We start from the raw sequence: 144,179 nt of genomic DNA on the forward strand, positions 1-144,179 counted from the left end.
GGACTCTGTCTACTTTTTACTTTTGTTTGAGTACAGTGCATGTACAACGTAGGCAATGTAGGTTTTTTCCACGTCAGATAGGAATATTATCTGCTCGTTCGTTCACGTAATTTCGTAGGGAGCCGACCCAGTGCTAGAAAAACATATAAACGCTGCGAGCTCGAGTGTTCAGCAACATAACGTGTGAAAATAGCATTCAAAAGAAAAATTCACTGAGTCAATAAATTTTCTTCGTTTTGTTTTCTTTTTCCCATCCCCTCACCAAGGTTGAGAAATGTGGCAACATCCGGGTAGGTTTAAAATATTTATCAAAGAACAATGGACACATTACAGTCTAAATTGAATTAGTTCGAGTAATTGTGCGATAAACTACGGCACAATATTCAACTCGCTTTAAACATAATTGTAGTGGCGCGAAGCGCCCAATGATAAGACAAGAATATACATTGACGGGGAACCACGGAACGGAACTTTATTGTGATGGCAATCGCTTATATAAGGCTGATTCAATTGACAGTGCCCCCTATACACAAAGCATTCCCCCCTCATAAAAAAAGAAAGGAAAGAAAAATCAATCCACTTTTGCGCACTCACTTCACAGCACATGACACGAACGACGCTCTTGCAGTCAGCTAAGCTCGTAGTCTTGATATCGCGCTGGCATTGTTCTTGTTCGTTCCGGCCTAGTGCGTGGTGGTACAGAGTTTGTGGCCAACTGCGACCGACAGATGTCCTGCTGGTAGGGAACGTCTAGTATAGACTCCGTTACTGTGGGCTGTGCACCGTCAGAATGTGTAGTGCTTCCCTGGATGTTTTCTGGTGGCACCATTTCAGATTGATTCTCGACGGTAGTAGGGGCATTTGGCTCCGCCATCTTCCCTATGTGAAGATCTAGGTTGCAGGAAAACCCTGAGGCGGCACGACGTCGCGCTGTAACGGCGTCAGCTAGTCCTTGTGTATGTCCTGTCCCTACTTTACCAATTACTGTTAATTTTGATGAGTTCCATTTCGTACAGTTTACCAGCAAAAACGAATTCGTGTCCACTCGTCTCTCCACTTGGATCGGCAAAGAAAACTTGTGTTTAGTCTTTAGTCCGCCTTGCTTTATTTTTACGAAATCTCCTGGCTGAATGGTAGACGCTCTGGCACCTCGTTCTTCATCGGTGTACTTTTTTGTTCGTTTTTACTGCTTTTTAATGCGCTGTTTCAACTTTTCTATTGCGACACGCGGCTGATCGAAAAATTCCCTTTCTGGGAGGCCAACAACATCCAATCTTGTTCTGGGTCTTCTTCCATGTAGTAGGTAAGACGGCGACACTCCTGTAGGTGCATGTGGCGTGGCCCTGTAAACACCCAGGTAGTCCCAGATTGCCTCCTTCAGCGGTTTTTGTTCCAATGTCGCGACCTGAACATATTCCTTGAGAACTCGGTGCAACCGCTCAATCTTACCATTGCGGTTGTGGGTAGTATAATGTTGTAACGCAGTGCTGGATTCCCCGATCTCGTAAAAACTGCTCAAACCATGTCGACATAAACTGACGCCCATTGTCAGTCACAATGCTTTTCGGGTACCCTTCTCTCGCAAAAAGTTCCAAAAGCGCTTTCATTACTGTCTGCGCAGTGATTGTGGACACAGATGCCACCTCGGCCCTCTTGCCGTGGTAATCAATAATAGTGATTGAAAACCTGCACTCCGGAGGGGATCGCTCCATCGGCCCAACGATGTCGATCCCAAGCTTTTCCCACGGCTTCTCGGGCCACTTTACTGGCTCCAATGGGGACGTTACGGTTTTTGCTGATTTATCTTATGTTTTGCAGATAGCACAATTCCTAACCAGAGATTCAACATCACTGTCCATTCCGGGCCACCAGTACTGTTCGCTCAACCGTTGTTTGGTCCTTACAGTGCCTGGATGCGATTCATGTGCCATCATGACAAGCCTGGAAGTGAGTGTCACTGGGGGAACGGCCCGTTCAGCGCGGAACAGTAGCCCGTCTATAACCGACACTTCTTCTTGTATACGAAAAAACAACCTTACTTTTCCAGTTAACAGTCCTTTTCCGGCCATCTGGATATGACATGCTACGCCACCACATTTCGCAATGAATCCTCAGCTGTTGCTGCTTGCAACTCACTCTTAGTGATCATGCTGGAAACCACAGCAACTACTTCCTTCACAGGTTCGTCCTCTGCAGAGGTCAAAGGTAGCCTAAGCGCGTCCGCAATGACATTGGTGTTCCTCTTTGTGTACTGCGCAATGAAGTATCTCAAAAGTCTAGCACACCAGCGTTCAATACGCAGTGGGCGTCTTCCAACCCCATATGTGGATAGCAGTGTCACCAAAGCCTGATGATCGGTTCGTAAGACAAACTTGCGGCCCCACCACGTCTGCATAATTGGGAAGAAAATGGGAGTAATAGCCTACGAGCCCAAGGAAAGACCTCAGCGAGACTGCATAGGCAGGCGTTTGTGCTTTAGTCACAGCATCCACCTTTGCCTTGAGTGGGGCAAGACCACTTGCACTCACATGATGACCCAAAAAGGAAAGTTCGTTGACAGTGAACAAGCATTTCTGGTTTAGCTGCAGCCCCGCCTCAGCGATCCGATGCAATACCTTGCAAAAGTAACGGTTTTGCTAGTTCTTAGTCTTTCCAAAGACTATGATGTCGTCGATATAAAATAACGCGCCCTTGCAGCCCTTCAAGATTTTGTGCATCACTCGCTGAAACGTGGCTGGTGCCGATGCGAGGCCAAAACACACTCTGCGTAACCTAAATAAGCCTTCGTGTGTAATAAACGTCGTTAATTCGCGACTCTCTTCGGCTTAGTCTACTTGATGGTAGGCTGCTGCAAGATCTAGTTTCTAGAACCATGCTGCTCCGCTCAGCGCATGCAACAGTTCCTCCGTGAGCGGCCAAGGTAATCCATCAGTCACTACTGCTTTGTTTGGCTTGCACAAATCGACGCATAGACGAATAGTTCCATCCTTCTTCTGCACAACCACTATAGGAGACACCCATTCTGCAGGACTGATCTTTTCTATAATTCCTGCATCCAATTATCTTGCCAGTTCAGCCGCCACTTTCTCTCGTAGCGTCAGGGGCAACAGTCGAACCTTCGCTGTTACTGGTTTTACATCTGCGCACTGCTTCACAGAATGCGCAAAGTTTTTCGCTATTCCCAACTTATCAGCGAAAAGAAAGGAAAATTCACATAATTCCGCAGGAAGCGACTGGGGGCTTACCGCGACTTGTAGGCACTCCACTGTAGAACCCATGAAGTGCAACTGTAGCTGGTGCACCGCATCCAGTCCTAGTAATGCCCTGCCTTGGGGAACAACGTAAAAGCGAAGGCACGCCGAGTTGTTCCCGCGTACAATTCTGGCTGTGAACTATCCCAATACTGGAATTTTCTTCTATGAAAAATCCCCACAGCGTCCCTGTAGCCGCAGTCGAAGGGAACCTGTTGGCGAACTTGGCTCAATAAACGTGGTCTGGCAAAATAGACGCCGACGACCCAGTATCCACCAGCAACTGAAGTGGCTCGTTCTCAATGACGATGTCAACGACCAAAGCTTCTTGCTAAACAATGGGTCACGCCGGTTCTATAGGAAACGCAAGAAACAGAAGCCTAACGTACCCGTAAGCCCGTGGCCACCGTGGTGCAGAAATAATTTTTTAAAATGGCTCAAGAAAAAGCATATTGAACGGAAGGTTCGCGGGAGCCGCTATTTCGGCCAGACATCTATCCGGAAGGACCACCAGCAGTCTGGCGAGGTGTCTAGCAAAATCGTCGGTTCATTCCTAGTACAGCAAGAAGTAGGCCATCTTCGAAATAACGCTGATACATAAGCGCACTCGTTCCCATGTACCGAAGAGTCGCGACAGTTTCAGGGTGTGCTTCTTTTTATTGTGTTTTCTTTAGTTTTCGTCATGGTATACGCCAAGGCGCGAATTTCTTAAATATTTAAGGTCTGTACACCACGTGGTGGCGAAAAAAAGGAAACTGAACGAAATGTCCCAAATTCCTGGGTATGAGTGTGTTCATACAGGGTGTCCAGCTAACATTCGCCAGAGTTACAAATATTTGAATGCCACCTAGCTGGACAGAACCAAGATAATGTTGTTTGCCGTCGCTTGGAGATACTCAAGTTATTGTTTTGATTCCGTCTAATTAGATAAATAAACTAAATAATTAGTCAACTTCTAAAATACTATAATTAGGTGAAAAGCGTCAATGAGAAAATTGTGGAGTGATATGAAAAACTGCCATACAGCTTTGTGTTGCTCAATACGTTCTACATAAAAGTGTTCTTCCTGCACGTTAAGTGCCTCGAGCGGCCAGTCGCGCGGCAATTTTCTGATACATGTATTAACACTATCACTACCAAAATAAATGCTGTTCTTTGATGCGTGTCCAAGTGGTGCCAAGAACATTATTTTGTAATGAAGCAGACGCGCCCCTGTGTATATGCCGACTGAACAGGAAGGCAAAGAACCCTAACGTGATCGCGAGCAGGTCCCGTGCTACGGACAGCCCTTGCAGTGCCTTCCTATACCTACCGTTCCCCAATGTTGTGAACGACAATAAACCTCGTCGCTTTTGGCGGAGGTTGCTGAGATCCTTCGACTCGACCTGGAGCTCCGCACTCGAACCCTGCCAACAAGATCGATCTGCACTATGCCTGATCCCGCCACCCCGTTGCCTGCACCACCGGCTGCCACTGTCATTTGCATCGGCGTCCCTCGTCAACGCGACCCACCCATTTTCAGTGGGACCGCCGAACACGACGTGGAAGACTGGCTGTCATCGTACGAACGTGTAAGTGCCCATATCAGATGGGATGACCAGTCTACGCTGACTCATGTGCCTTTCTACCTCGCCGACGTAGCCAAACTTTGGTTCTTCAACCGTGAATCCGACTTTACAACCTGGTCCGCGTTTAAGGCTATTTTCGCCGAAGTATTTGATTGCCCAGCTGTGCGTAAGCTACGCGCTGAACAGCGTCTACGCCAGCGCGCACAGCAGCCTGGAGAGACATTCCCCAGCTACATCGAGGATCTTCTAGATTTGTGCAAGCGGGTAAATTCCAGCATGTCAGAGGATGACAAGATGGAGCATATCCCTAAGGGCATCGAGGACAGCGCATTCCTCATGTTGCTGGCCAAAAGCCCAACTAGCGTATCCGTCCTCATTGACCTCTGCCAGAGCTTTGACAAGCTGCACCACCAACGTTCCATCGCCCGCCAGAAAATTCACCACGCCGATTCCGTCTTGAGCATCGCGGTTTCTACCGACGTAACCAACTCGACTCTCGCGCAGCATATTGTAACAAACAGTTACGACAGCCATTTCTATGAAAACTAGTTTATTCTGGGCGAACCTGTGTCCGTCAACAAAAACCGTCTGTACACTCAACAAAAACGTCCCTCGAGCTTCGCATCTCACACAGACGCCACGGCATGCGAGAGGAGGACACACTCAAGTTGGTCAGAAGCTTGGTCGTCAGCCGAGTGGCATACACCCTTCCATACTACAATCCCTTCAAGAGTGAGGTACAACAGGCGGACGCGATTCTACGCAAAGCCTACAAAACCGCACTCCACCTTCCCCACAACACCTCAACCGAAAAGCTCCTAGCCTTAGGACTACACAACACCTTCGACGAATTGAAAGAGGCGCAACTAGTCTCCCAACAACGCAGACTACAGCAGACCCCATCTGGCAGGGAGCTCCTGAAGAAACTAGGCTGCGCCGATCAACTTCAAGAGATACAGAGGACCGAAACAATTCCGGACGAGTATCGCAACACACTAAAAGTAGCACCCATACCCCGGAACATGGATCCCAACCTACACAAAGCACGCAGAGAAGCGAGGGCTGAATACCTACAAAAGACACTAGCACCCCAAGAAACGACAGTATATGTGGACGCAGCCACGTACGCCAGAGCAGCGGGGCAGAGCAACAGCAACGCGGTAGCAACGGTGATTGATTCGAACCTACGCGAGAACGCCAGCGCATAACTACAAGGCTGTACGATAGTCGAGGCTGAAGAAGCGGCCGTCGATCTAGCGGCAGCGGAGGGATATCGGTCTAAACGGTCTCTAACAATCCCTACAGACTCGCAAACAGCGTGCCGCAACTACCTACGCGGCAGAATAGGGCACGGAGCGCTCCGCATACTCCGCTCCGGAGACCCCATAACAGAACGACAAACAAAAGAAGAACCAATTAGGCATACGATAGTATGGACGCCGCGACACACGGGAGTGGCAGGGAACCAAGAGGCGGACAGGATAGCTCGAGGGTACACTTATTACCGAGCATCCAACATAGGCGACCTCGAGGAGACCGAACCTGTACCCCAAGACTATTCGGCGATACTAAATTACTACAAGGGCTGCAGAAAGCGGTATCCACCACCGCACAACTCCCTTAGCAGAGAGGACTCTGTCGCGTGGAGGCAGCTACAAACGGGCTCGTACCCGAACCTAAACGTACTCAGCAAAATTTATCCCACACAATACAATGACAAATGCCCCTGGTGCCACGAAACACCCAAGCTGTATCACATAACGTGGGAATGCGAGAAGATAGACGTGGTACCCGTTATACCAAACCCGAGTGCGGAGCAATGGGAGGGAGTGCTCTCCAGCGATCGCCAGGTCGACCAAGAAGGTCTGATTCGGCGAGCACAACTGGCAGCAGCATGCAGCGGAGCCCTGGACTAAGGGCAACCGACCGTTGTGCTAGAAGATGGACGATTCCATCTGAAGACCGCAGAAGACCAGCGAATCTAGAGCTGATAAAGTTTTTCACTCACTCACTCGAGCTTCGCTTCGTCGAACGTCGTTCTCCTCTTTGTCGCCTCCTGTCGCGTGCCAGTCCGATTCTGGCGCACGAGCCGCCGGTGTGTCAGCACCGGGCCACCGTTGCCTTGCGGTGCTTTGCTTGAGGCTTGAGGTGTGGCGGCTCTTTGAAACGCATTTGGGATGTGGCGGTCGTCTTTTTGTTCTCACAATGCTGGCTGCATTAGCCCCCTCCGAAGAAGCATCGTCCCGATGCGTAGAAAAGGCCTAGAGAGGCCAACTGCTTTAAAAGGCCAGTGGTCAGAGGATGGCCGGTGCTAGGCTTGATCGCATGTGCACATTCTGTTATTCAATTCCTTTCATGGTAAGGATTCACTCGTACTACGTGTACGACCTCTGGGCGAGTCCTACGTCGTGTGGAGCAGACTTGGCCTTCAGGAGTTACCTCGTAATTTAAGGGACTTAGCTGGCGAAGTACTCTGTAGGGGCCGAAGTAACCGCGCAGTAACTTCTCCGAAAGACCGGGCGTACGTATGGGCGTCCATACCCACACTTTGTCTCCGGGGTTGTACTGTACCTCTCTTCGCCCTAGGTTGTATCGGTTTGCGTCGACGTATTGCTGTTGTACGATACGGTGCCTTGCCAACTGCCGTGCTTCTTCTGCCCTTTCTATGTTCTCGTTAACGTTAGGGCCGACTTCGCTGCTGTTGTTTAACATCGCGTCTAGTATCGTTGTTACTGTCCGACCGTAAACAAGTTCAAATGGCGTGAAGTGTGTCGTCTCTTGCACTGCAGTATTATACGCAAAGGTAGCATATGGTAGAATACTGTCCCATGTCCGATGCTCGATGTCCACGTACATTGGGATCATGTCAGCGAGCGTTCTATTGAGCCGCTCAGTCAGGCCGTTTGTTTGCGGATGGTACGCTGTGGTTTTTCTATGAGCAGTATGTGTTAGTTTCATAACAGACTGCATCAAACGGGCCATAAAAGCTATTCCTTTGTCAGTAATGAGTGCCTTAGGTGTGCCATGTCGTAACACTATGTGGGCGACAAAAAAACTGAGCCACTCCAAAGGCAGTTCCTTTTGTAAGGGAAGATGTCTCAGCATACCGGGCCAGATAATCGGTTGCTACCACAATCCACCACTTTCCTGAGGTTGAAACCAGAAATGGTCCAAGTAAATCCACTCCTATTTGTTCAAATGGTGTTGCTGGTGGTTGTATCGGTTGCAGAAAACCTGTTGGTTTGAGTGGCGGTGTTTTGCTTCTTTTACAACCTCGGCACGATTTGGCATAGTGCTGCACTGAATTCATCAACTTCGGCCAGTAATATTTCTGGCGGATTCTCGCCAGAGCCCTACTAATGCCTAAGCGGCCAGCTGCAGGATCATCATGGCGAGCTTCTAAGATTTCAGCTCGCAGCGATGATGGTACGAGAAGTAGAAACATCTCACCACTGTGCTCGAAGTTTCGATTGTAGGGGACGTTGTTATGGAGGACATACGAACACAATTCGCGGAAGAAAACTCGAGGCACTTTCACTTGTCGACCCTCCAGGTACTCGACGAGCAGGAGTAATTCCGCATCAGTGCGCTGAGGATGAGCAATTTCCGTCGTATTCACAGCCCCAAGAAATAGGAAATCTTGCTCGTATTCAGGTGACGTAGTTTCTATTGGTGCTCATGATAAGTAATCAGCATCATTGTGCTTGAGACCAGACTTTTAAACGACCGTGATGTCATACTCCTGTAGACGCAAACTTCATCTAGCGAGTCTTCCAGAAGGGTCCTTGAGATTCGCCAGCCAGCACAATGAATGATGGTCGCTGATGGCTCGAAATGGTCTGCCATATAAGTATGGCCGGAACTTACTGATGGCCCATATAACCGCCAGGCATTCCTTTTCTGTACCTGAGTAATTTGTCTCGGCTTTCGATAAGGTACGGCTTGTGTACGAAATGTCTTTTTCTTCTCCATTCTGCCACTGAATAAGTATGGCACCGAGACCAACGTTACTGGCGTCGGTGTGGATTTCCGTTTCGGCATTTTCATCAAAATGGGCAAAGGTAGGAGGACTCTGCAAACGCCGTCGTAGCTCAGAGAAGGCGTCTTCTTATTCATTCTCCCGCACAAAAAGGACATCTTCTTTTGTCAGTCGCGTGAACGGTTCGGCAATTTTAGAAACATTTTCTACGAAACGCCTGTATTAGGCACACAGTCCCAGGAAACGTCTAATAGCTTTTTTGTCTCTTGGCTTCAGAAACATTTTTGCTGCAGTGAGCTTCTCAGGATCCGGGCGGATGCCTTCAGCACTGACAATGTGTCCGAGAAAGCGGAGCTCGCGAAAGCTGACGTGACACTTTTCGGGTTTTATGACCAATCCCGCCGTGCGAATAGCATCCAGAACTGCTCTCAGTCGCTGCACGTGCTGCTCGAATGTAGTGGAGAAGACCACCACATCATCAAGGTAGACGAGGCACGACTGCCATTTCAGTCCGGAAGGAAAACAGTGTCCATCATCCACTGGAAGGTGGCGTGCGCAGACACCAAATGGAAGCACCGTAAACTCGTATATACCATCTGGTGTCACAAATGCCGTTTTTTCGCGATCTCGCTCGTCCACTTCTATCTGCGAGCATCCGCTTTTGAGATCCAAAGAAGAGAAGAAGTAAGCATTGCGTAGTTTGTCCAAGGGGTCGTCGATACGCGGGAGTGGATAAACATAGCGCTTCGTGACGAGGTTGAGTTTCCTGTAATCAACACAAAATCGTAGGGTGCTATCCTTTTTGACCAGGACTGACGGAGATGCCCACGGGCTGTTGGATGGCTGTATTACATCGTCCTTGAGCATTTCCTGTACTTGCCTTCTTATCGCTTCTCTTGCTTTTGGAGCCAGCGGTACGGGTGTTGGCGCACTGGTCTTGCAGGTTCGTCGACCACAGTGCGGTGTTTTGCGACGGGAGTACGATGGACTTTCGATGAAGTCGAAAAGCATTCAGCAAATTCTGTGACCAAGCTCAGAATCTTATCTCTTTCTGGTGATGACAGCTCTCGGCCAATGCCGATAGAGGTAAGGACACAGTCTAAAGTGACAGAAGCTGGTGATGCTGCCTCGAGGTTTGACACATCCGCAAGTTGTGCATAGTCATGAAGAGACTCTATGGCTGTTCACTTCGCCACGTGTTGTACCTCATTGCCAAAGTTAGTCAAGAGGACATCCGCAGATCCGTTACGCAGGTGACGGAGGTGAAGCAAATATGCCACGCATATTTGCTTTTCCAGTAGCAGCCCGATACTTCTGTCTGCAAGTCCCTCATAGTCACGAAATATGTCGCTCCTTACAACGACAGTCACACTGTACCGTGCCGGCACCGTCACGTGTTCATCTCCAATACGGAGAGAGGAAATATGTGGCTGTTCTGTATGAGAAATGGTAACAGCATTTTCTGTAGAAAACAACGCGTGATTCTTGCAAGTCGATAATTGCGCCATTCGCTTGCAAAAAGTTCATGCCCAGTATTAGATCACGGGGACACTCAGGGAGAACAATAAAGCTGCTGACGTATGTAAAGTTTCCAATTCCGATTCTTGCAGTGCACATTCCTACGGGGTCGACCAAGTTTTCCCCCGCTGTACGTATTAGAGATCCGGTCCAAAGGGTCAATACCTTTTTCAATTTTCTGGCGAGTACACGACTATTAACCTAATAGTCCGCACCAGTGTCCATCAACACAGTCACTTCGAAGTCGTCGATGATGACGTGCAACTCAGAAGTAACGGCGTAATCACTGCACTTGTTCGTCGTTTCGTCACTGCCGTCGTCTTGTTGGATTGGCGATGGAGGGCCTTCGGTATGCCGGGCGTCAGCGGCCTTGCCTCCACAGGTCGCTGGCTCTAGTTTTCCCGTCGCAGACTTTGTGAGCGACGCCTCGGTGAAATGGAAGGGGGACATGAACTGGGCCAGCTATAACACATAGCCGCTACCGATCGAGGTTCATGTTGGGGGGCGGGGGGTTCCGAATAGTTTGGCGCGTAGATAAAGATGCTTCAATTTCATAAGGGCGCTCACCGTTTCAAGGGCAAGGCGCATTCACAGAGAAGCCACGCAGTCCTACTCGGCGATACTCGCATTGCCGGTATAGGTGACCAGCCTCTGCACAGTGGTACTAGAGGGGTCGCCGGTCTGCAGTGCTCCATACATCGTGGCGTTCCTTCTGCCATGGGCGGCACATTGTGAGGAAGTACCTGGGGTATTGTGGCCGTTCGTCCAAAGTCGGTGCGTCTTAGGTCCTGACGTAAAACTTGGGCGTACGATATCCGCGGCTGACGCTCTGGTTGCGCGCGGGGCCGTACCTGAGGCTCTGGCTCCCAAATTACTTGCCCGACTTCTTCGCGTATGACATCGGCAAGTGAGGACACCGTAGGAGGGCTTTGGGCCAGCTGCAGTTTCTGCAGCTCTTCCCTTACGCTGGACCTCACTATTTCACGTAGGATGTCCATGTTGTTGGGGAGGGCTCCTGACCCAACGTCAAATGATGCGACGCTTGCGCCTCTGTTGTACTGCCTCGCACGCGGCTGCAGCGTCTTCTCCATCGTCGTCGCCTCTGATCGAAATTCGGCTACAGTGGCGTGGCGGATTACGAACCACGCCGCAAACAGCTCCTGTTACACACCGCGCATTACGTGCCGCAATTTCTTGTCCTCAGCCAAGTTTGGGTCTGCTCGGCGGAAGAGGTGGGTCATGTCTTCAATATACATGGTCATGCTTTCGTTGTTCTGCTCGTTCCTCGCTTGAAGGGCGGCTTCTGCCCTCTCTCTGCGGTCCATGCTCGGGTGCGTTGCAAGCAGCTCTCGTCGGAAGTCGTTCCACGATGATAATGACGCTTTGTGGTTTTGAAACCACGTGCGTGCAGATTCCTCCAGCGCGAAGTACACATACCGGAGTTTGTTTCGTCCCAACCGTTACCTCTGGCGACACGCTCGAAGTTTTCGAGCCAGACCTCGGCATCCTCGAATGTGTCTCCGTGGAAGAATTCTGGCGTCCGGGGTGAATCAACGACGACGTGAGCAGGGGTTACTTGAGTAGCCATCGTACTATTACCTAGGCTGACTGCCGCCGCTGCCCTTGGTGAATCGGCGAGAGGACCAAACTCGAGGGCCTCACGTATCATGCGGCGGCTCGTGCGTTGGTGGACAAGCGTTAATTCTGTTGGCTCCAAACTTCGGGGATCCGGGCTACCTTCCCTGACGTGTGTGTGGCTTGGAATCATACCCTACACCTCCACCAGATATGTAACCAACAGTTACGACAGCCGTTTCTATGAAAACTAGCTTATTCTGGGCGAACCTGTGCCCGTCAACAAAAAGCGACTGTACACTCAACAAAAACGTCCCTCGAGCTTCGCTTCTTCGAACGTCGTTCTCCTCTCTGTGAGTTCCTGAGTGAGTTCCTGTATTACAGGTTCGGCGCTCATCTGACTTCATCGTCGTGGCTTGTCTCGACCTCAAGGACACAGCGACACGCCTTTGCGGGCCACGGAGCTCGACCCTTCCTTCCCCCCGAGAACTGGTTGGCGTTGCGTTGCGCTCACGAGTCTTTTGACGGGCCTTCAGGACGCGGGCTCCTTTCCTAAGCTCATCACTCCTGAGGATGCCAAGTGCCAGGCTGGGGGACGCTTGCTCCCATTGCGGCGAACCGGTGGGTCACCGGCGGCAGCGAGATTCGAACCCGCGACTTTACTCAGATGAGGCTGGCGGCAATATCAAAGATTTTATTCGTGAAGAGGTGGCCAGGCAGCTCTCGCTCCTGCCTCACAGCGACGCACCTACGGCAGCTTTGCCTCCAACGCTGCAGCAAGCCATCCGGACTCAGATATCTGAAGCGCTTCCTGCAGTTCCTGCAACCACAGTATGCCGCCATGCCTCCATTTTCACCACGATGTCTTGACACTGATCGCCGGTCGGAAACTTGGCTTTCCCCTTCCCCTCGTCAGCGTTTGATTTGGCCCCTGCTTCGTGGAGCTCCCACTGAAGAGGGAAACTGACTGGTGCAGTTCCTGAGGCAAGAACTGCAAATACATCGACGTTCTCAAGACCTCAATCTTCGCCGCAAAATGTTATTACCGTTTTTGTAGAGGGAGTAGCCGCAGTAGCACTAGTCCATACTGCAGCAGCCGTTTCCGTCATTCACGAGAACCTTTCTCACAAACTTCAATAATTGACTACAGCTCCCTCTGGCCTGGTGCTCGCCGCTGCCAGCGCGCAGCGAATGCGCCCTTCAGCTGTATGCACGGCTCATGTCGTCATCGACGACATTCTGTACGCTATCGAGTGTTTCGTGCTACCATCGTGCTCTCACGACCTCATCCTTGGTTGGGATTTCCTGTCACGTCATCATGCTGTCATTGACTGCTCGCGTGCAGAAGTGTCGCTTTTACCACTATGTGAATCACTGCTTACCAGCACTCATCACTTTGCCGACGAACTCACTGTTGATGCCGACACAACCATACCACCGGAGTCGTCGATGGCTGTTGTCCTGTCGTCTATGCCGCATCTGACGCCACTTTAGTGTTCACGCCATCCGATGTGTTTGCTAAGCGCAAGGGCATTGTTCTTCCGTTTGCCGTGCTCACTATAACATCTGGGTCAACTGTGAGGCTGGTCACCAACTACCAATACCCGATCAGCCTACTGCGTAGAGAGACCGTAAGATACTTTCAGGCGGTCGACTACGTTGACGATCTCGATGTTCCTACCCACTCCCTCTGTTATGTTGACGCCCATCGCTTCGGTCTCAGACTCGTCACCTTCAGTGGGTTCAGCCACCAACTTCTCGCTCTCCTTCACAAGTTTCTGGCTTCATTCGACTGTCATCAGACGTCATTGAGCCGTGTCACCGCTGTTTCTCACACCATCGGCACCGGTTCCCACTCCCCCTTGCGACAGCGCCCGTATCGTGTCTCCGCCGAAGAGCGCCGAATCATCGCAGCGCAAATGGACGACATGCTCAAACGTAGAGTCATCTGTCCCTCTCAAAGTCCTTGGTCTTCAGCTGTCGTATTGGTAAGAAAAAAAGATGGCTCCATTCGCTTTTGTGTCGGCTACAGACGCCTAAACAAGACAACGAGAAAAGACGTCTATCCACTGCCTCGGATCGATGACGCTCTAGACTGTTTACAAGGCGCAGAATATTTCAGTTCCTTGGATCTGCGCTCCGGGTACTAGCAAGTTTCAATAGCCGAACCTGACCGTCCGAAAACCGCGTTCGTCACACCCGATGGCCTCTACAAGTGTAACGTCATGCCCTTCGGGTTGTGCAAGGCGCCTGCTACTTTTGAGTGTATGATCGACACCATCCTTCGCGGCCTCAAATGGAAGACCTGTTTATGTTACCTCGAAAACAAAATCGTCTTCTCAATTGATTTTACGACACACCTCACTCGCCTGGATGACATTCTGACGTGTCTCGCATCTGCCGGCCTACAGCTTAACATCAAAAAGTACCGTTTTGCTGCAAGCAAGCTAACCATCTTGGGTCACGTTATCTCAAAAGACGGCGTCGTCCCGGACGCAGACAAGATCCTCGCCGTTGCAGACTTCCCAACGCCCACGTCTATCAAAATCCTCAGATGTTTTATTGGCTTATGTTCCTATTCATACGGAACAGCCGCCACAGTGTGGCTGCACTGAGGAGGAAGAAGTCGACGTGTGCCCGCTTGATATAGCGTCGCCACCTTTGCCACTGTTGGCCTACGTGTAAATATATTGTAAATAGACTTGTACATCAGCTACACGTAACACTATTTTCTTCGCTTCGTACGCAATTTTGCATCCATCATGGCGCCCTTGACAAGTTTACTTTCCGCCAGTAACGGCATAGCAGCGTGGTCACCTGAATGTGATGCAGCATTTCAGCAGTTGCGTCACTTCTTGACCTCACCACCGATTCTTCGCCACTACGACCCTGATGCTCCCACGTAAGTTCATACTGACGCCAGCGGAGTTGGTCTTGGCGTGGTCTTAGCGCAACAAAAAGCTGGCTATGATGAATGCGTCGTCGCTTATGCGAGCCGTACTCTAAAGAAAGCAGAAGTGGGTTGCTTGGCAACGCAGTGCTCCTGCCGAAGGGACATCAGACGGAGCGGCAAGGTAGTCAAGTAACATAAGTGTTGGGTCCTTGCGCTGCTCTGTGAGCATGTCAGTGATGGTCAACGGTGACAGAGTGGACGAGGACATCCGCGTCATGTACCGCTCCGATCGCAAGCACTACGACGCTGATGCGCTCTCTTGTTCCCCACTGAAGCCTGATTTGGCGTCATTGTCAGCTTCCTCGTCCAGCCTGTCACCGTTGACCATCACCGACATGCTCACAGAGCAGCGCAAAGACCCAACACTTGTTATGTCACTTGACTACCTTACCACTCCGTCTCATGTCCCTTCGACACGAGCACTGCGTTGCCAAGCAAACCACTTTTCCGTGCGGACAACATTCTATATCACCTCAACTATATACCCGATGGTCAGAAATGGCTCCTTGCTATAAATCGTCATATGTGCTCTGACATCTGCGCGTCTTTTCCCGCTGATCTCCTAAGCGCTCATGCCGGCGTCCACAAAACTTACACAACGTTGCGTTTGCGCTATTATTGACGAGGCATGTACAACTTTGTGCAAAAGTACATTCAGTCTTGTGCTACATGCCAACAAGGCATGTAGCAAGACACCTACCCAGCGTTTCACAGGACCGTTGCAGCCGCTACCATGCCCGTCTCGTCCGTTCAACCGCGTCGGCATCGACCTCTACGGCCCGCTTCTATGCAGCGGGTGTGGAAATCGGCGGATTGTTGTCGGCGTCGATCCTTACTCGCTACGCTGAGACTGCCGCTCTGCCAGCAGCGACCGCCCGTGACGTTGGTTTTTTCATCCTTTCGCAATTTTGTTCTTCACCACGGTGCTCCCCGAGAACTACTGAGTGATAGGAGCCGTGTGTTCCTGTCGGAGGGCATCCAAGCCCTCCTCGCTTAGTGCAGGATCATTCACCGCAAATCGACAGCGTACCATCCACAAACCAACGGTCTGACCGAGCGGTTCAATCGCACACTTGGCGACATGTTGTGGATGTATATTTCCTCCGACCATTCCAACTGGGACACCGTACTCCCCTTTGTTACGTTCGCATACAACACCGCGACGCAAGCGACCACCGGCTCTCCTTTTTTTCCTTGTGTATGGCCGTGAGCCTTCATGCCCATTGGACACCATACTGCAGTACCAACCTGACGCTACAGAGTATACTCCGATTTTCGAAGTCGCCAAATATGCTGAAGATTGCCGTCAGCTGGCACGTGCCCTGACTAGCGGGACTCAAGAACGTCAAAAGACAAGACATGACCGCACTCATCAACCACCACACAACTTTGCTCCTGCTTCGCTTGTCTGGCTTTGGATAGCAGCTCACATTCCTGGACTTTCTACCAAACTCCTGGCGCGTTATCACGGTGCATACCGTATCATCGAGGCCACTTCACCGGTCAACTACATCGTCGAGCCCCTCACAGTGTCACCAGACCTGCGTCGTCGTGGGCGAGAGACAGTACATGGGAACCGCCTGGAACCGTATTACGACCCGCTCATCTTCTCCGCGCCCTGAGTCGCCAGGACGGTTACGCTTCGCTCCCGGGGCATTGTAATGAAGCAGACGCGCCCATGTGTATGCGCCAACTGACGAGGAAGACGAAGGACCATGCCGTTATCGCGAGCGAGCCCCGGGCTACGGACAGCCCTTGCACTGTCTTTATATACCTAGCGTTCCACAACGTTGTGAAGGACAATAAACCTCGTCACATTTATTAATCCAAATAAATCTCAATTTCTCGTTTTTAAATCACCTCAACGTAAGTTACCCTCATTGCCAGGAATCACAATTGACTCACATTTGATTTGTGTCAGTGATAGTGTATCTTTCCTTGGCGTTCACCTCGACACTAACCTTAAGTTCGTTAACCGTATTGCTTACATTAGAAAGATGAGAGCATTCGGCATTTGTGCATTGATTAAAGCACGCTCATATTTTTCTCATCAGACCCTTCTTTGTCTTTACTTCGAGTTCAGTCATACTGATATCAGTTATGGCATCGTATCATGGGGAAGTACTTATCAGTATCATCTTTCATGCCTTCAGCACTTACGAAATCGAGCTGTACGGATTATTTTTCACTGTCCTCGCGACGGCAGCTCCTCTGCCCTTCTTCGTTCCAACAGCATCCTTCCTATTAATAACTTGTTTCCGTTTAATCTAATTTTGTTGCATAAACAAATAAATCAACTTTCTATCAATGTTATTGATTCTGAGCTTTTAGTAAATGCCAACTGTACCAGATTTGCTATTTACAATAATATTCTCCTACCTAAGGTTTCGACTAATTACGGTAAATCATCGTCATCCTCCGCGATCAGATCATGGAATAATTTACGTACGTCTCTAAAATCCAGAGTTTATTTATCCTAATTCAAGAATTCACTAAAAGGCTATTTGTTAAATTTTTGATGTTCGTGGTTGTTGAGTTGTACTAGATTTGCGTTCTTCTATACGGCATTTATTTCTCAATTTCATTTTTTGCTTTCATGCGTTTTTATCTTTTCTATTCCGTTATGCTTTCTGTTATTTCTTACTTGATATATATATTCTATTGTTCGCACTGCTGCCAATCCTTGCATTGTTTAACTGTAATCTTCAACGAGGGTCCCGTTGCAGTCTCGTACTTTGGGACCCTCGTCTGTATATTCTATATGCTGTAATTAACGTACGCTGTAATAATAATATTAAACTGATTTGATTTCATTTGATACAGTGCTTTATGAGTGGAGGTTTCTTTGCGGCGGCTGCTGTGAATCACGCCCACGTGTCACCCACGCGCCACCTCTCGCGATCTCCCGAATAGCGAGGTAGTCACGCCACACATTGACCGTTTGCAACGAGCCGCACGAGATAGCGTATCCGCGCCAGCCAATATATCGCAAAATGAAAACACGTATACAGCTGCGCTCAAACTTGGTGTTCGGAAGTATCGCAATCATCCGTGAATTTCTTCGCTATTGTGTTTGTTTGCAGCATCGGGATGATGCTATTTAAGAGGAGAGAATTGACACGAATACTTGTTTTTCCAGGGCGACCGCTTTTCACCGACTAACAAATGTTAAACGTTATCGCTCAGCGCAGTACGCGCCTGCATGTATCGGAAGTTCCTATAATGTTATCGATGGTTCTATCCGTTGTCTGTCGTCAACGAACCTTGTGTAAACCGATTATAAGTGCGACGCCAATTGTGTAGTACTTTCTGGAAGACACGAGGGCATCAGCAATTACGCCGTAACCTTCGACGAGTAATGTATAAACACCGACGTGCTTGACCCGCAGGTCAGATTTCAACAATCACCGCCCGTGTTCGCTGTTATCGTTGTCCTTGTACGGTCATCCACTTTTGTGGGCACATATTTGCCCTATAAAAAGTTAGTTTCCTCATTCACACTTTTGATACTGCGTCACTACAACGTCACCCTGACGGTGATGCGTTGTCATATCATTCCTGTCGAGTGATTGTGCAGAGGATCAAAACCAAATTTACGTTGGGCTTGTTTTCCTCTAGTAGTTATCGTGTGAAAGCCTGAATCACGTCACAAGATAGGCGTGAGCTAGCTCCTTTTGCTATTGATTAAAGCTGACCGTCTCTGGAGTTCAAGTAGATTCGTTTGTCGAGTACATAAGCTGGACTCCTTGCTACGGCTGCAACTGCCATCAACCCTTTCGCACGACGAAGCAATCTTGCTGTACTGCTTGTTGCTGGGGTGGCGTTTACGAACGCTTACTCCTATCGTATGGGAATGGCCGATAGCCTGACATGCGACTCCTGTAGGTGCGAGAAAACCATTAGGCACCTATTGTGTATCTGTTCTCGCGACTACGTCCAACGCTTCTCTCTCCGGACAACTTTAAATCGACTAGACTCGAGACCGTTGTCTGAGTCAGAGATGCTAAAAAGCGATTCGTGCACTAGTACATTTATTAAAGTACACCTGTTTGTGAGAGCGTGTGTAGGGCTCCTGTGCATCCTCCTACGTACACTCATTGCTCACTCTCTTCCTCTTTTCCTATTTCTGTTCCCACTTTGCCTTACCTCCAGTGTAGGGTAGCAAACCGGATGCTTGTATAGTTGACCTCCCTACCTTTCCTTTCCATGCTTTCTCTCTCTCTATGACCGTTTTCTTTCACATCTTCAAAATCTTTTTTTATTAATCACAGTGCATCGGAACCAAAATATGTAATGTATTTTCAAATGTGTCGTATCTTCCAAGCCAAATGTATAATGGAAGCTGCAGCGTGTCCAAAACATATTTTATACAAGAACATATTGAGCATGGGGCAGAAGTGAGATTAGCCTGTCTGTTTATTTCCTGAAAAAAATGACCCTGCGGTAGATGTCGTCGTTTTGCCTCTTCTGGTCGAATAGTGGAAAAGACGGGCATTACTTAAATAACAATACATTTTTACTAATTAGTTAATTAACAAAACGAATAATTGTCTTTTAGATATACAGTTCAGGGCACTGTTTGGAATTAGAGAAGCTGGGTAACAACAAAGTTATATTTAACAGCAGAAGTCCTAAGTCTATAGTACCAGTTTTCCAATCAGTCCAATCTTCCACTCAAACAAAAATAAATGAAGATGCAGTGGCGTTCCATTTGGTTTTGTACCGCAGTTTGCGAGGGAAGCTTTAGGGAAACTATTGACTCAAACACCAGTGCATTTTGTTTCACATTTTCAGCACGGATATCTAGTCTCGTGATATCTGCTAACCAGATATGATTTTGCGAGCGCCCAGCTTCAATTCCGCAAATCCAACGTATACCTAGTGCGAATGAACAATGAATTGACTAGTGCAGGTTGTTATTTGGGTGCTTTCAAAATTCTTATTTGTCGTAACTGTGTGGCTCGTCATGTAGACCACCTTTACAGAGTGAACTGCGCTATATATCAAAGATGATTTTATACGGACGTTTGGGAAAGAAAGACATGCACCGACTTAATAAACGTGTACCTGCCTCAAGGAACTTCTAGAAACAAGGTGATTTCTTGATGTTTTTCTCTTTGGAGAATGAGTTGTCGTCAACTGCACGCTCGGAATTGGATGGTTTTCTTTTGTCTTTTCTTTCTTTGCTGTTTGTTTTTGTTTGGGAAGGCTACAAGTAACTACGAAGTTCGTTTAGAAAATCTATGGCAATATTACTCTAGAGTTGACCAAAGGTTTTTTTCATGGTTGAAATGGAAAAAGGAGCGCGATAAAGGACCTGCAAATGGGCAGGAGAGATAGCAGCAAGACAAGCGCTGTTTTCCTTGCGATACTCACTGGCATGGATTTGTTCATATTCCTCCACACCGGCAGGCGTTGAACACATCATGATTAACGTATTGCTAGTTCGTGGCAATTTGTTTGTGTAAGGCACAGTATTCTGCTAAGGACTCAAGAATGCGATCCATCTACATAAATTATGATATCATCGATGATGATTTTGGACAGCAGCAGTATAGGAGGCTGCCCCCTTAGAAAAAATTAAATAAAATTATGGGGTTTTACGTGCCAAAACCACTTTCTGATTATGAGGCACGCCGTAGTGGAGGACTCCGGAAATTTCGACCACCTGGGGTTCTTTAACGTGCGCCTAAATGTAAGCACACGGGTGTTTTCGCCCCCATCGAAATGCGGCCGCCGTGGCCGGGATTCGATCCCGCGCCCTCGTGCTCAGCAGCCCGACACCATAGCCACTGAGCAACCACGCCGGCAAGCTTACTGTGAGGAAGAAAGAATAGAAACCGTTTTGGTGCGTCTTGTCCCCAATTCCACTATTTGCAATGCTAGGCTATGATGTCTACATCGGAACTGCTTGCACTACGTGCCACTTTTCTTTTTTCACCAGCTTTCATATTTATGGCCGCATTTATCGAGATTATATTTATCACAACAAATAACAGCGCAGCTATAGTTGGAAGATTGCAATATTTATTTTATTTATTTATTTATCTTTATTTATTTATTTATGGTACCCTCAAGGCTCGAAGGCATTATAGAGCGGAGTAGTAAAACGGCAAGCCTAACAGTGAAGTACGAAAAATAAACAATGTAGCGTGTTAGTAATTCCTAATTATACAGTACTATGTAATATCTTGCCTAATGTTTGTAAATACGACAGACAATGTAAACAAAATAGCACCTTCATAATTCCTTTTCGTACCATGTTAACCACTGTCGTCCTTAGTCGCTTGTAAGTACTGCAAGTAAATGAAATAACATGTTAATAATTCCTGATTATACAATGTTTGCTAATACCTTACGAAAGAGTTTGTTGTCGACAATAGATACAATTTCTCAGGGAAGGTGGTTCCACTGCCGTGATGATCTGGGAAAAAAAGATTGACTGAACGTGTTAGTGTTGCCTGTATGAAGTCCGACCTTATGGCGATGATCGATGCGGCTCGATAGGTTATGAGGTTGAGAAATGAAGTTACTGTGAAGGGAGGAATGGCAATAAAATTTGTGAAACAGTGTCACACGTGCTATTGTTCTAAGAGATGCAAGTGATGGAAGAGATAGATTGTCTTTCATTGATGTTATGCTAGCAGTGTGGTTATAATTTGAATATATGAATCGGACTGAATTATTTTGGAAAAGCTCCAGTGAGGAAATAAGGTTTTCATGGTACGGTTCCCACACAGCTGCAGCGTATTCCCATTTAGGACGCACTAATGACTGTTAAAGTAATAATTTTAAGGATGACGGTGCTTTGGAAAACTTGTGGAGTAAGTAACTGAGCATGCTATTAGCTTTACTTATTATATACTGTGTGTGAAGGTTCCAGGTTAGTTTTTCTGTTATATGAACTCCTCAGGATTTGTACGAGTTAACAGCTTCTAGAGGAATTTTATTTAGACAGTAAGTAGGAAGAGTCCTGGTGTTCCTCTGCGTGCGCACAACTTTACATTTATTAATATTAAGTTCCATTAGCCAAGTGTTACACCAATCAATCACATAGTCCAAGTCAGACTGAAGAGCATTAGTGTCGTCGTTAGTAATTATTTCATAATATACCACGCAATCGTCAGCAAACAAGTGAATGTGAGATGTCAATGAAGAAGGTGGGTCATTAATATAAATCAGGAAAAGTAGGGGCCCTAGTACTGATCCCTGGGGCACACCAGGACGAACCTCAGTCAATGATGAATCATAATTATTCGCAGTAACAAATTGATAACGGTTAGTAAGAAAACAGTCAATCCATTTCAGCAGGTTACTGTCAAGGTTTAAAAGATTCAGCTTGAATAGCAGCAGTTTGCGGCAAACCTTGTCGAACGCTTTGCTAAAGTCTAAAAATAGACAGTCGGCACAGGAGGCACGATCTAAAATACAGTGTAATCTATGCGTGAAAGATATTAGTTGGGTTTCACATGAAGATGTTTTGCGAAAACTATGTTGAGCTGAGGTAAAAAATGAGTTGTAGTCAAGAAAGTTTACAAGATCAGAAAATAGAACATGTTCAAGAAGTTTGCAACAGGTGCTGGTGAGCGAAATCGGGCGGTAATTCAGGGGTGAGCTTTCCTTACCAGATTTATGCAACGGAACCACCTTCCCTATTTTCCATTGAGCAGGCAGGGTACAAGTTTTTATTGATTGCTGAAAAATATTAGTAAGTATTACAGAACTGCATGTGTTAGGGCTTTTAAAAAATTTACTATTAATAGTATCATACCCAGGAGCTGAGTTTAAAGGCAAATCATCAATCAGCCTAGCAATACCTGCAAAGTCAAGAGCTATGGGTTGCATAATGAGATAGTTGTGGTGTTCTGTGTGTGGTGGGATCAATGTTCAATGAAGTGGAAAGATATTTGCAAATGATTCACTGAGAATGTTTGCGCAAGCTTCACTTGGAATAACTTCACCTGACTCATCTTTCAAGGTGATACAGCTATCAGAAGACGGGTTAATGACGCGCCAAAACTTTCGGATATCTATCGTAAGCATGTCAGGTAATGTATGAGATAAGTAATTGTCTTTAGCATTTTTAGTGCAGTTAAGTACACATGATTGGCAGGGTTATAGGTTTCCCAAGTTGTTTTACTTGCAGATGATTTAGCTAAACGATAGAGACGTTTTTTTTTCTGTTAGATAGGCGCTTTATGTAAGAGTTTTACCAAGGGGATTGAGGATTAGAAGTCATGACGCGATTAGGAATTACCTTTGCAGTTAATAGGCGTACCTGGTCTACAAATATATCCCAATTTGACTGGACCGAACGGTTCTCAAAATCAACAAAAAATGTTTGAATAAATGAAGATAGTTCATTATCGATGGCTTCAAAGTTGGCTTTCTTGTAATCGCGTATTACTTTCTTAACTTTTGTCCTTTTGGGATAGCAGACTTTTAAACCAAACGTTAGTAACGCATGGTCTTTAGTACCAGGTAGCTATGTTATAGAGGAAGCAAGCTCTGGTCGATTAGTTAGGATTAAATCAAGCGTGTTTGCCGTTCTGGTTGGTGATCTGGTAGGCTGAGTCACAAGTTGGGAAAATGAAAACAGGGAACACAATTCACAGAAATCTTTAGCCTGAACGGAAAAAGGCTTTATGATGGGTGGATGCGGATTCCATACTAGGAGGAGGAATAAACTTTATTAGTTGAAATGAGCCGACGGTAAAATCGTCCGAGGTGGGCGGCGTCCCTAGTCCAGGATGCCGTGGGCTTGAGCTGATAGCTTGGCCCTGCTCACCAGGCGATGCTGGTCTTCAGGGCTCGAGCTTATCAGTTGGGCCTCCCACTGCTCAACGGTTGGTCCGGTGATGGGCGGTGTCGATGGATTTTGTTGACATTCCCATACCATGTGGTAGAGGGTATTAAGCGTAGAGCAGAAGGCGCATTTGTGAGTATAGGTCGTAGGGTACATTGCGTGTAGCAGGGTGCCGTGCGGGAATGTGCCGGTCTGTAGTTTTCGGAAGATCACCGCCTCTTCTCTTGTCAGCTGGGGATGCGGGGGTGGATAGATCCTTCTACCCAGTCTGTAGTGGCTCAGGATATCGGCGTATCTTTTCGGGACGCTATCTTGTTGGTCTACCGGTGCTCGTGAACCTGGTGGGATAGCCCGGAGAATGTGATCTCGGGCAGCGGCATTAGCCGCTACATTACCCGCCAGGGACTCGTGTCCCGGGGCCCAGACAATGTACACCTCTGGAAAATTGTCTCGCTTTTCGAGGATGCTCAGGGCTTGTTTGGAAATGCGGCCCTTTTGATAATTTCTACATGCTGTTTGTGAGTCGGTGATGATCGTGATTAGATCTTCCTCTCGCTGGCCCGTAGTGGCCGCCAGGGCTATCACCGTTTCTTCCGCGCAGTCGATGTCTGGAGTGCTTACCGAGGCCGCTGCTACCTCTTGTCCTTGGCCGTTGATCACGCTGATAGCGTGGGCCGCTCTGTTCTTGTACTTCGCCGCGTCGGTGTATCGGACTTCTCCTTGTTTTGGTCCTTCGTAGGCCTTACGCAGAGCTTTCACTCTCGCTCGCCTCCTTTCTCTGTGGTATTCAGGGTGCATGTTTCTCGGGATGCTGGCCACCGTGATCTTCTCCCTCAGGGGTAGAGGAACCCGCTGTTTTCTGGACTCATATTCTACTGGGTAGCCCAGTAGAAATTAAAATTAAATTAAATTAAAATCGCACAATATGCCTTGTGCTTGGCGAGCGAACAAATAACATTTTACTTGTTTCATCATTACACTTATAGATACGAGAAAAAGACTCATGTTATTCGACCTCCGCTACTCTTCACTGGTTGGCATTACTAGCAAGAAGTTACACTCCAGCTTGCAAAGCGCCACTAAGCCTGTTAACTGCAGGATGGCAATGTATTCCATATAGGCGGTATACAGGGCACCAATGCAGAAATCAGCAAGACGGGAAAGGAAGCAGCCCGATGCAGCGTTCTCAGTGGGAATCGTTGGTGTTTTGGGAGGAGAGTGATGAAGGTAGCGTTGTTACTACTGCGGTTTAACGCAGGAAGTGATTTATCGCAGGCTGAAAACTTGGTAAAGTTCCTGAAGGACCCACGTGTTCCGGGCTTTCGCATGGCTATATGCGTCGTCTCTGACTGCAGCCAAGAAGACCTGGAAGCCGTCGGTAGCGCACGTAAGTGTATAAAAGCTTGTTTTCCTCAATTTTAGCTCAGAGCTGTGTTGAACTAGCTCATTTGCACCTGGACCTCGCCAGTGCGAAAAAATAAACAAAACAGTGAAAGTGTAGATTGTTGGCGTTAAATTCACAAATAAATTGTTTCCAGTAAGCTTCGCAGGCTTGCGCAGGAGCGTACCACTGTAAGAAAATTTCCTTAAAAAAACTGAAATTTTCTGGCAGCTGCCTTGCCAGTAAATTTCGGTAAAAGTATGGTTCTTATTTTTATTTTTGTGTTATTTAGCAAGTTCTTTCTGTTTTACATTAAGATAAATTCTGTGTTTAAAGATAGTTATCTGTTTTGTATTACAGGAAAAGTTCTGTTTTCTGTTAAAAAAAGGTTATTTAATGATATTTTCTGTTTTATTTTACAGAAAGTCTATAAGTAAAACATTTACCCATTTTGAGACACAGACAAAGTTCCATTTTCTCTTATAATTTTTCTGTTATTTCACTTTTTTTTCTGTTCCACTGTACAGAAGTTTGATGCGTAAGGACAATTTTCTATCGTGTTGAATAATGGGTGAACCAGGACTGCCGATGAAGCCAATGCTTTGAGAGGCAATTTCTCTTCGTGAGGGCAGTTGCCTCCCTCACGAAGAGAATTTTCTTTGTAGAAATATTGACTGCAGCCAATATTCCTTTTTCGACCAGTGTTTATCAATTCTTGAGTCCATTAAATTTCCATGTGAGCTTCTTTCATATTTGCATTTTCTATCGCACGTCACTTAATCATTAAAAAGTAAAAAAATATCATATATATATATATATATATATATATATATGCAGCTGGTCTCAAAACAAAATTTAGGCTGTGCGGTGAAAGCTGAAAATATTCCGCTGTAGCGCAAAAAGACGAAGGTGACGCATAGCGCTCGCGTGTGTCTCCGTTATTACTTTACTCAGTTTTCTTGCGCTGCTGTTAAATGTCGTCAAGACTTTTTCTCTCAGTAGCTCTAAGAAATAATTTCTAATTTAGGACATAATAGAGTAAGCTGAATTTTTGTTTTATTTTACATAAAAAAAATCACTGGACAGAGAAATGTGAAAACAGGTATATTGGTAGAACTGCTTATGCGCACGAGGTTCATAAAACAAGCAGCATCGCTTTTCCTTCAGGTGTTATAACAGATTAAAACTCAATTTCCCAGTCTATAGATAAGCTGCCGCTTGCAATGGATCGCACGCGTACGAAAAGAAGTAAGAACGGGAAAAAGTACATGCCCTACCAAAGCAAGGCAAGCGAAGGAAATAAATACGCACGTCTTTGAGTACAACAGGCACTGATGGCCAAGTTACGGAACTCCGCCGACCCTGTCAATAAATTTCTTTTGAATTTGTCACGGCATGCATTCAAGCACAAATTTGCGACACACAATAGCATCAAGATGGGCGGGCAGTGTGTATGAGGCATCATGGTAGGCGTGCATTATGTGATAGCGTCCAGCTATTGTGAAGTGCACATTGAAGAGATGTGCATATTTTCAACATACAGATGCAATCGAATGCCTTTTTCATGTAAAAAGGAACTGTTGTGTAAAGATGGATATTGGTTTAACCATCGTAGCTGAGTCGCAAAATCGAAAAACTGTTCTCACCTGAAAATTGTTTTTAATAATCAAATTTCACTCTTACGTTTTTTTTTTCTGTGAACGAATTCTGGGGTGTTACGTTCCAAAGTCACGATTTTATTATGAGGCGCGCCACAGTGGGGCACTCCAGATTAAGTTTGATCACCAGGGGATTTTTAACGTGCCCCTAATGCAGCGGACAGAGGGGTTTTCCCGTTTTGCCCCCCGTCAAAATGCGGCCGCCGCGGCCGGGATTCGATCCCGCGACCTCATGCTTAGCAGCGCAACACCATAGCCGCTTTGCCAAAGCGGCGGGCGTTTTTTTCGATATACCAAGGAACCAGATATTTCATGGAGTCGTGCGTGACATAGCAGGTGGTGGTGCTAACATTGTGGTAAATGATACTACAAAGAGCAGCCCGGCTACAGTTTGTTTCTTAGAAAAATAGAAAATCGTTTTATTTTAAAGCAAGGAAAACTGGTGGCTAAATATGCCGCAAGAAAACAAAGCAGAAACAGCGAACTTATTACTACAGTGCAAGAGAACCAGCTTATATATCAAACAATAATGGTGCTGAAAAAGAAATAAACTCAAAGTGGCCTCCGCATTACGTTGATGAAGACTTTTGCTTTAAAACTCAATCGTGAAGACACCTGATTATGGAGACAATTTTTGGTGCAAGGCCGTGCTACTTGCTTGGCGCTGCACCTTGTTTGCTCTCAGGCTGTCATGCTGCGACTGACCTGAAAACCTACAGTGCTGCTTTAATATACAAATGGCCGCAGCATGATTGCACAGAGCTCAACGGAGCACTTTATCACAAGACTTATTTTTTTTGGAAGAGTGGTCAACAAAGCCCTGCAGTGTCTGCGTATGTGAGTACCGTGTGGGAGGCCACTTCCAAAGAATGTTTATTCCAGCCAGACGACTATTTCGTTTTTGACAACTGCAGAATATTAGTACGTGGCCAGTAAGTGGCACCGTATACACTTGAAAACAAACAGCACTCACCATGGGACAAAATGTACACGCCCTCCCTTCCCTACACACACGATACACACGCACACAACACGTACAAAACACACACACGCAAACAACACGTACGCAACACACACATGCACACGCACACATACACACAACGCACACACAACTCCATGTTGGTAGTCACTGTTTCAAAAATGTAGAAGCCTATGCAAAACATTGCACTGACAAGCTTCAACTTATTATTGTCAATATGCACTAAGCTAAAGGTTGTGTGAACCTCAGGTTAATTAAGGCGGCTGTGGTTTTCTTCTTTAAGTACAGTTGAGCATACAAAACGCGACACATACAGAATGGCTATTGCTTCATTTTAGAGGAACAACAATCAGTGAAGACAAAGAGAGAAAAATGTCAAGTTGGTCTCCACTCGTTGAACTACAAGTGAAATTACCGCCCTCCCACTATCTTAGCCGTTTTGTTGGTTGTTTTCATGCGTGTCGCCTATTCATGACAATATTGAGATACCGTCTGTGCAAGTATGGTTGAAGCATTTTTTAAACCATGCAGCCAGTTATAACGTGATATCAAAAACGAATATGCACATTCGCTCATCATTTCCTCATTTATAACACTTCTAAACTAATCTTACTACTCGCTCGAGGGCACATGTTGAAATTGCGGAATGGAAGCCGTACAGTGAAGTGATGCAACGACTTGTTTACTTCTGGGCGTCACTTCCGGAATTTGTACATATGCTTCAAATAGAATACTTATGAAGTTATTCATTAAATTCCTGGAGCCGTAAAACGCAGCTGAGGTTGTTTTAAACACCACAAAGCTGAGGTTGAACGTGCTGGCGGTGTGAAGCCCGACGGTAGGGAGGCACGATGGATGTTGACCTCGTTGGAGAAGGACGCCTGTGGTCGTCGTTGTGGCAGGTAGGCAAGAGAGCTTGATTGCATCCGCGAAACTTGACGAAAATGGGCCATAAGCATGTCAGTGCTAATGTAAGTCGTGATGGAATGGTCCTGAGCTATTATAATGGTTCCTGCTGTTGAGGCGTTCCGCGGAAGGCCTAGGCAAACACGTAGTACCTGTGCTTGCACGCTCTGAAGCTCTCGAAAATTTGACTTGGAAGTTTTAGCAAGCACGGGAGAGCTATAGCATAGGAATCCGATAGAAAGTGCTCGATATTGTTACGTAGGAAGACGCAGACGAAAAGCTATACACAAGTATATTTACAGGTAAATACGCCGCACTTGGCCAAGAGGCAACAGCCCGCGCTAGCCTCTAATCGTCGTCGTCGTCTTCACACTGCTCGCCTCTTCGTGATCGCAAATACTGTTCCGTAGCACTACCCCCGGCGGCAAAAGCGCCGTCCCGGAAGCAGTGTAGTAGGCCTTGAGCCTACTGACGTGCACCACATCACTAGGTGCCAGGGTAGAGTACGAGGTTAAACTCACAGGAGCAATTTCGTACGTCACAGCGCAGCACGCGGTAGGGCCCTGTGTATCGCGAAAGGAGCTTCTCTGAAAGTCCGACGCGACGAGAGGGTGACCACGGGAGCACGAGAGCACCAGGCGAAAACTGTACGTCACGGCTGCGAGCGTTTTATTGACACTGCTGAGTGGTTTGCGAGGCCGTCAGACGAGTACGGGCAAGCTGGCGTGCATGGTCGGCGAGGGCGATGGCGTCGCGCGCATACTCGCTTATTGAAATCGCAGCAGGAGGAAGTGCCGTGTCTAGGGGCAAGGTCGGTTCGCGACCGTACAATAGATAAAATGTAGAAAATCAGGCGGTGTCGTGCGGGGAAGAATTGTACGCAAATGTGACGTAAGGAAGAGCAATGTCCCAGTCGTGGTGGTTCTTGGAAACCTATTTGGGCAGCATATCCGTAAGAGTACGGTTTAACCGCTCTGTCAGGCCATTGGTTTGAGGATTTTATGAGGCAGTCAGCTTGTGTTCAATGGAGCAGGAACGCACAATATCGGCGATAACTTTGGAGAGGCAGTTACGACCATGCTCAGTAAGCAGCTGTCGCGGGGCGCCATTAAGCAAGACAATGTCACGCAAGAGAAAGTCCGCGACGTCAGTGGCGCAACTAGTAGGGAGAGCCCGCGTGATAGCGTATCGGGTGGCGTAATCAGTTGCGACGGCTACCCAATTGTTCTCCGAGGATGACGTGGGAAAGAGACCGAGGAGGTCTAATCCAACAGGAAAGAACGGTTCCACAGGGACGGTGATCGGCTGGAGATGACCGGCAGGTAGCACCTGAGGTGTTTTCCGACGCTGGCAGGTATCACAGGCAGCAACATAGCGTCGGACGGAGCGAGCGAGACCAGGCCAATAGAAGCGGCGGCGGACGCAGTCGTACGTGCGGGTTACCCCAAGATGGTCCTGCAGTGGGTGCGTCATGCATCTCAAAGAGCACACTCTGTCGTAGATGCTTTGGTACGACAAGAAGAAGATCAGGGCCATCAGGGAGGAAGTTCCTTCGGTACAGAACGCCGCCCTGTAGGACATATCGGCGAACGGATGTGTCGTATGCGTAGAGCGCAGACGCTCGATGAGTGCTCGCAGCGATAGGTCTCCGTACTGCTTATCGGCGATGTTAGCGAAGGCAGACACAGAGAAAATGCCGTTGGCGGTAATGCTGTCGGCATCGTTAGGCTCGTCGACCGGGTAACGAGACAGGCAGTCAGCGTCCTTGTGTAGTCGGCCAGAGTTGTAGGTGACAGAATACGAATATTTTTGGAGGCGTAAGGCCCAGCGAACAAGTCTTCCTGTATGATCTTTCAATGAGCATAACCAGCAGAGCGCCTGATGGTCTGTGACAACGGAAAAGGGTCGGCCATATAAGTATGGGCGGAATTTCGCAACCGCCGAAACTAGGGTCAGACACTCACGCTCAGTGCTGGAATAGTTGCGCTCCGCGGGTGAGAAGAGCCTGCTGGCGTAAGCGATAACATGGTCGTGGCCGCGCTGGCGTTGTGCCAGTACTGCGCCAATTCCGTGACCGCTGGTATCAGCACGTACTTCGGTAGGCGCAGAAGGATCGAAATGGGCCAGAACGGGAGGCGTTGTGAGAAGGTCGATTGGATGCGAGAATGCAGAGGCCTCATTATCGCCCCACTGGAAAGGGGCGTCTTTTTTCAAAAGCTCGGTTAGTGGTCGTGCTGTGGAGGCGAAATTTTTCACGAAACCTCGGAAGTACGAACAGACACCGATGAAGCTGCGCACATCTTTGACACACTTCGGAACAGGGAAGTGCATAACAGCATAGATCTTGCTTGGGTCTGGTCGCACTCCGTTCGCGTCAACGAGATTTCTAAGGACGGTAATCTGGCGACGGCCGAATAGGCACTTTGATGCGTTGAGTTGCAGACCGGCTCGACGAAAAACATTATGAAACATCGTTCCAGCATAATTGGACAAGGACGAGAAAAGAAAGACAACACGAACGCCGGGTGAACGCCGGGCGCAACGCCGGGCGAAACCCGGCGTTCATGTTGTCTTTCTCTTCTCGTCCTTGTTCAATTGTGCGCTGGAACCATGTTTCATAATGCTAATCATAACCAACTAGCCCAGCTGTCCATACTTAGCGATATACTTTCTAGTACATTGGGCCCTTTCTCCCCTCCTCCTTTGTGTGCAAACCCTTCCTCGACCCGTACCGGCGTTCGCGTTGTCTTTCTCTTCTCGTCCTTGTTCAATTGTGCGCTGGAACAATGTTTCATAATGCTAATCATAACCAACTAGCCCAGCTGTCCATACTCGACGAAAAACGTCCAGCACTGCTGAGAGGCGCTGGAGGTGGGTGGCAAACGTTGTGGAGAATACGATAACGTTGTCCAAGTAGCACAGGCACGTGCACAATTTGAAACCGTGAAGGGAGTCCATCATGCGTTCAAAAGTGGCAGGAGCGTTACATAGACCGAACGGCATCACTTTGAATTCATAAAGACCGTCGGGTGTTTCAAAAGCAGTCTTCTCGTGGTCGAGGTCGTCCACGGCAACCTGCCAGTAGCCGGAGCGAAGGTCAATAGAGTAGAAATGCCGAGCACCGTGGAGGCAGTCAAGGGCGTCATCAATCCGCGGTAGGGGATACCCCTCCTTTTTGGTAACCCTGTTAAGGTGCCGATAATCCACGCAAAAGCGCCATGAGCCATCCTTCTTTTTTACCAGTACAACAGGTGACGCCCATGGACTACATGACGGTTCAATAATGTTCTTGGCAAGCATTTCACGAACTTCCGCGTGAATAACTTGACGCTCAGCCGGTGACACTCGATACGGGCGGCGATGAAGAGGAGGGGAATCGCCGCAATTAATGCGGTGTTTAACATCTGTATTTTGGGCCAAAGGATGATCGTTAAAGTCAAAAATATCGTGGTAGGAAAACAGAACGCGGTAGAGCTCACGAGCGTGTTCGGACGGCATGTTGGGCGCAATCATTTTCTCTAAGTCGGCGATGGTACTAGTTGCCGATTGCGATGGTAGAGGAGGATCGGCTGAATTGTCGTCTACTGCAATATATGCTACTGAGTGATCCTCGAATGAGCAAAGCTGGGCCATAGACATCCCGCGTGGCAGTACTTGTGTCGTCAAGTCGAAATTGACCACTGGCAGGCAGACGCAATTCGTCGTTATAGATAAAATTGTGTAAGGTACTGTGATCCGGTGTCTAAGGAGGACGTCTTGCACAGGAGCCGCGATGTAGTGACCGTCGGGGACGGGTGGGGATGACACTAAGTCAACGTAAGCCAGTGCCGAAGGTGGCAAGTGAACGAAGTCGAAGGAACTAAGGCGACTTGGGTGTGGTTCAGCGGGATCCAGAACAGGCAGGTCAAGGAGGAGAGTATTGGCGGAACAATCGATGAGAGCAGGATGTGCGGAGAGGAAGTCTAAGCTGAGGATGATGTCGTGGGGATAGTGGGCGCTGACCGTGAATAGCACGATAGTGGAGCGATCGGCGAAGGAGACGCCAGCGGCATATATACCAATTACGGGGGCTGTTCCTCCATCGGCGACACGAACAACAGGCATCGTGGCGGGTGCGATTATTTTCTTCAGCCGGTTACGAAGGTCAGCGCTCATTACCGACAAATGCGCCCCAGTGGTGATAAGAGCAGACACAGAAACACCGTCGACTTGCAAGTCAAGAAGGTTCAGATGAGTGGACAACGTCAGTAGAGGATTTGGCGGCGTAGGGAGCAATGCAGCGTCACCTCGAGGCGCTGCATCGTCTAGTTTTCCGGCTGGGCGCGGCGTCCGAAGGGAGTCGGCGAATAGGAGCGAGGGGGCTGGGGAGAGCGAGATTGTCGTCGTTGGGGCGAAGGCGAACGAGAATAGGGGCGGTTAGGAGAGTAGGAGAATCAGTGGCGGCATTATCGGAGCGTGCGGCATAGGGACGAGAACGGCCACCCGGGGAGCGAGTGTAGGCAGTATAAGTAGACCGGTTCGGAGAACTCCAGCGACTGCGACAGTGCCGATAGATGTGCCCGATTGGATGGCAGTGAAAACAAATGGGCTTGTCGTCAGCAGTGTGCCATTCAGATGGGTTGCGGAAACGTGGTGGGTAAGACGATGCGGGACGGGGCGGAATCGAAGAAGCCGGGTGGGTATCAGGGCGATGGGCCGGGCAGATATTGTGAAGACCCATGTTTTCGAACTCCTGGCGGATCAGAGAAACCGTGACTGCAGGCGCGTTGGTGGGACTGGAGTCGAAGGCGGCCGGATAGGCGGCCTCGATCTCACGCCGAACGACCCCGGTAACATCGCTACTGTTGTTAGGACGAAGAGTGTCGGCACAGGAAGATGTCGCTGGGGTGTTGGGCAGACGGGCAAACTGCTGGTCATAACGTCGGCTTTTAGCGAGTTCCAGGCGGCGGCACTCTTGTATAACTCCATCCACCGTCGCCACGTTGTTGAAAACGTGCAAGTTCAAGGCGTCATCGGCAATGCCTTTGAGGATGTGGGAAACCTCGTCTTACTCAGTCACGTGTGCGTCAACTTTGCGACACAGAGCCAAGACGTCCTGAACGTACGTGATGTAGGGCGCTGTTGACGTCTGGACACGGCCGGAAAGCGCCTTCTGCGCGGCAAGTTTGTGACCGCAGAGGTTGCCGAACAAGTCTCGGAGCGTTTGCTTAAGCGAATCCTAACTGGTTAGCTCATCTTCGTGCGTCCGAAACCAAACTCGAAATGTGCCACAGAGGTAAAAGACTACGTTGGCGAACATGATAGTAGGGTCCCACCGGTTATGGCGGCTGACGTGTTCGTACAGGCTGATCCAGTCCTCGACGTCTTCCCCATCTTTGCCCGAGAATACGCCAGGATCACGGGGAGAGGGGAGAGTGATATAGGTCGTCGAAGTGGCAGCAGGTGTCGGAGCCAGCGGAGTCGAGTTGTCGTCGCCGGGAGCCATCAAGGAAGGCTCGACGTACCATCCACTGCGAAGCTCCGTGACGAGGTACATGGAATGTCCACCTCCACCAGATATGTTACGGAGGAAGACGCAGACGCAAAGCTATACTCAAGTATATTTACAGGTAAATACGCCGCACTTCGCCAAGAGGCAACAGCCCGCGCTAGCCTCTAATTGTCGTCGTTGTCTTCACGCTGCTCGCCTCTTCGTGATCGCAAATACTGTTCCATAGCAAAATAACTAGCATGGAGCCCACTGATGATCCTCGTTTTGCCGGCGATGAACTTGAAGACGTGAACAATAGATGTGAGCTTCTTCTTCAAGTGTGCAACCTGAGGGCTACAAGAGAGGTCCCAGTCCACAATGGCACCCAAAAAACGATTATTTCTCTTGTAGGAGATAGGCTGGCCATTGATGCATACTGGATAACGAGACATCGCTTTTCGCGTAAAAGCGACTAACGCACATTTTCCTGTTGAGATGGTAAGGCCTTGTGTGTGAAGATAGTTAGATGCCTGTGTTGATGCTTTCTGTAGCCCTGCGCGAACCTGCAGGCGAGAGACCGCTGATGTCCAGATGCAGATGACGTCCGCGTAGATTAAAACACTCACTGTTTCCGGTAGGGATTCGGCCAGCCCAAGAAGCGCGAGGTTCAACACCGCCTTGGGGAACGCCTCGGCATGTGTAGTGGTCGGTAGTCGGGCCATGTTCCGTACGTACGAAGCACCTTTGTGTCAAGCACCGTACGTACGTAAGCACCTTTGTGTAAAGTAGTTTCTGATCCATCGACATACTCGCCCTCCTAGTTCAACTGTCAATATTGCGTCTAGAATGGCTTTATGGGAAACGTTGTCGTAAGCGCCTTTAAGGTCAAGAAAGAGTGCTACTGATAATCGCTTCCCAGATTTTTGCTGTTCTACAGATGATACTAGAACGATGACACTGTCAATCGATGAACGGCCTTGTCGAACTCCCGCCATAGAGTCAGGGTAAATTTTGTGGTGTTCAAGGTACCATTCGAGACGACTGAGAATCATACGTTCCATGAGCTTCCTGACGCCACTGGCAAGAGCTATAGGCCGATACGATGCCAGTTCGAGCGGTGACTTTCATGTTTTTAGCAGCGGTACCAGGCGGTTGCGTTTCGGTTCTTGTGGGACGACACCATCTCGCCATGAACTATTAAAAATGCTGAGGAGTTCTCTTCGTGCTTCTTGACCTAGGTGGCGCAAAGCAGTATATGTTATGCCAACGGGCCCTGGTGAAGACGAACACCTACAAAGCGCCATAGCAGCTTCTAACTCTTCCATAGAGAATGGAGTGTCGATGCTTGTATCTCGTGGACCGGGGATGTCACCTAAAGTCATGTCAGAGACTAAAACTGTGCCGCCGGCGACTTTCGCACAAAATTCCTCCCCAACGTCTATCTCATTGCGGTTTTCATAGAGAGCAGGGGCGTTGAAAGGGCTTCGTTGCTGGGGAGAGCAAAGACCCCGCAGGGTACGCCACACACGGGGCAATGGCTTGCGGGGGTCCAGTGACTCGCAAAAGCATTTCCATCTTTCATCCGCTAGCCTATCCATTCGGCGTTTTATCTTCTTTTGCATGCGCCGAGCCTCCCTGAGGTCAAGAATTGACTTCGTGCGCCTGTACCACCATTCAGCTCGGCGACGTAGTGCACGAAGTCTTTCCAACTGAATGTCATTCTCTGTACGCTTTGATGAATGTGTGAAGTAACGCGTGCGATCTTGCATTGCGTCTGCAATTATGTCTTCTAATTTGCGTGCGATATGTTTCTTGCATGTGTCTTCTACACTACCTTGCAAGACTGACCAGTCGATTTGGCGAGATACAACCGGTAATGCGGCGTCTAGTCCATCGATTCTCACATACGTCGGACTAAGATCACTTCCATGGGTTTCAATATCAGTGAACCACTACACGCTCGACGTCAGGCAACGTGACACCAAAGTCAAGTCAAGCCAGCTGCTGTACGTTGTTCCTCGCAGAAATGTCGGGCTTCAGTCATTTAAAAGGCACAGGTTGTGGCCTGATGCAAAGTATATTAGTGACCTGCCGCTCGAATTTATCCTAGATCTTCCCCACATATGGTGGTGAGCGCTGAAGCCCCCCGGTTATTATCCAAGAACCGGGAGTAGCAGCCATAATATATTCTAGTCTTTTGCTATCAAACTGACTTGTTGGGGAGCGGTAGACGCGCATAAGAGTAAAAGACAGGCTCTTCTTTTTCATAGTAACTCAGACGTATTGGTTACCGTCGTGTGGTGCTACGGGTTGGGAAAAATGCGTGATGTGCTTGCGAATGTAAACCAGATCCTTACGACTACGGACACACGTAGTTGAAACAAAAGGTTCATATCCTGATAGTCTTATGGAGGCTGATAGGCTCGGTTCACAGATCACCAGTATAGGAAAGTGGTTGTCAAACACGAACTGTCTAAAATCCGAAATACGAGACTTCAGACCTCTCGCATTCCATTGGAATATGGAGGCACTTCTGACATCATCCCGGAACGATCGCTGTTGTTGTCGATGAGCCATGGTTCTGCTGTAGAAGTTCTCAAGCACTCGACTTCTGAAGGCTCGCTAGAACCGGATTGATGGCAACCAGCACTTGCAACGCACTTCGAGCTGTTCGTGTCTGTAGCTTGTCCAGAAGAACACGAATAGCACTCACCAGAGAGCTGATCATGACAAAAATGTGTTGATCTTGGTCCGTCAGCTTATCAGGAACAGACGAAGTGTCCCTTGCTGTAGAATTCTGATTTCGCTCAGTAGGGGCGTGTAACTTCGGGAGTGCAGGCCAAGCGTGAGTGAGTGAGTGAGTGAGTGAGTGAGTGAGTGAGTGAGTGAGTGAGTGAGTGAGTGAGTGAGTGAGTGAGTGAGTGAGTGAGTGAGTGAGTGAGTGAGTGAGTGAGTGAGTGAGTGAGTGAGTGAGTGAGTGAGTGAGTGAGTGAGTGAGTGAGTGAGTGAGTGAGTAAACTTTATTGTAGGTCCGGCGAGGACGCGAACTCGTCGCGCACCCGGCTAGTCCCACGTCGGGACCGGCAGGTCTAGCCCACCGGCCCGGTCGCGGGCACGCCGGACGGCCAGGATTTGCTTTTCTAGAGCGGGGCTACGCAAAAGCGAGTCCCACTCCTCCTTGATGAACTTGGGGTATGTCGACCCGCACTCCCAGAGCATGTGAGGTAGAGTGGAGGTCTGGCCGCAGGACGGGCAGGCGTCGTCGCGATACACGTCGGGGTAAGCCTCGTGGAGAGCGGACAGACACGCATATGTGCTGGTCTGTAGGAGCCTAAGCGAAAAGGCTTGCGCCCTATTCAACTTGGGGTGAGGGGGTGGAAAGACCCTTCTGGACATGTAGAAATATTTAATAATCTCGTTGTGAGTAGCGGGAGCGTCCCTGTGACCGTAGAGAGGAGGGGAGTCAGTGCTCCTTATAGAGGAAGCGCGGTCGGTGAGCTCACGCGCAGCCTCGTGGGCAGACTCATTGAGGTTCGGGGGAGCACCCTCGACCGATCCTACGTGAGCGGGAAACCAGTGAATTGAATGGTTTGTGAGAGCATGTGGACTCGAGCCGCTAAGAAGACGAAGAGCTTCCTTGGCGATGCAACCCTTTTGAAAGGCCCTAACTGCCGTTTTGGAATCACTATAGATTTCGGACCCATGACCATCTAGCAGGGCGAGGGCGATGGCGACTTGCTCGGCGACTCCGGGGTCTGAAGTGCGAATCGAGGCGCTATTGGAAATGTTTCCACTCGAGTCGACCACAACGACGGCAAAGGTTTTACCGTCACTGTACTCCGCAGCGTCGACGAAGCTTGCGCTCATGTCGTGTCGCTTGATCTGTTTGAGGATGGCTGCTGCTCTGGTCTTGCGTCTGCCCTCGTTGTGGACGGGATGGACGTTTCGGGGCACAGGGGCCACTACGAACTTATCTCGAATGCACCTAGGGATCGGGGTACTGACCATCGAGAATTCCGCAGGGTGGTAACCCAGCTCTTCGAGGATGCGTTTACCTGCCGCTGTGGTGGCCAGGCGACTGAGTTGCGTGCGTTCTTGGGCTTCGGCAATCTCCTCGGCGGTGTTATGTACCCCCAGCTTCAAGAGATCCTCGGTATGGCTCCTGATGGGTAGCCCGAGAGCCCTCTTGACTATTTTGCGGGTAAGAACGTTGAGCTTGTCTCGCTCCGCTCTGAGCCAGTTGTGCATAGAAATCGTGTACGTGAGGTGGCAGAGTACGAAGGCATTGATCAGCCTGAGAAGATTGTTTTCCTTCATGCCTCGATGCCGGTTTGCGATTCTGCGAACTAGGCGGAAAGCGTTGTCCGTCTTTGCGATAATCTTGCGGAGAGCAGTTCTGTTTCCGCCGTTGAATTCGACAATCATGCCCAGGACCCGAATAACGTCGACCCTGGGTATCAATCCGCCGTCACAAGTGCGAAGTCTGATGCTGCTTTCAGAAACTGGTTTCCAATCTTTGGGTCTGCCGCCCTTCTCTTTTCTGTAAAGTAGCAGCTCCGACTTGGCGGGGGAGCATCGAAGTCCGGTGGGGCGGAGATACTCCTCGATAACGTCAATCGCCTCCTGCATGGCCTCTTCGACTCTGCCCTCGCAGCCGCGGGAGCACCATATGGTGATGTCATCGGCGTAAATGGTGTGCTTGACGTCCTCGACGCGCGCCAACCTCTCGGAAAGACCAATCATACAGATGTTAAACAATGGTGGGGAGATGACGGCGCCCTGAGGAGTGCCCCGCCCTCCGAGGGGCACATCTTCGGAGCGGAAGTCTCCAATGCGAAGCTTGGCCTTCCTGTCAGTGAGAAAAGAGCTGACGTAGTTGTGGAATCTGGAACCGAGACCCAGGTCTGAAATGGTCTTGATGATGAAGGTGTGGAGCACGTTGTCGAAAGCCTTCTCGAGATCCAGACCGAGCAGAGCCTTGACGTCTCTGGAACGGCCATCCACAATCTGATGCTTGATTAGTTTCATGGCATCCTGCGTTGAGAGTCCGGCGCGGAAGCCGATCATGTTGTAAGTGTAAACCTCGTTGTCTTCGAGGTACCCGTTAAGCCTGCTGAGGACGACGCGCTCCATGACCTTGCCGACGCAGGAGGTCAGAGAAATCGGCCTCAAGTTTTCGATGTTCGGGGCCTTGCCGGGCTTGGGAATGAGCACCGTGCAGGTCGTCTTCCATTCTGCAGGTACAATGCCACTCTTCCAGGACTCGTTTATCTTGTCGGTCAGAAAGACAATCGACGTGTCGTCGAGGTTTCTCAACAATTTGTTGGTGACTCCGTCCGGACCCGGCGCAGACTTGCGGTTGAGCGCGAAGATGTCCTGTCTGACCTCGGCAATGGAGAAGTCTTCATCCAGCTCGGGTCGTGGAGGGCCTCAGTAGTCCGGGAGTTGGGTCGACGGATCTCCGTCGCGACGGACAGGCAGGTACTTCTCTATGAGTACGACGAGAAGAGGCCAAGCGTCAGCAGCCGTGCTGTTCGATGCACCTTTGTCCTTTGAGCTGACTGCGTTCGGCCTGGGTGGAAGAGTGGGTGGTAATGTACGTGGCTGGCTTTCTGCACAGGCTTTGGATATCCTTGATCGACGTCGGCGACGTGATCGTTGTCCTTGAATAAATGTTGCTGCTTCTCGGTGAGTTGAGTGGCCTCTAACCATTTTCTTCAATATTGCGATTTCCTTTCCAATCAAAGGGCATTCCTTCGAGGATGCATCGTCAGCGCCGCTGCAGTTTGTGCACTTCAGCACATTGGCCTCGCACGTGTTAGTGGCGTGGGGCCTAGTACAGCGAGAACAGACGGTAGTGTTATTGCATACACTACTCACGTGGTCAAGCTTCATGCTCTTCCAGCACTTTAGCGGTTTTGGTATAAACGAGCGAACTGCGTGTCGGAAGTGGCCCACTTTTACATGCGATGGGAGGGGTTCGCTCTTAAATATGATCTTAACACACCGTGACGTCCCGAGACGAAACGCGTTTGTGAAGGTGTTTTCTGTAGCCGGCTTGATTAAGATCGACCGACTGGAGTCGACACTGGTCTCGTCAACATCGTAAATTACGCCAGTAATTTAAGAATTATTGCCTAGCGGAATATGAGGGCGGACTTTCATGCCGTCAAGTTCCGTGACTTTGCGCAAAGAATCCAACGCAACCGCGTGTTCTACCTCAATCGCTAGGACGTTCTTACGAGTGTTCACTCTGACGTCTTTGATTTCATTCGGAACCAGCGCCTCTAGATGTGAAGGCACGGCTTGCCTGTTGAGACGTCTCAGGTTGTCAGTGGCGAGAACTGGCGCGAAAAGTATGGTGAGCTACTCGGTATTGCGCGAAGATATCGTGGTGGACTCACTCGTATTCAATGATGCCCTGAGAAATCTTCGCTTTGCTTTACGACTCCGCACCAGCTCGAAGGCGTCGTCACAAGAATCTTCACCGCTGACATAGTACTGCATGGTGTCGTCGCTGTCAGCGTCGCTCTCGGTGCCGTCGCGCTTCCTGGAGGCAGCCGCCGCGGGCACTGCCGAGTCCAGCGGACGCGCGTGAGACTCCATCTCCATCGCAGTTAAGTAGGAAGCAGCAGTTCACTGGTTAAGTCTAAGAATGAGTAGAGCTGGAAGACTCGGCGTTCTGCCTGTAAGGCACTTCGTCTTCTTCCAAGATGCGCTTTGCATCTGAATAATCAGGTTTGAGCGTCCATCCGTCAGTGCGTTTTTCTTTGTTTAGGGGGGGGGGGGGTCATCACGTCTGCGCGATATATGGAGCTTTGCTACGCGCCTCGCCACGTATGCGTGGACAGCCCCTCTCCTACCTTTGTATATTTTTTGCTCAATCATTTCAACGCGATTCGCTTTCTCTAGCACATAATAGCCAACCGGACGTTTGCTCAGATTAATCTCCGTGCATTTCCTATGACGGGATCGGTCGAATAACGGGTTGTCCGACGTGAACAGTCGTGATCTACAAATGTTCGAAAGGTAGTTAACTCAGTGAACCACGAGGAGAATGAACGATTGTATAAGAAAACGCTGACCAAAGTGTACCGGCCAGCCCACCAGTCATTCCACATGTCTTTCAAATTGGTTTTCAGATTAGTCTAAGTCAGATGTCGGGTATACGCTGCCGCAATGTTTTAACCAGGCAGAATGCGTAAATCATACCTCAAATTTGTTTTCGCTGGAAATACAGTGTCAGTCGCTTAAACCCTGACAATGCGAAGAGCCCTTTTTTGATAGTTTTGTAGCCGGAGAGTGCACCCTATGTTCAACTATCGTAGACGCCTTTTTGCTTTGAATTAAAACTGCAAGAAAACGAACACGGCAACTTTCCGCGTTTTTTTTTCGGAAATGCAATGACGGCATACGTCGACATAAGTATCATCATCATCACCATCATTATCAGCCTGTTTTATGTGCACTGCAGGACGGAGGCCTCTCCCTGCGATCTCCAATTACCCCTTTGCTGCGCCAACCGATTCCAACTAGCGCCCGCGAATTTCCTAATTTCATCGCTCCTCCTAGTCTTCTGCCGTCCTCGACTGCGTTTGCCTTCTCTTGGTATCCATTCTGTAGCCCAAACTATCCACCGGTTATCTAACCGGCGCATTACATGACCTGCCCAGCTCCATTTCTTTCTCTTGATGTCAATTGGAATATTGCCTATACCCGTTTGCTCTCTGATGCAAATCGCTCCTTCTGTCTCTTAACGTTATGCCTAGCAATGTTCGTTCCATCGCTTTTTGCGCGGTCCTTAACTTGTTCTCATGCTTCTTTTTCAGTCTCCAAGTCTCTGCCCCATATGTCAGCACTGGTAAAACGCACTGATTGTACACTTCCCTTTTCAATGATCATGGTAAGCTTCCAGTCAGGAGCTGGCAATGTCTGCCGTATGCGATCCAACCCATTTTTCTTCATCTGTGAATTTCCTTCTCATGATCAGAGATCCCTGTGATTAATTGACCTTGGTAAACGTACTGCTTCACAGACTCTAGAGGCTGACTGGCGATCCTCAACTCTTGTTCCTTTGCCCGGCTATTCATCATTGTCTTTGTCTTCTGCATATTAATCTTCAACCCCACTCTTACACTCTCTCTGTTAAGGTCCCCAATCCTTTGTTGTAACCCGTCTGCATTGTTGCTGAATAGAACATTGTCATCCACAAACCGAAGGTTGCTGAGGTATTCGCCGTCGATCCTTACTCCTAAGCCTTCCCAGTTTAATAGACTGAATACTTCTCCCAAGCACGCAGTGACTAGCATCGGAGAGATTGTGTCTCCTTGTCTGACCCCTTTCTTTATCGCTATCTTCCTGCTTTTCTTGTCTAGAAGTATGGTAGCTGTAGAACCTCTGTAGATATTTTCCAACGTATTTACGTAAGCTTTCTGTACTACTGGATTACGTAATGCCCCTATGACTGCTGGTATCTCTACTGAATCAGATGCCTTTGTGGTAATCTATGAAAGCCATATAGAGAGGTTTATTGTACTTTACGTAATTCTCGATAGCCTGATTAATCACATGGATGTGGCCCATTGTAGAGTATCCCTTCCTGAGGCCAGCCTGTTCCCTTGGTTGACTAAAGTCAGACTTTAGACTTTAGAAATAAGTATAGAATAATAAAAAAGGAGAATTCTTCGCTCGTATATAGCCGTGCTGGGTCACTCACAACCAATGCAGTTGCGCAGTGTCTATGGCGTTTTCTCTAGCTGGGCATGAATTCGCGGTTTAGTTATTATTTTATTTATTTATTTATTTATTTATTTATTTATTTATTTATTTATTTATTTATTTATTTATTTATTTCAGAATACTGCAGGCTATTGCTTGGCCCAAGCAGGAATGAATTTACATTGTTATATAACCAAGAGAATAAATTTATACAATATTAGCAGCACACATATATCAAAAGAATAAACCAAAAGAATAAAATTGTACAATATTAGCAGCACACGGATACCAAAAGAATAAACCAAAAGAATAAAATTTTACAATATTAGCAGCACAAGGATACAAAACATACATATTATCAGGCAAGTAGACGATGTAACGCATCAGAAAAATTTTGAGAGGAGAAAACAGATGCCGGTAACGAATTCCAATCTTGCACTGTTCTAGGGGAAAAACTGTACTTAAAGCTGTTAGTTTTGGCGAAGAGGGGAGCAAGTGAATGCTCATGAACGTTCCGAGTCCTTCTCACTAGAGGACGCTTAATGCACTCTGGAAGCTGGAGCTTATTTTTCCTGTTAAACAATTGAACAAGAATATCAATCTATTAATCTTTCTGTGGGTTTCCAGTGTGTGAATGTTATTTGAGATCATTAACTGCGAGGGAGAGTCTTCCCTTTTGTATTTTCCGTATATAAACCTAACCGCTTTCCTATTGACTTTTTCAAGTATCATTATATTTTTTGTGCATGGGTCCCACACTACTGAAGCATATTCATGTAAAGACCGCACACAAGTTTCGTAAGCCAATTTTTTATGTGTGTAGGGGGAGTTTTTAGCTTTCTTCGTAAAATCCATAGCTTTCGAAATGCAGCTGTAGAAATATTAGTAATGTGAGCCGACCATTTTAACTTGTTGTCAAGTGTTATACCTAAATATTTATATTTCTCAACTTCCGAAATCATGTTGCCGCGAAGAAAGTAAGGACGCAAGCTGGGCGACTTTTTTCTAGTTATACGTAAGAGAACAGTTTTTTCACTATTAAGTTCCATAGCCCATTTCAGATACCATTCTTCAATGGCAAAAACTGCTTTTTGTACAGAGCTGTGGTCATGTTCAGTATGAAATTTGTTTAAACACAACACAGTCGTCTGCGAATAACTTAACAGAGACATCTTCAGGAACAACCGTAACTAAATCATCTACATATATTAAAAACAACAATGGTCCCAGCGCACTTCCCTGAGGAACTCCTGAATTAACATTAACAACACTAGAAGCGGTCTTATTAATTTCCACATATTGCCGTCTGTCTGTAAGGTAGTCTTGAATCCATTGAATGATAGAAAATGCTATACCCATACATTCCACCTTATAGAGAAGTTTGCCATGTGGCACCTTATCGAAGGCCTTGCTAAAATCAAAGAAAACCACATCCGTTTGCCCAGACATATCAAGCACCCGCGCAAATTCATGTACAGAAAAAAACAGTCTGAGTAGCTGTGGATAACCCCTGCCTAAACCCGTGCTGATTATCAGACAAAAGATTATGATCGCTCAGGAACTTTCGCAGGTAACCGGCTACAATATGCTCCAACATCTTACAGCAACTGCATGTTATGAAAACAGGCCGATAATTTGAAACTGACAATCGATCACCTTTTTTATATACGGGAACCACACGTGCTATTTTCCAAACTGAAGGAATTTTTCCATTTGCTAATGAGAGTTTAAAGATGTCTGTGAGGCAACCTGATATTTGTTCTGCGTAACGCCTCAAAAATACATTCGGAAGACCATCGGGTCCAGCGGATTTTTAGTGTCCAGTTTCAAGAGCATCGCCAGAACACCCTCACGAGTTACTTCAATGCCATCCTCTGGTGCAGCCACTGCTTTTATTTCATATTCATCTAATTATGAAAACACCTTGTAGAAATACTGATTAAAATTCTCAGCTATTTCGGCAGCATCAGTGATAATCATGTCCCTAACTTTTATTTTACTAAGTGCATCTTTGGGTTTGCTCAATTGCTGCCAAAATTTCTGCGGATCAGTCTTTAGAAACTCTGCTAATGTGTGTGGAAAATATTTAGTCCTGGCGCAGCTCACTTTTGATAATAGGTCACGTTTGATTTCTACAAACAGTGGCGTTGACGTCCTCTGCTTCTTACGAAATTTACGCCTAATGTGTATAATTTCACGAGTAATCCATGGATGTTTCCGCTTTTTAAGTATTTTTCTGCTTGGAACCTATTTTTAATGCAATGCCTAAGCACATTAGCGAACCATTGCCCAGAGCTTTTCACATCATCACATGTAATCCCAACATTTTCTTCAATATAGTCAATAATCGCCACATCGTCAGCTCTACTAAATTCCTCAACTGTAGCGACATCAAGGGCACGTGTTTTTGATTTTTCAACCTTCCAGGAAAAAGAAATTAACTTTTGGTCAGACATGCCGGGTTCAATTCTAACAGTTCCCTTGTCTAAATCCTTCACTAATGAACAGCAGGTCAAGAATTGATGTTCCGCGAGTACATTCAGTAACTATTTGGTCAAGACCAAGAGCAAGCATAACATCAAGATTCTATCGCTCGTGTGCGATAATCCAAAAGACAGATTGTTCCAATTTATTAAAGGCAAATTAAAGTCACCCGTTACAATAACATTCTTATTTCGTAACAAAAACGAACGATCATACAATTTACTCAAAAAGCTTTCATCAGCGTCTGGAGCACGATAAACTGCACACAAATGAAACGCCGTTTCCTTCACTTTGATTTTCAAAAAAAGGCTTTCATGCTCAGCAATCTGGCTTTCTACATCAGCATCGACAAAGGATTTAACAACCACAGCAACACCACCCCCTCTAGATCCTCGGTCCCACCGATATAACCGACAACCTGGTGGGACTATGTCATCGTCACTGATTTGGTCGTGTAGCGAGATTTCAGTTATGACGCACACGTGCGGATCCAAAGAGAGCAAGCAATCTTCCAATTTATCTTTTTTGTTCACAATGCTTATTGCATTGAAAGAAACTAACCGCACATCGGACGTATCTGGCCATTAGCTTTCAGATAAGGATGTGGTGTTGCGCTCTATCAGTGTTCTAGAGTTTAGAGCAGCATTTCATTTATAGTACAGCCCATCGATCTTCAACTTGTCATAAGCCAAGGAAACCTTACTTGCAGCCTTTTTTTCAAGTTTTGCTCTTTGCCAAAGATGCTTTCGTTTGCACAACGTTTCCGCGCACTAGTACTTATCGATTCTAATGTTTTTTTCCCTTTAGTTTAGATACAATGCTCCAGACTGCTTGCTTTTCCCTATAGTCCTGAAAGTACATCATGACAGGGCGATTAGAAGAACTTTTCCCCAGTCTATGGATTCGAGCTACAGATGAACAATGCACTCCCAATTTAGCAGAAAAGAGATCATCGATAACTTTTATGCGCAAGTCCGACTCTGATTCAATAGGATCTTCCTTCCGCATTTACAAGAGGTCGGAATGCAAAATACGCTCGCGCGGCGTGCATTTGGGTCCACAATAAAGAACGCCCCAGGTGGTCAAAATTTAACCGGACCCCTTCGCTATGGCGTCCTTCATAACCCAATGAGCAGTTCCGGGACGTTAAACTTCATTATTTATTTATTTTAGAGAGTAGAGAATTACCAAGCCGATTATGAGATTTGGTATGTCTGTTACAGACGTGACACGTTTCCTACCGAAGAAAATTTTTTTGTTGTTCTTTTTAGCTGCCGGTCGCGCTTGTTGGCGCACGCGATCTTCGCGACTATTCTCCTATGTCTGTTCAAGTGACAGGTCTTTGCTCTAGAAAAATTGAAATCGGGAACAAAAAAGAAACCCTAACAATAAATTACAGAATTTATTGTGGGAAAGTAATACTCGGGCTATCTGAGACGCAGTAATTGGGGTTGAGGATTATTTTCGCCGTTTTAGGGAGCTTTTTGCCCCCATCGGCATGCGGCTGCAGCGTCCGATATTTCAAAACTGCATATATATCGAGGGAAAACACGGGGAAGGCGGGAGATGGAAATTCGAGACGATGAGCAAAACAAGAACTAGGTGAAAGCGGGAGCCAACATTTCGACGAGCGGAGTTTTCTTTTTCAAGGCGACATATGCTTTCCTCGCCACAGTACATATAGGTGGGGTTCTTCTAAAGGGGAAAGGGGGAAGGCGGGTGGGTACGGCAATGAGCGAAGGTGTGTCAACGGCGAGGGTGTAGAATTGAGAATAAAGGAGTGCTGTGCAAAGGCCGGTGACACGGCCGCCTCTCAATCACGTGTCAGCGGCCGCGTGTCAGCCGGCCTGTCACCAGCGTGCACAGGAGCCCTGTTTCGCTGGTGGTCGTGGGCTATCCTTTCTCTGAAGAGGTGATAGGAGGAGCAGTAGAAACAAGTGCTCGTGAAAAAAGAAAAGAAAAGGAAATACTGAAATGGGAAAAAAAATAAAAGGAAAAAACGGAAAGAAAGGAAAGAACACTAAGCAACCAAACTGTGTGTTGTTGCCTATAGCTTCAAATTTATAACAGCGAATGGATTCTAAAGCTCCCTTTGAAACGTTTCTGGCGATTGGTTGCAATGTCTTCAACTTATGGATAAGGTATGATGGTGTGTATTTTCTTTCTCGTTCATAAGGAAAGGTGACTGTAAGATGCAGAGTTCAAGTTCATCAAAGTTGTGACCTGGTTGGCTGGAATGCTCGGCGACGGCTTTGGGAAGCTTCTTAGCTGTGTCCGCGCAGTGTCCTTTAATCTAACGTTGATTGATTGTCCCGTTTCACCGATATATTTTTTCTTACAGAAGGAACATTCAAGCATGTAAATCGCATCCGAACTTGTACAAGTACAGCTAGTTTTGACTTCATGTGTATAACTATTTGCGGTGCTTTTAATTTTAATGTCACTTTGAAGGTGCCTGTAGGTTTGCACCTGTGGCGACAACATGTTCTTATTACGGGGGAATGATGTTGGCTGACTTTTGCGTACCCTAACATGTCTTTATAGTTCTTCTTGCGGCGATAGGTAACCCTTGATAGTTCCGGGAACGCTTTTCTCAGGCGCTCGTTGCTTCATAATATTGGGTGGTATTTTCGTAGGATGTTGTTTATGCTTGTAAGTGCATTACAATATTTTGTTATAAAGGTTGGCGGTCTGTCAGATTCTGGTGTAGGCTGTTTCTTAGCTAATTCCGACTGTCTCTCCAATCTTGACGTGGGAAAACACGGGCAATGCTGGAGATGGAAATTCAAGACGATGAGCAAAACGTGAACAAGGTGAATGCAGGAGCCTTTAACGTTTCGACAAATGGACTTGTCTTCTTCAAGGCGACGTACGCTTTCGTCATACCCAAAAGGCTCCTGCATTCACCTTGTTCACGTTTTGCTCACAATCTTGACGTGGCATCATAAGCTCTATCGAGATACGCTTGTGGATAGTTTTCTTCTGCTAGCGTTGTTTTAACATCATTTAGGTGGCGGATATAATCGTTGTCTTCACTGCAGATTCTTCTTATTCCTTTCGCTTGTCCGACAAAAATTTCTTGCTTGCAGTGTCGCGGGTGATGACTGTTGTAGTCTAAATATTGCTGGCTATCCGTGGGCTTTCGGTAAAGTGTCGTTCTCAGCTTTCCGTTTTCTGTGTAGACCGTCGTGTCAAGGAAGTTGATCTGACTAACAAAGTGGTGAGTAGTAAATTTAATACTCTGGTGAAAGCGATTAAAATGGCTAATTAAGTCAGTTAACGCGGTTGTGCCGTGTTGCCATATCATAAATATGTCGTCAATGTAATTAAGATAGGTGTGGGGTTTCCAAGGGTAGGATTTCGACAGGTCTGCTTCAAGATGTCCCATGAAAATGTTCACATACGTGGGAGCGAATGATGTTCCCGTGCTAGTGCTGAAAGTTTGCAGGTAGTGAATAGAATCAAATTCGAAAAAGTTGAGCCTGAGAACTAACCTAAGAGCACTCCTTTATTCTCAATTCTACACCTTCGCTCGTTGCCGCACCCACCGCCTTACGCCCTCTCCCGTTTAGACGAATCCTACCTATATTTACTGTGCCGAGGACTGCACATGTCGCCTTGAAAAAGACAAGTCCACTTGTCGAAACGCTAGCTCCCGCTTTCACCTTGTTCTCGTTTTGCTGATCGCTTATGTATATCGAAGCATTCAATACGTGCGACATCACCATGTGACGTTCATTAGTGAGTCCCCTAGGTGGGAGATATTTTTCAGCACACACACACGTAAACAAAGTTGTGCAACAGGTGCGCGCGCCTTTCATACATCTCAGTGGAAATAACCCTTAAAAAACGGCGAACTTCATGCCTACACATGAAGTTCACGTTTATGCATTGTGCCGTTTTCTGTGCAGTTGTTGGCGACTTGGCACCAGTAAACGTCAAGTACTGCACGACAGGCGTCGCACCGGAGCTAACCACGAGCAATGTAGCAGTCATGTGAGTGCTGTCTTTGTGTTTTGCTATGCGTCAACTGATATTGTGCGAGCTCCCACACACGCCCTGACGCGAACACACAAGCTTTGCATAGCTCCTTTGACGAAACGCTCCAACAGTGGATAAGGAGCTGGTAACTGTTATGCTTGAACATGGATTTAAGTGCAGTCGGTTTACTCTAGAGAGCGTCCGAGTGTAATTTCGGCTAAAGTAATATTGCATTTTAATTTTTTTTTAAATTTCAAACACATTAAATTTGGGTCATTCCGAACTTTATCATTGGGCATTATTTTGGTATAAGTTGGTTACACCCGCCGTGGTTGCTCAGTGGCTATCGTGTTGGACTGCTGAGCACGAGGTCGCGGGATCCCATCCCGGCCACGGCGGCCTCATTTCGATGCGGGCTAAATGCGAAAACACCCGTGTGCTTAGATTTAGGTGCACGTGAAAGAACTCCAGGTGGTCGAAACTTCCGGAGTCCTTCACTACGGCGTGCCTCGTAATCAGAAAGTGGTTTTGGCACGTAAAACCCCATAAAAAAACTTGGTTACCATAACTTTCGCATTTGCGCCAAACTGTGTAAACGTATGGAACGACTCGCCTCAAGGTGATCAGACGCAGACAGAACGGACAGCGTCTAGCAATAAAGCACGGCTGAAATGTGTGGTATTATTATGACATCGTACGTATTCGCACTTTGTCGCAAGCAGTGCTGCAGTGGTGATCATTGTGTGATGTTTCTCTATACAAGCTTTCTCTATAAAGGCTCTTGCAAGTACAGACAAACGCCTTTAATTATAACAAAGCGATTGGGACCTCCGAAATCATTATTAACGCATGATCATTTCGTTGTAAAGATCGCGCACTGTACCACTCCCCAGAGCAAGCTAAGCGAATTTAGAAAAATGAAGCGGTTATTTATAATAAATTTTATCAGGTAACTCGGCAGTTCTTTTTTATGTGTACTTCGTTCAGTGGAAGCGTTACTGCAGCCGGCCTTCTCGCATAAAGGTTTGCGGCATGCTCCACGGCGAAGCCCGGGAGCTACGTAAGGTGCACTCGCACAGCGTCGAACGTGCTTATTGACAGCCTGTCAAGGTTATTGGTTCGTATGCAGGCTCTTAATAACTGCTGCCTTCGTCGGCCTTCGCCTACTTCCTATCCTCCGTGGTTTCAACGATGCCATCTGTTGTCCTTGCCGAGCAGGCCATCACGTCATCAACCGTGACGTATTCGCCAGTCGACACGCCCGCTACTGCGTCGAAACAAGCCGTGTTCGAGTTGAGAGATTCCTGGAGCCACGCAACAAGGCTCGAACATTCGCTGTCGCGCGCATTCGCTCTCCACATGTGAACGCTAAACACGCGCGTAGTAATGCGACAAATCGGATTTCGGCAACGCCTCGATGCCTTGGCTGTACAGGCAAATTCGCTGTAGTAGTAGTCGCTGTAGAGGCGTTCCCAAGAAATAAGAAATATACGAATTTGTGAGGCACATAAGAAACCCTCCGTTATGCAGGTCATTTCGTTGCAGAGATGCTCGTCTGTATACGAGATTTAGGATGCGAATCCAGTACTTCCCCATTGAAGTATTTGATTCAATAATTGAACATTTCCCTCTTTGAATGAACAGTTATAGCCAAATATATGGCGTCAGTACTATTATTGCACGACGCTTGCATGTAAAAAAGCCTGTGCGTTTGACAACTGTCGATCTGATGGTCATTTCAAGTGCCCTCTGCTAGGTCAGCATTTATCCTTGAGACAAACTGTGTTCCGTGTAAACAATTATCTGTTACGTACGGCGTCATCTCTGTACAACATGTAGAAAGCGCCTCGTTGCTGCAAAGACTTACCTGAATCTGCTGCAATAATTATTGTTCTCATTTATATTTACGTATTTGAGTGCATTTACACTGGTACGTGAATATAGCTTTATATTGTAAATTCTGCGTAGCTAACTACTATATTTCTTATTTACATTGTTAATTGTAGATAAGTGTTTAATTTGTGTGTACACTTACAATTGGAAGCACATCACATTTGAATGCGCGTATGTGCGCCTTCTGCGCTTGAAATGCTGACTGGAGCAAGATCCCTTGACAGGCTATATGCCTTTAGCTCTTGCTCCACTTTCTGTTGTATTTTGAAAGGAAGAATAAAATTCTTCTTAAAATAAAATACTCCCAAGACACTTTGTTTTTGGGAGAGCTACCGATGTGTTGTCTTGAAATGCGCGAGGTTCTGTCACCTCATTGGAGCTCAACCTATCTGCCACTAATGTGATGGTAGCAATTGAAGCCTCTTTTCAGAATAATATATAATGGCACATGTAAACATAAAAGGTAACCGTCTTATCACTTCTATTTGCATGTAGTCGAATGATATACCATTTCTCTGTTGTTCTTGTTGTCACGACTACGGATTGCCCAGTAGAGCGCAGTGGCAAGTCAAAGTTGCATTTGGTGCACTCAGAGATAAAAGCCGGCTTTCTGTACCTCTTCTATAGCGTTTTTCAACTCTCAAATACTAAGAAAAATATACTCGCAATTTAATGAAATATTTGACATCTGTATTTTTCAGATAATTTTTTTTCTATTCTCCTCAAAATTTTTACTATGTTCGAATACCTAGTTAATTATTTTCACTTGAATATAACGTTGCCTTTTCCGCAAACACATCGAATTTTTCAGCATGGTATTTTATATTCAGTGAGACTGCATATCTACTACAGTTCGACCCATGCTAAGCGCGAAATATTTCGGCCACCAAAGCGTGTTTAAAAAATTGGTGCCACTCGTCCTGCCACATGCGTATACTTACAACGTAAAGCTGCCTTTGCCTGTCGCCCTGCATGGCCTTAAGCATCCGTGGCCAGTGCTTTCCGACAAACTGAGTACACGGCGTTTCACAGTGCTGTCCTGGGCGGCCTTCTCGTGCTAATGATGGTTGGCACGTTGACGGATCTCTACGCATCGAAGCTGAGCAAGGAGACGGGTGAGTGCTAACGAAGCGTCCGAAAGCGCGAAATTGAATTTTACGCCTTATCGAGTGCGTTTCCGGATTATTATAAATTTTACGTAGCGAAAGAGCAGTCAAAAGCTAGGAGATCTCTAACACGCTATCTTACTAAAACATTTCTCCTCTCTTTTCCTTGTCAGACATTTGTCTTTGAAAAATTTGACTGTTGCGCGTAGAAACGGTGGGATGTTGATTATTCTTGATTTACCGTGCGGCAGCCCGTACGTCGTATTCTACCGACGGCAAATTCAGGATTTCCTTAAACGCGACAAATCTGCCCAAGTGCGCCATAAGGAGAGTCGTCTACGGCTTCCCGTATATTGGCAGCCGTCGCCTGGCGTGAACGTCACGTGGGCTGTCGAACTCCAATATGTAAGAAGGTGAGGAATGTCAATGTCTGACGCCGGCCGGTGCAATGGCAGAAAGAGCCTCTGCCTTACGGGGATGTTCGCGCACTCGCCAACCCTTGCCTTGCAACATGTCACTTGCTCCTGCATCCGATATTGCTAAACCCTTTGAAAATTATATCATGCATAAGAAGGCTCCCTGGAAGGGGATTTACAACGCTTGAAGACAATTCTGTAACCATAATTACTAACTAGAAATAGTGCAGGACTCTTTAGGGTCTCCTGTTAAAAACTTGCTCGGCATCCGCTCTCTTCCATGTGCGTTCCGTTCACATGTCTGTACAAGCAATTTTCAAAGATCTTACAGGCAGATGAGACGACGTAGCGTGGTGAAACTTCGCAAGAACCCAGTGGGCATTGTGGACATACATAGAGACTATGTGATAAAGAAACTAACTCTTGCAAATTAAATATACTACAATTACAGTGAAACCAGTACCGGTGGGAGCCGCGTCACCCGGTGGAGACCCTTCGCAAGATTTCTCATGGCATTCGTGCTAAATTCTACGTAGTTAAATAACATATGTGAAAGTCTTCAGCATAATCTAAGCATTACATTTGAAAATTTTGCCCACGTTTGAGAGTTCGCTCTAATCTTAGAATCTAATCTTAGAATCTAATCTTAGACGGTATGCCTTCTAAGAGTGCCCATTATTTTAGAAATAAATAAATGTTATACCTTTAGGTGACTCCGAAAAAAGAACAGAAACTATGCCACTGGCATGAGACAATTGATCATCTTTCCCGAGAATACATAGGAATGAAATATGTGGGAGCGAAGTAATAGTCTTACCAAGATGAACATGGTGACCACCGCTGTAGAACAGACAGCGTATTGGCGGCTAGCGCGGAACTGAAGTATTTCATCGTACAAACTTCAAAACTCCGTGTTATAATTACGTTGCATGCTTTACTCATGGTGTTGTCAGTGTACAGCTTTGTTGTTGTTGTTGTTGTTGTTGTTGCACTAAACTTAAATGAATACAAACTAGCACACAAAAATGCATGGATTGTATAAAAAAATAACGCATCCGCATTCACCAATTTCTTGAGTGCGCATATGCACACAAGCTTCAGATAAAAAGTGTAACTCAATCTGTGCAGGGGTAAATAGGTGTGCTACGTCACTCTGCCTCGTTCGTCACGGGTGATTTCAATTGCGGTAGAGTGATGAGGACCTTCTACCCTCCACGGCTAAGTCGTTGGTTTGCAAAAGGAAACACTGCGAGGTTTCTGAAAGGGTATTTTAACAGTCTACGTCGACGTAATTTTACCGCGAAGTTGTCTATGGCTAGGATCCCGGGATGTTTTCGCATCGGTCACGTCGACAGAAAACCTAAGTGGGCCGATCCCAGCGGCAGTGTAGGGCCAGGAACAATGGTTCATACCCGCTTAAAGCAGAGGCGTGAAGCAAACATACAGCGCAGCTTTCGTTTCAATACGAAACGAACAAATAAAGAAAAAGCCACCAAACCACATGATTGATGGCGAGGCGGGCGCACTTATTTTGCGCTGATCAATGTATACGTTGCCGCCAATCCCTCGCTGGTGGTCATTGTCGGAGACTTTAACGTAGACATCTCAAAGCCGTAAACAAAGCAGTGGTTCAGCCACGTCGCGGTAGAGTTTGGTCTCGGTTACTTCAACGATCCGAGTCTACGAACTACCGTACACGGGTCATGCACTAATTTAACATTGGCCCAAAACATTTCTCAAATAACGGAAAACATCACTTTGTATCATAGCGACATCAAAGCAGTCCTAGCAGTCATTTTAGTTTAATAAACAAAATGAAGGTTTTGTAAACTACATTAAAACGTGTGTTTGTGTCATGTATCACTTGGAAGACAAATGTGCGTAATGAGTTCACATCGTGGGATGGCTGTTCGACAAGCTGCCTTGCCTTAAGCGCAACATGTCTACAGCGTCGTTGACCGACCACCTTCAGAGGAGCGGATAGGTGGTGATTTTGTTCCATTTAGTGTCTGTTTATGAGCATAGCCTGAAAGCGACGTGTTCCTTGCAATGGCGCAGCTGAGGCATTTTTTGTGCTTGCCACTCGCTCGACAGTGGCTGCACGCGTGCTGCGGAGCTTCTCGGTGCCCGCCAACCTGAGGATGCTGACGACACCGACCAAGAAAACATCAGAATCGTATAGCCACCGCTTCATGCACGGAATACGTGCTGTGAGCATCTTCCACGTCGTTTTCGGCCACGCCACCTGTGAATACTCGTTTGCCAGCGGTGAGCAATGAGTATAGCCTTCTGACTCTCTTCACGACTGCTTCCCCTGAGCGGAGTGCTTGCACTAGCTCCTGCTGAACCGCTCTCTGGCTAATTTCTATGAAAAAAAAATTCAAATACGATTACGGTACTCCCTAATGCGAAATTTTATCGCAGCTCTACGCGTGTTTTCAATTCGCGATATATTCAGCCAACAAACCTGACAGAGACATGTAGCAGAGTCGGTATTCGTCGAAAATCTGATCTGCGGGTCAAGCGCGTCGCCTTTTATACATGACTCGTCTAAGGTTCCAGTGTTCTCGCTGGTGCCGCGTGACTTCCAGAAGGTACTACACAATTCGCGTGGCCCATACAATCTGATTACAACACAATCGCAAACCATGACAATCGAAACAAGCGCGAACGAGAACAAACCAAGCAAACCAAACAAGTACGAGCGACAGCTGACGCGGGCAGACGATAGTACGAAACGAGCGGTCCGGCTGAGACCAGATACGAGTACGCATCGAGTGGTCGGGCGGGTCCGCATGACAACCGCTTCCCGCGCGTGCCTCATTGAAGAGGCCGCTCCCATTGGCCTCCGCCGTTCTCGGCTCGTGTCTTCCATATTTAGCGAGGTTCGTTCGCTCGGTTACGCCGCCGACGCTCGTTACAGGAAAGGGTGCCTAAGGGCTGCGCTCTAAAATTAATCTCTCAAAAGCTTATTCGATTGTTATTTTGTCCGCGAAAAAAAAAAGAATAAACTTCATAGGCGTAACCTGCCATACAAGGTAGCATGCTGGGACAGTGTACGTTTATAGAAGTAAACTGAATAAGCCAACCTAAAGGAAGTGTGGAACCTGCATTCTGAGCTAACATTTAAAGGCGGTGGTTCGTCGTCAGCGGTTTCATATCAACAATACTACTTGGCCAAACGATGGCACCTGTCTAAGACATGGCCTTTCATTTTTTCTACTTATTAGGGAAAATAAACAGCAACAGAAATTATGACTTTGCGTGACATGCTGGTACTAAATTGAACACCAAAGTTGGCGGCACTTTATGTGATGATGTTAATTTTATTTTCGCATTCTACAATAGAACATATTTACAATTACCTTTATCAATGAAACACATTTTCACTAATGCGATTGAACATCTCTGGTCACCAGGCTGCGAAGAGATTGGCCTGGTCAACGTTCGCTTGTGGCTGGTATTTAGATGTCGTGGCATGTTTTCTTTCTTTTTCTTTTTATTTGCCTTTAATTGTGCGATTTAACGTCCCCAAACCAAGAAAGGAGAGCACACTGGGATATGAGGGAAGCCCCATAGGGGAGAATTCTGGAATAATTTTTACCAGCTGAGGTTCCTCAACGTGCACCCAGTGCATGTTAAAGAACTGCATTCCTTCTCGATCGGAATGCGGCCGCCACCACCGTGATTGAACCCATGGCCTCATGTTCTGTCACGCAACGCCATTGCCCTTGAGCTATACCGCCTCCGGCTTGTGTGCATGCTTTGAAACCTTGTATAAGTTACATTCATTAGACAGCTTCATGTACAATACATAAGGATGGCAAAGGCTGATGCTTACATTTCTGAGCTTAAAAAAACACAAAGAAGAAAAAACACGTGCTTTCTCTTCGACAGGTGGCATGGCGTACATCCTGTCCTACTTGGACCGGTACGACTCGCCCTTGGTGGCGGCTGGCTTCATGTCTGTGGATACTTTCTTCTTCATGAGGCACGTGACGCACAAGTGCTTACTCGTATTACGAGCGAAACCTCCTGCCTGCTATCTCGTTTGCATGTCTGCTTTTTTAAAATTATTATTCTCCCGAGTGTGCTCTCTGCAGCGGCATATGCCATGATCAGAAAACTAAACGTGTCGTCTATCTCCTGAACAGTGGAATAAAACACGGGAGCATAACTTAGCTCATATTCTTCATTGGGAACCCAGACGCATGAGAATGCGATATCACTTTGTGAAAGCGGGAAAAAATGCAGAGTATGTCAACTCACGAGTTATAAACTGAAATGTAAATATATATGCGAGACATTGCGAAAATATTAAAAAAGATGGCGGGACATGAGATTTTCAGTGAATCACTATTTTAGTTCAAACGTTCCTTCAGATCTATTTCATACTTTTTCTAGTAAAACCATATGGTACAGACAAGTTGGTGGCGCGCAAACATCATGTTTATTTGCAAGCTTATGCTGCATACCTTAGCGAAGGGTGAAACAATGGCAGTCATAAATGCGTCTGTATGCTTACAAAGGCTGAATTTTAGGAACATTAATCATAGCGAGTTCACAGGGATGCTTACGTGGCCATCTTATTGTGATGGTTATGTTCATGCGGCGATTGCGTAACAAAGATATCCCCCAACAAACCTGAGTGTGTTACACTGCTTTATACAAGCTTCCTTCGCGACACATCTAAATTGCCTCAACATGAGACTGGGTAATGACGCATTATTTGCGTTTGAAGCCGCGGGGTGCACCATCTTGTTTGTGTAAACTGGAATGTTTTTGGAAGCCGACTTGCAGAGTTTCGCACAACGTAAAACAATTTTGGGGTACATGTGGCAATTGCAGATTTGAGGCCGATGAGTAGCGAGGTCATTACTGTGGTCAGCAAAAATCTCGAGACAAGGAGTAGGCGTGAGATATGCTTTAAAAATATAGCGTAGAAAATACACAGGCGTGCCAGTTAACATTGTCGAAAGTTTTATATAACACTGCAGGCCGAAATTAAGGGGAACGCCAGCACATTTCTTAGCCAAATTTGGGGACGCATATCTCAAAACTTTATCCAATACAGAAAGGCGTCAGGCAGGGAGATACGATCTCTCCAATGCTATTCACAGCGTGTTTACAGGAGGTATTCAGAGACCTGGATTGGGAAGAATTGGGGATAATAGTTAATGGAGAATACCTTAGTAACTTGCGATTCGCTGATGATATTGCCTTGCTTAGTAACTCAGGGGACCAATTGCAATGCATGCCCACTGACCTGGAGAGGCAAAGCAGAAGAGTGGGTCTAAAAATTATTCTGCAGAAAACTAAAGTAATGTTTAACAGTCCCGGAAGAGAACAGCAGTTTACGATAGGTAGCGAGGCACTGGAAGTGGTAAGGGACTACATCTACTTAGGGCAGGTAGGGGCCACGGATCCGGATCATGAGACTGAAATAATCAGAAGAGTAAGAATGGGCTGGGGTGCGTTTGGCAGGCATTCTTAGATCATGAACAGCAGTTTGCCATTATGCCCCAAAAGAAAAGTGTATAATAGCTGTGTCTTACCAGTACTCACCTACGGGGCAGAAACCTGGAGGCTTACGAAAAGCGTTCTACTTAAATTGAGGACGACACAACGAGCTATGGAAAGAAGAATGATGGGTGCAACGTTAAGGGATAAGAAAAGAGCAGATTGGGTGAGGGGACAAACGCAAGTAATTGGCATCTTAGTTGAAATCAAGAAAAAGAAATGGGGGACGGGGGCATGGGCAGGACATGTAATGAGGAGGGAAGATAACCGATGGTCATTAAGGGTTACGGACTGGATTCCAAGGGAAGGGAAGCGTAGCAGGGGGTGACAGAAAGTTAGTTGGGCGGATGAGATTAAGAAGTTTGCAGGGACTACATGGCCACAATTAGTACTTGACCGGGGTTGTTGGAGAAGTATGGGAGAGGCCTTTGCCCTGCAGTGAGCATAACCAGGCTGATGATGATGATGATCTCAAAACTGGTAGAGTTCTACAGACTTCTGCTTCAAAGATATGGCTTTATTATCACCCGGATTCATTTCTCCTGTTGCGAATGCGTCTAAAATGAAAAAAAATGAAGCATTAAGATTGTTACGCTCATTAAACTACCTATTCGAATGTTATGATTTCTTACCAACTAATGACTGCCTCTTCATCAATTAATTTTAGGAGGGAAAATTGCGCTGTAGGCGTATCGCGAATCGATGAATCGCACACAGGGAAGCGACTAATGTAAAAATATTTCCCAAACGAAATACGATGTTAAAAAGCGCTGAGAATTAACATTTATTGAAGTCTTAGTTTCCTTACGGAACCAGATTTCAACCAGACTTCAATGTCCACCATCTTACGAAAGACGCCTATGGCTATCGTGACAACTTCACACGTACCCGCTCCAGTTGAGAGCCCGTTACCATTATTGTCGCAAAGAATTAACGCCCTCATTCAGGCATCGCAAATTTCAAGCACAGTTTTCTGGAAGCTTAGCCAGAGCCTGCAAATGTGGACTCTGCACAGCGCAATCTCGACTGTTGCTTGCGACTCTTTACTTCGCTTACACGTCACAGTGAGGTCAAAATGCATTGTTTCTATCATTTTCTTTCTGTATTTTTGCAGCGGATACTTGTTCTTCTACATCATTAACAGCATCAAAAACGCGCGAAGCGCGAAGGCAGCCTCCGTCATAATTTTTCGTCGCTGGTACAGGTACGTTGGATGGGCTGCTTGCTGCCCGTTGAGATGATGCCTTGAATGTGCTGTGTCATGGCTGAGATGAATTTCGAAAACTTTAGTTTACACTTCACTCTGTAAAACGCGGCAACTGAAAATGCCGCAGCATTTTTGTCACGTGGGTTGGCCATCATTAGCATAAATGATGACCTGTAGGAGGAACGCACTCCCTCAGTCACGTCCGATCACCCCTGTCTGGCGTAAGCCGAGTTCCTCCTGTGGCTGCAAGTTTTCTGATATTGTATCATACACGAGCACGTGCTTTTATTTCTTTAATTTATTTATTTTATTTTATTTCCGACGAAATGCTTGCTGACGCGTAGTGTTCTGGCATTGTTGCATCGAACCAATATGGGTAGGAAGATGGCGACCAAATAAACGGAAATATAGGAAAACATTTACATGATTACAGAACAGGGGAGAGAAAAGGCCCATATGGTAGACATGACACATACGCACACGAGCGCACATACCTTCACACACGTACCCGCACACACACACACATACACACAGAGACACGCACGCACCCACGTAAACACACAACAACCCGCCATGGCTGCTCGGTGGCTGTGGTGTTGGGCTGCTGAGTACGAGGTCGCGGGATCGAATCGCGGCCACGGCGGCCGCATTTCGATGGAGGCAAAATGCGAAAACACCCGTGTACTTAGATTTAGGTGCACGTTAAAGAACCCCAGCTGGTCGAAATTTCCGGAGTCCCCCACTACGGCGCGCATCATAATCAGAAAGTGGTTTTGGCACGTAAAACCCCAGACAGTCATTTGCACAGACACACGCGCAGATAAAAATACTCACCTACATGCCCACTCCTACAATAACACGCACACAAGAAGCCAAGCACAAGCCGACACACACGCATGCTCACAGATATCAGCGCTTGGTGCTTATCTATTCCTTTGCGATGTACCTTGTACGGTCTTTTATTATGAAATGCCGCAAACAAGCTTTACTGCAGTCCGCACAGAAGAATTGATAATGATTATTTATGTCAAAGGCATTTTCAGCATAGGTGAATTTGACCTGACCGTGCAGCATGCGAATTACAAAAGCTCGCCGGGTGTGGTTGAATTATACACTGTATACATGATGTTTCTTCGACGCCGACACTCAACACTCAGCTGAAACATTATTTCAGGGTTCCAAAGTCCTGAAAATTAAAATATCAGTAATACTTATAAAAAACATTGCTGCCTACGCAAAGGGTACTTGTTCAGTTGGCTTACGCCTTTCGGATCCAAACCAGTTCTCACGAAGAACTAGAGTCACGAAGTATAAAAGTTTAAAAATTTTCTTAATATTCTTTTGAATATCACGCTTATAGTTTAGGTTTTATCATAAACTTGATGGCAAGTGCACTCGAGGACAACTATATTTTATTTGGCTACTATTTTACTATTTTACTATTACTACTATTTGGCTATCACTCTAAAAATTTTAACACCCTTAAGGGTGTAACTTACTTGTCCGATGGATGACACCCTTTTTGGGTGTATTGCTACATCCCAAGCAGAGGGGTGTACCCCACAAAGGAAAAGGTGTTAATATGACGTCACCTTGCCTATAGGTGTAAAACTAACAACACCCTTCCTATATGGGTGTAACACAGACACCACCCTTTCAATATGGGTGTAGCATAGACAACACCTTTCCAAAAGGGTGTTATCCCTGCATTTTAGCGTTCACTACAGCCATGTAGTTAATGGACAGACTGGCTGTTGTGAATGCTGCCTAGCCTTAGCTATGATACTCCCTTGTTCAGTATGAGCCAGATTGTGTGAGGCGTCGTCATATCGCGCTTCTGGTCTGTCATGTGGTAGCATATATAACGTGTGACCCTTTCAGGAAAAAAAATTGTTTCACGATCGCAGCAACGCACACACCCTATGCTTTTCGTCATCTTCCTCTGCAGTAATAGTACACTGCCGGCAGGATGCAGAGCGCAATAACAACGCACGCTACACTAAGGACACAGGATCTCCCGCACCTTGGTGCACCAGTACTTATCACTCCATGGAAACAGCACACAACCAAAAGCATGATGTTACATGCATTTCTGAAATAATTAAATACCTCCACTTTTCTTGGTCAAAAATTTTCGCAGCAACACCAGCTTGACCAGGAGGGAAAGCCACCACAGCTCATTGTTGTCGCTCATATTGAATGCAATAGAGCGCAAGCAATGCATGGATTGGCGACGGTAACTAGTCCAGTACTACAGAAGCATACGTTTGCCTGTCAAGCAGTTTTTTGTCGTTTTAAGCATATATTTGATACCTCTGTTCAGCAGAGTTGTCATTTATCTCCACGAGACGCATCTACTAGTACCTTCGCATATATAATGACCTAAAGGTAGCACTGAAAGCCAAAGAACAAATTGCAACAAAGCGCTTCCACTTAGAATAATGTTTCCTCATTTGCAAACAAAACTGCATGGGTAGCTGTGCGTGCTGTTTAATATATAAGGATGCACTATTTCCTGAAATTTATGCATGCTCCAGTGACCTGCTTATACCCAATTTAGTTTATTTTTCACCATATTCTTGCACTGACTATCCCACAGGCATAGTAAGTTAAGCTACCAGAATAACAATCACCTACTCTAAGGTGACCTAATCGAACAAAATCATCGTAAAATTTGTGATGAAATGTCAGAAGAAAAGTATTTATTATTTCATTAAAGATAAATGGTTACATAATAATGTTTACCCATTTTAAAAGTAAAAAGGAATATAAAGAGTAAAACCATACCAATACAAAGATATAAGCACTGAATAATTTCACAGGCTTGTTCAATTAAATTTTAAGCAGAAAATTTTTTTAAGTACCTCTACGAACTATCACATGTTTTCATTCGAAAAGCACTGCATCTTATCATAAAGTACGAAAATAACCGGCCACATAAGAAAGAACAAGTTGGAGTGTGTCTATGTGAACAAAAGGATAGAAAGTTAGGCGAGTTGGTACGGTAACATGATCTTGGATTGTAGCGCAAATTGACACGGACGCAGACTAGAAGCAGACAGGACGAGCGCTAACTCTCAATTAAATTTTTATTGAATCGAAGTGCATACATATATATATATATTTCTCGGCCCCCCGCAAGTTGTCTGTCATGTGCCCTATTATAAATAGGAAACTTGAACAGGGTGCCAAAAAAAGAAAAGATGATTGCGGCGTTAGACATGCGTCCCCTTTTGTGCCTTGTAACACTGGTATAGTTTATCAGATTCCTCTCAAGTGCGGGAAGACTTACATTGGACAGATCGGCAGGTGCATTATTATTAAACTAAAAGAACACTAAGATTCAATTAACAACCCTAATGCTTCATATCAAGCATCACATTTTTTTCAATTGCGGTTGTAAACCTGTTTGAAGACAAAAATTCGTTCAAGACACAAATGCCAAACCACACGGGAAATAATGAGGCATTCCACATTAAAAGATTAGGAGAGACTCGCGTTAGCCATGCATCTTTGTCACTGTTAGAATGCGAATTTCAGTATCTTCACAACACGTGTGTTAATCTGAAGTAGTCTTTTTGTTGTTTCCTTTCTTGACTTCCCTACTTCCTGATATGTTTAACTGATGTCTTCATACCTTGTCATGTTCGTATGCTGCGATTTTTTGCAATCACCTATATATATGCATATGCTCTTCGTTTTAATAAAAATTTAGTTGGGAGTTAGCGCGCGTCCTGTCTGCTTCTAGTCTGTGTCCATGTCACTTCGCGCTACAACCCAAGAACATATGAGAGCAAAACATGGCTAGTAATAACTAGTGAGCACTGCACAGAAATTGAACATGAAAACTAGTAATAGTAAAGACATACTTCGCTCAGCTGAACTGCAAAATATTGCAAATATCACAAAGACAGCATAAAAACTGGGCAGGACAGAGCACTGACTGTTAGTTACAGTTGCCATATGCACACCAAATCTAGGCATAAAAAGTAAAAACTAAACTGCCGGAAATAGTCATGTCTCTCCAAGAGACATCTGAGGAACAAAAGGTATACTTTTATAATTACATCTCATAAATTACTGATCTAATTTATCTTTAGATACATGACCCCTTGAGTATCACAAATACCCTGTTCTCATTACCTATGCATGATTACCAGGCTTGGTGAAAGAATGACTTGCACTAATATTTCGAAGAAACACCGGTAAAAATGCTGCTTGTTACATGATTTTGGCTTCTAGCGCGAAGTGAAACACGGACACAGAAAGGAGCCGACAGTGTCCGTGTTTCACTTCGCGCTAGAAGCCAAAATCATGTTACCATACCAACTCGCCCAACTGTCTATCCTTTTGCATTACATGCTGCTTGTTCTCAACTTTCTGCTGTGAGATCACACTTGTGTGCAGTTGTGAACGCAATTGCCTATAGGGCTCAAACAATGTTTTGGCTGCACAGGTACCGTCTATCGAACACCTGGTTCAAGATAGCTCGCATCTCGGAGTGTGCAGCCACACTGGTGGCACAGAATTCTTTTTTCACCTTGCCAGTTGATAAAGCCTCAGCAGCTGCAATCCCCTGCGACTACTCGTAAAGGTGCCATAAGGTTAGGCAGCAAACAGATACCACCCAGCAAAACTTTCAGAGTACATTGTGTGAGTCGAGGTATGTAATTTGTGCTTTAGTTCGGCAGCATTACCACAGTCAGAACTACTCATTGCAGCTCCTAAATTTCAACCACATAAACAAAATAAGTTAGGACACTTCCTTCAGTACGGTGGCAGATGCTCAGCTGCAGGCTTTCTATAACCATGCATTATCTTCAGACAGTGCCACTACAGCCCGTAGCACATCTTTCAAGCACTCCAGACAAGTACACCGATTACATTGTTCACAGAGCATCTGGTGTCCATTTACCCATAGAGGCAAGGTAGCCCCTATAACACGTTTTGTGACAGGCATGCTGGACACTTTGTCCCCTGAAATGCAAGTGCCATTTGGTACTTCAGTGCCTGGAGTGTCCTTTACATCTAAATGAATATTGAATGCATAGTAATAACATGAAGACGACAAAAAAAACCATCAGCCATCAACTGTGTGGCAAATCTGGGTGCAAGCTATTCTCTTAACAAATATACCTGTAGTCATCGCAACCAATGTGCTCCCAAGATGTATGAGGCATTAGTCATTTCAGAGCTGTAAGGACATGACAATCCTAGGATGATTATGTTCTTTAGGCTTTTTTCCCCACTTTTCATATTTTGAAACGTGTACACTGTAGTCATGAAAACAAAAATGCTACAACTGGCGTGTGGTAAGCTTTGCGTCTTATTTCCAAGCAGCTCGTTGAAACGAGCCACGAGGACAAATTGGAATGCTGTTACCTCATGAGACATTCAAATTTCTTAAACACTAACAAAACCAGATAGGCATTACAGTGGGCCTCACTTAAATACATTACACTGGTTTAAAGTTATTGCACCGCTTTGTGCCAGATAAAAATGTTAGAAACATCAAAAATGTTCAGATTCTACGGCCAACAGTGAAAATTAAATAAAAACATCATTAAGCTTTCTTAAAAGGATTCAGAAGCTTTACAATTGGCAGTCTTGGTGATGGACACGCTGATAGATGAGCAGCCATTCCGCTGAGACGAGAATGTTGAGGGCTTCGCATGGAAGTGTGCGAGACACTGAAGTAGTTCTTGGTCCACATATAGGAGGTTGCTTGCATACACGTCTGGGCCACCATACTGAATGCATGGCGTTACTGGAACTCTTTCTCCCTGCGTTGTGTTAAAGAAAGCATGGTTAAATTTAGACGATATTTAATATGCATAAAAAGAGGTGAGGCGTGCAGACAGGATACAAGAGTAGAGAAGTGGACAACACGAACGCAAAAAACACGAAAAATTTCATGAAATTGTTTTAATGCATAAAATTCTTGTTCTATGTGTCATTCATTATAAGGGTTCATAACCGCAACCTACTTCATATATAAGCAGGTAGAGTTATCAGCTTGGTCAGTTTGTACAAGCTCGTTTGAGGCTAGAACTTGAGTTTCACAAAGACAACCTCAACATTCTTGATTGAAAAAGGAACACCTCAGATGACACGCATTCCTGTGAGTAGGAATTGCACAGTTCAAGAAAAACCAATTAAAACTGGCGCACCGATCCTGAAAAAAGAATAAGCACCTGCTACTGCAAAAAGCTGATTAATTGATAGGTTTTAATAGCACAAAGGCATCTTTGGCCAAAGAGCGCCGAGTCTATACTGCAAAAGAAACTTAGCGCATCTTTACAAAGCAAATACATGTATATAAAGATGACTGATGCCTCTCTGCACTACAGTTGCTTTGCTCTAGCATGAAGTCATTTTCATGCACGAACACTACATACGCACGCTACACCCAAGTGTAACACCTGCAGAATTAAAACTGGGCAGCAATGAAGTCGCAACCTTTAACCCTTGATCCCGAGCTGTACTAGTGACTGGAGGTAGTACCAATATCGCTAATGACGAGTCGCACTCTTTCTGCCCGATGTTATGCTTCTCGTATTATCAAAGATGAGTTACAGTAGGCATTGAGGGCAAGCTGCCCTCAAGAGCAGCTTTTATATTTGTGTTATTTCTAACCAGAGACCAATGAAGTAATATGTTTTTAGAATGTGAATGACACCAAAAAAGTGAGTACATAAACAAGTTTGGAAAATTTTTCCGGAATTAACTTGGGGGTTAACGGGTAAAGCGGCAATCGAGAAACTAGAACAAGCTTTGACATGTTTGCTACCAGTGAGCGCTAGAAAATCTGTTGGCATTCTGTAGTTTTGTCCAACCCAATGCAAAATGGATTCTTAATAACCAATGAAATGAATGGAAAGGTATCATGAAGTATATTTCGTGAATGTAATGCAGAATAACTCAACTTGTGTTACTATATAATCTCCACTCGATTAACCTGCACTTTCTGAACTAGTTCAGGAGGTGCCGCATTTCACTACCCGTTCCACCAGTTCAACATGGCAGCAACTGCACGTTCTGATTTGTTTTACTTAGTGCAAGCTTTTGTACAGGGCGAGTTCACAGCATTCCCTGCATTTGGTCGAAAGGTAGTGGATGTTTACGCAGCAGGTGTGGTGCCGCTTCTGCACGAGCGAGGTGCAGAAATCAGAGTTTCATACAATAATTACTAGAGGGAACTCTGACGCTAGTGTCTACAGGAGATGAAACAAGAACGGTTGTACCAGCAAGGGAATTATGGGAAGTACATGGATTTGCCTAAACTTCGTCTGTTTGGCTTAAAACGGCTTTCTGACTTTGTAAACTAGCCATTTTCAACAATATACTGTGTAATAAATAAATAAACGTCATTAAAATCGTCCGACGACAGGATTCGAACACAGGAACCTAAGAACAGAAGTCTGACATTGAAACCATTAAACCACAGAGGCATGTAACGACAAGCTAGTGCAACGCCCTAATGAACTTATCGCGGGCATACCAGTGCCTTTAGACGCTTGGTGCATTTCCATTTGGTCACCTGGACAAGCTCAATCATTGCAATTAATAGCAATCATGCGTGTTGGCGGCGTCTTCTGCACTTCGAAGAGTAGAGACTGTGCTGAAATTTACAGTAAGATTTATATAGCGTATAATATACAAAGCCACAAGAACGTCTCAATTCACAAGCACGAAGATCAGACAAATCCATGTGCTTCCCATCATTCCCATGGGGGTACGACTGCAGCGCCAGAGTTCCCTCTAGTAATTACTGTAAGAAACTCTATGGCAGAAATAACCGAAGTGCCTGGCATTTTGTTCCGGAGTAATAAACTAAATTTTGCTGGTCCCATAAATCTAACTGGTCAATATTTCCAAGTTTGAGTGCAGTCACATGTCTAGTAGGCAATTGTGGTATTTAGCATAAGCATTGCAAAGCCAACTGCGATGAAAGTTCACTCTGGTAAATTGGTTATGATCGAGTAGCATAGACTACTGAAGCAATCTCAGCAATCTCAGGAAGGCTAGTGAAGTAATTTTCATATTAGCAGCCTTTAAACAGCATTCGAGCATATGACACATGCACCTCAGATATGCAGATATTTCCTTGACTCAGCAAGAAGCGATGCTTCATGTTCCACGAGGCTACTTCAATCAACGCAGTATTGGTGCTCTCTAAAAACAATGCCAATGCAGATGATCCAAATATTTTTCAGGGGCAACAGTTATGCCTGAAATCATGTTAGATTACAGTTTTTAAACACATGATCAGACCATGTTAGAAGTGCTTCTTAAAATCCTCCTATTTATTAGACTAGTCATATCTCTGTACACAAAGGCTACTAATTAGGTCCCATGCTATATCATCATCTTAACAAAAACTTCACTTAGTAATACACATGCTGTGATTAGATTTCTTTGAGACCACATTGAGATGCTGTACAAGGTGAATTCATTATTTTTAACATGAAGCTCCTGTTGTTCTAAACGAGAAGAAAGGGAACTGAAGGTCAAAATTTTTCTTAATCACAGATGGGAGATGCCAGGGATGGCACGTGGAAACCTATTTGTAATTTTCTATTGAAATGTAGAAATGACAAAGGCAAATGAAAATGGTAAAAAAACGACCAGCCATGGCTGGAGAAAGAACCTACAACCTCTGCATTAGGCACGCGAAGCACTAACCACTGTGCTACCAAGGCAGCATTTAACCGTCCACAATGGCCCCTCAGATTGTCGACTCTCGAACGCGGCCGTAGTACCACAGTGGTTAGTATATCACACGCGTAATGTGAACGTTATGGGTCCGTTCCCCACCCACCGGTGGATGTCGTTTCATCCACTTTCATTTCCCTTGAATTTATCATTTCTATACTTCATATAAAGAACTCGGAACATGTTCCTGTATGCTTTCCTTGGCCTCATTATCTGCTGGCTTCTTCCAGTTCTGTTACTTCCAACACTTATACATATTCTTATCTGGTAAGTAAGGAGCTTTTTCACGATGTTGGAATACAATATAAAAAAATTATTGCAGGGCCGTGGTACGTAGAAAGCCTTACATTGCCCAGGCAAGGTGCATTAATGTAAATGTAAAAAAAAGAACAATTCCCACTTTAGACAGCAATGCTGTGTACTGCTGTGTAACAGGGTTTAAAGAAAACAACTTGTTCAGAAATAAAGCCACCAAACAACGAGGAAATATGAAAACTAGATGAAAATTTGTGCAGTTGCATGTTAAAAATTTAGCACAGCAACAGATGAAGACATAATGAAGGAAGCGCGAGAACGGTTTATTTTGGAAACACGAGGCAATACACTTGAAAGATGCATATGAGCTTACATGTGGAGAAATATTGTTTATGTAGCAGCTAAACTACGAACAGGCCTAGAACACACTGATACAAGGTGTAGAGCATGTAAATCTCATCGTGCCCTTAAGTCAAAGAAACATGGCTTTCTCATGATTCGCTACACATGGCTGGCTCACACAACTTAGCCGCTTCTATATATACCTTGTAAGTACCAGGTGGTCTGTGTATCTTGTGCAAGCTTTAAATATGTACAAGTGCCACGTAGCTGGACAGAACCAAGGTAATGTCGTTTGCCATCGTTTTGAGCAAATGAAAACAATTTTTGCATTTTTCCTAATTAGGTAATTAGCTAATTAGGTAATTACGACGCAAGGGCCAATTACGACCAAGAGCGCCAAGCTTCGAGTACTCAGCGAGGCACAAGTGACAGATTCCTCTCTTGCATGACAGACTCCTGCTGCCTGTTGTCCTCGTGGCATGCGCATTCTCGCTTCTGCCACTGTTCGTCAGGGGGCCGACGACCGCCATGGTGTACGACAAGTTCTACGACGATGTGAGAAATCACTGGTGGACCGTCGTGCTTAACGTGCGCAACCTGTACCGCGAGGTCACATACGTAAGTAGAACCGCGAATCGTAGCGCACATACCAGTGAAGCGCGGGAGTGAAAGAATGTGGTGAAGGGGATAGAAAGCGTCATTTTGTCTATTCTTTTCCAATTTTTCTTTTCGTGCTTCACGATACAATTCCTTGACCCCTACCCCTAAGAAAATATCCTTTTACGTAATTCCCATGCTATTACATGCTGGTACATTCCCATGCTGGTACATTCGCGTTTCCACTATTGTCTTCTTGTCTGAGGCACAGCACCTAAAACAAGCATAGAAAACATATATTTATTACAAAAGAAATTTTTGCGCCTAATAGATAATGCACCATACCTTAGCCACACTGCCCCACTGTTTAGAAAACATCAACTGCTTACACTGTGGAATGTTATAAACAAAAAGATAGCGTTAGCTAGTTACCTACAAATGCATTCCGATCCTACGGCTTTTTTTCAACAATATCTAACGAAAGCACACACCTACAACACCCGGCACATATGTTACAATAAGGAAAAAATACGTACAAACTACGGCACCCAGAAACTTAGCTACAGAATTTCCAGTTTTTTAAACGATCACCATCCTGCTGTAAACATTATCCAAGAAAGTAAATCATTCAAAGCTTTAAAAAATAACATCACTATGTATCTATTGTCACTGCAGGCATAACCACTCCTTTTTTTTTTCTGTTGTCTATTACAGCAATTTTCCCAATTGTACATACATATTCAATATGAAATAACTCTCGTCTCAATGTTACCAACCACTCTGTATTTCGATCTTGTTTAGTGTTTATTTTATGCGCTGAATGTCTTGTGCTCTCGAATGGGAGCAAGGGCACAGACTCCTTGTCAGGCAACCACTTGCCTTTTGGTCTGCGCCCTAGGCAACTGTACCACGTTGTCTGAATAAACTCTCTTTGTCTTTGTCTTATAATAATTCCTCGTCGAGGGGGGTCAGCTGGGAGGGAACTTACGTATTCATCACCGAGTCACGCTATTTGTGACAACCCCTACGTGATCTCGCATGTAGCCCCCCCCCCCCCCTCATTCACTAACTCTGCACGCTTCGTCGATCGGCCTGCTACAGCGATTCTTGCAAGGGAATCGAAAGCCACCCACTGCACTCTTCTTATCACTGCTCGAACGCCAGCGGAGCTTATCGCTAAATATCTTGAAAACTACTGCAAAAGCAGGAGTTGCAGGCTGATACGCGAGGAGCGTAAAGGAAATGCAAAAAAAAATGCCCTGTGACTTCGTACAAGATAATGGTGGAGACAAAAATAGCACGGCTGTGTGACGAATGTTCAGTGCGCTCCCCCCAAAAAATGAATAATGGTGGTTTTACGCGCCAAAACGACTTTCTGATGGTGAGGTACGCCATATTAGGTGACTCCGGGAATTTGGACCACCTGGGGTTCCTTAACATGCACCGAAATCTAAGTACGCGGGTGTTTTCGCATTTCGCCTCCGTCGAAATCTGGCCGCCGTGGCGGGGATTCGATCCCACGACTTCGGGCTTAGCAGCCCGACAGTGCACTCCCAGTTGACCTCTGTAAAAAGCTATAATTGTACTTAAGGTTAGCGTACAGAAATGAGTTTATCGGGGAGTCGTTTAGGCGACAGCGCTGATGCGTGACGTATTCTCGGCATTATCCCGTGAGTATAGATACGTGCCAACGTTCTTGGTTTGCCCCCACTTTGTCTCTGGTTTTTTTTTTCGGTTTATTCCTTATTCAGTCACGCCATTAAGCTCAGATTGTATTGTAGTATGTAGGTGCGTATGACTGATAAGTCTTGGTTCGTAGTTGAGCTTTGCACTTGTAGTTTTCGACCATGTCCTCTTCCATGCGTTGATCTTTAACGCGTATTACCTACTCGCCCGAGCCTATACACCCTTTCAAGAATTTAAAAAGAATATAAGATGCATGCCTTGCACATTTTTGGTGTTTCTTAAGCATATAAATACGGAAAATTCTTTCTGTTTGCTTTTCGTGACATCGAATGTGTTCAGCTGTCGTGCCGCCGTCCTTTGATTTGCAGGGTCTGAATGCCCACTTGTGGTTCATCTCGGCGGATTTCCAGCTCTTCCTTGTGGCCCTGCTATTCTACCAGATTACGCAGCGGTAATGTGTTATTCTCGTCTTGTCGTTCATGGCGGGATTTTAGATGCGGGGAGACTTGCAGATGTGCCTCCGAGTTATAATTAAGCGGCACCTCGTAATCGCGAGGCTGGATTTCAGCCGCGACGCAATTTTTTGTTGAACACACTTCCTCCAGCGATGTGGCGCCTTTGTACCACCGCAGGAGGAACTGCTAACACACGCGCGGTATGCCAGCCCACATCGCCAGAGCGCTGCTGTGATCGTGCGCGGCCCATCTCGCGCATGGGAGGCCGCTCCATGAGACTGCGACACTCAGTACCCACTTGGGCGCCACTTGCCGTAGGCTCTACACGAATGAAACAGTGCCGGCAGGGTATACTGCGCGGGGCCGCGTTTACAAACAGTTCGCCCAGTTGATAGCACCAGTAAACAAGGGCTTTTATTTCATGTTTACGTAGTCGGTTTATTTATTCTCGATTTCTTCAGTTATATTATTATCTTTATTTGTGTGTTCATTTATTATTGTGCAGTATGTAAATAGTTTACGTCCTCCTGTTCTATCTTCTCTTGCTATCCTCTATTATTGTACTGTTCCTTTCCCTCCCCACTCGTTGGCTCCCACAATAAATGAAAATCACAAATATGAATAATGTTTGTAAATTGCAGGGTGCAACTTAAGGCCTGCCTCATTTTGTTCGTTCTTTGTCACACGGTTTCACAAGTCGGCTTATGTGTTCCCTCTACATACGGCCTGCCAGTTGCTTTGTTTAGTGCTGCTGCCGTAAAGTTCCAACCAAGGGTCAACGTTCCTGCCAGTTTTGTTCTCACACCCCCCCCCCCTTCCCGTGCCTGAACAAGCCACCACTCTCCCTCCAATTGTCTCAGCCCGCCTTGGACAGCACTTTCAGGAACCAGCCCTGGCAGTAGGACCCAGTCTTGATTGCAGGAGCATAGGGCTGCTATTCTCTAAGGCGCAGTCTCGTGCTCCCCTTCAAGGGTTGCACAAACACAATTGTTGAGTCTAATAACGACGGGATGCAAGACCGGCCGTCAGTTGAAGACGCTGGCGCACTGGAAGCGAGTGAGAATCGGTGGTGGAAATGATTAGACCTAATTGTTCGCACCGCCTCTGAAGAGTTTGAAGAAATTAAAAGTGAATCAACACAAAGAAAAGAACAGAAAAAAGGTTTAAAGCTGCACATTATGCAAGGATTTTCATGTTGACGATGTGTGGGGTTTTACGGCGCAAGGGTCAATAATAACGAAAGAGCACGAGGTTTTAATTTTTGAGCTAGAATTACAATGTCAATAATTCGGATGTATGGCAGAACTAAGCACTCAGCTGCAAATATTTTTTCAACCAAAAACTACTTAAAACAGTTACCTCAAGCTTCCCGTCCGCAACTAATTTCTCAACTTAACATCTTAAGATATTATCTGTCGTCCATAATTTTCCTTTGGTTTCTCACTTTTTTTATCTCACGTAGTAATTGTATATCACAAGTTGATAATAGTGTATTTCTTTTGGATGCTCGTAACATTAGCGAGAAAGGAAGATGAAGAAAGGCAAGTGTCGTGTTAGCTAGGGCAATCTCGGTTAGCTACCCTCCTGTGGAGAGAGGGTATTGACAAAGCAAGAAACGTGAATACATAAATGGTTTATTAGAAAGAAGTCGGAACCACCTATAGGCTATTTGTGGTATCGAATGATAGTAAGTGCTGGCAAGCGGACATGTGGAGAGAGAGCAAAAAGAACGTTCGTTAAACAATTTAATAAAACGAAATCCCCGTGGTAGTTCCGACGAGCTCCCGAGATCAGGGTTTACTGTTTCGCTCCTCTACAGGCATAGCCGTCGGAAAAGGCTTTCCGGTGAAAGCGATGCTATTCTTGGGGCGCCATATTTATAGACAAAAACTGATTTGTTGCTCGCGGTGCATGCGCTGTCGTGATTGTCGGCGCAGCACTGCCACAAGAAATGCGCGAACTAGCTCTTAAGCCTATATAATAGAATTTCACATTCTTACCTAGTGTGAAAAAAGACGAGAATAACTGTTGCAACCATCAAAACCAAATGGAATTTTTTTAAAAAATATGAATGGTTGTGACGCGTTCTTGGTTGCATAAATCATTGAATGATGTACTCTTAACGTTACTTTACTAGCTTGCTTGTTCTCTTGTAAAGGACCCATGACCCCGAATTCCCGAGCTTAAGAGAGAGGGAGAGAGGAAAGTAAGGGAGGTTAACCAGAGGTGAGTTTTCGGTTTGTTACCCTTCACTGTGGTGGGAGATATAGGGATTGTAAAGACGACCAAAGCGAGAGAAAGAAAAGTATCAAGAAATGTAGCGTTCCCAGTTAAAGGGCACAGTAGACGTAAAGCATTGCTGTGGAACTGGCGTCCATCTCGTCTACATTTTATTCTCACTTCCCTCTTCTCTTCTCATGTGCCCCGGTTCCCGCGCTTCTTCATCTTCTATTCGAAGGCTCATACCGCTTCACCCTTCCAGGCTTCTTTTGCTAATCCTTCCTGGGGTAATACTTGAAAACGTTTCCAATCGAAGCGCATTCAATTGAGCCCTGTTCACCAATGTACCACACAGTCTTCAATATTCCTTTCTGAGTGGCTGTCTTTGTCACAGAGTAAGGACCATAAAATTTGGCACTGGATTCTCTGACTCCTTTCCTAACTAGAATGAGGTCGGTGACTTGAATGTCTGGGATATCTGAGCAATGTCTCTTGTCAAATTTTTTTTCATTCGCTTACGGTACCTCTCCTCCTGCGATACCTCTCCTACCTCTCCTCCTCCTGTTTCCTCTCCTCGACGATCTGGAGATTTTCTAACAGCTCCAGTTCACGGTCCGCCTGAAGAATAGGGGTCTCTCCTGAAGAAGCGAACTGCGGGCTGCATCACAAGCAACTGGTGTAGGAGCGATTATGATGCCTTACATCTGCTTCTAAAGAGCATTTCCATCCTCCAGGGAAACTATCGTACGTCCTGATGTATTGTTTCACATCTCGTATAGCACGTTCTGCAAGCCCATTTGCCGCGGGATGGTATGGCGCACAGAATTTGATTGATATATTGCGGTCTCGAGCCCATCTTGCCAGTTTTTCACTCTTGATCGCTGGACCGTTGTCACATACGATCGTCCTGGTTGTCTTAAACATATCCCGTTGGAGGAGGGCGATGACACTATTCGCATCTTCTTTTCCTACCCGTGCCGCGACCATCCTAGTGCACTCATCCATGGCCAGAAGAAAAGCTTGCGTTTTTCGGACTCGTTCTCGTTTCTTATTTAGCTTGGCAAAATCCAGGTGTATAACTTCAAAAGGCACGTTCAAGTGGCAAGGTATTATCATGGCGTCCGTAGGCTGCTTGTATCTCACTTTGTTGACTTGACAAATGTGGCATGAACGAGCGTATTGATTGACGTCTTCTTTCATGTGAGGCCACGTAAATCTCTTGACTAGCTTGTTGTAGGTGCGCCAAAATCCGTCGTGTCCTCCAGATTCTGGGCTATCATGGTACAAATAAAGCAGCCAGGAAACCAGCGTTGGCGGGACTTGATAGCGACCTTCCATAAAAATCAATTGTTCAGTACCTTCCTACAATTTTACTTCATTGATTTCTTCAGATTGTTCTTTGTTCGCCTGTGTCATCAGTCTAGACAATGCATCTACATCAGTCAAAAGGGGTCCAGGTCTGTGGGAGATGGTGAAATCAAACTGCTGCAAGTAGTTCACCCATCTGGCGATACGTCCCTTAGGTTGGGTCATATTCAAGAGATGAGTGAGTGCCTGGTGATCCGTGAACAAAGTAAACTTCGCTCCTTCAACGTACGGAAGTACTGAATGGCTTTAAGGACAGCAAGAGCTTCCTTTTCAGTAGGGGTGCAGTTGACTTCAGGTGGCTTGAGGGTGTTGCTGTAGTAGCCTACTACATGTCGCTTTTCTCAGCCGAATGCTTCTGGACATTTCTGGTACAAGACTGCACCTGTTCCATAATGTGAGGCGTCGGTATTCTGTTCAAAGGGTAAAGTGAAATCTGGTATGCGTAGAATAGAATCAGCAGAGATTCTGTGCACCAGATCACGGTTGACTCTCTCACGTTCCTCATCCCACTCAAATGGAACTTCTTTCTGCATTGGGCGCGTGAGGCATCTTGTTTTTATGGCAGTCTTTTATGAAAGGTTTGAAATGTCTTGCTAATCCCAAAAACACACGCAATGAGTGGACGTCATATGGTTTCACCAGTTGGGATATTCTCTCGACGGACTCTTGTTTCGTGCTTTTGGTACTCCCGTCAAAGACTCTTCCAAGAAACACAACGTTTCTTTGAAAGAATGCACTTTTCTTAAAATTAACCTTGAGTTGTGCCAAGCTCAAAGCATTTCATACCGGAGACAGGTGTTCCTGATGCTCAGCCTCTGTTTTGGAGAAGACGATAATATCGTCTATGCACACGTTACAAAATACACCTAGGAAAGGCTTCAGGACTTCGTTCATAATCTTCTGGAACCATGCTGGCGAGTTTTTCCAGCCCAAAGGAAGCCGGTTATACTCGTACAGATCGAAGGGCGTGATAAAAGCAGTCTACATTTTTGTTTCTTCGGTTAGCGGGACCTGCCAGAAACCTTTGCACAAGTCAATGCGTGAAAAACTCCGGCAACCACCTGTCTCATCTATAATCGTGTCTATCTTCGGCATGGGAAATGGTATAAGTTCTGTCTGGCGATTGAGAACCCTGTAATATGTGCACTGTCTGAAAGTTCCATCTTCCTTCGGCGGAATAGTTATGGGAGAGGCGAAGGGTGACACCGAAGGCCGGATTATATCGGCGTCTAGCATCTCCTGCAATTCTTTCTTCAACCATATCTTGCGTTCTCTTGACATGCTATAAGGTGATTTTCGGATGACGGTCTTGACAGTTAGTTCGAAAGGCACCTTGTGCGACTTCATCGCTTGTGGATAGCTTCCTAGCTTCCTATGTACACCAGTTCAGGGTAGGTCGTTGCAATATCCTCCGCGCACTTGACAATTCGCAAGTTATCTTTTCTATCCTGCTGTGTCTCTTCCCATGATAGTCCTGCTACTAAAACCGCATCGTCCCAGTATACGTTGATTTTTAGTTTCCATATGTCTGTTCTGGATAGCAGAAAGTCGTACGTCACCCCCGTTATCACCAATGCTTCACTCTCTATTTCATGACCTTGGAACTCGATGTTTACTGAGGCCCACTGATTATGCCTTGTCACTTTTCCATCGTAACCTTGCACCCGTAGTACTCTTCCACTATGCAGGTGACTTGCATCTACGAGCTTGGCATTTATTATAGACACAGAAGCACTGCTGTCAGCCAAAGCCATCATATGTCTGTTTCCCACTTTGACAGGAATGTGAAGTAGGCTAGAGCAAGTTAAATAAACAGTCTCAGTTTTGGTCAGCGAGTCGGACTGATCACCTTTGTTTATTAGTTTTTTGTCGTCGAAGACTCTTGAGCGTCTGAAAGTAGGGATACAGGGTCGTTGTCGACATTATTCACTCGACCTCTGGGAGCACGCCAACTCAAGTTCCCTGTGCTGCCTGCAAGGCGGCTCCGTTCTCGCGGATTACGGCTTGACCAATCCGCGCCGGACCGTCTGAAGCGACTGCTGGAGCTAGCGGTTATATTTTCTTCTGAAGTAGGTGGTATGTCGTGAAGGCACTCCAGGAGCCCGTCCATAGATTTAGGTGATCGTACTTGCACTAGCTTCAGGACTTCGGCGTGCAGTCCGTGCATTATTAGTGCTACTACGCCAGAAGGACGAAGCATAGGCTCGGCCAGCCTTAAAAGGTGGCGTTTTTCAAAGAAATACTCGACGGGGAGCCCTGCTTGAATTTCAAATTAAGCGCGGCGTCCAATCTTTGCACTGGTTTGCTTCGGAATGTCGTCAAGAATTTTTCCTTCCACTGGTTCCAAGAGTTGCCAGCATCTTCAATAATGTGCAGATTGTACCACTTCCGTGCAACACCTCTTAAATAACTACGCATGTTAGTAATCCTGTCCTCATTAGAGTGCCATTTGTTCTTCGCAGCGACATATTCATAGAACTCAAGCCAACTTTTTGGGCTTGACGACATGCCGTCGAACGCATCGGGCTCTACAAAATTAGTCGCCGGCTTCTCAGCGTTTAGAGAGCTTATAAGCGATGTCACCAGCTGGTTTTGTTGCGCAATCTGCTCTTGTTATAGCTGAAGAGCTTTCAAAACGAGGCTCACCTCATCTGTCGAAGACCGTGATCCAGAGTCCTTTCGACGCATCGGTTGAAGAACAAATTCGTCGAAGATCGCCAGACGCAAATTTACTTTCCCCGCACCCTTCCGACGTAGTTCAGCAATGTCCATGGAAGCCTTCTCTAAAACCAGGTTCACGAGTTCTGCCGAGTTGAGTTCGCGAGGTAGTTCCACCGCTGGTTCGTCTTGAGCTTGGTATCTCGAAAAGATTATCTTCTCTGCGGAGGTCTCCTCGAGGAATAATGTCACCCACATGTTGGAGTCGGTTGTGGGCTGCGCCAAAATAATGTAGCATTCCTAGTTAAAGGACACAGTAGACGTAAAACATTGCTGTGTAACTGGCGTCCATCTCGGCTACATTTTATTCTCACTTCCCTCTTCTCTTCTCCTGTGCACCGGTTCCCGCGCTTCTTCATCTTCTATTCGAAGGCTCATACCGCTTCAAGAAAACAAAACAAGAAAAACAGCTAATAGAAAAGGCGTTCCAATCACAGGCGTTGAACAGAATTATCCATTGCATGTTAAACCATAGGCGTGCCACAGCACGCAGGCAAAATTTCAGTGGGTGCGGTGCAGTAGGAAAACTTTATTTATTTATTTTGTGTCGGAGTTGGGCCGTACAGCTGCCCGGCAACACTGAGCAGTGAAAAAATGAATTGGCAAACTTTGAAACGGCTCCTTTAGGCAAAGGAACCCGATATCGAAAGTCATGCTTTTTGTGTACGGCAAACACTGGAAGTGATCACAGGAGCTGGAATACGCCAAGACAGCCATGCAGGCTTGTTTTTGCACGAGCTTCTTTGCAGTTTTCTGCTGCTTTTTATCATGCCAGGGAAGGAATTGCGGGCACAATTCAACGGCAACGCCCTTGCTGCAACGTTGGGGGCCAGAGGGCGCGGAGCAACACGTCCCATGTGGTCTCGAACTGTTGAAAACGGACGGCACACCGGTAGCTTCTCATTCTCTGAGAGAGAGACAGAGAGAAAGCATTCATTTGTAATGAGATTGGGTGGCTTCCTCGTAGGGTGGAGCCCTTAGTTCATGGCCATATTGGCTCGCGGCACCCCGCGTGCCCGTCGGATCAGCCATCGCTGCTCTTGCGGGTCTGAGCTGCTCAGCGCAGTCTCCCAGGAGGAAGGTGAAGGTGAAGGAAAAGGGGAGTAACCCGGAGGCTGAGGGCACTCGCAGGGGCAATCATATACTGTGGGCTTTGCTCCACAGTAGGGACAGTATGAGGGACGTTGTGTGGAGTGGAATAGGTGGAGATAAAAGAGGTAGGGAAATGGATTAGTTTGAAACTGTCGCCACGCGACGGCATCCTCACGGTTAAGGGAATTATGTGGTGGAGGCAAGTGTATCCTGGTATATCTGTAATATTGTAGAGTTTGAGTGTAGTTCAGTGGTTCGGTCGGTGCGTCGTCTGGGTTGGACAGCTCTTGCAGTGGCGCCCGGTTAGCGAGTTCTCGGGCTACCGCATTAGCGCGTTGGAGAGGCGGCTAGGATACCAAATACCAAGAAAACTACAACAGGATAACCGCACACTTCTTGCGCTTAGCGTTCACAACAAAATTTACGTGGCCCCTATTCCCCGGAATGTGCACCCTAACCGTCATAAAGGCCGAACAAAGGCAGGAGCACAAGCCCTGGCTCGACTCTTTGGCGATGACACATCGAACACACAGGTCCTATACACCGACGTGGCCCGCTAGCCACAGAAAGATGCCCTACGTCTAGTCGTACTAGATAGTACAGACATTCTGAGGGCTTCCGCCTCGCTCAACATTGTGGACCGTGGCACAGCGGAAGAGGCTGCTGTCGCCCTAGCCATCGTACACGTTTCAACCATGCCGGCACCGGATGGACCCATCACAGTGGTCACTGATTCACAGACTGCCTGCAGGACTTTGGCACAACCGAGGGTGACACCCCACACACCGCATGCTTACATCATTACACCCCACAGCGTTACACAGGGTGCGTATCGTCTGGACACCTGGACAAGCATCATTTCCTGCCGTCACACAATTCATGCCGAAATGGCGGTCGATGTCGATAGGAGGAATTGAAAGGCGCCAATTCGAAATTCACTTACAACTATATTGTCACGTTGTAGTGACAGTGAAGAACACAGTAGCGAAAACTGTGATTCACGGAACTAGCTCTTTATTGGGCGAACCTGGGCCCAGCAAAACAAGTGTCACTCATTAAAGCTAATAGCTACAACTGCTCACGATTATATGACAGTTCGGGTACAATAAATATTTAGTGCGCATTGTAGCTAATGTAAGTTACCGCCATCCCCAATAAAATGCCCGAAGTCACAAATGGAGACTAGGGTTAGCCTGACCCAGCCTGCTATAATACGTCCTGTCTACAAAGAATTTCAGGCCTCTCTTCTTGTGTTTCAGTAACCTCCATAGTATCTTGGCGTTTATTGTTGAGCTTTAATTTCAATTACATGCGCGAATATCAAAGGGAGCATTGACTGGTTCCGTTTCATAACACAGCAAGGTAAGTCGTCGTTGACAAATGAGAATAAATGTGATAATAGTATTCACGCTAAAACAGGCAACGCATTGTCGGAGCAGCTTCGTGCCCCCGTCGTAGCCGCTACACATTAAGCGATGCATTTACTGCTGAGCTTGAACCACGAGACGTCGCAGAAACTACGCATTTGACAAAAGTGGCTGATTTCGGTTTTGTCAAGCAGGTGTATTCTGAGTCCCTGTTTTGATTCCGATGGTACTATCGACGCGAAATATGACTTTCGCATGTTGAATGACTTTCCAATGAATGACCGTGCTTTCCTAAATCCTATCCGGCTATACCTTTCTAAAACGGAATAATTCTTATTCAAACTGCAATTGAAGCATTCGCCAGTGTGTAACGTGGGTAATGTGCGCGATGGCCTAAATCGTGTTTTATTCATCTGCACTCACTTTGCGGCTAGTACGGCTACTCTAAAATCTGTTTTAAATTTACGTAGCAGCTCTATGAGTGTTCAATTATGCACGTAGACCTTAGGTAGGCGCTGGTAGTGCACTGCACGCAACGAAGGGGCTCTCAGTCTCCTTCCGAGACACTTTGCAGTAACAACTTAGTGTGTGCATGTGTTGGATGTGATCATGTATGCTATAAATGAGTGAATAATTTCATCAATCATTCTTAGCTTGACTGACTGAAAAGAACCAAAGGAACCGAGGGGATAGGTTTTTGTTTTTGACAAAAACCTTATGACGCTCACAGGTAAAGAAGCCAAGGAAACCATACGGCATAGTAACTGTTTTGTACTAGAATGTTGAATTAACCATAAAGAAAGGAACTTAATCTGAATGAAATGACAACTGGCCGAAAGTAGAAGCTAGGTCCACATCGTCCACATCATTCGTGCGATGTTCTACTCATTGAACTACCATTGCCACTTTCCTCCGTCCTCTTTCTTGAGTATTCTTGTAGGTGTACTTGTTCTAGGACTAGGTGCTAGGTGAATGTTCAGGCAAACTTCTGCACCACCCAATAAAATTGTGTCTTTAATTCTCTTTCAGAAGACGTCACCTTGAATTCATAGATGCACGCCGCATGATCAACATTGTTGTACTTATATTTCCAGAAAGCGTGTCATAATCGCTGCCTTCACACTGATCTCAGTCGCATGCTGTTGCTTCACGGCGTGGCAGGTGTACGGGACCAAGTACCAGCCAGTCATGGTAATGCTGACAGAGACCTTCGAGTAAGCCTAAATTTTTTTCTTGCCTCAAGTTTCCCGATCGGTTGGTCGCAGCACGATACAGTGACCATTCGTCGTCCGTCTTGTTTTCTTTTAGCCACATTGAACCAATATGCGATGAAGCCAAGGAAAACATAGTGGAAAGACAGATTTATTTCCAAATTGCATAGGGGGAAAAGATAGGGTTAAATTTCAGAAACCTGTTAAATAAGAAACGGACAGGACGGTTACGATTTCCCAGGGTGTGATTTTCACTTGAAAACCGATCTTATAGTGCTGCCGTTTCTAGAGCTACCTTATTCATATTTGCTCTCACGACCTTGTTTTCCAATCACGTGGCAACAGAAGATACAGATGTCACCACAAGAACATATTTGTGCTGCTCTAAATGTTGCTTTTTTTAAACGATTGCGGCAGTTTTGTTTTTTTCTATGCACTAGAACGTTTGTATTTCAGTTCTTATATACTATCTCATGTTTGCCTGCAATTCACGCATAATTTCCTGTGCGGTCAGTAAGCTGTAGTTATACGCTTTAAGATAGTGATGTACCCCATGTTATCTTTACGCCCGCTATGGCGAAGCAGAAGGATGTAAGGAAGTTGACTACCCGCAGGGTGGTCGATATATACATAAAATTTTTCCCCCGTAACTTACAATCCCCTAGAAATAAACATGAGGATTTAACAGAATTCCTTTCAAATTTTAGATCTAAATTTGAAGTTATGAGGCTTACAGAAACCTTTTATATACCCGAATACGACATACTCTGCCTGCCTGGTTATTCTAGCTTTTTCTGAAATAAACCTCGTTGGCATGAAGACGGTGTGTAGCGCCTTATACCAAAAAACCTTTACGCAAACATGTTTGCAAAATTAAGCATTTCAAACATAGACTACGAAGCTTTGACGTTGCTCAGTAGAACTCCTTTGTTCACTGTTATGTATCGTCCACCGAATGGCAATTTAGACAGATACCCTTCGGTTGACGACCAGCCTAAACTCAACGGAGACCTCAACGCCAATATACTACTAAACAAGGATGCCGTTAGTGAACTTTCCTTATCGCTCCAATGAAATAATTTTTCTATTGTAATTGCGGAACCAACCCGTATCACGGCACTAACTGAGAGCATGACTGACATAATTATTACACAGTCTTTAGTAGATGTAGAAGGCGATGTTATTGAATCGTCGTTCCGTGACCATCTCCGAATAAGCACATATGTTTAGGGAAGCTCACTCCTTAGGAAGACCTGCTTCTACTTGAGAAAGATTTCTGATAAATTCTATTAAAAAAACTACTCTTGAAGGTTTAAAAGACTTTCCTTGGTTCACAGGAAACTAGTGTTTGACTGCACTTCTGCTAACGATGCTTACTACACATTTATGTCCATACTAACCAATGTTTCTACAGAATGTTTTCACTTTAGAAAACGTAGAAAATCAAGAAGTTCAGACAAACCGTTGATTACTGAAGAATGCGTTATAATAATACGTAAGAAAACGCACATGTATGCAAAACTTCCGCAAACGGGGAAACTGGAAGACCTCGGTGAATTTTAAGATTATAGAGATGTTACAGATTTCCTCGGCAATGCGAAGCACTTATATTTCAATGGTCTATTTTCTGGTATCAAAGTTTCAGACGCCGATAAGCTGTGACATACGTTATTTATATTCTTAAGTCGAAATAGACTGTGTGATTCCCGTCTCACATGTTATCAAGGTTACACAGTTATTACGGGCAAACAATTAGCAGAAGTTGTACAGCGAAGCTGTTAGTCTCTTGTTGGTGCGCATGTTTCGTGACGTGCTTGGCCACATACCGGCAGCTGGCACAGGGGCTCGCTTCAGTTTCTGCGCGACAGAATTGTGTTTTATTCGATATTCGAATTGCATCCGATGTTATCATGCCTGCAGGTTGTGTGTAAGCCGTACTTTAAGAATTTTGTGACAGTTTATTTTGAGAAATTCAATTAGTTCAAAAATGCACTTGCGCCAGGCGGAGGGCTTCATAAATTAGGATGTATGCTGCACTTCCACGAACGTGTGTGTGTGCGTGACGTACGTCGCTTGTAGTGAAGGTGCTTGTGTAATATCGTGTAACGTCAGTTGGGGGGGTGGTACTTGTCTAACGTCCGCACCAGCTTCTTTGTGCATCCATTTTTACAGGGTTTAATGGAGAGGGATTTTTTAAACTTGAACTTCGTCACTCTCACCACAAACACGCACAAATAATTTGTGTCACAGTTATAAGCATCAAACATAGTCAGTGCATTCTTGAATCCAATAAACGACTAGGAGGTTCATTGGGCGTTTACAGCACTGAATAATAAACAAGCGAGAAACATTGATGGGCATAGAATGCAGTCAATTAAGAACGTCTTCGTAAGTATTACATGTGTCATTATTGATATATTCAGCGAATCATTAGGCTCCAGAAGATTTCCGGACGGTATAAAGCGTGCCAAAAATAAAAGTTGTCTACAAATATGGTAATAGAAACTACCTACACAATTACCGACCAATTTCAGTGTTAGCAATATCTTCGAAAGGGTTTGAAAAAAGTTATTTTTACGCATATGAATTCTTTTTGTGAGAAACACTCGTTGATATCAATTTGTAAATATGGCTTAAGGAAAAGACGGTTCACAGAATTAACGCTAGTAAAGCAAAGAGAAATAACCAATAAATCTTTTGAAGACAGGCAACTCATAATGGGCATTTCTGCTGTTTTTTCGAAAAATCTTGATTCATTGATTGGCCTGGCATTATTGACAAAATTAAAGCATTAAGGATTTTGTGGCATATCCTTGAATTTTCTGACGTGTTACCCAGCCTACGGAAAGCAAATTGTGACATTAAATGAATAATTTTGAGCGATAAAAATTGCGAAACGGGTGCTCTTCAGGGCACTCTGTAAGGACTCGAAAAATTAAATTTTTAAATTATTTTTTTATTTATGTAATACTGCAGTACCAAAGCACAGCCCGAAACAGGAGGGGCAAAACTACATGAAAATAGAAAAGAAACAAAGGAGCCGCACTACATTTACAAACTTCGGCAAATGAGAACATCAAATAACTAGCGATTATAGCGTAGATATCGCGAGAACAACGAGAGAGAAAAAGGTTTAATCAAATGAAAAGAAAGAAGAAAACAACATGACACATTTGTACATATTGGAAACAACAGAAATTGTATATCAATGGCATTGTAAACATACCAGACAGGCTTCATTCATAATACATACAGATTATACGAGTATAATTATAAATTCTGATAGCACTGATGATCTGTCCGTTCGTGAAACACGGTTCTCGATAAATTAAATAACCGGAGTACAGCGAACGCACCGCAAATCAATATTAAAAAGAGATAAATCTTGTTTACGCCACCATACCAGAAGCCTATACACTTCAAATTTATTTTTGATATGGGTCTAAATAACAATGAATTCGTGTCAAAAAATAAAGTTCTATACGTAACTTTTATTAAGTATTTAATTCGAAATATTCAAACCAAGCGTTTTTTTCATAATCGGACTAGAAGAATTGGTATGCTGGTGCAACTGCCTGTATCTATTATCTGAGAGACTGAAGCTTTTAGTGTGCAACTCACAGTTTTTTGCCCAAGTAAATTACTGCTCGTGAATGTGGGGCACTACGTCATGCATATATATATATATATATATATATATATATATATATATATATATATATATATATATATATATATGCGGATAGACAATAGAGATTGTAGAAATAAGGTATCCGCTAAATTGCAAACATTTCCTGAAATTCACAAGCCATCATATATTTCTCATATACTGGATACTACCTTTTGAGCAATTGCGTAAGTACAGATTATTGTTCGTTATTAAAGGAGATTAGAGTAAACTAACGCCTCATTTATGAAATTTCGGAACCTAAAGAGCACTCCAGAAAAAGTCTACAGTGCCCGGATTAAGCCAACTTGGCTAGTACCTTTCTCTGGGACAAATCGTAGCTTTAACACCATAGAACATTAGTTATGCAGACTTTTGAATGAAAAAAGAATATCCTGGTATAAATGTCCTCGAGATGAGGCAAAGCAATCTCAGTCTATGTTCTATGCAGTTTTGTTAATACTACGTTTTCATGTACCCCGGCTGTTTAGGACCTACTTTGTGAAAAGTGGTACCTTCTTCATTTTTTTCTACTTCAGTGTGTATGTTCTTTACCTACGCAGATTGCTGCATTCAGCAAATGATATATTTCGCATTTCTGTTAGTGTTTTTCATCCTCTGTAAAATGCTTCACTGCCGATAGCTACTACTTTCGCGCTGCCATTTCCTGTTTGTAACAGGGATCCCGTCAAGCCGTCGACTGACAAAGCACTTTGTCCCTGCTCCCTGCATTTCTCACCAGCGAAGTGTAGAAATAAATTGAAATTGAAATTAAGTGCGTAATGCGAGTGTCTAAACGTCAGCTGTCGTATGGGTTAGATGTTATCGCTCCCGATCTCAAGATCCCCTAATGGCTTGGGGGTTCTCTGGTCCCGCTTCTTCAATGGCATTTCAGTGTAAAGCGTTTGAGTTTAAATATCTACGCTCTTCTCCGATGTTCGAGCGCCCACCAGCTTTCTAAACATACACTGGCGCAGTCGAAGGCGCTATGGCGGCGAGCACATGACGACCATTCTGAAAAGATGATGATCCTATAACGACAGCGTGACGATGACGGCATAAAGAAACTGGCAAAACGACAATTGAATGACTATGACTCGGTAGGCAAGAAGCAGGCTGGAGGCAAAGCAGTGGGGGATTATGGCATAGGCACAAGGAATACCAGGGGAGAGTTATTAGTAGACTTTGCAGAACACAGTAATATGCGGATAATGAATACATTCTTCCGCATACGGGATAGCCGAAATTGGACTTGGAGGAGCGCGAATGGCGAGACTAGAAATGAAATAGACTTTATACTCTGCACTAACCCTGGCATCATAAAAGATGTGGACGTGCTCGGTAAGGTGCGCTGCAGTGACCATAGGATGGTAAGGACTCGAATTAGCCTAGACCTGAGGAGGGTACGGAAGAAACTGGTACATAAGAAGCCGATCAATGAGTTAGCGCTAAGAGGGAAAATAGAGGAATTCCAGATCAAGCTACAGAACAGGTTCGGCTTTAACTCAGAAAGAGGACCTTGGTGTTGAAACAATGAACGACAATCTTGTGGGCATCATTAAGGAGTGTGCAATGGAAATCGGCGGTAACTCCGTTAGACAGCATACCAGTAAGCTATCGCAGGAGATGAAAGATCTGATCAAGAAACGCCAATGTATGAAAGCCTTTAACCCAACAGCTAGAATAGAACTGGCAGAACTTTTGAAGTTAATCAACAAGTGTGAGACAGCTGACACAAGAAAGTATAATATGGATAGAATTGAATATACTCTCAGGAACGGAGGAAGCCTAAAACCAGTGACGAAGAAACTAGGAATTGGCAAGAATCAGATGTATGCGCTAAGAGACAAAGATGGCAATATCATTACTAATATCGATGAGATAGTTCAAGTGGCTGAGGAGTTCTATAGATATTTATACAGTACCAATGGCACCCACGACGATAATGGAAGAGATAACAGTCTAGAAGAATTCGAAATCCCACAGGTAACGCCGGAAGAAGTAAAGAAAGCCTTGGGAGCAATGCAAATTGGGAAGGCAGCTGGGCAGGATCAGGTAACAGCAGATTCGTTGAAGGATGGTGGGCAGATTGTTCTAGAGAAACTGGCTACCCTGTATACGCAATGCCTCAAGACCTCGAGCGTACCGGAATCTTGGAAGAACGCTAACATAATCCTAATCCATACGAAAGGGGACGCCAAAGACTTGAAAAATTATACACCGATCAGCTTACTGCCAGTTGCCTACAAACTATTTACTAAGGTAATCGCAAATAGAATCAGGAACACCTTAGACTTCTGTCAAGCAAAGGACCAGGCAGGATTCCGTAAAGGCTACTAAACAATAGACCATATTCACACTATGAATCAGGTGATAGAGAAATGTGCGGAATATAACCAACCCTTATATAGAGCTTTCATTGATTACGAGAAAGCGTTTGATTCTGTCGAAATCACAGCAGTCATGGAGGCATTACGGAATCAGGGTGTAGACAAGCCGTATATAAAAATACTGACAGATATCTATAGCGGCTCCACAACCACCATAGTCCTCCATAAAGAAAGCAACAAAATCCCAATAAAGAAAGGCGTCAGGCAGGGAGATACGATCTCTCCAATGCTATTCACAGCTTGTTTACAAGAGGTATTCGGAGACCTCGATTGGGAAGAATTGGGGATAAAACTTAATGGAGAATACCTTAGTAACTTGCGATTCGCTGATGATATTGCCTTCCTTGTAACTCAGGGGACCAATTGCAATGCATGCTCACTGACCTGGAGTGTCAATGCAGAAGAGTGGGTCTAAAAATTAATCTGCAGAAAACTAAAGTAATGTGTAACAGTCTCGGAAGAGGGCAGCAATTTACAATAGGTAGCGAGGCCCTAGAAGTGGTAAGGGAATACATCTACTTAGGGGAGGTAGTGACGACAGATCCGGATCATGAGACGGAAATAGTCAGAAGAATAAGAATGGGCTGGGGGTGCGTTTGGCAGGCATTCTCAGATCATGAACAGCAGGTTGCCATTATCCCCCAAGAGAAAAGTGTATAATAGCTGTGTCTTAGCAGTACTCACCTATGGGGCAGAAACCTGGAGGCTTAAGAAAAGGGTTCTACTTATATTGAGGACGACGCAACGAGCTATGGAAAAAATGATGGCTGTAACGTTAAAGGATAAGAAAAGAGCGGAACAAACGCGAGTTAATGACATCTTAGTTGAAATCAAGAAAAATAAATGGGGGGGGGCATGGGCAGGACATGTAATGAGGAGGGAAGATAACCGATGATCATTAAGGGTTACGGACTGGATTCCAAGGGAAGGGAAGCGTAGCAGGGGGCGGCAGAAAGTTAGGTGGGCGGATGAGATTAAGAAGTTTGCAGGGACGACATGGCGACAATTAGTACATGACCGGGGTTGTTGGAGAAATATGGGAGAGGCCTTTGCCCTGCAGTGGCTGTAACCAGGCTGCTGCTGCTGATGATGATGATGATGACTATGACGGCGTGACAACTTTGTTACAATCGGGATCGAATGACGACAGCATTATCACGATGGAATAAATAAGATGAAATGACGTCAATGGAGCAACGAAGTGGGTATACGACGACGAGTGTACGACGAATATAGCACGAAGACCTCTTTATGACTAAGGCTTGCGTTGGAGCTAGTTGGAGTAACATACTTGTCCTTATAAAGCAGCGCTGCAAATTTGAAACACAGGCACGAGAACAGAACAAAGTGCATCTATCAACTGTTTATTGAAATACACAGCGGGTGTACATTATGGGCAACAACGCCATTCGGAAAGAGAAATGCGCATAATAATAATAATAATATTTGGGGTTTTACGTGCCAAAACCACTTTCTGATTATGAGGCACGCCGTAGTGGAGGACTCCGGAAATTTAGACCACCTGGGGTTCTTTAACGTGCACCTAAATCTAAGCACACGGGTGTTTTCGCATTTCGCCCCCATCGAAGTGCGGCCGCCGTGGCCGGGATTCGATCCCGCGACCTTGTGCTCAGCAGCCCAACACCATAGCCACTGAGCAACCACGGCGGGTGAGAAATGCGCAAACTGACATGTGTGGCTTATCGGTTAGTACCTCACCTAAGGAACTGATTATGCCAGGTTCTCAGTTGTGCGCACGCTCCGTATTTTTTTCTCTCTCTAATTTCCTAGGTTAGACAATTACTCGGCGTTGAGCGCGATTGACTGTCAACTTACGCATATACCGTATTTCCACGAAAGCATACAGTACGCTTCTACAACTGTTCCACAATGCCTATCTGTGCTGCTAGTGGTAACTGTTGTGTCGTCGAAATTCGGGGCACATTTGCACCTAGAGCAGTGGAGAGCAGGATTACCTTCTATTGTCACTCTATACACTGCACAAGTTTTTGTTCTCCTGGAGTGTTTCTATAAACAGATGATAGATGCGCTTCGCCTGTGCTCTTCTCGTCACTGTGTTTCAACTTTGCAGCGCTGCTTTATAAGTACAATTCTGTATTACGACTGTGTGACGTCGGTGGCGTGACAAAGAGTGCGTGTCCACGATCGTACGACGATTATGGTGCGAATATGACGACCGTATGACTAGAATCGGATGACGACAACTATATGATGACGATAGTATGAGATGACGTCATTTGGCATGACAATGATGGCGTGACAACGACGGTGAGAGGACAACGGCATGACGAGAATGGCATGTACCCAGTGGGACATACCAAGCGGCACATAGCCTTAGGAACTGGAGGCTGCACTATATCCGGGTACGACGGACCACTGCGCACGACGCCAATGGCGAAAAACTGAGCAGCGAGCTGAGAAAGATGATTGACTATGGAATGTTATTGGCGCAAGGGGCCAGGTGTGGCCGAGAAGCGCCAAGGCCATGCGAGCTAAGAAAACCTTACGCTTTAATAATAAAGGTAAAGTGAAAATGAATGTGAAAAAAAAAAAAAAAACACTGCTGCCTGTGCAAACCAAACACCACAGAATCAGTTTGACGTCTCTGATGCTCTGCTCATAGCGCTATGGCGGTGGCTATTCCTCCGTCTACTTTCTAACGTCTCACGTGGACTTTCCCTGGAGTCACCTAACAGCACCAGAAGATTGTCCGCATACTCCCGGTAGCGAACAGGCCACTAGACTTGTAGGCGCGGTAGAACTGCTTTAAACCATTTTTTTTCATGTTGTACTCCTTGTTTCTTAATTAATTATGTGGCACAAAGTCACACTCCTGCTACCGTCAGCATCACTCAATCGGTGGGACATTTTGCTTTTGTCTATTTCAATTTGTAAGTGTTATTCCCATCTGCATGTTTGGCAAAGTTGACCGCAAGCATTGGGAACCCCGTCCGGTGCCGCCGCTGTCGTTACCAACACAACTCAAATCACGGCGGACGGAGGTGGACACCACGTGGACGCCGACCGCGATGTCGAGGAGTTTTCGGCCACGTACCGAGAGGTGCTTGGTCACTACAGGAAGGAACGCAGGAAATATCCACAACCCCACGGGCGACTGGACAGGTCCGAGATGATCGATCTGAGACGGTTGCAAACGGGTACATTCAGCAACCCCTACCAACTCCACCGCCTGTGGCCCGCGCTGCACCCGTCGCCCGGCTGCCCGTGGTGTGAACACGAACGGGCCGCCATGGCCCATGTGCTTTGGAAATGCCAATGCCATCAGGAAGAAGGACCAAGAGCAAGGGGGAAGACAACAGCAGGGCCCTCTGAAGCGAGGCGCCTCGCTGAGAGATGGCAAGGCACCCTCCTCAGCGAGGCACCCGAAGACGAGGAGTGGGCCGTCCAGCGGGCTAGGGCCATTGCCGAGGATCTCGGAAGATTTTCCTCGGGCGATGGATCCCTGGCAGCCTAGCACCGAGCACCAACAGCAATAACCGTTGGACAAATAAAGGTTATTCCTATCCTATCCTATTGGAAACAGACGTCCAGATTCACAAAAATCTCCTGCGCTCTAGGAACCGCTAGTAAGATGAAAAATCATCCAATCCTGATGTTGCGCACATTTTCGCGAAGGTGGTCAGCCAACGGCAAAAATATAATGTACGAAGCTTCGTGAATTCGACCCCAAGTTCATTTGAGTATGTGAATTCCCGCCGTGGAATAACTTGCTGTAGGTGTCTATGTACGTATGTTATGAATTGCTTGAAAGTTCGTTTGAAGAAACAAGAAAAGTTAATCGACAAATTCTCTAATCATGTGTTTCTCACGGTTCCAATTTCAGCGACTATTTGGATAACCTTACAGACGTGTACATGATTCCTACATACCACGCTGCCTGCTACTTTGGAGGCTGCATGGCCTTCTATGCTGTCGATCACTACAAGAACACAAAGATTTCGAAGGTAAAGCACATTTGATACATTTTGTTCAAGGATCAGCCCAATTTTTTTCCAATGATTTATTGTACAGCTAGGGCAAGGGACAGCGGGAAATAATATAGAAACCTCTAACGGTATGTTAACAAACAAAGCTGTTAGTAAGAACGATGCGGACAGATTTCATACACGCTTAAATATTAAAAATAGTCGATTGCTGTAACACGTGGATAAAGAAAAAGCATCTGCTTTGTCTCACAAGTATGATAAAAGCTCCAGCAACAGCCTTCGTTTAGCATGATTTTCGTGCATCACTGGCGATCGCCTTTCCCGCAACGGTTGTCTCTGGGCAGCATGATTCCAAACTGCCCATTTACATCAAACATTCGTTGACGGATCCGAATGACTGGAACTATTTGATAAATCAGGCCTTCCTTTTCCAAATTATGCCATGGTAAACTCGTTTTCATTCTATACTCGACTGCTCCCGCCCGTTGTTCCGCGAAAAAACAAAAGGTGAGTTGGCGTCTTGTGGAAGCTTGTCCCCAACAATATCTAATATCATGCATTCGGCTACGTTCTTTCTACGCCCGGAGATCAAGAAATTTCGGCCTGTATTCACAAAAATGTTCTTATGCTAAACCGGTTGGTAATATAAAGGGCCAGACAATCGTGATGTTGGACATATGTTATTGAAGGCGGCCGGCCAATGGATGAACAAGGCTCACTAAGGAAAAGCTTTGTGAATTTGACTCCTTGTCTCCGTAAGGGCAACAACTGTTGCGTCACGCATGGGAACAACATAGAACAACGTAGAACATGGGAACACGCGCTGCGTGCTCTTGAATGAGCTTTTAGTCCAACTCAACAGGACATCTGCTTCACCATTTGGCGTGCACATTAACTAGTGTTTAAAGATAAACTTTATATCACAGGAATTCTTGAATTCACAAGGCTTTTCGTTCGCAAGTGCTATTTCACATGGACCGGCCGGCTTCGCTAATAGTATGTTCAGCTTCAGGATTCGCTGGAACTTTCTTATAGGAACAAGTACAGCGCAACGGCTCCTTGTGAATACTTGTGCTGGTGGTGTTCACGCTAGTTTAGTGGAAGAACCCAGGGCAAAATAATGAAACTTTTCTGCAAGATGTTCGCAGAACTTTCTTCTTTATTCACTCCCCACTCAAGGCCTTTGTCGGTATTTAAGGAATTGATGAGGCGCACCCCTGTGGCAACTGTGTCTACTGTGGCACATAATTAAGTTAGACACCGTGACCCCTATTGAATAAGTAATATCAAATGCTGGACGCTTTCTTGACAAGTTGACAAAAAAGTCTACCGGAAAAAATATTGCACCATCATTCGTTGTTGAATGCTGAAAGATATCTTCAGTGAAAAAAATTTGTTCTGGTCGAGATTGAGTGTTTCCCACATTTTTAATCTCACCTTTCTTGTACCGAAAATTGTTGTAATGGCGGCACCAGTAGTGGCACTTAGTTTTTTACTTTTCTTTTTACTGTAAAATATGCCGGAGTCGTTGCGATAAGTGTGCTACGGGCTAATGACATTGTATCGAGTGGGGCTAACTGCGTTTGGAATTGGCAGCTCAGCCATTTTTATTAACATTGATTAGCTTGTTTAGTCAGTAATGGTGTTACTCTACCATTACCAGCTGCAGTTTTGTCAAGGTAACGAATGCTGTGACCACAAGGTACTAACTGCAGCAACGTTTTAGTTTAATAGTGTTCCCGACTGAGAGACAACGGCTAGGCCGCAGGTCTTCCATTTTATTTCAGTGAGCGAGCCACCCTCTATTACGGCCCCGAGTGGTGATGATGAGCATGTACAGATAAGGAAGATAAAACGCACACGCAGCGCTCACACGATAATAAACGGGTGAAGTTAGGAAACTGTGATGTGTGTTGTATTTGTCTGTTACTTGTGCCCCTGTGTTTTTGTCTGATGACGCTGGAAATGCTCTCTAAATTGTCCAACTGTCATTTGGACTCATCAAACCGCTCTGGACCCACACTGGCCGCAGGGTGTGGAGGTCGCTCTGTGGGCCGTCGCTTTCGGTCTGGGCGCAGCGTGCATATTCTACCGCTTGGACTGGACGCGCGGCACAAAACACGCCGACCTGGCCAAGGTGTCGCTGGCCTTTTGGGACCGCATCCTCTGGGCCACTGCACTGGCAGCGCTCACATTCCTCTGCGCAACAGGAAGGGGCGGTGAGCGCCGCTATATTAAATCTCTTAACCTTGAACACTCCTTGTTAAATGACGTTGAAGGTACTTTTTTGAACAGTGGTAAAATTAACAACGAAATTGGAATGTGGCCTAACGAATGAAAACAATAGCAAAATAGACGGGACAGCCGCAAGTCGCTGGAATCGCGACAATCCCTTGGCGCCTTGTTGTGTCTTGTTACCTAAGAGTAAACATGTTCTATAGAATTCTGTCTTGCTGGAATTTCTTTCCCACGTTTCTTCTCCCTCGATTCTTTTTAAGATCAAGTGTCACCAACTACCCGCTGTTACTAACACTTTAATAAATATAGAGTTCAATAACGATTCGTTACATAGCCGAGGAGCGAGTTCCCTTAAGAAAACAAAACCAAAAGACATTTCGCCCAAACTATTTGCAAGCCCAGAAAAAAATTTGGCATGTTTTTAGTCGGTAAGAAGTGTTTTTCATTGGCTAGCCACGTTTGCTAATGTCATGTGCGATATCGCGATTGACCGGTGCATCTCGTTGGGGAGCGCTCTGTTGTGGGAACCGCAGTGGAATTTCAGCGCTCAGTGGAAAACACCGCTTTATTTTCATAAAAGATATTCTGAGAGCAGGGGCGCTATAACGTAAAGTTATTCCAAAGTTTTCTATTCCAATTCTGCAATCAGCCCTCCACGATTGGGGAAAAAATATTCGGGCCACCCCCCCTCCCCCCCTTCATGTGTCTGTCACGCGACGTCACGAAAATCCCGACAGCTCCCCATCTGATATGACGTGTACACACTGATTATGCATGATTCCATCAAACAAAAGAAAAATATTGATTTCTGATTGGGCGCCTTTTTTCCATTAGCCCTTTTATACTGGTGAAAAGTTTTCGGGCTGCGCCTACCTCGCTGTTTGTCACACGACGACTCAAAACCGCGAGAGCTCAACACGTCAAAGTGACGTGCACGCTTTAAAATTCCTTAATGTGCCGAACAAAACTGAGTTATTTTCTGAATAGCCAGAGATTAGCCCATTCCGAAAGGAATAGAAGATGGTTGCCCGCCACGCTCTGGCACTGGCTACTCGCACCTGCCGGTGAGAATGGATTTATTTGATTATAATAAAAATTTTTACGTGGCAGTGTAACGTTATCGAGCTCTTTCGGCACGTTTGCGACCTCGCTCTGGCAACTCTTCTTTGCTGAGGATCCGTTTTAGCGGCATACTTAACCTACCGTTGCACGCCGCTGCGATTTCCGACCAGTCACCGCAAGCTATAAGTAAGGGGAAGAGGACTAATCGCAGAAGCCGGCGCCACTGTCCTCATCCCGTTATCTATTTTCACTGCGCTAGCTCGGCCCCATCGAAACCCTTTCCCCTAGAGCGTGTTCATCAATCAATCAATCAATCAATCAATTTTTATTATTACTTAAATGTACTATACTCCTTCTGAATTGGGACCTCCTTGTTTACGGTTAAGATAAAAGTTCCGTTAGCAAGAAACAGCAGCTGAATCGGTACAATTACAGAAACGATAAATAATGAAATACAGATATAAGCAAATGAAGATACTAATAGACAGCAATATTTCAAGAAGTAACCAATATTGTGAAAATAGATAAAACTAACCTATAAGAGGATGAAAAGAATAAAAAGAATTTTTAAAAAATTAGGTAACATGTTGGAGTACATAACAATGGCAAGTCTAAAACCAAAATTGGTTTATACAGTACATAGTGTCACATACATATCACATAACAAAAATTTTTCAGTTCGGTCACAAAATTGATGGGCTTTCTGGAGTTTTATGACAAATGGTAATTTATTCCGTGATGATATGGCTGCAAAGTGAACTGCCTGTTTGCCATAATTAGTGCACACTTTGGGCGGAATTAAGTTATTATGCAGCGCAAAACGAGTTAGTGTTCGTTAGAGACGATATAGAAACTAGCGATAATAAGATTTTGTCATTTATTAGTTTGAAAAGAAGAGTGGCAAGGTGTACTTCACAAGGGCTGCAACGTCCTGAATGTTATTCGCTTGTATTAACTGCTTAGCAGTGGTGGTGTGTGGACTTGACGTGATTATTCTAACTGCCTGATTCGGGATGGTTTGTATCGGCTTTAGGTAAGTAGTGTACGTGTTACCCCAGTAGGTTATGCCGTAGCTAATGTGAGAGTGTACAAACGTGAAATAGAGTGACAGCAACAGAAGTCGTGAGAAGAATGGACGTGCCCTAATGAGAATGCTTATTCCATGTCATAACTTCCTTTTAATATGACTTATATGGCGACGAAATGTTAGGTTACAGTCAATAACAACACCCAAGTATGTGCATTGGGCACTTGCTTATAATAAATCGTTAATATTGGAAATGAGCGGAAGGCGAGGGAATGGAAGCGCAGTCGAGGACGGCAGAAAATTAGCTAGGGTGATGAAATTACGAAATTTGCAGGCGCAAGCTGTATTCAGCTAGCGCAAGAGGGGGGCAATTGGAGATTGCTTGGAGTCCTGTAGTGGGCATAAAACTATGCTGTTGATGATGATGATGGATTTGTACGTGTAACTTTGACGTGATGAGCTTTCGCGGTTTTGTGAGGTCGCATAAAAGACAGGTGAAGTGGGCGCAGCTCAAAAACTTTTAACCAGTGGCGGAGGGCTAATGGCGAGAAAGGCGTAGAATAGAAAAAAAATAAGCAAGTGTTACACATTTGTAAAACGTTAAGGCGAAAGCCTGATTGCGCCGTTGGCGCACTGTTTTGTCACGATCAAGATACGTTTATGAAGAATTGTGGCAACTGTCCATCGGAGCGCACGGCAGAACTCACCGAAATCGCCGCACCTACTGGTAGTGGGCCGGTGCCATCAGCGCCTTCGCAGAGGGAGGGGCAGTATGGGAACGCTTGCATGATGAGCGGCGTTGGAGCCAGTTGTGGAAGAAGACGACGACGAACGCGCGAGCATTGGAACGAGTGCGTCTCTGTGACCACGTGGCGTGTGCAAACATGCACGCACTAGGCACACCCTTAGTAAGCCAGGACCATGGAGAAGCCGTGGCTTCAGGGAAGCGTGTGCGTCTCGTACCGCGGAGGCCTGGGATCGATCCCCCCCCCCCCCCCCCAGGCCGAAGTGTACCAAATTGTCTTTTCGAAGCCGCAAATTACTTTGTTTACAGGAAGCTCCCTGAAAATGTGTCGTGATTGTACTCTTAGCGGTGCCGGCCATTTTTTCTCACGGCGCAGTTTCGCCAAGGACCCCGCCAACATAGACAACTAAGGCTTTCGCGTTAATAACTATTTTGAAGCGAAGCTTTCTTTGCGAACCATCCCGGACTTTCCTTACCGTGGCTGCCCCCTGCTTCTAGTGTTGCTGCTGCTGCTTGTGCGATATTGCCGAATTGCTCACACTAGATGGATGGATGGATGTTAGCATCCCCTTTGGGACGGGATAAAACCCCTCGATCTCCAAAAGTAGCGCCAAACACTTCCCTCCTCCTCCGCTCGGCACGGCCTCGACGGTGGCGCCGCCTGTGCTGGCCCTGCAGTAACAGACCACGGCTAACACGCTACCGGAGGAAATCCGCGGAAACGTTCGCTTGAGCCCTGCGGAGCAGTTCCTTCAATCGAGATCTTGCTTCGTCAATCGGTAACTGGCCTTAAGAGTGTCGTGTTAAAATTTCGGAAAAAATAAAGGAAAGGACCATTATTTAAGGCGTAAAGCATGCGGACGTTGAGAGTTCGTGTTGCTGAAACACGAAACATGCACGCGGTGTGCTCACACACGCGCGTAATTACCAGAGTTTCAGGTTTTGACAGCGTGAAAGTATGTGTACGTGATTTCGTAGGTTCACATATAGTGCATATGACGTATGCGATACCCATTCACTTAATTGGACACGCAAGAATGTTAGCGTTAAGCAATAAAAATGTTAATCCTTATCAGCGGGCATGCGGTCCTTTGCGGCCTTTCTCGGCCATCATAATCCTGCACACAAAACGTGCGAGTAGCCGCTGCTCATGCTTCTAATATTGAGGACGCGTCCGGCAGCTGCCGGGATGGAGGCGAAATGCAAGAGGCCCGTGGAGAGATTCCGCGTTGGTGTTCCGTAATTCTCCTCGCACGGGTGCGGTATGTTGCTGCCGTCGCGGGGCGCTTTATTCGTTGCGGGGTGCTTTGGTAATCGCGACAATGGATCGTTTTTTTTTACAAGTACTGCGCCAGGAGAGCACATGTAACGGCTAACAGAGGCCTCTGGAGAGCACGTGACATTACAAGTGTTTCCGTTGCCGCTTTAGTGCAGCCACTACATGATGCAGTGGCTGCATGACATTGGCCGAAAGAACTTTGTTCCGACAAAGAACAGCGTTGTTTGCGAGCTGAGGGGTCTTTCTTATAGCTCGTAGCAAGGCATCCCGTAATGCTGTATTTCTTTTTTAAGTCTCCCGGCCTGCGCAGCAGCGTTTTTGTTGCGGTTGTCCTCAGTATGCTTAATTTCCTGGGGCGGCTCCATCACCTCGCACATCGCTAACTGTTGTTATTCAGTCGGAAGTGCAGCATTATAGATTCTGCTTTGCGCCCCGAAAAAATTAGTCGCAAGTGTACCCGTGGTATTGCAGGTGATGAGCGTTAGCTAGTCAACAATGAGTTTTTTTTAAGGTGAAAGCCTTTAGATCTTTATATTTCAAGGTGGCGTTGTAAACTGGAAGTATCACGTGACCCAAGGAAGGCCCTAGGTGACCCTAAGAATTTCCACCCCTGTATCTGTAATCATTACCCAAGTTAATTAATGAATCATTAGTGATTGACATAAGGTGGATTAGGGAGAATTAAGGTTGATTAGAGTCTATTAAAGAAGATTAAGGTGGATTAGATTGCAATAAGAAGGATTAAGATGCATGAATAAAGATTAAGGTGGGTGGAAGAGGATTAAGGCGGATTATGGTGGATTAAGGTGAAGGGTTGATGAAAGGGTATTAACACCATTTATGGTGGATTAGGGTGCATGAATAAGGACCAGGGAGGACTAAGGTGGATAAAGGAAGATTAAGGTCGGATAATGTGGATTAAGGTGAATTAGGGTTGATAAAGGAGGAAGGTAATGTTTAACAGTCTCGGAAAAGAACAGCAATTTACGATAGGTAGAGAGGCACTGGAAGTGGTAAGGGAATACATTTACTTAAGACAGGTAGTGACTGCGGATCCGGATCATGAGACTGAAATAATCAGAATAACAATGGGCTGGGGTGCGTTTGGCAGGCATGCTCAGATCATGAACAGCAGGATGCCATTATCACTCAAGAGAAAAATGTATAACAGCTGTGTCTTACCAGTACTCACGTACGGGGCAGAAACCTGGAGGCTTACGAAAAGGGTTCTACTTAAACTGAGGACGTCACAACGAGCTATGGAAAGAAGAATGATGGGTGTAAGGTTAAGGAATAAGAAAAGAGCAGATTGGGTGAGTGAACAAACGCGAGTTAATAACATCTTAGTTGAAATCGAGAAAAAGAAATGGGCATGGGCAGGACATGTAATGAGGAGGGAAGATAACCGATGGCCATTAAGGTTTACGGACTGGATTCCAAGGGAAGAGAAGCGTAGCAGGGGACGGCAGAAAGTTGGGTGGGCGGATGAGATTAAGAAGTTTGCAGGGACAACATGGTGACAATTAGTACGTGACCAGGGTAGTTGGAGAAGTATGCGAGAGGCCTTTGCCCTGCAGTGCGCGTAACGATGATGATGATGAAAGGAGAATTAAGACCGATTAGGATGGATTAGGGTAGATTAAAGTGGATTAGGGGTGATGGGGGAGCTGGATTAGGTTTGACAGAGGTGGACTAGGGTGTATTAAGGTGGATTGGGACCATTACTCAGGATTAAGTTGGATTAAGGTGCATGAATGAGGATTAAGGTGGATGAAGGAAGATTAAGGCGGATTATGATAGATTAGGGTTGATAAAGGTGGATTAAGACAGTATAGGGTAGGCTAAGGTGCATTAGGGGCGATGTAGGTTGATCAGGTTGTATTAAGGTGGATTGGGAGTATTAAGCTGGATTAAGGTGGATGAAGGAGCAATGAGGTGGATTAGGGTGGACTAAGGTTGATGGAATATTAAGACCGATTAGTCTACCATAATTCTCCTAATGCAAATTAATCCACCGAATCCACATTCATCGACCTTAGTCCTCCTTCATTCACTTTAATCCACCATAATCATCGAAAGTCCTCCTTAATGCACCCTAATCCACCTTCATCGAACTTAATGTACTCTAACCCTCCTTATACAACCCTAATGCTTCCTAATTCATTTTAATCCACCCTAATCCACCATAATCGTCCTTAATTCACCTTAATCCACCCGAATCCACATTCATCTACCTTAGTCCACCCTAATATTCCTTAATCAACCCCAATCCACCTTCATTCACCTTAATTCATCCTAGCCCACCATAATCCTCCTTAATGCACCTTAATCCTTCTTAATCCACCCTTATCCTTCTTCATGCACTTTAATCCACCATAATCCACTATAATCGTCCTTAATGCACCTCAACGCACCTTCATCCACCCTAATCCACCTTCATCAACCTTAATCCAACCTAGTCCTCCTTTATGCACCTTCATTCACCCTAATGCACCTTCATAGACTTTAATCCACCTTAATCCTCCTTAATTCACCCGAATTCATATTAATGCAATCACTAATCAATCATTACTTTGCTAATTATTTATCATCTCTTCTACGCGGCTGCATATGCTTTGGTTCGCTTCCAGCCTTCCTTCAGTCACGTGATATTTTCTGTAGCTCACAACGGGACCATGAAACAGAGGCCTAAGGATTTCGCTTAATAAGCCACACACAAAGGGATGTGTCACAAGCAATACTAGATCAGACGCACGAAGTAAAGCATCTGATCATGTGGCAGAAAAATTGTCTGGAGTATAGAACTCGCCTCGAAGCTCCCATTACATCGGTATACCCCGTTCATACGGCTTTGGTTGGGTTGGGTTGGGTTGGGTTGGGTTGGGTTGGGTTAGGTTAGGTTAGGTTAGGTCTTAAACGTTGGCTCCAGCAATATCGATGCTGTTATTAGCATTTCTCAAAATGTTCAACCCTACTGCGGCGCGTAACTGGCCCAAAATAACACGCCTCCATAGAATCCTGCAGCCCGTCCGCTGGAGCCCAGGAGGAAAAGCGCGCCGTGCGCACCGGCGGGCGAGGAGAATCGAGAAGGAAAGCGCCGTGAGGAGGAGAGTTTCGCTACTTTCAAATTATCAAGGGGCTTTAGAACGGGGTGCTGGGTTGCGCCATCTAGGAGCGATGGCTCCCACTACTTCACCCGCAGCAGTGAAAAGTAAAGGAGCAAGCCGCCCTACGGCATGCGGGTCATTGCCTGTTGGCAGGGAGGGCAAGTTAGCCGCTAGAAAAGCCTCTTAGCATGTTTGTGCACTCTGCTTTACGACGTCGCGTTACTTGAGCCGAAATATCCGTTTTCAAGCCCGGCGTGACGAAAGCGGTGGTGTCAAAATCACCGCGGCTTACTCGCGAGCGTCCCCATGGCAGTCGGGCAGGCTAAGATGACGTCACAGATAGAAGTGAGCCTTGTGCGATATAGGAGGCGTTGGCCGCGAGCCGGAGAGCCGCGATCAGACGGGAGAGAAGGCACTGGAGGAGATAGCTTCACATTGCGCATGCGTGTAGCCACCTGGCAACCGCGGGGATGGTCGCGTCTGCGCCTCCAAGGGGAGGTCGGATACCCCAAACAAATGGCGCTGAAAGCCAGCTGACTTCTTTCAACCTCCATGACACCAGCTCCGTTCGAAGGTGCATTGCATTGCAAAGCTCCTCGGTCGGGGCCTCCTTGAACCAGATGAGAAGTTAGGCGTGCATACTGCCTCGTAAGCTTTTCTGCATTTAGATTCCCACAGGGTACATTGGACCTGCCGCATTTTTACTTTGTGTGATCTAATCGTGCATAGTCAGTGTGTACAGGTCATAGCAGAGGAGTAGTTCTCACTGTTTCTGTGACGTCGCCTGATAGATAGGCGAAGTGGCGGTGGCCCAAAAAGTTGTTTCGCGAATCGTGGAAGGCGGAATGCTGACATGTAATAGAAACAGTTTGGAATAACTTAACGTTATAGCTCCCAAGTATTCTCATAATGCGTGCATGTCACAAAAAGCCGCGAATTTCCTTCGCATATTGGAGATGGTGGAGCTGAGAATTGGTAGTATTGCTGTGTTATACATAGATTCACTGACCCTTTCATCCCACACCATAGTGCACAAGAAGCCTTGTCGTTCTTTGCGCTAGTAGGCTCATATTTCTAAGGAATGATTGCTTTCTTCGATGTGTACTTTGTGGTTCTTGTTTTTTTCCCTCGAAAGGCATGCGCTTTCGCATACTTTCACAGTTACAAATTCTGCTTAACGCTCCATTAGCAATCAAGCGTTGATAGCAACTTCAATTAGGCATTAAGTGCTACACACAATCGTTCTTTAAGGGATTGACGCATGCACCAAACTCATCCTAGTCTTAGTTTCCACCTTTTCACTATAGCATATATTTAAAATACATGAAACGTTGAAGTTACATCGCAATTAGGGTTGCCCTTTTGCCCACAGAAATCAAACCAAGAAAGCGGAGAGAGCCGGGGGTGGCGGGGGGGTATCCTTTTGATAAGTATATATATAGTATGTGCGCGAAATTGAAACAAAATAATATGGCATAACGACTAGTACAAACTTTATATGTTTGAAATGTTACGAAAAAACCTGTATAAAACGTGGTGGATATTTGAAAATTTTCCTTAAATATCAAAGAGTGAAGCCAACAAACTTCGAGCGTCGTTTCTGTAGCCCATAGAATTGTGGGGACAGCAAAGCGATCAATGCGCGCCGATTTCGTTCATGTCGACCAAACTGGTTGTGCCGTGCAGCTGACGCGATAAACGCCCGCAGTGTGTTTGACCCCTGAGAATACGCGTCGAATGAAACCTTAAGTTACGCTTGAGCTTATAGGAGTAAGCTGAGAAGAAAGAATAAAAGTGGAAGGATCGACCGCTCAGTCTCTCAAATTCAGATAAGACGACAGTTTAACGACAACGACCAGTTTAGGAAATTAGTAAGTAATCTGCTTGCGACAATGAAGCTGATTGGTTTGTATGAACGCCAGAGAGTGCGCGTACGATTCAAGCTACATGCGGATTTATGTTTACTCGGAAAATCGGGAAATTACGTCCGGCAGCTGGCAACACGGAGGAATAGTCGCTTGTATCGACCCAAAACCGGCCAGGTGGCGACCATAATCGCACTGAAGAGCCGACGGGGTACTTCCTCGAACTGAGCACGATGTTGTACATCCGGTGGTCACCAGAGCTTTGAATTTGTCTTCGCGCATGGAGGTAGATGACATTTAAAGTGGCTTCCCCGCCTGAAGGTGGCTTTGTAACAAGAAGACGAGCAATATGATTTACTTTCCTTTTATAACAGATATCCAGTTTACTAGACGTTTTCTTGTGCGCGTGTAACTGGGAACGTCTTCAGTTCCCTACAACTAAATAACATATAAATTACCATCAGCTGCCATGAATCCTGTTCCTTTTTGGTTTAGAGACCGGCATTAAACTATCTGCACTATCAGGACATCGAGTACCTGCAAAGTATCTGGCACATTGAGGCGTCGCCTGCACCGCACAATGAACCAGGATGGTCATTTCGACTCCCAACAGGGTAGGCCACACTGGTGCCGCAAACCGGGCGTCTGCGAGACAATTTAGGCGAAGTGAACACACGCGTGGTTGCGCGTCGACGAATTTTGATCTTATTGGAGTGAAAAATTGTCGAGGAAATCCTAAGCAAATCAATCGACTGTGGTGAAAAGAATCGAACATATGGAAACTGAGCACAGGGGCCTGTCACACAAATGTTTTGTCGTGCTTAAATTTGCTGTGAAATTTCGAATACAAGAATACAAGTTCATTTGCATGACCAATACATAGTTGTCATGGTAATTGACGAAAAGGTAAACTAGTACCTAACACAGCGTCAGGAAACCCTTCCCATCAGCTGGCACACCACTTAGCGGGGCAAACAATAAACATTTTAAATAATGATACCTTGATAGATAAAAAAACAGAAAACATAAACATACAGCGAGCAATTCTTCATCCACGTTTTGCAGTCATGTGCTGATGCGAAAACCTGTTTTTAAACAAGCACCTAAAGCTGGCCATAGAAGCAATACACGAAAAAAGAAGCATGCACATTCTAAGTCGATGTAAAAAAAGATAAATTATGAAAAATAAAAGCGCATAACATTTTACATTTTAAACGGCCTAAAGCCCTCATGTTTCATCTCTCGCATGCTCATTTCCCTTTACCGAGAGCAGGCTCGACCTATCGGGCGTCAACAACTTTGAAGAGTCTTTTTCTCTATCCGATGTTTTTACGCAGGTCTGTGCCAAGAATTGACCAACCAGCCTCACAGTCGTCGGCCATTGCGTGGCGGATACTTCAAGCACACGCTTGGAAAGTTCACCTAGACGAAATTGTGCAAGACCTCGTTCTCGCGTGACTAAAACACTAAACTTAAAAGCGAATACTGAGGCGAAATTTAGGGCTATTACGTATATCGGCACTATATACACATTGAAAAAGAAAAAGAATACTTAGCCCGGGACCAGCAGTGAGCTTAAAAATAATGAAATATTGATGCTTAAAACGTTTCCTTAGCAAACATATTTTAAGAAAATCTCAGATTTGCACTAAATTTAGTGTCCTCTACTAAACCCTCACAATTCCGCAAATTATACCGTACATGTGTCATGCAAGTATAAGCTCCTTATATGGTGGTAAATAGTGAAGTAGGGCGTAATGTATGTGTTTCTTGCATTCACCCGCTGGTGTGCAAAACTGCTAACTTGTGCATTTGTTCTCGGACAGCTCCTAGTACTTTTATTTATTTATGTAGCCGCACAGGTTTTATCTTTCGTGGCTTCCTAGACACGTGTTCGGGACTTTGTCTAGATGCTCTCCGACTGTGTTCGCTGTTTTTCGGCATATTTTTGTGATTTCGTTTTGCTTTGCACGTGACGAAGAGTGGTCGGTGCCATCTACCGCTTTTAAAGTCACGTAATTAAAGAAGATAATAAATTTGTGCTTTTCTTGCACTGCAGGTTTAGTACAGAAGACACTGTCGGCAGCTCCTCTGGCCGTGCTGAGCAGGTTGTCGTTCGGCGTGTACATCACGCACTTTCCCTTTTACTTCCTGTCGATGAACGCCATGCGAACGAAGAGATACATGAGCGTCTTCTCGTGGGTAAGTGTTCAGGGTGCCACGCAGTTGCGCGCCGAACATTCGGCCTCCTTACGCATTGCGGTATCAGTCGCTATACGCATCAAGGCCACACATGTACCCGCTCGTTAAAAATAGGCGCTAAAGCGTTTCGTCGACAAGTTGACGGCCAAACCTGCAGCAATGCGGTTCTGAATCTGGCGAATTTGTGCGACGCTGTAACGTTAGTCTCAAGGGGTCTCACTACCTGACTGTGCTGCTTAACCGGAGCTCCGAGTGAAAGCTCCACAATGCGAGGCCTGCCTCCTACCCTGCCGAAAGTACTGCCATAAGATGCAGCAAAACGCGTTGGCGCACCTCACACCACATGCTCAAGTATTCCCAATACAGTATTTACATGCGCTTATTTACGGGAGTTCGCCTAACCTAATAATAATAATAATAATAATAATAATAATAATAATAATAATAATAATAATAATAATAATAATAATAATAATAATAATAATAATAATAATAATAATAATAATAATAAATTACTTATTTGTGGATTTACAGGTTACAAATATGGGCCTGTCCAAGCCAAAAGATGGCTTGTGGGGCAATGCCCGGTAGAAAGGGACAAGTCATAGCATACACCACTGTCGGTTTAAATCACAAATATAACTGGAGAGAAAGAAAAATCAGGCATACAAATCAAAGATGGGAGACTTTACATATCTTCGACTGCCTAAAGAGAACACACTAATTGGGAGGTCATCCAGAATACTTAGAACATAGAAAGCACGAACACGTTCCCCATATCTAATCCGCACTCTGGCCAAAATGAAATGATCTCTTGGACGCAGTGTTCGAGCAGTGATATATGGGAGACGAAATTCATTATTCCGCAGGTACGTGAGAATAACACTTTCTTTAAATGACAACTTGAATGAAGGCATACGTGAACAAAGAAACAGACTATAATTGTTGGGAATTGGAACACCATACATCACGGCACGAATTATAGATTTGAGTAAGCAATCAACCTTATTGCGCCGAAAGGCTGAACAAAAGTAAAAAGAGCAAATTCCATAGTGCAGCACGCTGCATCCTAATGCATGAGATATCATTTTCCTTGTACAAATTTGGCATAATGCTTCGCTAGAGTATAGCAAACATGCTATTTTGCGCAGCCGTTCACAACTGTTCGCCAAATGATTGTCTCGACATGCTGGAATCAAAAAGAACACCTAGATATTTGACACTGGAAATGTATGGAATAATAGGGCAGGCGCAATTATTACATTGAGGAGAATGAAGAAACAAAGGAATGATGACAGGAATACGTTTGAGAGGATTGTGGAAACATGCCAGCTTAGTTGTATTTTGATTGATAGAAATTAAGTTACTACACTACCGTCTCATGATAGTTACAGCGTCAATTGGCAATTCGGCTACGGCTTGATCATAATTAGCATGACGGGATACCAGAAACGTGTCGTCAGCGTACTAAAAAACTCAGCAATGAAGAATTGATTGAGCGAGATAGTTAACATATAAGTTAAATAAAAGAGGTGCCAAAATCGATCCCTGAGGAACTCCACTGGACAACTGTGTGGGCCTACTTTTAATATTTCTGATTACTACAACTTGAGATCGACCATGCAAATAATTTTCAAGGAAATTAAGAAATGCCCTCGAAAGCCATAGCTATGAAGTTTACAAAGTAGAACAGCATGGTTCACGGAATCAAAAGCTTTTGATACGTTTAAGAATAATGCGCAAGCAAATTCGCTGTTTTCAAGAGCATTATTAAGGAAATCAGTTAGTTCATCTAACGCTAACCTAGTGCCGCGCCCGGAGGTAAATCCATATTGGTTGGGTTATAGGAGATTATGCGCATCAATGAGGTTTCGCATTGCATAAAAACATGCTTTTCAAGTATCAGAGCAGTGCACCAAAGTATCGAAATATGTCTGTAGTTTGTAACAGAATTAACCTGTCCGCTTTGTAAGGGGGGAACTACAAGAGCCTCGTTGAGGCCAGGCGGCATGATTTGTGTTGCTATAATGTCGTTTGTGATTGCTAACAGAACACTCTTCAAGGGTTCAAAGTTTCTGCGAAGGATGTCCGCTAATACGCCATCTAATCCCACTGACTTGCACTGTTTGAAGTTGAAAAGGATGTAACAAATATGGTCTCTAGTGCACCGTCGCAGAAAGGCAGACTCAGCCACCGATTGCGGCACAATATAACTGGTCGTATTAACAGATACGTTAGTTGCAGCAGACGAGAAAAAATCATTAAATTGATCCGCTAGAAGAATACACGGAGGTCCAAAATTTTTAGCAATGGTTTCATACACACCTTTACGGGGACGACCCCTTAAATCGGTAACAGACCAAACCTAAATTGGATTATTTCTATATTCAGAAAATTTATTTTGGAAGTGTTTTCGTCTTCCAGCTCTAAGCGCGGCAGTAACTTTATTGAGAGCCATCTTATAAGCAGCACGAAGAAGGTTATCTTTAGGGGAACGACGATAACGCGCCCAAGCTGATTTTTTACCCGCTATCACGGATAAAACATTTCCATTTATCCATGGGCAGGCCGGTTTTCGTTGTTTTATGACAACCCCCATTTTACATGTGTGCACTATCTGTGCGTAGACAGCTGTAAAAGATGCTTACAGCTTACCTCCGGGAACTTCCGCAAGAAAAGATCGCCAATCGTAATGCTGTAGCGACACGTCAAGTTTTTTGTTATTAACAACCTCTCTTTCTGATATCGGTTTCTGGACGGTAATGTGCAGTGACGATAAAAAAGTACATCCCACAAAGAAGGGACCGGACAGCTTTTGCTCAACAATAAAAGACCTGGTCGCTCTCGGTACGCACGTTTACGTGATCTAGACATAAAGACACGACTGATGCGCCAGAAACTTCTACACTTGTTGGAAGGTTGATAACGGCTTTTATTCCAAAGTCAGCAAGCGTGTTCAAGTATTCCTCTACGATGTGTCGTTCTTTCTTCAGCACGTCAATGCTAATGCTCATATCATGCATACTTGACGAGATGGAAAAGTAAGTAGACCAACTCATCCACCAACATTCTGACGCTTTGGTTTGGAGGCCTATAGATAGCGAGCAAAGGGATGGCAAGATATTGTGTGTGAATGCGAAGCGCTAGCGATTCAGCAGTTGTAAAGGTTATGCTCAGAGAACTCTAAATCCAGCACTCTTCGATGAAAACAGCAATTCCACCGTCACGGCCATCTTTTCGCGTAAAATAAAATGATTGTGGTAACCTTGGAGGGAAAAGAAACCAATATGTTCTTGCCCAATATTTGCTTTAGTTATTACGAAAACATCAGCTTTGACCTTTACAACACTAATTTGGAAGCAAAATTCATTCCAGTCCTTGTGAATACTGCGCCCGTTAACATTAAGAACAGTGAAAGCACTTCGGCCAACTTTTGAAAAGAAATTAGAGAAGGTCAATCACGGAATTGTTAGCACAGAGCCATGAAACAATGACAAAGCTACAACAGACAAAGCAGAAAAATGAAAAAAAAGAAGCGGTCAGGCCAGCTGAGTCAAATCAGAAAGACTCATTATACGCACAATTGGGTCACCCTCCCTCTTCCGAGCATACATTGTGCCATGTTTCACCCACGCGAAATTGAAGTTCACTTCCTTACCATTAGACTTCGTCGCCCAGAGCAATTCTCTGTTGTATTTTGTCAAGTTTCCTACAATGAAAATAGAGGGCTCATTTTCCTGCGCCAGAGCATGCAATTTTTCCGTTTTGTCAGCCAGCTGTTCCTTATGTCTACCGAAAGAGAGCGCACCAAAATTGGCGCTGGTTTCTTGCCCTAACCAGGCAAACGGTGTACGGCTACGATGTGGCCTGCAAGGAATGAGTCAACGCCCAGCTGAGCGGCCAGTCCGGAGACAGTAGCAGTCAAGTTTTCACTCGGACTCTGGGATAAGCCATGAATTTCGAGGTTCGAGGACCTGCTATACTGGTCAGAGGCGTTTATTTTACTTCGAAGGCTTTGAATGGTAGCTGCTTGTGAAGCGACCTGATCCTGAAGTATCGCCACTTTCTATGACAATGCAGATACATTTTTGTCACGTGTTGCTGTTTCTTGCAGCAAGCAGTCAGATTTATTTGAGAAGAATTCAACCGAGTCGTGTATTTCTTGCATTTTTGTATTCGTTGCTACGATCGCAGACTTTAGGCACAGCAACTCGTCTATCTTAGAGGGAATCAAGGAAATAGACTCTACTTGCTCTCGAATGGAATCCAGCAACGGTAGATTTTCAGCAATGGTTGTCAACTGAGTAGAACTACCTTGGGGCGCATCCACTGATATGGATGTTTTGCATCGCCACTTTTCTCTCCTTTCTGCGCCAATAGCCGAAGAAAAGCATTCAGCCACATCTAAGCACTCCAGCCCGAGGTGACGTAACGATGCACAGCTGGAACAGTCCATATATCGGTCCTCATCAGAAAAAACATCTCCACACTGAGAACACTTCTTTTCCTTCATCACACAAGCTTACAAAAATACACACAGACGGTCGCTCAAAACAAAGGGCAGTTCTGCTGTCGGGGGCACAAGAGAGGCACAGAATTTCGGTGATCGCGAAACCAGCTCACCTGCAGTAACAAAATGAATCGTTTAGTTCCTGCTCTGGACGTGCCACCAACTGCACTTGCTGCCTGAAAGCGACGCCCTTTTAAAACGTGGATGACTGTGTACGTACATCTGAGCGCCACCTTGCGCTGCAAACCAAAGTCACGAAGAACCGGAACAGTTCCCCGTATTTCCAGCAGAGCTGTCACACCCACGAACCGTCTCGTGCAGAAGAATATTCGTCGTCCGCAGCACCACTTGAAAATGTCGTGACGTGTTGACGCACCTGCAGCAACAAAATGAATCGTTTACTGCCGGCTCTGGACGTGAATCCAACTGCCACATCGTGATTACTGGTGCCTTCGCTACAATCAGCTTTCATGCGTTCTTCGTAAATTGAAATTCTTGCGAATTTGCATCAGGAATTATGAACTTCGCATATTTATTTATTTATTTATTTATTTATTTATTTATTTATTTATTTATTTATTTATTACAGCGAAGCTCTATACCTCTACCGTCCAAGGAAATTTTCGTGTCGTTGTAAGCAAAAAGACTCCCCATACGTGGGCCGATCCCGTCGATAGTGCAATGCCGGGCCGACCCACTGCGTAGGTTAAGCAGGCCTTGACCACTCCCCATACGTGTTCCGATCCGGGAGATAGTGCAATGCCGGGCAGACCCGCGGCGGAGGTGAAGCAGGCGTTAAGTACTCCCCATACATGGACCGATCTCGAAGATAGTGCAATACCGGGCCGACCCGCGGCGGAGGTGAATCAGGCGTTAAGCCCTACCCATACGTGGGCCGATCCCGAAGCTCGTGCAATGCCGGGCCGACCCGCGGCAGAGGTGAGGCACGCGTTAAGCACTACCCATACGTGTGCCGTTCACGAAGGTTGTGCAATGCCGACCTGACCCGCGGCGGAGGTGATGCAGGCTTCAAGCACTACCCATCCGTGTGCCGATTCCGAAGATCGTGGAATGCCGGCCCGACCACGGCGGAGGTGAAGCAGGCGTATCGGAATGCTTAACCAGTAACCAGTATAACCAGTATCGGAGTGCTTAACACTCCCCATATGTGGGCCGATGCCGAAGATAGTGCAATGCCGGGCCGACCTGCGGTGGAGGTGAGGCAGGTGTTAAGTACTCCCCATACGTGTGCCGATCCCGAAGATCGCGCAACGCCGGGCCGACCGCCGGCGGAGATGCAGTTCCTCATTAAGGGGCTCGCATACACAGCTTCGCTGGTCATCCTTCTTTACAGAGTGGAAGTGCACTGAGTTTTTATTTATTTATTTATTTATTTATTTATTTATTAACATACCTGCGTCGTATGGAGAACATCACTGTATTTGTGCAAAAAAAGAAGAATGAGGGACATATAGGGCAACATAAATAGGTCAAAAACAACATTAACTTAGAATGCATTGATTTAAGGAGCATTAAATGTAAGCATATGTTATTGTTTTGTTTTAGCATATGAAATTAATGAGTGCGTAGTTTAGCCGACCGTTCTATGCTCCCAACATGATGATTTTCAGGGATCCAGTGAAGCTGCTGGAGCAGCTTTTAGCACCGAAGACTATCGATATTTTGCCGACAAAATAAAGCTAGGAAATGAGAACTTAAAATATCGTAGCGTGTCCTTCTTTCTTGCATTGTGTATTCATTTGTAACTGTCATCATTACAGGCCACCTCGACGGAACGGACGTGCATTTGCTCGTTCTTGCTTGATTGAGGCTTGCTAAAAGCCTTTTAGGCGCTATTCTTCAACATCGTTCAGGGCGATATGTTAGTAGATACTACCTTCTTCTCGTTCTGCGAAGTAATTTTCTTTAGCCGTTTGCTGCAGAATGCACGCGATTCCGCCTATTCAAGTAGACTACTTGAAAAGACAGACGTTAATCCGGCACGATTTCCACTCGTTCAAACAGAAGTTCACAGCTTGGACGTTACTAGCAAGTTTCACTAATTTTCTTAATTATTCACTCTAGTGCAGATTTTATATTTGTGTACTTGAGGCCCAGTATCGATGAAGTGATGTCCATGTAGTGAAAATTATGAAAAAATAACGCTTGGCTGACCTCGAAAACAGTGTCATTGTTTGTTCCTACGCTGTCGCTGATCTGACGTATACTGTATGTGTTCCACTGAATGCTCATTTTCGTCTTCCATGCCATCCTCTCAACAGTTTTTGGAGAGCGTGTCGGTATACGCGTGGAGCTGCATATTTGCACTGGCCCTGTTCCTGGCATGCGAGGCCCCCCTGGGTCGCCTGGACAAGGTCATCTGGGGAACCCCGAAGTTGAAAAAGCAAGGGGCCCAGATGAACGGCGCTTGTGACACGGAGGTTGCCCCACGCCAAGACGAAGCGCCCAAGTAGCCGACTGGCTATAAAGTTGTACATTTCGAAGTAAAAAGAAATACATACTTTTGTTCTGAGTCTTTCAAGTGCGAAGCACCATGACATGACATTATTGTGCACTACGTTGCCGAAATAGCAAAGCTCTTCGTTCGCGAATGCTCTTCGCTATTGCCCGGACACCAGCTAACAATATGTCCAGCATCAGTATTGGCTGGTATTTGCTTTTACGAAGAATTATATTGCGAAAAATGTTTGCGAATGCGGGCCACGCGGTCTTTTCAAATGACCTATTGCTTAGGCGCCATAAATGCAGAATTTTTCTAGTTTCTATTGCAGCCTCCATGAGGGCATCAGAATAAGAGAGAAAATAATTAAAACGACTAGGAGTAAATGCAAGTTGGCCACCAGCGACAAAGTGTTTCAGACGTTCCAGCGATATCGTCAATGAGCACTATAGATAATTCGTCAAAGCGCGTGAGTGAATGTTGCACAAGTGTTCGTTGCAATGCGCATATTACGATATACAAAATAGGGCGTCTAGCAAACGGCGCTCAGTGCAACCTGTAAACAGAGAAATAAAAACGCTGGTTGGGGCATTTGCAAAGAGTTGTCATTTGAAAGGCAGAAGGAAAAATGGATAAATGTCAGACCGTGTAAGTGATGCTGAGCCGGGTCAGAGTTCATCACAGAGACCATACAACGTTTCCATTAATGGACTATGCATAATTATAGGCCTCGCAATACAAACGGGTATCTTGGTTCTTGAATGAAATTTTGATTAATGGTAATGAAGAGGTAAATTTGTTTGTCTCCTTGCCTGATTGTCAGCGCATTCCATTCCATCATGCTTGAAGCTCAAAAGCAAGGAGGTGTGAGCAAAGATGCTGCGAGAAGGTAGCCTCAGACCAGGAAGGAAGTACGAAGGTAGTCGCGGCGAAATGTGAACAAGAGCCTACTGGTTTTAAGCCGCACAGTTCGCCCGAAGCGGTGATTATAAGTAGTAACAATACAACCAGCTCTGGACGTACGCCTGCTCCTAAAACTTCGGTTTCTATATATTAACTCTCATTGCGCGTTTTCTAGTTTATCCAAAGAGTAAAACTGGAAGCTTAAGGTAAATACGCTGCGGCTCTCTAGCATCGGCGCCAGCGCCCCTTAATTATTTCGCTGAAAACTTAAGGAGGTTGCGCAATGTAGGCAGCCTCTCTTTCCAACGCTTGACATATGGGATAATTGACAGAGATTATTGACCAGTGATGGTCACAAATCCCTGCGATCTCCCTCGCGCACAATGTCACATTCGTTTATTCGCAGCTCCTGGATTCCGCGCTTTTGTCAGTCGACACGACCGAGAAAAATGTTCTGTCCGGAAGTTCAAGGCCTCAATTCTAAGCCTCGCACTTGGTACTTGCGGTCGTGCTGTGTGAAATGCATAATGGGAATTTCGTGGTGAGTTGAAAGTTGGCCTGAGAGAGTGCAAAGGGAATGCAAATTATTGATGTTCATCATGTTGGGAGTTGCTGGACTGAGCACTCCTTTCTCCATGACATTAGAGCAATCACTATCTTAAATATCCCTCCGTTCTCCGTCAACTTGAATCTGTCCGCCGAAATGTTCTCGTACCATAAAATGGCAACTAGCTGTTCCCATCAGATCTTAAACGTCAAGGAGGTTTATGGGAATCGTACATTTACGACCGTCAGCCTAAATGTTTGAATGCGTTACTGTGTATCGTTCTCAGTTTCTTGAAAATAACTTCGGAAGTCGGTTACTGGCAACGCAAATTTATCGTCTGTGCGAGCTTGTTTTGAATACGCAGGTTTAAGGTAAAAGTTGAACGACCATCATGTATGTTTTGCGAGGGAGAACTAGCGACTGAAAAACGATAGCTGAACGCAAGGGGACATGTTACCCCGAAGCAAGTTTCTCTGACTCTCGTTCCCTCTCCCTCATAACGTCAGTTGGCGTTATGCTTTGTGCACCACTATGCAATCAAGAGAGAGAAAATGATATATAGAAAGGCAGGGAGGTTAACCAGAAGCAGTTCCGGTTATCTACCCTGCGCGGGGGGAAGGTTGAAGGGGGATGAAAAGAGAAAAAAGAGCGGAAGGGTGAGATATGCAATCAAATGGCGAACCAGGCTGAATGGAGTTCGTGACTCAGCAGCCCTGTCTCAGAGCGGCTGTTATATGGGCGTCGCCTCGCGAGTATCGAGGTCTCAGATATCAGCTCATTTTGGCCAAAGGTCGTAACACTTGAAGCAACCTAAAGCACGTTACGCGATATACGTTGGATGCGCTGCATTTTATAATGGATATTTTCCGTTAGCCTCAACCGTCGCAGCAGCAAACCTACCGTGCCCTAAAATTGCACTAAATTTCATTGCAACGTTCGGAAAGTGGAAAAAGGAAGTGTCGCCGTCCGTAGTTATTCAGTAGAAGAAAAGAATGTCACAGATGAGAACTGCGGCACTGAGTCAAGCGACAATGCTCAGCAGTCACAATATATTTTCACCTCAAATGTTTTCCACTCACTATGGACACTACACGATAGAGAGAATTAGCTTTTAGATGCCAGAAAATGCTTCCGTCTGTACAGAATGCCTGTACAAGATGACATTGTCATCTAAGAGGACCGCACATTCAATGTACCGGTTATGCATGGCGAAGTCTGACATTGCGTTAATAATGACCGCGTTTTTGTGTTCATTAAAACGCACATAGGCAGGGAGCCTGGTCTTTCCAATACATTATATGTATCGTCGCATAAAAAAGATGTGCTATAAAGAACACCTACGCTACAAGGTATACAACATTTACGCACGCTGCCTTCAACATCCTACACCAGCACTACCAAATAAAAAGCTGTAGCTGTAGTTCAGCATCTGATGCTTGTGCAAGAATTCTCCAGTGCCATTGACATCACAGCAAGTAAAAAATAGGCGTGCGTGAAGATTATTTCACCTTTCAAACATAACGGAGAACGGTAAAAAAAGAAAAAGGAAGTTAGACTGACAGCGGCCACCGAACCTAGGTACTCGAAGTGAGATAAGCTGGCGCCACTCGTATCACGACGACGACAAGCCGGCGACGGGCAACACTTCAAACTGGGACAAATGCTGTAACCTCTATCGTGCCGCACTTTGATCGCATAAAAGTCGCATGCGTGTTGCGTATTACACACGTTTTACGCAGAGGCTATATAGACAACTTGCTCTCTGCAGGTGCGATGACGCTGTTGACGGCTCATTTCCTCCCACGAGCAGGTCCGATAATCAAGCAGCGTATACTCTGCATGCACGAGCGGCAAAAAACAAACAAAAAACGGTGTATGGGTTCACAGAACTCCTTTTACGTGTGAGCACGTCCTCCCTTACTGGTCTTCCGGCACGCGCCACACACTATAGTGACCGATGTGATAACGACACAATAGCTCCCTCCGTGGTGAGTTATAGAGGGCGTTTACGAAGAAGGGGCCGATTTTGCAAAGCTTTTCGTTCTAAGTGCTGCTGGTCACTGGCCGCCCGTCCTCGCTAAAAATATGGCCAAAATCCCGATCACTTGCGAACTGCTACTAGAAATAGTTCTAGCGCAAAGATTTCTTTTTTCTAGAATACAGACAGAGATGGTTTGCCAATATAGGCACTGTTATTCGATATAGCAGATATTTGTCTTTTTTAAACACTTTTTTTTAAGAACACTTTCACACCCAAGCCCCCTGCCCTATATTCAGATATAATGTGGCTAAGCGCACATTAGGAGCAATAAGAACGTCCACGATGGTTTCGATTATTAGCTAAAATGTACTCCTTAACTTTTTCATTCTTCAATTTAAGGCACATGTTTGAAAAACGAAACTGAAGCCGTGGAATAGTGAAGTCATATCTGCTTAGCAAAAATCCTAAGACTAGAACAAATTTCAAGACATCCGTCCCCCAAATCTGCAAAAACAATTCCTCGACATTCTCGAAATTCCTTGAGTTAAGATTGTTCGAAACTATCAGAGGCATGCTTTTTATAAACTGTTAAACGGAACACCAACTTATTTTATGGCACTTTTTAACATCGCACACCTTGAAAGTGGCGCTAGACTTGGGATTTCCGCTAAGCAAATATAAGTCCATAACTACTCTCATTCAATTTCGCAATTGCAACATGTGCCCAAATATTACTCAAGAAACAATTATTTCGCGTCTATTAGTTAGTTAGGAAAAGTGTTATTGAAATTTTTCTTGCTACTAATGTCCTCCTAGCCGCGTACGTAGCGTCATGACAGTGTCAATTCGATATTGCTGCGGAATTTGCAATCTTAGCAGATCATATGACATACTTAAATCAGCCTGCTACATGCCTTAACCACCTTTATCGTTTCTAATCTCTGCCATTTCTGTTACCGTGGACCGCATGAACATCCTAAATAGCATGTCAGGATCATACCACGTCGGATGGCAGTCGGGACACTATTGTACAAACTTAGTGAAATGCTGTAGAATCTCACTGTAAACGTGGCAGTCTTTTTTCAGCGTCATTTGCACCGTGCAAGCACGAAGCCATTGCACTTGCATTTTGAAAAGTAGAAAAATCCCGCCCATTCATTTCGTCAGTGCAAGTTCTAAGTTCCGACAGGGTTGACGAGAAATGAATGTTTACTATACAGAGAACATCCTCCTGCTACGACGCATCGGGGCATAAATTGTTACTTATTTATTTATTTATTTATTTATTTATTTATTTTGTTGGAAATGTTGGCAAGGAATAAGTTAAAGACCTCTTAGCGACGGTAAATTACTTTACGAATAAAATGATGCAACGTGAAATCCACCCTTACAGTTATTACGCCGTTGGCTAACGCAGGAAATCCAGTAATTTGTATCTCCTAAATATAGCATAGAAACACAAACGGGTGTAAGCAATAAAGGAAAAGTATATAGCACACTCCGTAAAGTCAGCGACAGTTCATGCATACAGGGCTCAATCACTTTTGTATAAGGAAAGAAAAAGGAAAAGAAGGGAATATAGCAAGTTAGGCCGATTTCACTGGGCAATCCAAACTTGCATGATTGAAGCTAATCGATTGCCATTCTAGACTGATCGTTCCCCCTCCCCCACCATAGTTTTCTTCTATTTATTTGTTTGCCTGTAATTAGTTTTCTTTACATTTTAATTCATGGTTTTCTTCTGATTGCTTTTTTTCCCTCAAGAAAGTTTTACTTTCTAAGTGCCATCGTTGAAATTGTTATTTCCGTTGTTTTTATCCACCTGATTTAACCACCAGATTCATGGCCAATCCCCCAGTGTGAATATAGGCAACAACCGCTCAGGTGAACAACTTATCCGGCTCTGCACTCATTCACTGTGACAGCAGCTGCTTCTTCGACGTCTCCCAACGTTCCAAACATTGTGACAAACCCCTTCAAACTACTGCACTCTTCCCCAGCTATACGCAACGTCGACAATAGGAGGACAACACCATGATAAATTTGACGGTAGGAGGACGGAAACACAACGTTGTTGGCAACACTACTTCGACACTTCTTTGGCTTACATATAGCGCAGGTATGAGTCATCTTTACAAGAGGAGTGCAGAGAGAGAAACAGAGAATAATGGCAAAGAAGGGAGGTTAATCTTCCGGAGCCTAGTTGGCTACCATGCTAACAATAAAATTCAAACAGCGCTAAACGACAGGACCAGAATGAGGAGGAGACAAACACGGCGCTGAACTTACAAATGATTTATTTGAAGGAAGAAGTCAACATTTATACGTACAAAACTGGGCACGCATGCGCCCGGTCATACATCGATGATCAGATACAAACTCCGGACAGCCAACATTCGCACGCGTTGTACCTGCCTTGCAATCTACCCTTTACGCAGCAATGCCATTTCTTTCGCTGACAAGATTAAAGATGTTTTGCTAACGCTACTATTAGATTTTCTGATGATATGAAATGGCTTCAGCGACTTCTCTGGTAGTCTTGTCACTATGACAAGACTATGTCACTAATTTTGTATCGTCAAAGAAAGGTACGCATATACAAATACTGCAATGCTTTGCCAGGTTAGTGCCTTTTTTGTCTAATGAATTGGCATGCTCCATTTTTCTAATATTGATGCAACGGCCTGTCTGGCCTATGTAAGTTTGGCCACAAGATAAAGGAATTTGGTAGACAGCGCCCTTCTTGCAACTGATGTACTTATTGACATGATTTACCTTGCATGCAACATTCCGTTTAACGCCTTCCTGCTTCCTCTGAACTGCTGCCCCTAATTTACCCAGCTTCATCGGAGCAGAAAAAACGACCCTCACACCATACTTGGCCCCTACTCTCTTAAAACGATGTCACAACGCGTGCTCGTATGGCTTGACAACAACTTTTTTCCCCGCGACATTTTCTTTGGGCTGTTCCGAACATTTCAGCGTTTTTATAATCTTATTAGCACCAGCCACAATTACAGAATCTGGAAAACCGGCCTCTCTGCATCTCTGGGCTTGGACCATCAGGCTACTGGACATTTGATGAGTACACGATTTTTTGACAGCCATACCAATACATCCTGTTAAAATTCCGAATTTAACAAGCTTAGAGTGATTAAACTACGCGTCTTTTCATCTTTTCATTTTTTCATAGTGACAAGACTACCAGAGAAGTCGCTGAAGCATTTCATATAATCAGAAAATGTAATAGTTGCGTTAGCAAAACATCTTTAATCTTGTCAGCGAAAGAAATGGCATTGCTGCATAAAGGGTAGATTGCAAGGCAGGTACAACGCGTGCGAATGTTGGCTGTCCGGAGTTTGTATCTGATCATCGATGTATGACCGGGCGCATGCGTGCCCAGTTTTGTACGTATAAATGTTGGCTTCTTCCTTCAAATAAATCACTTGTAACTTCAGGGCCGTGTTTGTCTCCTCCTCATTCTGGTCCTGTCGTTCAGCGCTGTTTGAATTTTATTGTTACCATGCAACACCAACTCGCCCAACCCGCTGCCCTTCTGCGGCTACCATGCGCCGTGGAAAGAAAAAAAGGGGCTAGAAGACCAGGGGCCGAATTTAGAAAGTTTTTCGTTCATAAGAGCTGCTTGCTATTGGCAAGGCGCCTTGGCTAATTGTGTTCAACGTCAGGGTTGTCTATGACATATTTTTATGAACAATTCTAGTGTAAGTGCATTTTTGTCAATAACGCCCGTATCCAGAAAAAAACTCTCTTACGACATAACTGTTCGTAAGAGCAGGTTCAAGCCAATCACCATCTAGGACATTATCCACATAGGCGTTCTGCCAATGGCTAACAGTTCTTACAAACCAAAAGCTTTCTGCATTTGACTAGCTTTTTTTCCAAGTGCTATTTACCAATGAACGGCTGCTGTGGCTGATATTTACATGTCCAAAACCATGCAGCAGTGTTTAGCATCGGCGCTTGCGAACGTAGCAATTTTTTGTGAATACGGGTCCATAGTTGTTCATGGGGGCATCGACAGAGAGCTGACAGGAGATGTCCATAGAGTCACCTTTGAATCGCAGAATAGAGCCCAGCAAGTGCGTTTCGTTTGACTAACGTAACAGATTGCGTTATGGAGGCCGACAACTTGGACCCTCTCGACAGCGTGACGTCATAAATTTCGAAGTTTCTGCAAGTTGATGTCCACGGTATAACGACTGCCCCAGAGGAGCTGGTACTGGTGTAAGGGTCATATATAAATATTTGTACCCGGTCGGTGTACTCATCACACTACAAATGCAGAGCGGCTAGCTTCAGTGCAAACACGGGTATGTCAGACGCCTTCGCGAATACTATAATGGAGAGGCGCGCTTGTGGCTGGCGGAGACACCACAAAGGAGGCATTGGTCTTCCTGCAGGTATTAAACCACACGGAAGAGTGGAGCGGTAGATGGTTAAAATGCCTACAATAAGATTACAAAATGCCACCATTAGTCTAATTTTGAGAAGATATCAAGGCCATGAGACTGAAGCCGAGAATAATGATGAAGAGGCGCTCTAAACGTGTTAGTGACAATGTGTAGTCACAGGAAGGAGCCTATCAAAGAAATTTGATTTGTTGAAGTTGACTGTTGAGATACTTTGCGAACACCATTGTTTTAAGCGCCTGGACTCGCATGCACTCGGGTACATGAACGTTTCAACTCCCGATGTCTGACAATACTAGAGCGATGTCGCGCGAAAATCCCACAACAACACTCTGTAGAGTTGTACTATCTGATAGATGTAGATGTACTATCTTTAGCAATATGAGCGGGAACACAGGAGCACGTGTCAGATAGGCTCGGACCCTGCTGTGGGCGATACGCGGCGACCGCCGTGGGAAACAAATTGGAAAGGAGGACGCTGTTCTAATAACTGCTGGCGCTCCCATCATGCGTGTCTTTACACAAAGTGAGGAACTGCGCACCACGAGCGCACATTGACAGAGCTCTTAGACATTGCAATTACTAATAACTGTGTGCTCCGAAGCGTGGTCAATAAAATCACTCTTTTGAAGCGTAAACATAAGAGAGCTACTTTCCTGGGAAATCTGTCCGTCTGTCTGGAACACGTGACACGATGCGCTCTGTAAGATATACATGAGGTCCCCCCCCCTATCGGGGTATATATGAAGATATCTTACGCTAAACGCATGAACGGGCGCCTACGAGCTGCGCTCTAAAAAAAGCGTGACTGAAAAAAAAACTTGGAGGATGCTTAAGCTTCGCCTTCAAGAGTGGAACGCGATAGCGTTATCGCACCCCGTTCGCACCACCAGCTCATTCGCTCAGCATGCTCTTGAGTCACACAAAGACGAAACGTGCGCCTGAGCAAGTGGAACGAACCAAAGAACTCGGTGTCTCGGAGGGAGAAACGATCTACGCGAGCCAAACGTCGTGATCGGCACGGACAGCCGCGCCGCGACGCGCCATGAAGGCGGCTGCGATCATGGGGCTGACGCCTCGATAGGATAGTCCTCTATCTCGCTTGGGAGCACCACGCAGACGCATGACTCCTCGCCAGCAGCACGGCACATATTGCAGGGGACGCTTTCCCACCAGACGCGCTACGGGGCAGCGATCACGTCAGAGGCGTCCCGCATCGGACGTTGCACCTAGGAATCGTGCTGCGAGCGGAAAGAGGAGCCGCGTCGCCTAAACACGAGAGTTCGACTGACGCATGCTGGAAGTTGGAAGGGGAGAGAGCGAGGAAGCTTATAAAACGCAAGGGCATTGGGGCATCCTCGCACCGGTCCCCGCACGGCCCCAATGCGCTCAAACAAGATGAAGGGGAGAAGCGGGCGAGTGGCGCATCACCTATCGCGGTAGCACCATACATTGCAAGGAGGGGGTCTTCAGTGTTTGCCGCAAGGTGGCTCTGCGTGTGCGCCAAGCGCAGAAGAAATGTAGCGGAAACGTACTTCACTACGCGCTTACCTGCGACTTCTGTAATTTACATGCTCATAATTACCTATATACACAGCAGTATAACATTATACGGCATGTTTCTAAGGCAACACCGCATTCACTAGAGGCGTTTTGTCCCGCTTTGAAGCATCGAACTCATGGCTGAGGGGTAGCCGTCTCACACTCCGGAGACCCTGGTTCGATTCCCACCCAGCCCATCTTGCAAGTTGCTTTTTCGATGAATTGCCTTCCACCATTTTTCGCTCACGGCCAACGCCACCGCCGACGCCGCCGACGACACCGGCATTTCTGCAACACGAGCTCCTTAACGCTGGCGCGTTAAAAATATGCCTCTCTGTAAGTCACTGCGCAGTAACCGTTTGCGCACGTAATCGACGGCCAGTGGATTACTGTAAACTGCCGATTTCATCATACGCAGGCGCGGTGGAAGTGCCAACAGTTAGGGGAAGGGCCCCCCTTTCTCCTGTTTTCGACAGCTACATCCGCGTATCGCTCTAACTTAGTGTTGAAGCGACTTAGCACGTGTTCGCATGTTCCCCCATATTGCTCACGATCGTACATTCGAATGGTGATCTTGTCTGTTGCGAAGAAACTGAAAGGGTGAATTATTTAGGTGAGTCTCTTGTTCGGGTGGGGGAAGTGAAGACTCTAGAAGAGGCTTCGGTTGACATTGATGCCTAAAGAATTATCGGGTTCTGAGAGTTTGGTGACTGATGGATATAGGATGGGATGTAATCGAGCTTTAGCGTTCAGGCAACTGTAACGTGCATATTGCTTTCAAGATGCCTTGCCTGTGGAGACAGACGTCAGCGTTGCCATCTTTTGTACTCCTAAATGGACCTTTGAGCGAGTCACTCATCAAGTCGACAAGCAGGTGTCGTCCGTGTAAAGCGAGAGACTGTTCCTAGCAACGACTCGTCTCGCGCAAGCACCGCAAGGTCGAACAAACCCAGGTTCGTTCGATGCACTGATAGCCGCACTGCAAAGGGCTGTTGCATCGAGTCAGCTATACTGAAAAAGTGTAGTGCGTGCTGTTGCCTACGAAAGCAAGGCACAGGTCAATCTCAGAGTCTGCAGTGAACAAATCTCGCACAAAGTACCATGCGTGCATATGAGCGGACGATGTGTAGTAACTAAGTGGTCAGCACGTCCGGCCCCCAATGGTCAGGAAGACGCAGAAGCCTCCCCTTAGTTTTGGGATACTGCAGAAAAATATGTATGGCAATTCGATTTCTGAACCAAACTATGTCACCGCAAAATTTGAAGCTGCTGAGTGCTAGAAGAATAATGAAAGCAGTCACAAGGAGCCGCGCAAGCAGCGGATCACCAGGTATGTCCCCAGTCTGCATGACTAGCACGGTCACAGGTTTATTGCTCGTTTCGGAGGCCCTAGCTGACTCAAAGCTTGACGCTTGCTCTGGAGGTGCTACCTAGAGGGTTCCGTTGCTCTTCGCCGTGGATGCAGCATACTTAACGCGCTCGCATTCTTAGGGTACGTCACACACTTTTCGGGAGATATATATCTACGTATCTATATATGCTTGTATGTGACCGTTTTCCCGCCAACGTGCGTAACTGTGTAGTCCATGGCCAAGCCGGATGGTTGGACCATCCGGCTTTTGGGCTGAGAGAACAGGGTCTGAAACCAATCGTAGCACCAACTTGAGTTGCCCCGTATGTGGCAATGTGTACATATGTGCCGCTCTTCAACGGACCTCTTTCCCGGCCACATGGGCCACTACAGAGATGCGGGACGGGATAAGTACCGCTGTTCGAAGAAACGCCTTGACGCCGACTTGTAGCACTGCATGTATGTGCCACTCGGTCGGTGATGGTTTTCAATGAACTTCTTTGACGCCAGCTTAGTACACTGGGTATGTGTGACTGGGAATGGCAAGCTCTACAATGACTAAAAATATACTGTATATTTCTCGGATGCCGGGCGGAAAAGAGCCCACGTCTCAATCATTCTCAAGGACCGCAACGCGATGCTTTACCAGGTTGCGCCACTAACGTAATGGGTATGTTCCGCTTTTTGATGTCCGTCTTTCAGGCCAACACTTTAGCAAGCTGCGCCATGAATGCGCTGCGCTTCAATTAACATCTCGCCAACCTCGGTCACTGAGCGTGTGCCACTGGGTGTGCGGCAAGCGAGGGAACCGTAGACCTCTCCTGGGGTACATCAGACCGCGCAACAGACGTCACCGCGTGTCATCAACGGCGCACGTGCAGCGACTCCGGTTGGCAAAGCACAGCCGCCGCCGGATTTCTACGTGGTGCAGTCGCGCAGTGCTTGGTGTAGGTGGGCGTCACGTGGACGTTTTTTTAAATATTATTTCTCTATTAAAGGGAAGCTTTCTTTGCCTCTTCCTTCGACTTTCCCAATGCTGCTGCTGCTGCTGTTTGGCACACCGCGTCGGGGGATGCTTCAGAGCGTGTGTATACATGATAGAAGTGGGTCAGAGAGGAAAGGCGATGCAAGACACTCATTTAACCCACCTCGGATGGATGGATGGATGGATGGATGGATGGATGGATGCAAGTTATGAGCGTCCCCTTTGGACCGGGGTTGTGGGTTGCGCCACCAAGCTCGTGCTATTCTACTGCCTAGTGTCCTACCTAGGTTACACAAAAAAAAAAGAACAACCAAATTTTTCGATCCGCTATTGCGAACTTTGCTTTTGTATGTCTCCGTTTTTTGTCATTTCCCTACTTTTCTTCCACCAGTCTTCCAATCGCCTCTTACTAACCCCTATTACAGACATGTTTACTTTTCCACTGCTCTCACTAAACCCAAGGGCTTCAAGGAGGCCAGTGGTGCCTCCTTGAAGTCATCACATTCTTATAAAACATGCTCCATAGTTTCCATAGCTTTACCGCAGCAAGCACATGCATCTTCCTTCTTATATCTCGCTTTATAGGAGGTGTTCTCAGGCATCCTGATCTGGCTTCGAAAAGTGATGAGCTTCCCTTTGAGTTATCGTAAATTGTTTCTATCCTGATTTCATTTTTTGTTCTTAAGTAGTTACTCATGGCAGGTTTCTTTTCCATTGCCGCCACCCATGAGATTGTTTCAGTCTCTCGGACTTTCCTCTTGACAATCTTTTTTGCTGTGTTGCCCACCCTACAGGCCGCATACTTGCTGGTAAGCTTCCCAGTTCTTTTCCTCCACTGTGAGTCAATGTTTTTCCTGTACATATACATAAACACTCCCCAGCCCATTCACTTTCTTCCATATTCCTCAGTCATTCTTCATACTCAATTCTTTTGCGAGCTTCCCTCACTTCAAAACTAGTCCAGCGCATATCACCCTGCACAGCTTAATTTGTAGTCTTCCCGTGAGCGCCCAATGCGAGGCGACCCACGGACCCGTTGCGTGCCCGTTCCTGTTGAGTCCAGATTGTACGCCTGATTTAAAGCAAACAACCACATTTCCAAAAGTAAGTCCTGGAATCATTACACCTTTCCACATACCTCGGAGGACCTAGTACATATTGTATCGCCATAGCGCTCTGTGCTTTATTATGGCCGCATTTTTCTTCCCCTTCATTGTTATTGTTTTTTCCTGTGTTTCCATATATCTATTGCCTTCGTTTACCCATATACGAAGTTATTTATATCCTATTACCCGAGGTATTTCCTCGCCCTGTATCTCCACTGTCTGTTCTCTGTTTTCATTGAATACCATAACACCTGATTTTCTAACACTAAATTTCAAACCTAAATTGTTGCCTTCCTCTCCACAGATATAAGCCAGACGTTGCAAATCACTTTGCTTGTTAGCTAGCAACACAATGTCGTCCGCATAAAAGAAACCTGGCAGCTGCTGCTCTATTACAGTACCCGTCTGTTTGTATGAGAGATTAAACCCGATATTATTGCCTTCTAGCGCCCTCTCCATCCTCACAATGTACATCATAAACAGCAGTGGGGATAAAGGGCACCCCTGCCTCATACCCTTGCTGATATCGACTTTCTCCTCGCTCCTTATCCTTTCCCATTCAACACAAATGGTATTTTTTAGGTTAATCTCTCTCAAAAGCTGTAGACAATTGTCACCTAAGCCTTCCCCTTCCAGAATATCCCACAAAGTGTTGCGGTCTACGTTGTCAGAGGCTCCAGCAATGCCTAAAAAGGCCACATATAACGGTCTGCTTTCTACTTTTGATATTTCAATACACTGAGTAAGAAGAAATAAGTTGCCATCTGAACGCCCACCTATTCTGAAGTCATTCTAAAGTTCTCCCAAAATGCCATTGTTATCTGCCCATGCTTGCAGCTTTAATTTCATTGTCTGCATTGCTAGCCTGTATATTACCGTTGTAATGGTCAACAGTCTATAGGAGTAAATTCTATCTTTCTCCCCCTTACATTTATAAATTAAATTCATTCTACTTTGTCACCAACTGTCTGGTATTCGTCTATATATTAAAGTTTTTTTTCCACTGCTTTCACAAGAGCTTCCTTACTTTTTGGTCCTAGTTCATTAGTCAACCTAACGGGAACCTCATCTAGTCCCGTGGCTTTGCGCTTAGGAATTTTCTCTTCCGCTTTCTTCCAGTTGAAATGTTTCAGCACCAGCTCCTTTTCCGCCTGGGTCTTTGTCATGCTCTTTTTTTCTTCAAATACAGCCTCGTCATCGTCTTGGTAAGATTCGGCTGTTATCTTTCGGATGTAATTTATTGCTGCTTCTCCTCCTAGTCTGTTTCCATCTTCGTGTAGCATATGTTGTGTATTGCTGTTGACTTCCTGCCTAATAATTTTATGTGGTTCCAAATTATTCTAGTTGCGGCCTTCTTTTCCTCACGTATTTCTGACAACCAACGTTCACTTTCACCTTTTATCTTTGCTTGCACCAGTATTTGAACCATAGACTTTTTCTCCCTGTATATTTCCAATTTACTGACTACTTCATCCTCTGGCAACTGCGCCTTCTTCGCCTGCCTGTGCTCTCGGGAGACCTTCTCTCGTTCGGCGATCGCTTCTCTTATCTCACCGTTCCACCAGCTTTCCGTTTTTTTTCTTTTCCAACGAGCATGTTGCTTTTCTTTCCGCATTTCTGTCGTTATTACAATTAGAAACACACCATATTCCCACCCTATGCTTGCCCATTTGCCCACTTTTCCTCGAGACTTGTGACTATATTTGTTATTTGCTCAGCATTCAAATTTCGACTGGCCATTTTGCACTCCTTGCTCTCTTTCCCAACTACACATCCAATTTTCAAAATGATGCGTTTGTGGTACCTGCCTATGCTGCTATACCCTTCCTCGTGAATTACCATTTCTCTCACTTATCATGAATTCCTTCTGTAGTCAAGCAGTAATGAACGGTTCATTGCCGGTTTCCCACTTCCCACGTGGTCTGCCCGTCACTCTTAGGCCCTGTATTCACGACAACAAGGTTTTGTTGCTCACAAAGATCTAGCATTGACTTGCCGTTGTTCTCGCTATAGCCATCTAGATCCTGTGTGTGGGCATTGATGCCACCTAATAGGATAATTTCGGCACCATTCCCGCAACCCTTAATATCGGCACTTAGACATTGCTCTAACTCTTGATTCTTCTCTCTACAATTATTACCGGTCCACAAATACGTTACACCCAGCCAAGTTTTTTTCCCACTCATAGTACCTGACAACCAAAGATATTCTTGACATTTTGAATTTACTCTTTTTCATTTCACTCCCTAATGAATCATTCCAACTCCCCCTCCCTTTCTTTCCGACTTAGTTCTGTTGCACCTTTCCCAAACATAATTCTCAATAACTAGCGGCTCTTCGGAGTCTCTAAGGTGCGTTTCTGTCACCGCATACACTCCTATTTGTTCTCTATTTAACCGCTCCTCAATCTCTGTCCACTTTTCCTTTCTTCTGCCGCCCTGCATGTTTATGTAGCCTATTGCATGGGGAGCTCTATTTCTTGCTTTCCTTCTTTTACTATTATTGAGGGTGATGCTCTTCTGAGGTTCCTCTAGGGATCCTTCTTCATTACTATCTACTCTGACCTCCTGAGCGCCCGCGGTCCCCCCAGAAAAGCAACCGCGCGAGAACCAAGGCGCCAGCCCACTTCTCGTCCAAGCCTGTGATTGAAGTTGACCCCTTCTCGTTGAAGACCACCACAACTTCTCACTTCCCTGCTTACTTATACAACGTCGAAGCCTTTCTCCGGGCTAATTTTCCATATCGTCTCATTAGCAGCCACAAAGGATCTTTTTACGTGACTGTCATGTACAGGCACCTCCGGCACCGTGCGCACCACGATCTGCACCTGAGAGGATAGCTCCCGCAAGTCGGCCACCCCCTTCGCCAAGCGCGAGGCTAGTCCTGTCCCTTTCCTGTTTAGGACGTCATTTAGCCCACCTGCTACTATTACAAGGTTGCGCACGTGGGAATTTTCCGCGAGCTTTTCTTTTGCTCGCTCCATGACAAAACCCAGTGTCCGCCATGGAAATGTCCCTACCGCCACTCTTTTATCACCTTTCACCCTCTCCATAATTGCTTCTGAGTACCTAGCCAGGTTTGAGTCGCCGGCGATAATCACCCTTTCACTCTCTCCTACTTCTCCTTGCTTCCCTTTTTCCTTTTCCGCGTGAACCAGACTCGACAAGGGGAATTGTCCCCTGTGCTCCTGCTTTTTCCGCGTGGCAGCCTCAAGGTAGGAGCCGCTCTTTCCAGCTAACCTTTCACCGCGTTGCACGCATTCCACGCACTTTGCTAGCACCCCTCTCCTGTCACGTCGGGGGACGGCGTTCCATTGTTACGCACATTCTCGTTCACAATGGCGGCCCTTTTCAGCTTTTCCTCGGCTGCTTCAAGTCTTTTTTTCCACTACCTTCCATGCACCACGCTCCCTATTTAGCTCATTTTTGAGTTATTCAACCTCTTTAACAAGCTCTTCCTGGAAAGCCTCCATTTTCTTCAGCCTACCATCGACATAACAGTGTGTGCCGATTGACTCGGTTCCCCCTCCATTCTCATCCGTCCCCTCAACTGCCTTGAGGGACCCCCCGCGCACTGCCTGGTTTCGCGGCTTTCTTACCATGTATTGCACGGCTTTTTCTAATGCAAATACTATAATACTATAATAATGCAGAGCACGTGCCTTCTGGCAAAACCCGATACGCACAAGATCGAAATCCTTAAAATGTCGCAAAGTGATTCTCACCAATGTTTTAAAAGCAGTCAATGCCGCAGAGACTTAAGGTATGAGACGTTTTCGCACATGTTCAACCGCGTGGCCACGCTCTCACTTTCCTACCAACACACACAGTAAAACCACTACTAGGTATTAGTATTGCCACTTCCAAGCCACTATTTAAAGGCTATAAAGACACAATGTCCCACCCGGTTGCACGTGCTGAAGAACGTGGCGCGAAAGGACGCTCTGACTAACCTGCAAAACCAAATGTACACGAAACACGCCCGCGCACACGAAAACAACAGAGCGACAAAAAAAGAATAAAACTACCCAATTATTATTTACAGGCTAAAGAAAAATCAGCAAATCAATTTAATAATAAAATGTCGCCACTGCACCTCTTGTGCACCTCTTCGAATGTGCACAATGCCCTCTGGAGGTCCCTGGGCGTCGCCACCTGAGCGTCTTTTCAGCTGTAATTATAAGTGATTCCCCTAAAAAGCATTGCAGAAGCTGCAGCGCTCCCGTTTCTACTAACGTGAGAGTCCAGAGGCGACGTTGACAGAACTGTAGAGAGGAGGGTGGAGAACAGGCAGTTCCCATACAAGGAGGGGGAGGAGGGAGGAGACGTTAGAAGGCAAGCAAACCCTACCACTATACGATAGCGGTTGCGGGAAATTGGATAGGCTTAAGTTCAAGGTACGGTACAGTGCGTTCCTGCTGTTTCTCAAAATAAACTCCATGCAAATATGACAAGCGGACAAACTACGCAGGGTGTGCAGAAGCAGAGCCGTATTAAATAAACCGCACCGCCAGGTCCAGGCTCACAGGAACGGAGGAAGCCTAAAAGCAGTGAAGAAGAAACTAGGAATTGGCAAGAATCAGATGTATGCCTTAAGAGACAAAGCCGGCAATATCATTACTAGTATGAATGAGATAGTTCAAGTGGCTGAGGAGTTCTATAGAGATTTATAGAGTACCAGTGGCACCCACGACGATAATGGAAGAGAGAATAGTCCAGAGGAATTCGAAATCCCTCAGGTAACGCCTGAAGAAGTAAAGAAAGGATTGGCAGCTATGCAAAGGGGGAAGGCAGCTGGGGAGGATCAGGTAACAGCAGATTTGTTGAAGGATGGTGGACAGATTGTTCTAGAGAAACTGGCCACGCTGTATACGCAATGCCTCATGACCTCGAGCGTACCGGAACCTTAAGAAACGCTAACATAATCCTAATCCATAAGAAAGGGGACGCCAAAGACTTGAAAAATTATTGACCGATCAGCTTACTGTCAGTTGCTTACAAACTATTTACTAAGGTAATCGCAAATAGAATCAGGAACACCTTAGACTTCTGTCAAGCAAAGGACCAGGCAGGATTCCGTAAAGGCTACTCAACAATAGACCATATTCACACTATCAATCAGGTGATAGAGAAATGTCCGGAATATAACCAACCGTTATATATAGCTTTCATTGATTACGAGAAAGCGTTTGATTTTGTCGAAACCTCAGCAGTCATGGAGCCATTGCGGAATCAGGGTGTAGACGAGCCGTATGTAAAAATACTGAAAGATATCTATAGCGGCTCCACAGCCACCGTAGTCCTCCATAAAGAAAGCAACAAAATCCCAATAAAGAAAGGCGTCAGGCAGGGAGATACGATCTCTCCAATGTTATTCACAGCGTGTTTACAGAAGGTATTCAGACACCTGGATTGGGAAGAATTAGGGATAAAAGTTAATGGAGAATACCTTAGTAACTTGCGATCCGCTGATGATATTGCCTTGCTTAGTAACTCAGGGGACCAATTGCAATGCATGCTTACTGACCTGGAGAGGCAAAGCAGAGGAGTGGGTCTAAAAATTAATCTGCAGAAAACTAAAGTAATGTTTAACAGTGTCGGAAGAGAACAGCAATCTACAATAGGTAGCGAGGCACTGGAAGTGGTAAGGGAATACATCTACTTAGGGCAGGTAGTGACCACGGATCCGGATCATGAGACTGAAATAATCAGAAGAGTAAGAATGGGCTGGGGTGCGTTTGGCAGGCATGCTCAGATCATTAACAGCAGGTTGCCATTATCCCTCAAGTGAAAAGTATATAATAGCTGTGTCTTACCAGTACTCACCTAGGGGGCAGAAAGCTGGAGGCTTACGAAAAGGGTTCTACTTAAATTGAGGACGACGCAACGAGCTATGGAAAGAAGAATGATGGGTGTAACGTTAAGGGATAAGAAAAGAGCAGATTGGTTGAGGGAACAAATGCGAGTTAATGACATCTTAGTTGAAATCAAATAAAGAAATGGGCATGGGCAGGACATGTAATGAGGAGGGAAGATAACCGATGGTCATTAAGGGTTACGGACTGGATTCCAAGGGAAGGGAAGCCTAGCAGGGGGCGGCAGAAAGTTAGGGGCGGATGAGATTAAGAAATTTGCAGGGACGACATGGCCACAATTAGTACATGACTGGGGTAGTTGGAGAAGTATTGGAGAGGCCTTTGCTCTGCAGTGGGCGTAACCAGGCTGCTGCTGCTGCTGCTGCTGCTGCTGCTGCTGCTGATGATGATGATGATGATGATGATGATGATTCCAGGTCAAGGCGACACTAAAAAGGCCGTCGACCGTCAAATCAACATTTCTGTACGCGTTGCCGTAGCTTTGCGACTATGGCATTGCTAGAGGTCGCGGATTTGATCCCGATCGCGGCAGCCGCATTTCGACGGGGGCGCAATGGAAAACGCACGTGCACTTAGATTTTGGGACGCGTTAAAGAGCATCACGGCGTCTAATTAATCCGGAGTGCGCCACTACGGCGTGCTTCATAATCCGATTGTGATTTTGTGACGTAGAGCTCCATAATCGAATTCAAGTTTAATACGTCTGCCACGATGCGATCGACCATGTGAGGCAATGACAATGCTCAACCCTCTCTGAGGTTATGATATATGGCGCACAAAGCCTCAAGCAAACACCTCTCCCTGTGTGTTGGGTGTACGCATTCAAACAGCAGTGGTGCACGCAAGGTAACGTTTAAGATCAACTCACCACTCTCGTGTTCGAATAAACGTTGAAGAAATTAAGCTTTCCCCGTGAATATCACCGCTAACTATCGTGAATCAAAGCAAGCAGCAAAGAAAGCTTCGCTTACATCGATTACCACGGTGCGTGGGATATGTATTTTTTTTTTTGCTTGAACCTCCACAATTCCCACGCCAGTCAGTTTAGCCATGTTGTGTATCGGAGAACATCGGCGTGTGGTAAGCTGCTTGATGAAAATCTGGCGACGGTGTTTTTTTTTACTTGCGAACGATGATTTGTACGATGAGGAATGTCGGCTTTTCCATGGAGGTCTGCCACATTTGTTACGCTGTGATAAAGTGTGCAGTGAAAGAAACAGCGGCGATATCGGCTCGGCTTTGCATGGGGAAACGGCCGGACCACGTTGTGCGTGGTGGACTGCGCGATTAGCAATACGCCTCCTTTGCGAGACTGGACGCGTGTTGCGTGTAATAAGGTCAGTCGCAGTGATCAGGCACCGATACAACTTTGGGACCTGTAACTTTTCAACAGGTGAGAATGAATGAGACGCGATGATTATAGTGAGCGCACATATCTCGGTGCCATCAGCGCAGTGTGCAGAAAAGAAAATAAAACGTTCTTTTCAGCACAGTCTATCAACTGAAACGTATGACTATAAATGAGCTCCGAGCATGTTTTGACCACTGCCGAAGCTGCGTGTATACATCTCGCCACGAGGAATGCACAAAATCCAAACCACTGAAATTATCTCGTTTAAACGCAGATCTCACGGGTCTTACGTAAAACTGAACTTTCTATTTGTTTTCTTTATTGTTATACTCACCTTTACGGCGCGGACTTCACGCTGTGATGATGCACATAAAAAGGAAAAGTTGGGTCTTATAAACTTGACAGCAGCAAATAGACGCAGCAGACACAGCGAAGTAACCGCGCAGCGGATTATGTACTTATGTACGCTTTTGCTTTGTACATTCGCATGATCATGGCTAATAGATAAGAATAAATTATGGTGTAGCATCCCTAAGCTGCACAGCGGCTTATTGGGGACACTGCAAGGAAAGGCTTCGGTTTAATTTTGAGCACCTGAGCTATCTTCCCGTGCTCCTAAAACAATGTAACAAGTGCTTCTGCATTGCTCCCTCATATAAATTTAGGCACCGCCACTTTGTACGGCTCCAATGAGCCTCCGTGATGGATATGGCTCATAGTTCTAGACGAAGTTGGTCTTGTATATCATTTAAAACAACAGTGTAAATGGGGCGGAACTCAGCACCTTCACGAAAATGCAATACGAATTTTTGGTCGAAGACCAGTCATTTTAGCGGACTATCATTTCGGCACCGCTAAAATGCACATTAGCTGTGATAAAATTCTCGCTTTCGAATAGTAACAAATTTTTGTGGCTGTTTCATCTACAAAAGACGCTCACTCTTACGAAATCACTACATGCTCCAACAACGCTACATTGTTGTGCTGGTAAAACGGGGTGAACCATACCTTCGAAGCACAGTTCGTAAATGCTATCACTTCAAAAAATACCAATATGCAGCAATTACGATCGCAGAGAGAACATATCGCACGAAAGTTTTTTTTTTTTTTGCCAAACGGCGCCCACTTTGCAGGTGCGGCAGATGGGAGGGGCACTTGCAGTGACGTCACGCGGTTCGCAGACAGGTAGAAATCTATTCTCAGCGTTCGAAGGCTATAGCCTGCGAACGCATATACGGCGTGCCATGCAATGCTGATGCCATGCGCAGGCTTCGCATCGGCACCAGATGGCTCCGAATGTTCTTGGGGAAGCGCGAAAGAGGAGTACTGCTGCAGCACACGCCTCATGCATAGCTCGCTTCGACGGTGCCAGCATGTTGTGTCGCTATATTTATTCAAAGCTTAACGTATTACCGTCGAAAGCTATCGCGAGATGCGCTTTGTCGGATTTTTTGCCAAGACGGATGCATGCGCAGTTGTTGGGAAACACCGATGAACCCGGCGCCGTCCTGCGACCCTACCAATGAGGGCCCGTATTTACAAAACGTTCTTACGCTAAAAGCGTTCGTCGCAGCCAATAGTGATGTAGGACATATCATTAGCGAACGTGATCAGCCATTAAAGAAACAGCGCTTACGAACGAAAAGCTTTGTAAATTCGGCCTCAGAAATCTAAAATTTCTGTAATGTACAGACATCCTGTGATCCCAGCCGGTCGCCAACGGTTCGTTTAGAAATCCAGAAAAATTTATGGCAGAGCTCTCATGTGTTCGTGCGTTTGTCACTACAAATAAACGCTTCAATCGACAGGCGCGAGCTCTGGGGAGTGAGGAAATGCCCGAAGAGCCAGAATTGTTCTTGCGTTCCACGCCTGCGTATCTAAGCGTTTTGACGGGATCGCGCATTGGTATGCATCAATAGGTGGTGTCCACATTGCGCCCCAATAGCGACGGCTCTCTCACTTTTGCTAAATTCAATCCCGAAGGCCGTGCTTTTGCTTACTACCGGCGCCGAAGGGACGCCACGGGCGCCGTGCTTTGCACACAACCTGGGAATGTTTCAATCGTGTGAAGGTGGGAGCTGCCACGAGCGAGGCGTTTTCCACACGAAACCGCGCCAATCCAAGCCACACACACGGCGAGCCACATGTGCATTCCATAGGAATGGGTCCGCGTACATGGCTAGGCATTCATCGCTCGATATGAAGGACCAAGTTCAAGAACAGCACTGAGATAAACCGGGAACTTTGCTGCCGACTGGAGATGGAGGAAAGCGAAAGTCTACAACACAGTTCACTTAACGTGAAGGCGGAAAGCGCGGCAGAAATTGCGACGCGTATTTCCATAAGCGGGCAGGTTGGGCGCCACCATGTCGGGTCGCGTCGTTGTTTCCGTTTCATCCTGATACCAGTAATCGGTGGGAGCCCTACTCATAAGCCGCTTCTGAGGCAAAAACATCAGATGCATCATAAGAACCGAAAAAAACAAAATATAATCATTTTGGCGCACAGCCTATTCTTTTATTGCCTCCACCTATAAATGCACGAGAGAAATGTTTTTTTTTCTATCTAAATGTGCATAATACATCGGGAATCAGCATAGTCAGCGAAAAAAACGTATTTTACGCAAATGTTTTCAGCAATAGGAGGGAAACCCTGCGCACAAAACTGGATGTGGGCTTCTCCCAAGTCATCTAGGACTTCGTTTGGAATTTGCATGGACAGCTCTGGTAATATGTGAATCGTAGATGTACATTTCATTTGCTTTATAATACGTATCTGACAATACTGCAGCCGGATATTTTGCACCGATCTGTTTCTTCCGACCATGCGTTCGGAAGAAAGCGAGTCGTGTGCCAAAATACTTCTCCCTCGTCATGTGTTCCCGCTCTAAGTGAACAAACGACGCTTGCTGCCTGTCATTCAGTGCTGGACGAAGACATGTAGCCAATACCTTCGTACTCAATACCGAAACCTATTATTAAAAAGAAATGTTTTCTGGTATGTTGCCTCTAGGGAACATTCGCCATAGAGGGTTAAAGGGACCCTGAAACGATTTTGACGATTTTGTACAAACCGACCGAGTCGTTAGAGTAGGTCCTTCTGTTCATTAATTGACGCATCTAAGTACTCCACGTAAAGCCTGTAATTTATTATAAGATTTTAAATATGTACATCGCTGCCAATCGCAGCACACTGATCGGCGGAATTTTCAGCCGCCTCTATCCATATGACGTAAATCACCCAATTGACGTCAGTAGGGCGAGGTACCCGATTGGCTGCCCAGGGCGCGTGATCGATATTTTTTCCGCCTTTATGGTGAACAAATGATGTTTGTAATAGTTGGAAGATTAGTTCATTTGTTTCTACAGAAGGAAAGTAACAATTTCTTACTACACTTACGCACTTCCGGCACACAGCAAGCGTCGTCTGCTTGTTTTACAACGTGTTCCCTCTCAACCAGAGCTCCGCGGTCAGAGTCGGTCTCAGTCTTTTCGCAAGCACTTTGATTCGACTTTCGTTGCGTTGTGGACTGCAAACGTAGCCACTGGCAATATGTCAAGCAGCGACATCATGTCCCTCTGCAAGGCAGCAGATGAGCGGACTGTCTGCAGCGCATCGGACTACCACTATCCGATCGGCGCCAGGATTTGCGGATTTGAGGCCGTCACTTTAACCGGAAGGTTACTAACGCAATAGCGTTTCGGTGAGTCCGGTATTAGGGTAAACGCAAGCGCAAGAGGACAGGGCCTGGCCGTTCGACCGTTTCGTTTCACGGGATGAGCAGAAGCGCAAATGTGAATGATCGGCACGGTGCAGCCACCTGGTGGCACATACCTCAACCACACACAGTAGCAGTAACGAAATGTATTATTCTTTGATGTTGGTGTAAATTTTTCGAATTAGTGTAATGGTTGACACGTTGTTTTTGTAAATGTTTAAAATGTTTTACACTTGGCTAGAGCAATATTAGTGCTTTGTTTGGCTGGTTAAGCTCTGCGTCAACGAGTGGTGTTACGATCTGCCTGCAGGGTACTGCTCTGCAAACCTATCTCAGCACGCTGCAGTTGTTTCGATCGACCCGCGGGGGGTGGCGTCCTTCAGGGAACCGGCGACGGCAGGAAAGTTAATCGACCATGCGCTTCCTTCGGAGAACTGGAGACCACAGAAAAGTTCATCAACCATGCGCTTCCTTCGGAGAGTCGGCGACGGCAGCAGGGTGGGCCACGTTTCGCGGACCGAATATTGTTGGTTGATTCGCCGTCGCCTTCATGGTCTATTTGCAGCAAGAGAACATCTCGGAAAAGGGTGCTTGGAGCATTATGCTCGTGTGCTGTGAACTTCGTGCTCCTTTTTGCAGTCATGCTAGGCTGTTGAATTGTATCTCCTGTTTTAACGTAAATATGTAAATAAATCCTGCACTCCTAGTTCTCGATGAGAGCAAGTTCCTCCCTACAACCATGTCCCAAGCGTGGGTGAGTTGAACGATGGCATGGACCAGCTACCACATAGTTCATGCCCGACTATAAACCTTACAACTGGACGCCAGCGGTGAGATCGTCTAAGAACTCTAACATCTGGCGGAAGCGGTGGGATTGGCCTACAACTCGTAGACAGCAGCGATATCTCACGGACTTTGGGACATGGTGACCGACCGGTATCCCGATCAAGTTGGAGGCGACTTGGGATTGACCACCCCTTACACACGGCGGCGAAGGACTGGCGATATGGTGCTGCTTGAGTGGATAAGCGGATGGCTGAAAGATTTACCAGGCTTCAATTTCTCTGTGTTTGAAGATTTGAATCACTGGGGATCTCTTACTTGTGTTCTTATTTGCGCGGGTTTCGCAGCAAGTATAGTGTGACAGCAGAAACAAAGCTTAATGTAGCGACCATGGTCCTATTGTGTTTGACGACAGCTGACCTGTTGTGGTTGTGTGAATAGCTCTTGGTAGACGTAGAGGAGGACTTGACGGAATCAGGAATTCGTAAAACCATTCTCCAAATTGACAATGATTTGAAACTCCTCGAACAACTAGGTAAACGAATTCTAAACAAAAAATGGGAACATGAAGCAATTAGGCAAGAGCAGGAAGAAATGAGGCAAAAAGTGGAAAAAGCTAGGCAGGAACTCAGAAGAATTTCGCAGGAAGAAGGCCTAACAGAAGTGACGAGGCAGTACGCTGCTACATTGAACATAGAGATTCTAGGTTTGGAGCAGGCAATCGAACGAAGGCATCAACGGCTTCAGAAACCTCTAGGCTGGACGCAGCGAAAGTGGCAGGAACTCAATAGCAGATTTTGGTCGAAAGCCCGGAGAAGGAGTAGCACCTGCTAGATTAGCAGCACATTGATAGGTGGACTCGAAGTGCTAGCAGCTAACGATGTCTTAGTAGCAGCAGAGGCCGTTAAAGGCCGTAGTGAGAGCGACGAGGTGCTGTGCCAACAGAGCACTGTAGACACAGCTAGGCCAGCTGTGAATGAATTGGCACAGTCACCGCGCTTGTGCGTTGCATGTAATGTTAACAAGGTCGTTGACGAAGTACAGAGTACTGCTGACCCGACAGACGCGAGCACCCATGTCGAGTCAGATCTGCGTGCCGAAGTGCAGTGCCAGCTGGACGATGCAGTTGAGGGCAGTTCACAGGATTGCTAGCTGCGTAGCTCAAAGGAGGACAACTTCATTGTTCAGGGATCGCTGCAGCTGTCCGCCAGTCTAGTTAGCCAAGAGAGGGATGATTTAGTTAGGAATCATTCGGACTGTACGGGTGAGACAGCGATCGAGACCGACGGGTTGTGTGCCGATGCACAGCGTGAGCTGGGCAATGGAGTAGAGGGCAGTTAGCAGGAGTGCGAGTTGCATACTTCGAGTAAAGACTGCTGCATTGTTCCAGAGTTGGTTGAGCTGTCCGCCAGTCGAGCCAAAGGGAGAGTTGATTTAAATGAAAATCACTCAGACTGTGTGGGCAGGAGAGCGATCCGGGCCGAGGAGATGTGTACCAGCCAGCTTGAGGCACGAGCAGGCGGCATGAAAGGGAGTTCAAAGAGAAAGCGCCGTAGAAAGAAGCGCGGTAAAGATCGGAATGCGGTAAATAATTTAGCGCAGCCAAAGACGGCGACAGACGCAAAAAGCCAGGGTGTGAGGAAAAGAAAGGTGGGGTCGTCGTTGACGACGTTGGCGCATCAAGCACGTTCGAGCCACCGGTCACAAAGACACCGAGAAGCATGCATCGACGCGGACAAAAGCCACGGGGAAGTTAAGGTCCTCGTCGTTACGTCGTTTTTTTCCGGGGGCAGCATGTAGTGCGAAGGAGGGCAAGGTGGCAAGACGAGACGAGGTGGTAGGGAGTCGTGACGCGGTGAGTCGAGTTCGTGATGAAAGCGTGGCGCCAGGACGCAAATTGGCAAGAGACTGTAACGTCTTGAAGGAGCTGATAGTGTGTCAGCCCTTTTGTTGTTCCTGGATAGCCAGAGTAGCTTTCGAACCGCGAACGCCTCGAGTACGGCTCAAAAGTATGAGTCAGTCATAAGCGGTTGATACGGGAGGCCAACACAGCTTCCGTAGAAGTGAAACGTGTTGTTTTCTTTTCTTTTTGAGCATTTGAAAATTTTTTGCGATTTAAGACTGAAGTTTCTTTCAATATGTAAGGTATGAGCTCTGTTTATGTTTTGGTTTGAGAAGCTCCGAGATTGGAAAGCTGCGCTTTAGATAAAACTTTAGTTTCGCGAGGGGTTAATTAAATGGCAGACGGGCTTTCTTTTATTTTTTTTTATGAGTAACCTGAAGGTCTAGGTTATAGGTGAGAGGCATATGGTAACGCGTGCGCGTATTAGTTAACCTTCTTTATTTTTGGAATCGTTTTCTAAGTATCCAAGTTGAAGCCCGTAGGTTTTAATTAAGCGCATAGTTTGCACAGAAAAGTGTTCTTAGTTCCATTAGCGCGTGTCCTGTGCGGACAGAAGGAAGCAGAATGTTTATGACTGGGTCGCTCGTGTGTGATGAGGGTGGCCGCGCTCTGACTTCTCTAGTGCGCGTGCGCGGAACTAGTTATTAGAAGACACATTTGTTCAAGGGTTCTGCGGGGTCCGTAAGTTACGCAAGTTTAGTTTCTCGCTTAAGGTACGTGTCCTGGGGCGCTATAATGTAAAACTATTCCAAACTTTTCTATTCCAATTCTGCTATCAGCCCTCCGCGATTGGTCAAAAACTTTTTTCGACCACCCCCACTTCACCTGTCTGTCACGCGACGTCACGAAAACCGCGATACCTTCCCATCTGATATGATGTGTACACTGATTATGCATGATTTGACAGAAAAAAGAAAAACAGTTATTTCTGATTCGACCCCTTTTCGCCATTAGCCCTCGGCTATTGGTAAAACGTTTTCGGCTAACGGCTATTGGCAAAAGTGACCTTCTATGAACGAGGAGAGCGTTTGATTGGGCTGTTCAGACAACCCTGTGGGTGACCGCCCGGTACTTGCGTCGGTGGTTACGGAAATTTGACGTCAGGAAATTGGAATAGAAACATATTGGAATAGTTTTACGTTATAGGGCCCCTGTATGGACTAGAGGAAGAAACGTGAATAAGCGTGATGAAAATTTTGCGTACGACGCAAGTACGCGTTCGGAATAGGGACCACAAAGCTAGCGCGATTGTGATTACATACCTGTCGAGCTGACCAGACTGTTCAGTGGGAGCAGTACATGCGGTAAGTACGCCACTGCGATAGGGTAAGAACAGGCTGTTCGTGAAGTTAGGCTGCCTAAGTTATGTTCGGGTATTAGTGGTTGAGAGCCTTCGATTTAGTTCTGCGTAAACCTTTGCTCTTGTGCAGCACGACAGTCAGATCTGGTTAGACTCAGGGGGAAGGTGAACGCTCGCTTTGGCGGCACAAAAGTTTGGGGTCAAAATTTTGGGTTTGAAATATTGATAGAAAGCCTGGTGGGTTAACAGCTTATTCCTGGCGTTTGCACGCTGAGTGGTATTGTGTTTCCGGGATCGACTCTTCTGTGCCGGTTGTTGTGAGATGGTTTAAGGCATTCCAAGGGCGCAGTTGTTGCCGAGAGCTAAGCCGTATTATTACTCGCCAGCCATTCTCTTCCTGCCCAGCGGTTGTCAGGACTGGCCAGTCGAGATTTTCCGGGCCATGGAGGAGCTGTTACGATCGGCCTGCAGGGGTACTGCTCCGCAAACTTATCTCAGCCCGCTGCAGTTGTTTCGATCGACCCGCGGTAGGTGGCGTCCTTCAGAGAATCGGCGACGGCCGGAAAAGTAATCGACCGTGCACTTCCTTCGGAGAGTCGGCAATGACAGCAGGGCTGGCCACGTTTGGCGGATGCTGTAATGTTGGTTGATTCGCCGTCGCCTTCATGGTTTATTTGCAGCAAGAGAGCTTCTTGGAAGAGGGTGTTTGGTGCTTGGAGCTTTGTGCTCGTGTGCTGTGAGCTTCGTGCTCCTTTTTGCAGTCATGCTAGGCCGTTGAATTGTATCTCCTGTTTTAATGTAAATAAATTCGCTACTTCTAGTTCTCGATGAGAGCAAGTTCCTCCCTACAACCACGTCCGAAGCGTGGGTGAGTTGAACGACGGCATGGGCCAGCTACCATGTAGTTCATGCCAGACTACAAACCTTACAACTAGATGCCAGCGGTGAGATCGTCCTACAACTCTAACAGTGGCTGGACCATAGCCACTGAGCAAAGCTTGAGTTTATGCCTCCAGCCATCAGTGGAAAGGCCCAGTTCGCCTGTGGTTACTGGAATATCAGACACGTTCGGCGCTGCGACAGAATGCTCGCAACGCACGCTGCTTCGATAGTTCTCGCTTGGAGTCGACTGCCAATCAGGTGGTGGAGAGTTTGGAGAGGCTTTGCGCGCTCGCTCCTAGAGAACCGGAAGTCGACGACACGACGTGCCATCATGACGCAGAGCCAGTGAAGGCGGAGCTTAGTCCCGATCACTCGGCGAACGAATTGAGGACAAAATGCATGACTATGGAGGAGGGTAACTTGTAATCGTTCGTAGCTCTCTTAATATGAGACGTTTCACACAAATTGCGGCGCAAATCATTAAATTTAGCTCTACCCTACGCGTCTACAAGATTTGTCCGAACCGTTTGAGGGCTCCTGTAGTAAACTGGTAGAAACACTGCCTTTTAAGCATACAGGGTGCCTCACGAAATTTGAGCGAAAATTTAAATATATGCGATTGCCACGTAGCTGGACAGAATCAAGGTAACCTTGTTTACTACTGCTCGGAGCAAATCAGACTATGTTTTGTATTTGGCCTAAAAACATAATTAGATATTATTATTTCATTAACTTCTCAACTATTATAGTCAGAGAAAAATTGTCCATCAGATAACTGTAGGTCATCATAAAAAATTGCCGATGGATCTTTCTGTTGCTCCATACATGTTACATAAATTTTTTTTCAAGCCTAAAAGAAGCCCACAAAAGCACTTGAAAGGAGCCGCTCGGATAGTCTTGCGACACCTTTTCGTGTTCTGTAGGCTTTCCTGTAATGCTTGGAAAATACTTTTATGTAGCACTTATTAGCAAGTGAAAGATAGATCGATAATTTTTCATGATGGCTTACAATTCTCTGATTGATAATTTCGTTCTGATTATAATATTTCAGAAATGAATTAATTAATAATTACTAATTGCGTAGTTATGAAAAATACAAAAAGTAGTCTGACTGGCTCCAAGAGACGGCAAATAGCATTTCCTTGGCTCTGGCCGGCTACGTGGTACTCGTATATTCCTAAATTTTGGCACAAGTTACGTGGGACACCCCATACATACCGATTACTTTCTATTAATTGTATTGCGACTTGTCCATTTAATTACTTAAAGTATCAAACGACTTCACAACGCGTCCTAATAATTCCAGCCGTTCGTGACGTAGCTGTGAACTGCTGGCTTTTGATGTAACGGTATTTATCACGTTAGAAAAGATTGGTTTGTGAAATGTTCAACATGTAGAGTTAGGCTCGTAATAACCGAACTTTACCAAGCTTTTAGTGCATAATTTGGCCTGTAGCCGAAAGGGTCTAGCAGTGACTTTCTTCCTGCTTTACCATCAAGCCTATGTTAATCATCAGTAAAGGTTGCGTCAAGAATTCGCATCCTCTTAAACCCCGTATATCATGTTGTCGGTCTTCCGATTTTCATTTAAAAATTAAAGCCATCACGTTTAGCAACAATCCTCAAATGCATGGATGGATGGAAAAACTTTATCGTGAGCCCTGAGATACGCAGTTATCACGCAGCAGGCCGCTCCCACGTTGGGACGGGCAGGCCGAGCCTGGCCACCGCATCGTGGGCGCTCTGTACGGCCCAGATTTGGTCCCCGTAGTCGCAGCTTCGCAGTGAGGCATTCAATCTTGACTGGTCTGCGTGATCTGTGCCTCGTAACGAGGGGCACCGCCAGAGCATGTGTTCTAAGTTAGCTCGATCGGCGCACTGAGGGAAGATATTGCTAGATTATGTGTCTGGATAGGTCGAGTGTAACAAAAATGGGTTAAGGTACATCCCCATCTGCAAAAGTCTGAGGCGCTTTGGTCAGTTCCTTATGTGGAAGCGGATAGACCCTCCTACTAAGGTAAAAGTGTTGCGTAACATCGTCGTAACTAGGGGGAGAATCTCTGTTGTAGGGTGTCGCGGGCAGGGTCTGACACAGCAGTCTCGCTCAAACCTAACAGGCACTAACCTGCAATCTGCGTTCCCTTGCGCCAGTTTTGTCAAATTACAAAAAAAAAAACGATCACATTGCTTTCGTTATTAGGTTCGACAAAGGGCTTGTGTTTCGACACGTAAAGTTTTGCACGCTGCAGCGCTTTCTTCTTGGTGTACTTGGCCACGTTAACTCACACATTCAACGACTTCGGCTCGAACCACTAGCTCGTGTTCGCCCTCTTATCCTAGAGAACATTCACGCTTGCAAGTTCGCTCTATTCATTTCGTGTTGGTGACAAACTCCTACTGCTTCTATGTTTAAATCCAATACTTGCGAAAGAGCACAGATCAACTCAACATAACGCGTGTGCGGTGTCATATAGGTAACATTAGCTATGGGCTTTATAAAGGCAGTGACAGGGCAGTGATAAAAGATGACCTTTATACGCGAAAGGTTCCTACGCCAAAGCTTTCCGTGAGACCTCTTTGTAATTGCCGCGCTAATTTTCGCTTAAGCGTTTTCGCAATTGTGATGTTAAGCTTATTATTAGCTCAAGCGGCCGGCCAAGGACAAACATCATCTGATAAGGAAAAACCGTGGATTCGGCTAAAGGCGCACTGTTGTTGTCGACTACACCATGCAGCTCAAAGTGGTTATTACGTCTGGTTATTATATTGCGCAACGATGATTATCAGCCATTGTAAATTTGTTTATTGATTTCTTTAATAACATAAATAAATAAATATAGATTTATTTATTTATCTTTATTTTGATATAATAAAGAAATAAATAAAAGAACATAAAAAATAAAATAAAATAAGAAAATCCCTAACTTTCAGGTGAATTTGCACTCTAAATGCCTATAGCTTCCTGCAAAACATGTAGCCCGCCTTTCTCATTGCGCGACAGCGCATGTGCCCTGCATTAGCGGATTAGTCGATAAGTTCCTTCCCCGCGTACGATAAGCCCCCCTCCTCAGAAAAAAAAAAATTCGCGGTTCCACAGAAAAGGGGAAGCACCGATTGAAATGCGTAAGCTTGACTTAATGAGGACGTAGAAAGAAACAGACACACGGAAACAGCGCTGTCTTTGTGTGTCTGCTTCTTTCTACGTTCTTGTTCAGTCGCACTTACACATTTCATCATGGACTGAAACCGACTAGCATGTTAGCGTGTTTTAACTAAATTAACCAGCGCGGTCTCACGCGCGCACAGGTAAACATGAACGCACATCGCTTGATAACAGCGGAAACTGTGAAAACGCTGGAGTTAGGAATCGCGGCAGTAGGGATGCGAGCCAATTGACTTCCGTGCATATGTCCCTTCATATGCGTACGAAACGCCGTAAGCACAGCGCATACGAAGCTACCGGCACTACGCGCACTCTGCAAACACCGCAGATCGCTTTGAAGATGAGGCCCGCGCGGGCACGCTCTTTAGCTAGGTCACAGAAGAAGAAGAAGTAGTTTAATGATTGGAAAATGTAGAAAGGTCGGCCGGAAAATGGGAGCATCT

At 45.8% G+C, this 144,179-nt stretch overlaps 1 protein-coding gene across 1 annotated transcript; it reads left to right on the forward strand.

The window, feature by feature from the left end:
- Positions 1 to 15,011: 15,011 nt before the first annotated feature.
- Positions 15,012 to 111,929, forward strand: LOC142566635 (nose resistant to fluoxetine protein 6-like). Its single transcript, XM_075677469.1, has 14 exons — positions 15,012 to 15,248; positions 24,926 to 25,037; positions 49,158 to 49,242; positions 52,153 to 52,235; positions 54,737 to 54,910; positions 56,540 to 56,633; positions 59,277 to 59,366; positions 69,134 to 69,299; positions 71,333 to 71,415; positions 81,279 to 81,398; positions 91,318 to 91,438; positions 93,453 to 93,639; positions 104,803 to 104,945; positions 111,738 to 111,929. Exons 1-14 carry the CDS (start codon positions 15,012 to 15,014, stop codon positions 111,927 to 111,929), a joined length of 1,887 nt encoding a protein of 628 aa, XP_075533584.1.
- The last annotated feature ends 32,250 nt before the right edge of the window (positions 111,930 to 144,179 follow it).

This window comes from Dermacentor variabilis, unplaced genomic scaffold (genome assembly GCF_050947875.1).
Source record: "Dermacentor variabilis isolate Ectoservices unplaced genomic scaffold, ASM5094787v1 scaffold_13, whole genome shotgun sequence".
In the NCBI taxonomy this organism is placed as follows: domain Eukaryota; kingdom Metazoa; phylum Arthropoda; class Arachnida; order Ixodida; family Ixodidae; genus Dermacentor; species Dermacentor variabilis.

Bases quoted from the DNA above. Each gene is read 5' to 3' on its own strand.
- LOC142566635 (XM_075677469.1), top strand. From the start codon at position 15,012: ATGTCAGTGATGGTCAACGGTGACAGAGTGGACGAGGACATCCGCGTC. The intron at 91,439-93,452 runs GTAAAGCACATT...CACTGGCCGCAG, and splicing joins AGAACACAAAGATTTCGAAG to GGTGTGGAGGTCGCTCTGTG. The intron at 93,640-104,802 runs GTGAGCGCCGCT...CTTGCACTGCAG, and splicing joins CTGCGCAACAGGAAGGGGCG to GTTTAGTACAGAAGACACTG.